Source organism: Acanthochromis polyacanthus, chromosome 15 (genome assembly GCF_021347895.1).
Source record: "Acanthochromis polyacanthus isolate Apoly-LR-REF ecotype Palm Island chromosome 15, KAUST_Apoly_ChrSc, whole genome shotgun sequence".
NCBI lineage: Eukaryota > Metazoa > Chordata > Actinopteri > Pomacentridae > Acanthochromis > Acanthochromis polyacanthus.
Genome location: NC_067127.1, coordinates 13851286 through 13995464, shown reverse-complemented (window position 1 = coordinate 13995464; position 144179 = coordinate 13851286). Strand labels below are relative to the sequence as shown.

Sequence of the window (144179 nt, the reverse complement as noted above, 5' to 3'; positions counted from 1 at the left end):
TTGTGCTGCACATTTGAGAAAATATCACACTTTGATCATAGAGTTTTGTAATATATTTTGCTTCTTTATAACTACAATACAGGAACATGTGATTGGGTGGCAGTACAGCTTATTAAAATCACAAAAACCAACTGGAAATGGAATTCTGTTATGACAAATAATACTTAAGTAAAGATTAGATAGAACAATGCACTACGTTATTGTTCAAGTTTGAAGACTTTTACTACATTGATATACTTCATCGCACCCCTAGTCATGTACTAGATGTTAGTCCAAAGCCAAAAGCCACAAACTGTAATTGGGTGACTTTCTTCCACCCTCACTATAAATTTAGTGACACGGGCATGCAGACAGCTAAACAAGACATCTAATAACAGTTAATAGCCTTCTAGCAGTGAGAGTAATTACACAAACACTCTCGATGCTTCCTGTTTTTTTTTGTTTCTACTTGCTGTAGTCACTATGCAACACGCAGTCACAGCTGTAGCCTGCTTCGCCTCGCCACGGTTGCTCCCTTCTTCAGATCTGGCAAACTGATCGTTGCTGCTTGGCAGAGGACATCACTACCAGTGTGCCTGCTTAGACATTTTCAACAGATTTGTAGAAGTGTATTTGCACAATTTTGGTTCTGCACGGAATCACTTTAAAATCAATAATTTGTGCACTATAGTATTATTCAGTCTACTGACCCCTTATTGTTTATGTGTATACAAATTACACGATTACCTCTTTGTTGTTTTTTTATTCCATCTACTTCATCTATCTATCCATCTGGCCACAAAATACAGAAAGATTTACCTGGATTTGAATGTTTAATGATCATTCTGTGAGCTTGTTTGGAAAGTGCTTGAATGTAATGGACATTCTAGCTTCAAAGTAAAATATTTTTTTCTTGATTCAAACAAGCAACACACTCATCATTAGCTTTAAAGAAAGAAAATTCTATAACAATGAACAGCGAGGTTGCATTGAGGGCTCAAAAGGGTCTTTAATCTGCTATTAAGTAATTATTGCAGCTGTTCTCCCTGTTGGTATAATCAGGGGTAGAGTCCAGGCACAACGCTGGCAGTGTCATTTAGATGTGTTAGGGTGAGGGTTAAATTGTTTTCGGTAAAGGTGCATGTTGAGGGTCAGTCGGCGAAGTACAGCACCTGCGGCTGTCCAGTCAGCAGGGACAGGCGGCATCATATGGCAAGGCGAAAACACCATTAACAGCTGAAACTGCAGCCAACGAAGTGTCTGAGATGTGACCATCGACAACACAAGGTTAGTAATTAACTGATGCTGAAGTGCTGGCTTGGTGTCAATTATTTCCTAAAGAAAAATGTTCATTCTCAAGCATAATGTCAGCACTGAAATGTAAGTTAATCACACATTTATATTCAATTCTTGCCTTCTGAAGTTTTAAAATATTGATGTGCCTGACACTGTCAGCCTGGAGGCTGTAGTGGACAGCAGGCTTTTTTTTTTTAAGATTTTACTTTAAAGGTGTGCTACTAATGAACAGAGCTGATAACAGCCTTCACAGCAGTGGAATAACAATTTAATATTTTTCTGAGTCAATAAAGGACACGGCAATGTGGCAAGATGGGAACCTAAGCCAATGCAGTAATGGTTCAGACCTGGACACTTTATCAGAATGTCAAATGTCACATCTTGTTAAAACATAGGGATTGTCCAGTCAGTGCAGCAGTGTTGCAAATTGTTGACCGAAGATATGCACATATCCACAAAAGTTAGCCAATCGGTGTCTGATGTAAACAGAGCAATTGTTGTATTTCAGACAGGATGCCATGTATTCCACAAGGACAAAAAAAATGTGTGTTTGCTGGAGACTGTGCTCAAGTGATTTGGAAAAATCAAGCAAGCATTACATAGAGATACAAGATTCACTAATTTAAATGAATGCAGTATGAACCACAAAAACAAGGACACCAACATTCACCAGTTATAAATTGGCCCCATGAAACTAAATCCAGTTTATGCAAGCATACATGACTTTTTCATCTGAATTCAGAGAATCAGCAGCATGCTGAATGCAAACAGATGAACATCTGGCAAGACACTAATACAGTGACTTGATACAAAGGAAATATACTATTTGAGATAAAAGGCTATACAATGTACTTCCTTTGAATCAATGCCAGCGTGCAAGAAGTTCACAGCTGGATGTAGGGATCAGCAGCATGCTGGATGCAAACAGATGAACATCTAGCAAGACACGACTATGTTGACTTCAATATTTTATCATTGGAGAATGAACAAAGGAACTGACATGAAGCCATGCTCCATTCTATGGAGAATTAATGACGGATTACATACGAACTATGCATGGCTTTTGAGCTGCCAATATTAGTTGGCATCCAGGGAAATGAATGGTTCATACATTCCAGAGGATGAGCGGAAAGAACAGGTTGTATTTCTTGGGAGAGAGACCACAGTGTTGGCATAGGATGTGAAGGGAACAAGACCTAGGCCAGGCCTTCACAGAGTAGATATTCACAGAACCATCTCTGTTTGCATTGGTTAGTCATTCCAGGAACCAAATTATGAAAGAGAAGGGACAGAAAGTATGAGTACTGACAGTGAATATTAGAGCACCTTTATAATGTTAATCAATTTTGAAAGCTTCAGGTTAATGGATTGCTTAATCTTATCTGAAGAGAGGTCAGATAGAGTAAGACAGAGTTGCATCTCCACATTTAAAATTTCCCCTGAACCACACGAAATACAGTTTTCTGCATATGAACTAAAACACCTGGACCTTAAGTGAGAACTGACTTGCACCAAAGAAAGTCTAGAGAAAGATGTGTATCACTGCTTTCTGAGTAAACTTCTTTAATCTGCTGAAGAAAAAGCAGATGGAGATCCCTGCAACATTCCCAAGTGAGCTAGAAGCTGAAAGGTCTCAACATCTTTAATTAAACTGGACCCTAAAAAGCTAAGTTTTTGGAGCTCAAGAGGTGGATGTCTTGAACAAGTGATAAATGTTTAGACTCAAATGATTTGGTTGAAAATTGGGCAAGGCAGGTTTTCAAACTGAGGAGGGCTTTTTTTTTTAGTGACGTTCCATTGTCGCATTAGATGTATGCATTAGGCTACGTATTATTTATGGTGTGAATTTATCAGTGATAGTAATGATTTGAACAGAATTATACCACTCACCTTATTGTAACACATGGTAAAGTGGAAACCTTACAGTATTATTAACCACGCCCGATGGGTACGTCGGCGGGGTTATTGCATTCGGTGCGGTATCTGGCTGGGTAAGTATGTATGTATGTATGTGGCTATGTCCGGTCCGATATCTCTGCAACCGCTGAAGTCAGGATAATCAAACTTGGCACATAAGATCAGTCTAAGGTCCCCTGCTCAGTTGTGGAGTTACAGGTCAGCAGATCAAGTAGGGAGGGAGATACGTACGATGATCAAAATTGATACATATTGCATCAGTTGTATAGGGAGGACAGGGTTTTCGCCAGCAGAGGGCGTGGTTCTGCCCTCTACTGAGGGCTCATCTAGTTAAATATGGAGATTAAATATGGAGACCCAACAGATTCAATATTATAGCAAAGATGTCACAGTATTATGGATCATTTTTTATTTTATTATATATCCCTTATTAACCCCACGAGGGGAAATTCTGATTTTCGCATGTCCCACCATTTGGTCAGAGCGCAGGGTTTGCCGTGGTTCAGTGCCCCTGGAGCACACACACATTCACCCATTCACACACTGATGGCGTGTGATGACATTGCGCTAACCACGCCCCATCAGGAGCAATTAGGGGTTAGGTGTCCTGCTCAGGGACACCTGACACCTCAGGGACAAAACGGGCCAGGGGATCGAACCGCAGCCCTCCGGTTGCAAGACAGCCACTCTACCCACTGAGCTACAAAGGTCAACCTCATTTTAAAATATTATAGCTGAGCCTCCTCTGTAATATTGATTTAGAAGATTTTTAAAAAACTACTTTAAATATAAGAACCTACAGCATTAATATGTACTAAGATTACTGTGACCAATTTTTCACTAAAGTGAAGACCCTACAAAATACAAATGAAAACCCAGAAATTCAATTCAACCAAAGTCAACTGGAAAATATGGTTTGCTTGTCCACTGAACTCTGAACCGATGCCACTAGGAGGGTGCAAAAGCCTTATTCACGATCCCTAATGGGAGCACCTTTTACCTGCTATTTTTATTAGTACGAAAGCATGATCTGCAGTCACACAGGTGAAAGAAAGAAGGCACAGGGTAATGGGACTGTCGGTGCTTTGGGCTTCTTGGTCACAAGGAGGTGATTTGTCAATGATCAATCTTATCATACTAATGAGAGTTTTACCTCTATAAGTGCTCAAGCTGTGTTCAACTCATTTACTGTAATGTTCTATGACAGCCTTCAACACTGTATATTACAGACTGTTACTATTACACTGTATATCACACTTTATTTTCTTTAAACAAACACATTTTACATTTATGCTTATACTGTTTCTACATAAGTTTATATTTTTGGGCCATGTTTTTCTACTTATGTTTATATTTTTAATTCACATTTTGCACTTATATTTATATCTCTGACATTGAACGGGAGCAATTGTATTATCGATACTGTGGTGCATATTAGATTTAGGTAGTGTCTACAGATACGGACCCGTACCCGTAGCCTGTGGCCTATGGATATGGCACTTTCCATTTGCCAGACAGATACGGACCCGTACGCGAGTCTCGCGAGTCAAGAAGCTGCTAACCACTGCAAACTGTTGAAAGGTAAGCAAAGGTTAAGGTTAGGGTTAGTGTTAGGGTTAGGTTTAGGGTACCTGTAGTACCGATGCTACGGGTCCGTACCTCTAGCGTCTACCGGGAGTCACGTGACCAGATCTCGTGTATCTGATTGACAAATGGAAAGTGCCGTATCCGTAGTCCACAGGCTACGGGTCCGTACCTCTAGCAACAACCTTAGATTTAGGTCTCACACACAAAGGACAGTTTTATTTTGAAGGGACAAAAAACGGGGTTTTTTGGTCCTCCGGGTTTAGGCGGCAGGAAGTTGTGGCTCGTGAAGTTGTGCACGAGAGCAAAATTGTGGAGCTGAAATAAAAGTTGTTGAGACTCCTGCAATTTTCGTCTCCTTTTCTCCAACCTCCACAATACAGTATTTCTGATTCTGAATTATGATCTTGAAATGACAACTCAACCAAAGAGGCCTTTTCTCCCAAACTTGGTTCTGATTAACGAAATTTGGCACCATTACCTGCCATGCTACAGAGGAGAGGGCACATATACCTGTGTCTGGAGGAATTGGGCTTCACCAGCAGAGGGCGCCTGAATTGCAGGAGTTGGTGGTCGGGTTGCTCGGCTGTGGCGTCACACTGGTGGGCGGAGTTAGCAGGCTTGGACCCGGAAACAGGTGACAGAAGCTGAGAAAATTTCGGATTTCAGGGTTTGAATTGAGAGTTTTTGGTGTTCAGAGGAGAGAATATAAATTAAAACGGGATGGATGTCTGGAGAAGACATGACGAGGGGAAGTTGGGTTGTTCTGTCAGCTCGTCTGGACATAATCAGTGTCAAAAGATTCGAAAGAATCCATTTCATAACTTGCGTGAGAGATCTCAGAAGAGGAGATATATTGAAGAGATGATGTGTTGATCTGTAGAAGCTGTTATCGTAGCAATGCGGTGATCGTGGAGGCAAGCAGGTTAATGGTCTCGGTTATATAGCGAGCTAAATAGATGGGGCGGAAGTAGTAAAGGGTTGGACAGAAAAGGGGGCTTGTGATTGGCTGACTCTTTACCTGCCTGACGTGAACCAATCAGCAACAGTGTGGTGGCAGGGACCACAGAATCCAAGACAGATATTTGTAGACCAATGGAAGCAGCAGTGAATTTGTTGAGTCTAAGATCACTCACTAGTTCATTCATTCACTAATCTGCATATATGGACATTCAATATTTTCCTCAGTGAACAGTAGCTTGCTATTTTACACATTAACTAGTCATCATTTTGCTTCACTGTTTGCAGAAAAACTAAATTAACAAACCAATGAATCAGCAATCACATAACAGCTACAAAGCGTACTGACAGATAATGCTGCACCGAAAACACCTGAGGACTGGGTGAAAGGTAGTCAATTTTTTTTTTTTATCACAGGTCTGACAGGGTTGATGTAACAATGCGAGTGCCAACAAAATCACTCCATATTTATTGAGCGCTATTTACAGTCTCCCAGTTTATTGTTTTATTATTTACTTACTATATAGTGGCCTAAAAATTTCACAAAGGGATGAAAAAATTAATGTCCATGGCATGTTCACTACTTTCTGCTGAGCATTCTGTCGTGTACCAATGACTAGCAAGTATAAAATGTTATTATGTAGGAGTTTAAATGCTCAGGATAGTCTGATAGAACTGAAATAAAGAGTCGATGCATTGAATCTCTTGCTAAATATTCTGTCTTGGTGTCATTACTGTCACACCTTCTCTGACAACAAGAAGTTTGCCTTGTAGCATGTAGTTAATATTGTGAAACAGTTATTTTAAGGCAAATCATATTCTTTTCCAAACCTTAACCAAGTAGTTTTGGGGCCAAAACTTAACTGAAACCGTGAGACGAGATTTAAGTCACAAAATAATATGAAGTGCAAAAAGGAACTGACACAGAACACAAACCTCCTGTGTGAAAAGTCCTTGACTCCTGTGACATCCACCCCTCCAACCCCCAAACGCGAGGATCTTCTAAACTGGAAAACCTTTATATTAATGGACATCAAATAGTAACACACGTGCCTCCAATGGCAAAGGAAAACTTGTGGGTGTCTCTGAGATGCAAGCAGCTTTTGCAAAACGGCCATATTTGATGCCCTGGAGATAAGAACAAGTTGGAATGACAGTAAAAAACTGTGACAGGAAGAGTTGCTACAAGTAACAGAGCACCCGGCGGATGGCAGCTCTCAAATCAGTGCCTCCACCGCCTTAAACAAAGTCCACTTTCAACAATAACTTCATTAAACATCTCTGAACATGCAAACTCCAAATGTTTGACTGCTCAAATGGACCCTGTCTTTTATCTGTTAGCTGTCAGCGAGCATGACGTAGCTTCTTCTGTCTGTCACATTTAACATCAGCCAGATGTGATACAAGCGGAATTGGACAACCAGTTCAAATGTCTAAATAATCATTTAACTCAGGATTCAGGCCCCCTACTGATATTTACAAGCTTTGGGGGACATCTCAGTGAGATGCTGAATCACTACCGAGTCAGAGCAGAGAAGCAAGAAGAATGCATTTAACTTAACTCTAAATTCCTGGATTTAATAGAAAGGGGCACCTCCCCTAAGGACCATATTAAGTGTCACATTCGTCTGAATTTTGTGCAGTAATTAAATGTGCATACTAACGGAGACTTTTCTCACCATGATTATTCCACTCAAAGCTCGATGCTACAGATGTTGATTCTTTCAATTGAGCTGAAGCAGGAATTAAAGACAAATATATAGTCCTCTATCATGCCACTTGCACATACTGTATGTTTGTTTACCATTAAATATCACTGAAAAGTTCTACACATTTGATGCAGGAACAAAAATTCTTTTCAGAGCATCGAGAAAAAATGAAAACCTTGGTGGAAAAAAAAAACACAAGTCTTGTATCATTTGTCGTTCTGCATCTCGACATAAACAAAGGAACTTAAAGGCATTAGAGGAGATTTAATTTCCTACGACTTTGAACGTAGCATGCGCACATACAACCTCTCCCTCACCCCCCTCTAACATCCCCCCTCTTAACATTTACGAAGAAACGCCCCCCTCCAGAAACTTGAGTAGGACTCGTGAAGTTGCCTACAGCTGCAGTATAATACAATAATACATTTTACCTGTCCAGAAGGAATTTAGCAACCAAGGCATCTGTCTTTAGGTCCATTTGTTGCTTGAGCTGACGCCATCGCCCAAATGACTCACCAATAATCACTTTGTTTTTGCATTCTCGCGATCCAGTTGTCTTTTATTTTCTCTGACATTAAAAAATGCCTTTCTTTTACGGCTGGGTCCCCCTGGATCTTTATCTGCCATTATGTAAAAAAAGATGAGCAAAACAAGTCGCCAGCTAACTACGAAGCTATACCAAAGCAACACACACACAAAACACGTAAGTCCAAGGCGTACGTAATCTACGTAACTAGGCCTGAGCCGGAAGATTTTTGATTAACAGGAAAGGGAGCAAACCAAACGCATTGATTGGCTGATGTTTTTCAGGTCCTGCCATGTCCACAGTTATTTTTTTTTATTTTTTTAGAAACCATACATACAAGTCCACTAAAGGTCAGTATATTCATTTTATGTGAATCAGACAAATTAAACAAAAAAAAAAAACATCCTCCATAATGCCTTTAAACACAATGACTTCAGCGAAACCAACTGATGTACAATGTGGTCCAGAACACAAATACATATCCGTGTGGTGCCATCCTGCAAAATGCATCCAATGCTGGAGTGTAAATCAAAATCCACACAAATACAGGACATATACAGCAGGAATGCTTTAACCCATTGCATCAAGCATCCATGCAGCTTAAGAAGCAAAGACAAAGGCAGCGGGATATTGTCAAGCTGCCACAAAACCTCTTAGCGAGGGTACAGAGCATGTGATGACAGTGGCAGTTCAGGAAAACACTCAGAGAAGCAATTTCTGAATCGTTTTGGAAGCACTGACAAATGTCCAGGTTAAGTACAGGAACTTGTTGCACGGTATAAAACGCCAGTGAATACTATTTTTGGTGTTCTAACAATGTTTTCATTAATGTGACATGGTGAAAGGAAAGAATATTTCTCAGATCTCTGACAGAAAGCGACGGGGATTCTCCAGTGAGAGGGAGTGTTGGGGGCAAACAGTGCCATGCTGGTAGAATTTACTCTGCTGTTCAAATACAATTTATTATTTATCGTCCTTTAATGTCAAAGCCCAGTTCAGTATAAAGACAGAATGCTTCTCTGACCTCTGTGCCTGCACTGGCATTCGTTAAAGGTCCTCCTGTTTTGCTTTGTTTTCAGGTCCTCCGCAATGAGAACTGAGCTTTGCATTTCTTTGCAAATCATTTGGGGTTTTCTCTCATAAAGCCCTTTGTAATGCACAGTGCTGAAGGGAATTACAATATGTGCTCTTTATGCCATGCACATCCCCAAAAGTCATGCACCATATGTGCTCATACACCCAGCAGTACGTAGTTTTATACAACAGCGCATGAATTAAATATTTGCTTTACCAAAGTGAGCATGAAGTCCAAATAGAATGCACAATGTTTATGTATTAGCCTTAGTGCCAAAATTACTATTGTTTTTTTATTCAGTTTTAGTGGGATAGTCACAGTCCATCTCACTGAATTTGAACTAATTTGAACTCTTCTTATGAAAGCGAGACAAAAAATAAACACATTAAATAATAGAAATGAAATATCTAATATTTAAATCAGTGATCCGGCATAAGTGAGGTTAAAACAAAGAAGAAAACCAGGCGAAAAGATAGTTGGTGATTGTGAAAAAGAGCAAGAAAGAAGGATACGGATGTCTGTGACCATCTGTACTGGCAGGTAAACTGCAAAAGAAAGAGCACAGTCTATAGGGGGAACACTGACAGCATCAAATGCTGGTGTATGTGAATTATAATCACAACGAGCACATCATTTTGGTAGTACAACTCAGTCCGAAGCAACAGAGTCTCACACCAAAATGTGTAATAGCAACGTTGGTCCGCAGCGTGATGTTATCTATGTATTTCGTAACCCTATTTGCGTTCAGTCGTATGTGGTTTAACCCAGAATCATGATCCTTTCCTAATCCTAACTGCTTTTTTAGCTTAAACCTGACTGAAAAGAACAGTGACTGAAACACGCAACACAGTGTTAAAGTAATATAAATAATATGAACGGTGCCTGATTCGTCCCTCAAACTCAAGTTGAATGCCACCTTTTCAACCTACTAATACAGAATAAAAGCAAGTGAAGCTAAAGAGTCATGTGATAGGACATGACATGACATGACTAAGAAAAATTATAGACCACAAAAATGTAGACATCTCACAATTTTACAGCCTTATGAAGAATATATATTTTGTCCTGTGAACATAGCTATTACACGTTTTATTGTGGGACTGCGTCATCTGAAGATGCATTACTTGTAGATTGTAGAAACCCACCACCTGCAGATCTAATGGGGTGGGTTTTTTTTCGATGTGCAGGATTTTCCCAGCAGTTGCTTTCATGTCGCTGATGCATGGCTCTGTGCAGCTGTGATCGAATTAGCATATCAGAAACTTTCCTTAGGGTCTCAGAAAGCTCAATAAGTCTTCCCTGAGAGTATTTAACAATTCTGGTATTGATCCCGGGCTTCACTGAGTTTTCAAGGGAACCATTTTCACATGTGGTTGAAGAGAGAAGGAGAGATTACTCGACTACTGAATTAAAGTGTCAGTATCATATAAAACATGAAACAGAAAGCGTAGTGTGGTTACCCTGTAGTGAAGCTGCCACTTGCAATTCACTGCATCCCACATCTTTATGGGTGTTATAGCACAAATGAAAAAAGGAGGCTCAGTTCAGTAATGAAAATATGTTTGTGCCATAGTGTCATAGGATAAATCTGCTTTAATAGGTCTTGGGCACAGAAACCTAAACTTATTTTGTCATTATAGCAGATTATTTTAATATAATAAAGTCAATTCTAATCTTTATTGTCCTTAAATTATACGCAGATTACTCAGGGTTGTGGTGTAAAATTGCTGGATTTAGTGTGAATTGAAGTGAACACGATGGGACTAAATCAAATTCAAATGCAGAAATGTGACATGATGGTAGGGCTGGACTTCTGTAGCTTTAGGAGAACGTCTCCATTTAAATATATGACAATCTCTGCACCCACATTTCTGTATCCTGCCCCAAGTGGTTAAACATTTGGCAATGCTCTGAACTTTAATAGCGCCTTGAGGAACCGTTCACAATGTTCAGTATGCAGCAATTCATCTCTGACAACCCGCATTCATCTCAAGGTCACCTCTGTTAGCCTCTAATAAATTTCTTTGTCCTCATCTGTCTGCTGCTGCTGCATTTAGATTCTCTTCTAAGTAAATTTAAGTGTCAAAGGTAACCATTCTGAAGAAGACCTAAAGTGGAAGTTTTTTGCCGCGTATTATGAAGAGATTAAACTCCTCGGTCGCCGCACCAGCCGACGCCGTGAGCAGCTCTCTTCATCACCTTTTTGGCTTCACTTTGACTTGAGCCGCTAGAGTAGAATTCTTTCTCGAGAGCTGCCGACTGTGAACCTTCGCAGCCAAACTCGAGTCATGTGCCATTGTGTCCGACTCATCTTCTGAGCCGATGATGTCTGACGCAGGGCTTCTTCATTGTGCTGTATTTTTTGTGAGAAAAGATTTCACTGAAGCAATTCTGGCGAGACAAGCTCTAAAAACATGTCCAATATATTTGCCCTGAAACTATTGAAGCCTTTAAGATCTTCGTATTTTTTGACAAGTGTCAGAGAAATCAATTTTGTAGTACTTTTTAAGCTTTTGTTGTTTACACTGTAATGGTGTCTATCTACAAAAAAAACACTCAAAAACTGCAGACCGTTTTGTGTGCAAGGTAGCAAACCCCTAAGAGTGCCCTGTTCACCGCAGGATCTGAAGCTATAAGATGCAATTTGCTTCCCTTTCACCAAGTGTAAAGAGGAATTGCTCGTTGGCTGAGGAGACGAGAGCGGCACGATGCCACATGGCTCACAGTTGGCTGAGTGAAGAGTGTCAGACCAGTGTTGGCAGTCTTGGAGGAGGCAGCTGTCTTGCAGTCGCTCAAGGAACAAAAGTTCCCTCCAGATGTTCAGGTGCTTAGAGCTCAGTCTGAATCAGAAATTTAAATATGAATTGGGAAATGGACTGAGAATTGCTTAATTTCAATAATTGCCACATTCAATTTCGAGTATTTTCTTTCAATTTCAAATTGCCGCAATCAAACAAAATTTAAGGCAGCCTCTCCAAGTAAGCTTGATAAATTCATTTTTTTATGCAGTTGAAATCCAGCCTGTGCTCACATGGATGTCTGTTTCTTTTAAATAGTGTGTCAAATCACATTTTGCCACACTAATAAGCACAATTTTAAAGTGGCAAATGCAGAATAATGTTATTATGGCTACTTTACACAGACAGTAGCTAGGACATCTAGAGTATAAATACAGTTTGGGATTTTTATTAGTTAATTCTTGCCTTTATAGTATAGCGTTTTCACAGTTGCAGTAAAGAATGTCAGAGCAATGAACAGATGTTAAAATCCGTCTTCAACATTCATGGGTTGTGGCAAAGAGATTATGTCAAAATTAGCATATAAAGCAAATAACAAGCTGTTTTATTCTTAAATTTTTCTTCTTTCGGACTAATTTCTACTTTTGTCTTAAAGAAGGGGGGTTGCCTTTGGGAACATTAGGAAATAAACAGCAGCTATACTTACATTGCTGCAGTTTTTTTCCACACCTTACCAATCACCCACAACCTACATTGTGCTTTTGCCATTGCGCCCTTTAACAGCCTCCAGGATGGGCACAGACTCCATGGCATCCAGCCACAGGTTATCTGTGTGGGTTGAAATTGTAACGCAGATAGCGAAAGCATACTGAACAAGAGCAAAAGAGCAAGACTGTTAAAACACAGCATGCCATGTGTTTGTGGCTAATGTTAAAATATAACAACTTTTCTTATTCGACAATGGATTCCTGCTTGATGATTGCCAAACAATTAGTAAACTACTTCATTCAGGTTTTAAGACATATCAAATAGCAGTTATTTTTCCTATTCAGCTGAAGTGGACATGCATCTTATAAAATACAATGCATGTTTGGGTACTTTGGCTCAGAATATACCAACAAATAAGATAACAGACCGAAAACATCTTCAAGATAATCAATTAGGTTTATTTCAGTTCTAGATGTGGCATGGTCACGATGCAGCTTTAAATTAAAGTGAATACGCAAAATTAACAAATAAAATAGTAAACATTAAATATATCAGTGTTAAAATAATATAAAAGTAATTTTTTTGAGTCCAGAAATACATCTAATACGCTTTTTGGGTGCTACTGTAACAGCAGAGTGCTTTGTTTCAGGGCATTGTACATTATACTGTATGTTTGTATAATGATGGGTGAATCATGAGCTAAAAGTATCCGCTCAGCAGGTCATCTGTCAGGGTTGCTGACAGTACCAGCTGGCCCGTTCGGGCTGCCAGGGGCACAGGCAGGTTAGAGGGTGGGCCTCCCACAATCATGGTTCTCCTTTCTATATCAGGGCTCGGCAACGCTGCCAAACTTCAAGTTGTGGCGTGCCTTCCTCCCGAACAACAGCACAACGCATCCAAAAAAACAACAGAAGGAAAGGAGGAGCAGATTGCCCACGCAGCCATTCATGTCCAGCACATTATTGCAGGTCCCGAGTTCAAACTGGGTCAAGGATGAAATACCAGAATCACAGAGGATACAAGATCAAAGGTGTGTGTGTGTGTGTGTGTGTGTGTGTTTGGGAGGGTGTGTGTGTACGCATGCATTAGCCCGTAATGGTATTTTGTGGTCAGTAAAAATGATGAAAGTGTGGGGATGATAAAAAATTGAAAGCCTCCTGGACATTACTTGCAGGCAGAAGATGAGTGTATTTATGGCTTTTGCCTGATTGGTTATCTGTGGATATGTCCTCCAACAGTCCCCACTCTCAGCATGTGTGACAGAGCAGCTCCTAAACAAAGTTCACTGGTAAAGAAAAGCAGCGTTTACAGGTTGAAAATATCTGTGCACTTTCTTGAACATAACTCATTTTTACAGACATTAAGAAGTTGCCACAAGTTTTGCTTCGCTCTGACAAGAAACTGATAGCTGACGGTGAACAAAGCGTTTCTCGCCTCCATTGTTAAATTACTACAACCCTCTCCCAGCAAAAGTTTGACAGTCAGTGTAACGCTTTGCAGTTCTTTGTTCAATTTGTACCATCAGAATGAATCAAATCAAAAATGGGAGGAAAACTTAAATTTTTCATGTTTCTTTCTTTTTTGGTTACCACACAAATGGATAATTGTCTCTCAGTTTCATTTTTAATTGTTCACATTTGGGTTGTTGCTTCCAAGTTTGATTTTGGAATAAAAATAATCAATGCCTCAGTGTTCTAATTTTGCTTTCCTGTGTTTTGTGCGCATGATTAGACTGTACCATGAGCACCCGGGGGAGTCTGGAGCCAGCCACAGAGCCAATACCTCTACCACATTATGTATGTATGTATCAGCCGATATGGGACGCATCTGACCGTACAATAACTGGCTGTTAGGCATTAAAAACTTACAGAAGATATACGGTCTACAACATTATTATAATAATGTTGTCTTTAATTATATTTGCTTATATGATATTCATTTTTCTAGCCGTTCATTTATTAGCCTATAGGCAACATATGAGCATTTATATCATCATGCATACACGCACACACACCTTCTGGCTCAGTTGTGGAGCGAGATAAACGCTCAGAAAGGTAGGCTATTTGAAGGCAGCCTCTCCATACTTAATCTGAACAACAACAACCACGACGACACTAATACACTGGCCTCTGGCTCCAGAGAAATACGAGGAATGTTCATGTATGTCTCCAAACCCTTCCAAAACAAAACAATAAATTAGGCTAATGCATGGTCAAATGAGCTATGAAATGCATCTGTGGTGTTGGGTCTTTAATTTGCAATCTAAAATCTGAATCCAAGGTAAAAACGCAAATCGGAGCAATTAATTAGGAAAATAAGAATTTCATTGTACAGTGTCTAGTTTCTGTGCATGAGACAGTAAACCTCTTGAATCTTACCAATCAGAGTGAGAGACAGTTTATCAATTTGTGAAGTAATAGAAAAAATTAATAATGAAAGTCTTCAACCCTTTTCTCATTTGATTTAATTTGATGGCACAGACTGAACGAAGCGTAAGGGTTAGGGTTAGAGCATTTCACTGTTCGTTTCAAATACAAATTCCCTCTCTCTGACTCTCACAAACTGAAATATTTAAAGGATAGTAGTTCATCAAATCCGAATATGTCAAGTTTAGTCTAGAGCCATTATAAAAAAAAAACTCTAGGAATTGGAAGGTTGATAAAGTGCCTGTCGTTGAGAACATATCTTTGTTGGCAATAAAATGACTAAAGAAACAGTTAATTTTGGAAAACTGCTAAATTATGCTGTTTTCAAATTACATTCGGTTGAAAACAGTCTCATATATGTGCATTAAGTAGAGCTGCTATCAGGAGGACAGTAGCTTAGCTTAGCTTAGCTTAAAGACTGGAAGCAACTTGCTTGACTTTCTAAAGTTAAAATGGAAATACAGGCAGCACAAGTTAACATTTTATACCTCAGTTCTTCAAAATTGTTAAGTCTGAATCTGAGTTTTATTGAAAAAAAATAGCTGAATAATAAACAGAATCAAGAAAGAGCCACTATAAATTGGGAGGTGAACTTTTAACCCTATTGAGTGCATAGATTCCTGTTTAGTAAACCTGGAGATGATTAAAATACCAAGATGTACTGTGGATCCATGAATGGCAAAAGTGCAAGGAATGATAAATATAGATTTAATTCATTTGTTCAATTCTTGGCTCACTGCTGAAATTCTGTTCTATTTTTATATTGACCTCCTCTCATTTATATATAAAAAATAATTTAAAAGATTTGTCCATTCCCAGGGTGGGCCTGGGATCTTTCTGCATGGAGTTAGCATGTTCTCCCTGTGCATGCGTGGGTTTTCTCCGGGCACTCCGGCTTCCTCCCACAGTCCAAAAATATGCTGAGGTTAATTGGTTACTCTAAATTTTCCGTAGGTGTGAATGTGAGTGTGATTGTCTGTCTGTATATGTAGCCCTGCGACAGACTGGCGACCTGTCCAGGGTGTCCCCTGCCTTCGCCCGAGTCAGCTGGGATAGGCTCCAGCACCCTAGTGAGGATAAAGCAGTGTATAGAGAATGGATGAATGGATGGATGGATGGATGGATGGATGGATGGATGGATGGATTTGTCCATTCATCCACACATCTATTAGTCGTGTGTTTAAATGTTATACTCCACAGAGGTTCTGTGAGCTGCCATCACTGTATTTATTTAGTTTAACTAAATGTAGCAGTTTTTAAAATGATCAGTTGTGTCTTTAGGGCAGGCATGTTGTTTTTTTGAAAAACAGTTTCTATCTGCATCTGATTGCTCCACACCTGTATCAGCACAAGTCATATGATATAATTGCCTGTAAAGTCACAATTGTCATTGCAGATTGGTAATCTGTTTTCTCTTGCTTTAATTCTCTATGCTAAGTTAATAATCTCCTGGCACTTGCTTCGTACTAACACTCAAAAAGTGCTATTGAGCTTTGTGCCTGAAAAAGATGTTCTCAACGATTAACTGTAATAAGTCATCTGACTCCGAGTCAGATACGTTTATGTAAGCCCATTCATTTGTGTAACTAGGCCAGTGGGAAACAAAAGAACAATGTGTAGTGAACTTGTACATGTTGAAGAATCTATTTAATATCTCAGCAATATCAGAAGAGAACCCTTTCCTCACTTCAGAAGTGAAATTTCATTGAAATGAGCCATTCAACCTACAATCTTATCAAGCCAGAATTACATCTTAAAAGCAGAAGTCAGAGCCAAATCCAACACCTTGAAGGAGGCCATGATTAAGTGTGTCTAAAAGTAAGGCTTTAATTTTACAACATGATTACCCACGGAGAGACACTCTCTCAAAGATTTAAGGCCTGACAATTATCTTTGTGATGTAATGACACCCTTCATTACCTTTAGTATCTGATGATTCACTCAATGGATAATTTTAAGAAATGGAATAATCATGTCGAGCACTTTCAAAGGTAAAACCACCGGCCAGTGAAATAGGTGAGCCGGTCAGGGAGGCTGGAGTTTATTTTGGCAGCATATCTCTGCATCCCAGCAGCGCTGAGGGTGAGAAGCCAAGCAGTCAGCTGTGAGGGGAGCGCAGGAAAAAACTGTGGGTGCATCATTAATTTATCCCAGTTTATGTTGTGGCAGTGAGTTCAAAGCTTGCTTTTTAAAAAAAAAATATTTCCATGTGTATGTCTTCTGTCTTCCCCCTGGTTCTGACCGGCCCGGCCTTTTGGACACTGGAGGCAGGTGGAGTAGCAGGTCAGAGCAGAAGAGGAAGCAGCATGGATCCTGCCAGTCACATAGGGCCCAGAAGACTGAGTGGCCGGGCCCTGCAGGACCAACTGGCAGATGGCTGCCTCAGGATAATGACCAGGTGACATCTGCGGAGTGAACAAGCCATCAGGCTAACAGACTCACCTTGACCCAATGGGGAAGCCAAGCTGCCCGTTCTCCACCTCCTTCTCCTGCAATTCCCTCCGGTTACACCCACAACCCAAGAAGTATAACAGAAGTTTATTGATTCACTAAGTTTCTCAACTCCCCCCAAAAAAGAGGTGTGAGAATGTCCTGAAAAAACATTAACAGATTTTATGTGGGCGTTAGAATTGAATTTTCTTTTATTCTCTAGACATTCAGTCTGTGGCTGGACTGTGAGTAAATTTGTGTCTGAATCACTTTTTTTCTCTTCTGTGATTCAAACCAGAACTCCTTAAAACATCAAATTATTGTCAGACAAAGCAGCCTTGTGGGAGCTGAATAACATCTAGTAGCAGGAGTGTGTTCAAATTATAACACAATGCAAAATAAAGTTGTTGTTTCTTTCAGCATTTTGCTCACGGTGCTGCTACTGACGAGTGATTTTTAAAAGGCAAAGCCTGCCTTGTCTAAAAAGTCATACTCATTGACTACGTCACGCTGTGCACAAAGGTCATCTTTTGACAGCGCTGAGATCATGAAAAGGTCAGATTCCCTGTGCCATTTGGAAAAGAGGCAGTGTGATACCAACCTGCCAATATAATTTCAGCGTGTCTTTTTCATCTGAGTGTTAACACCATATATTGTTTACTGAACAGTCTAGCATGGCTGCATGACTTCTGGCAAAGTGAGGTGAGGGATAAAGTTGGGAAAAACTTTGGAGTTTGAAAAGGAAGTGGCGCGCCGTCGAATGAAAATGAACTGAAAATAGCATTGCAGCGGCAACATTTGTGCACACTAAATAAAAATGAAAGACGCAGTTGCGTGTTCGAATGTGGAAAAGAGAAGAAAGCCAGAAGATTTGACTGGATTCGGGGTCCCTCAGGGGAAACCTTGAATAATTTGCAAACATGGCTAATGCAAGACTGTGTAGGATTGGCCTTTTACAAAGCCAAATACACCTGAATAAACTGGATAACACAGAGAATGCCGTCCATTATGAAAATTGTTGACTCCTTCTTGTTATTTGGCAGGATATGAATGTCAGTTTAGAATCGGTTAGAGTCACTCTCTTAATTTGCAGAGGCAGGAGATATAAAGAGCATTAGCAGAAAGTGTAATAGAGGAGAATGCTCTGCATACCAAGTGCAACGATCACTTATTTGCTTATATTATTTTGTGAAATGCATACAAATGTGTGCTGTTCATTAAACTGGCTAATATCAAAGTGGAAACACAAAATAGAGTTGACATCAAGTGCTCCTAGATCTCTTATAGCGCTCTTAACTGGAGATTAATTAAAAAGTAACATCAATTTGTGGTGGCCTTGTGTGTTCAATACTAGCTACAGATGCTGAGAACCAGGAGCCCTGAGCTATCCATCCATTCTCTATACACCGCTCCATCCTCACTAGGGTCGCGGGGGCGCTGGAGCCCATCCCAGCTGACTCGGGCGAAGGCAGGGGACACCCAGGACAGGTCGCCAGTCTGTCGCAGGGCCACACACGCAGACAAACAATCACACTCCCACTCACACCCACGGGCAATCCGGAGCTACCAATTAACCTCAGCATATTTTTGGACTGTGGGAGGAAGCCGGAGTACCTGGAGAAAGCCCACGCATGCACAGGGAGAACATGCAAACTCCATGCAGAAAGATCCCAGGCCCACCCCAGGATTTGAACTGGGGATCTTCTTGTTTCAAGGGGAAAGTGCTAACCACTAATCCACTGTGCAGCCCGCCCTGAGCTACACTTTTTAATTTAATGAAGAATGTGTCGGCTACGAATGTACAGGCTTTAATGTGAAAACCAGTTGCAGCTTGTTTTCATTGCCTTTAAATGCCTTCTTGATATGAGTGTAAATATAAAAACGTGCTCAGGCTGAGGGTTAAATTCAATGCACTAAACTACAGTTATTGTTTTTTCTCAGTTGTCTGATGTGGTGAACGCGTTATACTTCAGTTGAGTGGTGAATAGTGGACTTGTACATAAAATGGAAGAAGCTATCATCCTTCCCATATCTCAGCCAATTAAACCCATCTGCAGTCCAAATTGGTGCCAATGAAATCTTGCGACTGCATTCAAATGATGATGGATTGTGTAGAGTTTCTTTGCATCAATTACACAAGAGCAGAGTTGAATAGAAATGATTTAGTGAGTTCAGTGCATACTGTACTTCTCCTCAGCTCAGATAAAGGACTGCGTTTAGAAAGAGATGTAGTCATTTACTCTGTCAGTAGCTCATGTGGATTGTTGTGGACAGTTAAAGTGGTTTTAGATATAATGATTAATAGGAATAAATATGGTGCAGCAAAGTTTGACGGCTCTTTATATATACAGTCTTTGTTCAGAATATTTTGCTGTATTAGCAAATGCATTCTAGAATAAGTTGGATCAAACACAGATATTCATATTTTAAAGTTTCTAGTCAATAAGTGTAGGATTTCACACGATTTCCTTTCACAATTATGTTGCTCACTTGCTAATCCTGCTCACATCTTCCCACATCTCTAGCTGCTGAAGTGCTCATATTGATCCAGTATCCTCAGAATCTCGGTTTCCATTCTGTGTCCAGTCACTCAAGAGCTCTGTTCCTCACCTTGCAGTATTTGTGCCGTTCACTGTCAAACTGTGAAGAGACACTAAATGACTTTCCCTCTCAAAGTCTTTCCTAGCTTCACTAAGCTCCTCTAGCTTATACACACTGCTTAGGGTGCATTTTCAAGTAGTTAACCCACTTTTTGTTCTTGCATATAGACAAAAAGACACTTCTGGGGTTTCGTTGACTTTTGTATTCAAGCATGCCGTCTCAACAGTCTCTCTCAAACGGCTTAAAGTCTCAGACAATGCAAATGGTATTTATATAAACATCCATGGTCACCTTCGAGAATGGTGGGATGGGCTGCTTTAGTTGTGATGGAGATGCAACCAGAAGTTTTCCCAAGCTGGGAGGTTCATCAAAGAAAAAAATAGACTGTAAATATGAAATATGACACCCTAAGATCCAGTCTGTATCTCTGTGAGGACTTGGTCAACCCAATAACATCAAAATATGAATCCTACAACCTTAACATTTGACTGATGTAAAACCTTGGTGACAGGTTTATACAGTGTAAATTTTAATTATGGGTTTTTGTGAAGCATTCAGGGACTCAGGGATGTTCCGTCTCTGCTGACCCCCTTCTGATATTCACATACAAGAGCTAAGCCTCAGTCGCAGGCAAATACAGTGAGGACCAGCTCTGCGAATATCTGGATCCTTTCCAGACTCATCCAAACAAAAATACTCTCTCATTACCTTCTCTGCATGGATGTGCGGAGCCACACTCGGATCCACTGGCACGCTTCAATCCATTTCTTTCATGTGTCACCGACTTGTTTTGCTCCTTTGCAGCATTTATTCAAGTTGTAGCCCTGAACAAGACTTGTTTAGCCTGCAACACGGTGCTATAGTTTAAATAAAGCACAACAGGTGAGTGGGCGACAACGGTGCCCATGCTAAACAGACAGAATTAAGAGATTTTACTAAAGCGTGCTTTAAAAGTGCGTATCAGGAAGGATTTTTTGACACTCCACTCCTTAAGCTGGTAAACACATCTGTCAGTTTGTTGAAGATTCTTAAAAAATGGTAATGTCGTTTGGAATCTTTTGGTGTCTGCATCGCTTCTAAAACCTCAGTAAACAAACTGAGAAGAAAGACCTGATGTAATGCTCATAAACTGTGTGCAGTATTAATGAATACCACAATGAACCTTTAATAATTTATCATATAATCTGTATGAAGTCTGAAGGGAAATGTGAGAAAAAAAAATTCTTAACAGGGGAAATCTAACTTACAAAAGAAATACAACATGTGGGAATGCTTTACACAAATCAATACTGAATGTCATTAGGTAAATCTGGCTAAAGTGCCAGTATTGATTTGATGTCTGACATATTCCATGTATATTTTTAGGTGACAGCTCAGGAGATATCTTAATCTCACTCGAGACCTTCAAATGCCAAGATTCATTTCTCTCTGCTCCCTTTGGAATGATGTTATTATGGTAGGGGAGATGACAGTTGTATCAATTATGCATAAGGTGAGGCTGTATGGAAGGCATCTATGCAAATCAGGTTCACCCCATGGATGACAGTGAAATGAATGAAAATGCTCAATTCAAAGTGGCGAGTTCAGGTGAGCTCCTGCCAGTTGGACTTTAGAAAAATCTGTTAACAATCGTCGAGGATGACACGCCGAAGAACTTTTGACTCACTTCGGCTGGTTGTATCACAATTTCCGGTTCTTTTTTGGTTCCTGGACACTCATAATTTGTATTCTGAGGCGTCTGAAACATGGAAATAGAAACACACACAAAAGATGTAACTCTGCTTTGAAAAAAAAAAAAACATATGCAAAGTGAGTCATTTTTCTACACTTATTTTTTCAATGCTTTTTGGAACTGTAACTACCCGGTTTCATACCTTAGTTTTGTTGCCAAGCTAAGCTAACTAGCTGCAGGGTAGCTTCACATTTACTGCACAGCTACAAAAGTGATATTGATTTTCTCCTCAGAGTATTGACCTTTGACTTATGGTCCATTTACTGCTTTTGTTTAGAGCTTTCGATAGGATTTTGTGGTTTTCCTTAATTTGTATGGCAGCTGAAAAATCGGTTAAACGGTAACCTACCTATCTATCTATCTATGCTCAAACACATGTGGCATTACATAACATACTCTATATTGCCATCAATTCATATCTTTCCATCCATATGCAACATTCACACAGGAGACATATGTAAGTATTTAAGCTACATGTATGAAGCAGAAGGGAGTGGTTGCAGAAGGTGGATGATCCAGTCACGTGTTCTCTTCCCTCTATCTTTCCCTGTTCCTCCACATCCCCTTCTCCTCCTAATCCTCTCCCTCTTTGTCTCAAAATCTCTGCTATAATCTTGTTCCTCTCTCCTGCTTCTCTCAATGCTCCACATTCTCACATCAACAGCTCCACCAACAGGTGGAGAAAAATGCCCGTCTCAGGTTCACCTCTCCATGTTTCCATCAGTCCAAGGCACCCTCTGCATTTTCCTCCCCGACAGTGAAATGCAGCGCCACATATTCTCAGGGTCTGTGTCCTAAATTTCATGTTCACGGCGAGCTCTTTCCGTGTGAACTCTTCGGATGGAGGGGAATTATTTATCGTCCTTCAACACACAACAATGCTGAATCAACAGAGTCATGGGGGATGAGAGTAAGGACACTGCACACCGGCAGAGTCATTGCTGCTTTATAAGTCCAGTGAAACAGCAGCCATGAAATGCTACTTAAATCAGCTCGTCAACATGATGTATTTTACTATTTGCTAGATTTCTCCATAGTGTCTTCCATCTCCAGTCTTAAAAATAAATTAGATATTCTTAAAAACATTAGCTCTGCACATTCAGCTCACAATTACATTTCCAAATCTGTCCACTGGGAGGCAGAAATGAGGGAAATGGTGTTTATGTTGTTTTTACATTATCCAGAAACCATACAAGCTTAATACGAGCTGTCCTTATGAGTACTGTTCTCTGAATATCAAGATTTTGGTAGTTTTAGTAAAATATCATGGAAGCTGTGTTTTACCAGGTATGCTACTACACAAAAGAAACATATTTGCTCCTAAATTTATATTAATCATCTTCCTTTAGTTGACCAAAGCATGACATGGTGCTTTGTCTGACGCCTTATTGAACTTTTATCAGCAACAGTGAAGATCATACCACCAAATGATTGAGGATAAAGGAAGATTTACCTCTTTTATCTTGATGGTTTATACAATGTAAAATGATCTGTCATTAAAAAGTCATACAGCTGTGTGAAAAGTGGAAGAAACACATGCATAGACTGGTTGTAATTGATTGAAGTTAATTTATTTACAATTATAAAGGTAAATTTACAATACATATTTATTGGTCTCATTACAATTTAACATACAATTACCTGTATTTGGAGTGTTTAACTACATCACATACATTTGTATACAGTGACTTTGTGTTCATTGTGTAAGCACTGCTTCAAAGATATAGTTCAGTATTATAGACTGAATGGTTACAAATTTAAATTTTAAATAAAGCTGAATTTTCATTTTAATTTGCATAAGAGATGAGGATGTGGGCTATGTTTATTTGCATGTTGCCAAAACAGTCATGACCATAGCAAAAAAATAAGCTTTTCAACTAAGGTTTCCCACCATACAAAACATCCATCCATCCATCCTCTATACACCGCTTTATCCTCACTAGGGTCGCGGGGGGTGCTGGAGCCTATCCCAGCTGACTCGGGCGAAGGCAGGGGACACCCAGGACAGGTCGCCAGTCCGTCGCAGGGCCACATACACAGACGAACAATCACACTCGCATTCACACCTACGGGCAATTTAGAGTACTCAATTAACCTCAGCATATTTTTTTGGACTGTGGGAGGAAGCCGGAGTGCCTGGAGAAAACCCACGCATGCTCAGGGAGAACATGCAAACTCCATGCAGAAAGATCCCAGGCCCACCCCGGGATTCAAACCAGGGATCTTCTTGCTGCAAGGCGAAAGTGCTAACCACTACTCCACTGTGCAGCCCCCATACAAAACAGATAAGATAATATAATGAAGTTCCACCCCATTTTATCATGATGATATGAGGATAAACTTTAACTATAGGTATAGGAGTTGGGGTTGTGTTTTTGTGATCTTGATTGTATTGGCAAACCAAATTTAATAACATATTATGACTGTTGTTTTGATTATTTTAAAAACTGATTCAGTTTTGTCCTAATTTGACCCCAAAGTTGGTAAGTTTGCGTTTTTGAAACTTTCAGTACGTCTAGTGACCACCAGGGGCCGCTGCTTTCATTCCGCCTCGACGCAGAGCCGGAACACGACGTGGCAAGTAAACGGTTCACTTCCTGTGTTTAATGCTGTATTGACATCCGTCTTCTCTTGTCAAACCAGACTTCCCCAGAGTTTCTGTCCGCTTTTAATTCATCTCTGAAGCAGGTGTGAGTGTGAGCCGAGGGGGCCGGAGTCTTACATGAGGAGCGGCCGGCTGGAGGAGCTCAGCAGCCGGACAGGAGGGATGATGGCTGGGCTGCTCTTGGTGTTCCTCGGTGGGCTGCTGGAAGTCTGCAGCGGCGTCTCAGCAAACAGAGGGGGGTATCCCTCCTTTACAGACGAAATTCCTTTCAAAATCACCTGGCCTGGCGCTGAATTCACGCTGGTATGTCTCTTCCTTCAGTAGCACGTTTGTTTTGAGGCGTAAAATCACTGCTGCAGGCAGGGAGGACGCTTTTGTGCCTTTGTAGCTGTGAAAGGAGGTTGCACTGCACTGCTTTCGGACTTCGTTTCCTAGTTGTCTCATTGCAGTTTAAGTAACGAACATTTTCTTCTGATTTACAGCCAGCTACAGGTGCACTTTACAACGAAGATGACTTTGTCATTATGACAACAACAGAGAAGGAGAAGTACAAATGTCTCCTACCTTCTCTCACAGCTGGAGAGGAGGTGAGTAGGATTCACAGTTCCTGGTTCTTCTGCAGCACTGTCAGCTGTGTATGTAAACATAGTTATTTAGGAAAACCTTTTCTGTTGCCTCTGATGACATAATGATGAACACACTGCAGAAATGTTGGCATCTGTATTCTTGCAAGGCCAGTAAATTCTCTAAAGCTTGTTCTGCTGCGTACCAGGTGTACATGTATACGTCGTTTTTAAGTGCAACATTTCTGAGCAGCTTTGGATTAGTCTGCAGTTTTCAACAAAAAAAACTTCAGTCTTTGAATAATATGTTCCTCTTATTATAGCATCACTGTCTGTATGGGTTTTGTGATTGTGGCCATCATTTATACCTGTTACTATAAGGATGTACTCAACAAGTTATTTGCTAATATAAGAGGGTGCAACAGTCATGCTAGCTATACTTCGACAACATGAATGTAAAAGAGAAAGGGGAATTGAAGCAAGCAGCATGTCACTCATTTGATCAGACAGTTTTTAAAGAAGTTCCCAGTTCAACTCTACTTTCTGAGCCATTCATTTAGTAATAATTGTCACCTCTTCCTGCTAAATTCAAGTTTATTACCTTGTGAACTTGTCCATATGGTGTATTTTATATGCTCGAATACACATCCAGAGCAAAACAAGCATTTCCTACTTGAAACTGCAGTGTAGTCTTCGGATAGTCTCCGAAGGTTTTGGAGGTTTCACATGTTCAGACCTAAAAAACTAATACTGTCAGCCTGCATGAGCTGACTTTCGGTATCGTTATTCTTCTTCAGACTCCGTTCAGAATCAAATGTGTATAGCTGAAGTTTTACAGTGTTTGAACAAAGTGGCAGGTGAGCTGGTGTGCTGAGCTACAGTGAGCGGAGAGAGAGGCGGGAACCTTATAGTTTTCCACATCGTTGAGGAAACAACAGTGTAGAATTACCTCCACATTTTAAACTTACATGAAAAAAAAACTAGCTTTGATACACAGTTATGAGTTTTCAGGACTTCAGTCATTTACAAGAGAGGGATTTAAAACACGAACGAGTCGGGGGCGGCGTGGATCAGTGGGTAGAGTTGCCGTCTTGTAACCGAAGGGTTGCCGGTTCGATCCTCAGCCCGTCGAGCTCATGTCGAGGTGTCCCTGAGCAAGACACCTAACCCCTAACTACTCCTGGTGGGTTGTGGCAGCTTCCGCCATCAGTGTGTGAATGTGATGTATCATGTAAAGTGCTTTGGATAAAAAGCGCTATATAAATACAACCATTTACCATTCATCCAAAAGAGAAATGACACTTAACAAAATGATCTACATTGATAGGCAGAAATCTCCCATCATACCAATATGGCATGGAAGCCTTTCACAATTTGATGTCTTTGGCTTTCTCATGGAGATTTGCTTTTTATCGCTCTTGCTTTGTGACACAGTTCCTCATGCTGCCTCATCTCTCTCACTCTGCTTGCCTTTGCCTCTTTCTGTCTCAGGATGATGAGAAGGAGTACAGCGGACCCAGTCCAGGTGAACTGCTCGATCCACTATTCAAACGAAGCAGCTGCTCCTACAGGGTGAGACTCTTTTATTATCATCTAATGTCCCCTAGTAGTGAAAGTGAAACTGTGGTCAGTTACGCTACATTAGCAAACCATAACAAATTAAATGTACTTCTGCTGTAGTCCTGAGTGTGTTTGGTCAATTTAAGTCTCACTTCTAACTCTAACTGCTTTTGGTTTGCCACCTTGGCAGATTGAGTCATACTGGACATATGAAGTGTGCCATGGGAAGCATATAAGACAGTATCATGAAGAAAAGGAGACTGGCCAGGTTAGTATTTAGATTGAGGAAAATAATTTTCAGATGATATGAATGGATAGTCTGAAAATAAGTATTTGTTTTTCCACAGAAAATTAGCGTTCAGGAGTACTTCCTTGGGAATATGGCACAGAAGGGCCAGTCAACAGAGCCAAGTGAGTGCCTTTGTAAATCTAAATCTATTATGCATTTTGTATGTATATTTTCCATCCTAACTGTGCTTAAACAAGGACTTTTTTTTCAGATCAAGCCGAGGAGGCAGAAAATGTCAAACCAGCAGAAGAAACAGAAGTAAGTATAACAGTGAAACTATATTAATCAACTGAATCTGCCAGAGTAGCTGTCACTTCTCACATTTCTCACCTTTTGTCTGTTTCCTTACCTTTTTTCCCCCACTGGTGTCTAGGTGCCTACTAAGAACATAGAAGGTCAGCTGACTCCCTACTACTCGTTGGAGATGGGAAATGGAACTCCATGCGTGCTGAAACAGAACCAGCCTCGCTCCACGTCTGTGTTGTACGTCTGTCACCCAGAGGCCAAGCACGAGATCCTGTCTGTCGCTGAGGTCACCACCTGCGAATATGAGGTGGTGGTGTTGACCCCTCTGCTGTGTGCACACCCAAAATACAGGTAAATTAGGACAAATGACTACATTTGAATATTGTGTTCAAAGGAATAAAGTCAAAATATGTCAGAAATTCTGCTTTAAGGTCACTCCTGTGTGTCAGGGTTCTGCCAGTGAGATTCCTGCTTACATCTCTTCGTTTCCATTCTTGCAGGTTCAAATCCTCCCCAGTAAATGCCATCTTCTGCCAGGCTCTGGCGGGCTCCCCTTTGCAGCCTCAGCGACTCGCTCAGTTGGACAAGGAGCAAGAAGAGCAGCTTAAACCGCCTTTCAGCGCCGCCTCTGAAACCAGAGAGGTGAGACAGATGGCCGAGTCGAAAAATGGCTTTTCTGTTTGTGCAAATGACGCATCGCTCATTTATATCTCTGACATGTCACAGGAGGAGGCGCCACCAGTGAGAGAGGAAGCCTTCACCTCCACTCACAAACCCATGACCGTCGGCGGGCAGTCTCAGGTCACTGTCGGCACCACTCACATCTCCCGTCTGACGGATGACCAGCTGATCAAGGAGTTCCTAAGCGGCTCTTACTGTCTGCACGGGGTGAGGCGCATTTATTTGTAGCGTCTAAACATTGGTTGAGTGACACATATAATGACCGTAATGTGTGTGTTTCAGGGGGTAGGATGGTGGAAGTATGAATTCTGCTACGGAAAGCATGTCCATCAGTATCATGAGGTAAGAGAACGCCTTCAGGAAATTTGTAATTGCTTAAGTGGTGATTACTATTGTGTATGTGCGATTGTTCGGTACATTGGATTGCATTTGTGCATCGACGTATATTTGTTGGTGTTCCAGGATAAAGAACAAGGAAAGAATATTGTGGTGGTGGGGAACTGGAACGCAGAGGAGCACATCGACTGGGCCAAGAAGAATGTTGCGCGGTCCTACCAGCTCAAAGACGATGGCGTGCAGAAAGTCAAGTAGGCGATTCAAATTTTTAAAGCTTCACTTGGATCCTTTCTACACGGTTGTTGATGTTTCCTTCTTTTTTTCTCTCTTCATGATAGGTTGGTGTCCCACTTTTATGGCCACGGGGACGTGTGCGATCTGACAGGGAAGCCCAGACAGGTCATCGTCAAGCTCAAGTGAGTGGACAGTCATGTCTGGGGAGGAACCATGGCGTCCTGTGGTTCAGTGTCACCGCCCCGAGTCAACACATGAGTAAGACAATACCTCAGTGTTTCCCATTTGATTCACTCGTATCATTTGTCTTCTCTCTGTCAGATGTAAGGAGTCGGAGTCTCCTCATGCTGTCACTGTCTATATGCTGGAGCCTCAGACTTGTCAGTACATCCTTGGGGTAAGTTGACTTGTAACCATTGAGTCACATTGACTGAAAAACAAACACATGCTTAGTTGCAGTGTGTGACTCTAATGCTGAACCTTAGCTTCTCCCTTACTTTAGTCATGACATTTATTTTATTCACAACTAATTTACACTAAATCCGGTGGATACGGATGACAAAAGGTAGGACAGCAGATGCTATTAGTTACCCCTTGTTAAATGCAGGGGTAACTAATAGCATTACTAATGGTTGATGTTTTGTCTGGCTGAAAGGTGTGAGATTTATTTAATTGGGAATGATAAGACTGCTCTGACGCTCGCAAAGATGAGCTGTTTTATCACATAAAAATCAGGTTCTTCATGCTGTCAAGTTTAGCAACAAAAAACTGTTTAGTGACAGAAGAAAATGTGGAAGTTTTCAAACCTGTCGAACATGTAAAAAAAACAAATCATACAATAGCAATGAAAATGAGTGGAAGAGAGACAGACTAGATTTACTATCGAACCATACTGACTGTGTGCAGACAGGATGTCAGCTTCAGTGACTGGCAGCATATTCAAGGTGATTGACATCGTTTTTTCCCCCTAGGTTGAGTCTCCTGTCATATGCAGGATTCTTGACACTGCCGATGAACACGGACTTCTGTCGGTCTCCAGCTAAACCGACAAAGATCCCATGACAGCAACGGCGCATGAAGGACAAGGGGAGCAAGACATAAAGAGAGAGGACACTTGTTCGGTGGAGAAACTGAAACCCAAAGCTCTGCGCCAAATGCCAAAAATGAGGTAGAACTTGATCTTGAGGCTGGACTTCACGTAGCTCAGGAGAACAGCCCTGACCTAAGCCCTGATCTGTGCAGCAGGCGAGCTGAATCCGACAGGACAGCTCAGACTCGCAGTGCAGTGAGATGGGGCCGAAGCCTCGCTCCACAAGGCAGTGGATTTATTGCCTGAACTCCATATCTATGCTTCTCTTTGTGTTGATTAATTGAAAGCAACGGAGTGACGAATCAGGGGATTTGTAATCATCAGGGGAATCAACAATATCCATGGATGTTTTATCGTCTTCAATGACTGTATTTGTATGTGTGTGTGTGACATGCGACGATTAGCTGCTTGGCTGTGGCACTTTGTATTTGTAGATGTGACGGGGAAGGAGGGGGGGATAAGTTCTGAAATGTTCTGCAGCAGAGCGAATGTGTGCTGTGTTAATTTACAGGATGAGTGAGTGTAACTTATTCACTAGAGGGTGCTGTGGAATAACAACAACAAAAGTGAGTGTTTGATTAAAATTTCATGCAAGTTTGTAGGATGTACAGAATGTCTGTGAGTTCATTTAATTCTGTGGTTTTATGAAGATGAACACTGGGGCCCTGACCACTGCTGTACAGCTGGGATAAACACCAATGCATCTGCAGCAAAGAATAAAAAAAACCAACAACATGAAACCTCATTTGTAGTGTTGCATTACCATACAGGAAAAAGAAATGACTGAGATGTGAGGACATCATAGCAACACATCTGTCCTCAGCAGTTATAGAGATATCTAAATATCATCACCACCTTTACAAATATGATTGTGTTTTTTTAAGTGGCTAAACTTTTTAAAAATAGAACTAAACTCAGAGTTAAAAATTTCTCTCCTGGCACGGCCACCAGAGGGTGCTGAGGCTATGCAAACAGTATAATCTTCCCTTATTGTGAAAAGTATTTTGTTTTCACATTCCTGACATGAGCAGACCAACAAGTGTACCATGCTGTCAGACATGAAGCCTGAAATACTGATAAGCAGACATCATTAACCTTGTTGCCAAAACTAATGATGAAACTTAATTCACTGATTTTCCACTATGTTCTTGACTACTTCTTAATTCCCAAAATATATGAGAAAATTGCAAATTCCTAATAAATTTTGCAAGACAAGATGACCTGTTCACATCTTTTGTCTGATCAATGAACCCAGACATATTGACTATACACTACCAGTCAAAAGTTTGGACAGTTATTTTATGCTTTGTATATAAATACTGAAGACATTAAAACTATGAAAGCATACAGATATAATTATGGTGTAAACAAAAGTATTAATCTACAATGTAGAAAATAATATAAATAAAAACACTGAATGAGAAGGTGTGCCCAAACGTTTGACCGGTAGTGTATATATAATGCATCATGTGTTCATATTTGAAAAGCAGTAAAAGCTTTACATTTTTGCAAAAAATTACAGAAATTTTAAATTGAAATAATCAGCTGGTTGCTTTGTCTTTAATCGGAAATTCCTGTTTTTCAGCAGCACTGCCTCCGTCCCCTTAGTGCAAACCTTCTGCACTTAATTGCGTTTTGACCCACTGATTAATTGATTTAGCTTTAGTTTAAAAAAAGCCCAGCTCCTCTGCACTTGCCAAACATTTATTGTGTTAAAAAGAGTATGAGGCTCACAAACACATTTTTCTTACGAAGCATAAAAGTCCCATCAAGGTGCAAACACATGCCATCGACAGCCATGTGTGGGATTTTGCAGGGTTTCATTGTAGGCGGATGCTACAGCAGCTGGTGTCACAGCTCAGTAATTTCAACCAGAGGAGGCAGCAGTGAAACCAGCAGCTGCTGTCTTTGGCTTCAATGAAAACCTGCCCAGTCTTGGGTTATACTGGCACATGCGTGCACTAAAAAGGGGCAGATTCAGATGAAATTGTATATCTGTAAGAGCAAAAACAGTAACTTTTTGGAACAGATACTTTTCATTAGAAATGTCTTTGTTGTTTTTGGTTTCTATGGCAAAGCTTATAATCCTGGTTCTTTCTTTTTTCCACCCAAGAAATGGGAACATAATGTCTTGTCATTGTAGAAGAAAACAAACGGTTAATACTAATTCCAAATAGTACATAAAATGGACTGTTTTCATGTTCCTTTTTTGATTCACATTGGATTTCAAGTTTGGAAAGATCATCCAAACCTTTCTGTTCTTTGCTTAGACAGAGGGGATGGGAATCTGGTGCACTGAGGTGCTTTCAAAGTCTTGCAGTGTGTCCTGGTGAGTGTGGTAGTGCATGGCTACATAGGACTTAGCAAAGGCAAATGTCTGAGAGCTGACAGGCTGCAGGCTGGTGGGGGAGCTGGGTCCTGCAGAGGGGCTGCTGTTGTATATACTGTAGTAGGGCTCAATGCGGGTGTTGATAGGTGTAGAAGTACTCGGGAGGCGAGGTTTGCGTGCACCTGTGGCCCTTGGACTAGCAGCACAATCCCTGGAGTGACTGGGCCCACATGCCTGGTCTACCAGCCTCCTCTGTGGCTTGGGTGAGAGTACATAGGCCGAGTTGGTCTCATGGTGGGAAGATTTATTGCGATTGACTTCCAGACTGCCTTTCCCCATCGCGTGCAGGCGAGTCTTTTGTTTGCAACAGAGGAAGCCTAGCGCAGCCCACTGAATGCAGCACAGCACACGGCGGCGGAGGCCTGCGCTGTTGCGTGAGTACACAAAGGGATTGATGCCCGATTTGAGAAAAATGAGCACAAAGCCGCACAGTTCAAACTGGTAATGTGCAAAGCTACTTTCTGGTGACAAAACGTCCTGTGACAGTGAAATTCCCATTGGCAAGCAACAGAGCAGCACAGAGAACACTATAACTACACAGGTGACAACTGCCTTGGAGTCTTTGGCTGTAGCCAAGTTGACTGTAGAGACCAGCTGGCAGCAGGTGGCCCCTTGAGCAGCTCCAGGAACCACTGGCTGGTTGGTCCTGTTGGCATAAGAGTGTGTCTGTACATTCTGCAGTTTGTTGTAAGTCTGGTTACGATACAGAGAGGGGCCTTGGACAGCACACTGCATGCTTTCAAAGCCTGCTGCAATGAGAGGCGGCGGGGGCGGAGGGCACGTGGCATCTACAGTGATGATGGGACATTTCCTCACTTGTGCGTTCTTCCTCAGTGTCTGAGCAATCATCAGGTAGGAAACAGACACCACAGCTACACAAAAGGCAAAGTCTGCCAGGTAGATGTACAACACGACCCTGGCCTGCCCGCTTCCCAGGCCAAAGTGGGGCAAACAAGGTCCATCTCTACGTGGATAAGCTCGCATGGTGAGGAGAGCAGCCATGGTGAAGCTGGACGTCCATAGCAGGGCGGTGAGGGCCAACGTGCAGGGGAAGGAGGCAGTGCGGTTGGGCTGCTGCCCCAGAACCATGCGCAGCCTGTGCAAAGCAATGACAGCCACCGTCTCCAGGGACATGATGATGAAGCCCGAGCTGGTCAGGTGGAAGGCAAAGCAGAAGCTCTTGGACACGCCATCCCCTCCGCCGGCATCCAGGAAGAGCACCAGGGCAAACATGGGAGCTGTCACGCAGCAGATGAACAAGTCGCAGAAGGACAGGTTGAGGATCATGAAGTCGAAGTTGGTGCGGAACTTGCGAAACGCCGGGTCAAAAAAGGACAGGAACACCACGAGGTTGCCGTAAGAGCCCAGGAAGAAGATGAAGATGAGGAGGAGGGAGCAAAAGGTCAAGGTAGCAGTGTGGATCACGGCCCATCCTGAAGAGGTGTGTGTGCCCAGGGTGCCGTTGAAGGTCTGCTGTCTTGGCACATCCACCAGGTCTGATGGTGTAACGGTGGTGTTCATTGTATTAATGGCAAATTAGATGGATCCCTCTGTCATCAATTTCAGCATTGTTCCTCTGCATGGAAGGAATAAATGAGGTATCTGCTGCCTCTGCCATTGCTGCCACCTTGGTAGAGAGCTACAAAGGATACAAAGTCAGCTGTTATTTTGTGTAGTAAGTAGATCATATAAATACATTCACAGTTGATGAAAGGAGCAATGCTTATAAGTTATTATAAAAGAGTACAGATTTCATAAGAAGATAAAACACCAGCTACAATAAGCTATGCACCACTGCATTTGGCCAATTACTTCCTCCCCCTCTCCCCCTCCCCAACACACACGCACAGCCTGTACTGAAATCAGAGGAAATCTATCTGTACATCATATTTCTGCTAATGTATCCTATCTACATTCAAAGTATAATCTTTCCTAACAATGGGAAAATGCAACATACCAGCCGTGGTAGCTCGTTCGTCCATCATCATCATTTCATAGAGCCCATCTTCATTTTAAAGCAGTATGATAGTAAGTGAACGCACCGCTGCTTTGGAGAGGGAATAAAACGAATTTCAGCAGCGGCTCAATCGAAACAGAGCAGTCCACTGGCAAGCACTGATAGAAAATACGTTTCCTTACAGTTAGGAGTAAATCTTCTCAGCGCACATAGATGGTTTTCTTGCCGATATATCCATTCTAAAAGGCGAGCGACGGCTCCTAGACGTGTGCTGAAAAATGAGTATGAAGTCACTGTCTACGTATCTGGGCATGAGCATAACCACTGCATTCAAGTAGCTGGTCAATCTAGAAAAAAAAACTCACTTCTCCGTTCTCGGTGTTATTCAACAGCGTTACATAGATAGGTCTCTTTTTTGCCGTTGTATTTCACAAATGCGGGATTTGAAAGAGACTGTTATGCACCATTTGACACGTCTGATATATTACCGCGGCTGTCGTTTCTCTCACCATGGCAACATACTGTCGGAAAAAAGGTGGCCATATTGGATTTAAGCTCAATAGTTTCATATACAAGCTAAAGAAAGGCACTCGTTAGCAAATGCTGCCAATACTAAACTATTATTTTTTCCCCTTCTTTTTTCCCTTTGTAAAATATATAAAATATATATAAATATATAAAATTAAAATAATTGAAAACAACTGGGATTTGCATTGCTACAATGTGTATTAGAGGCGTTGATACGCATTTATAATAATAAATAATCCCAAATGAAATTCTTTTTTTTTTTCTGCTTCTCAATGTCATCCTTGGGAACAGCAGCGCAACAATGTGGTTGCTAGGCGACACGAGTAGTGACGATCCTGTGTTAATATTTAAAGCAGGGGCAGTAATCACACTTTCAGCAGGTGTGGATTTAAATGGTCAACTTAACGAAACAGGTCCTAAATATACCACAACACTGCAGTCATAATACATTCCGTAGTTATGGCCACAACAGAACGAAAAATGATAATCGTTATTTTCAAAAGCATCACCTTGTTAATGTTAGTGCAATCCAATTTTAGATTTTAAGATAACTCCAATGCTAATCAAAACTCCCACGCGCAGTTTTTGTTAAAAACTGTTTATTGTAATCTCTCTGAATAAGCAAACAGTATATCTAAAAAAGAAAAAAAATCACTGCAGTTTTGGCACTACACTAAATGTAAGTGAGGTACTAAATGCTTAGACTGGTTTCAAGTCATCAGGGGAAAACATACGCAAACCAAAAGTCTGTTTTCATTCCATCTCATTGTGTTTTTTTTTTCTCCAAAAAACTAAATGATGCTGAGGATAAGAGGGAAGAGGTCACAATTATGGACAGGCAGTTTGGTTTCTTTTTTTTTCTGCACACATCACATGGTGTCATAACTGTGCTCAGGTCCTCACAACAAACGCATCACACAGCATAGCAGTGGGGAGCATACACTCTCCCTTTCTTTGCAAGAATAGACGAGATTAGGCTCCATTGCCAACAACTCAGCCATCTACTTAATCTCAGATATACTATGAAAAAAAATTAAAACATAGCGCTTCAGCAACAGTAAATAAATAAATATGTTTGTGCATATTTGTTCTACCATGATATATACATGCGTGATGCATATAATCATATATAGATCAAACAGCCACACAAACATTGTGTGTTGCAGGTTTAAACCTAATCTAAAGCCAATATTCAATAGTCAATTCTCTGTGGCTCATAACACTTCACTAGTGGAAGATAGCAAAGAGTGTGTCTGTCCTACACGGACACTGTGTTGGCTCAGAGCTGATACTTGGGATATAATCCTGAGAAATGTGTGGGACACCGGCAGATGTCTTCAAGCATCCCATAAACACACACACTCGCATACCCGTGTACATGCACACAAACAAACCACAAAAGAAGAAAAAAAAACTGTACAGTCATGATACAAACTGCAGGGCATTCATCCCTGCTATGATTGATCCTTAAATATTAAGTATAGTAGAAATGGAAAATGAGCTAAATACATAAATACATGACATGTCAATCCTTGCGTGCGCCAAAGCGCAGCTCCTTTGTGTGCCACTCTTCTGCATCTTTTATCAGTCAAGATCTTGGCTCTTCCCCCCAATGCAGGCTGGTGTCAGTACAGTCTGGAGTTGTCCCAAACTGAAGCAAGTGAAACACAAACAAACATGACAGCAAAAAAAAAGTGGCTCGAGGAATTCTCAAATCTTTAAAAATGATCTCTCCAGCAGTTTCCGTGATGATATTCACCAATGAACAATAATTAAGCTGAACATCTTTGGGGTACTGTGAACACATTTATGTTCCAACAGCTGTGTAAAACGAAAATTCCTTACCATGTTTTAGGCATAGTAACACGGGGAGACCAACAGGTCAGTGAGGACCAGGAGCTGGTCATCTGTGAACTGCTGCTTATGCTGCTGCCAGTTGTCATGGTGAGTCCGTCGGAAATTTGACAGAGTTTTCTTTACGGTCATCTGGAGGGTAACACACCATAAACTACGGTTGGTTTGGTTTTTTTGGACATGCAACAATGTAAGGTGATTGATAGGTAATTTAATATACCTCAATGGGCTGTGTGTCATTGAGGTGAGCACTCAGGTCCATCAAAAGTTGGGGCATCCAGGTGGGCACATCGTATGGGCTGGAGAGAATACAAGCGCTCAACCCGAGAACACCAGCATGGCGGCGCACCAGGTCTACAAACACACAGCAGGAGGGATTCCGTTAGAACAAGAGTGAGCGGCATAGCGAGTGTATCATCGCACAGTCTTGACTTAAATCTTTCACTGCTAATCCGGTGTGTTCGTTACCAGCTGAGGGTATGGTGTCCACAACACAGCCAACCTCCCTCTTCCTCTTTTTAGGCAAGGAAGTCTTGCAGAGAGCCTCAAAATGTGCCTGCATGGGAGCATCCATGGACAAAAAATTGCACTGAAGGAAGCCACTGAGTGTAGTGGCGGCCATTTCTCTCACCTGGAAGACAAACACAGAAGGAGATGGAAGTTCAAGTTCAAACTGAATTGTGTCACAAGAATGCAGTATAAATTTTAACACACATAACAATAATTAAACTAAGTACACAGATTAAGAAGCTGGTTAATGTTTAGAAGTAATTGTTTGGGGGTCATTGTGTGTTAATTGGCCACCTATTAACATTTTACAAATGTGTGTTAAGGCTCATAAATACTAAATAAGAACAAGGTTGTTTGAAGAGTCAGCCAGTTTGTGTAAGGCGTGGACACCTTTGTGTGGATCATTACTCCTGCACCACCTGCAATTGATCCTTCAGTCAAAGTGAAAAAAGATCTCAGTGGACACAAACTTCATATCCTCCTCAAAACAACACTTAGTGCTACCATTGAAGTGAAGTGTCTTTATTGATTATGTGTTGTCATGAAAAAAATGAAGCTCATTTCATTAAAATGTCCTTCATTTTTTGTTGATTTACTATAATTTTTGATATTAAATGTGGCAAAACATTTATAATACATGTACTACCAAATGTGCTTGTTGCATGCTTTAAGCACAAAAAATCTTCCAAACACAGATACTGAACATTCATTTTATATATTGGCAGATTACTGTTTGGTGCATTTACAGCCAATACTGGCACACAAGTCACAGAGCTTTACCTGCAATCTCCTGCCGCAGTGTACAAGACATATTATAGCATAGCTAATAATGTCGTGCGGTAGGGTGTTCCACTATTGTGTACACTGAGTAGCTGGGAGGTAACAGCAGCCAGCTGGGAGCGGGAGATGAATGTATGTGTGGAGATGCTCCTCTATAATGTGAGCTAAATGATCTGTGGCATAGTTTACAGCTCTATTCTCAGTGGAATTCTTTGCAAGAAACGTGTACTGTGCAGGTCTTTCAGTGGCAGAAGGAAAGGCTTTTTAAATTAAACGGGATGAAAGCGTCATACAGCTGAAGCCCATAAATCAGGCATGGGTTACTTTAAGAGGCCAAGCAAAAATGGCTACTTCCATCCCCCACTTCTTCTTTGTCTCTACTCCATCCTTTCTCCCCCTCGTCCTCCTTAAATCTGAACGTTATCGCCATAGCAACAGATTACTGCAGCCTGCGGTTTCCATAGCAACAGCTAGAGGACTAGATGGGTGGGGGGGTAGAGAGAGGAGAGCCAGGAGGAGAGTGCTGAATCACTACAGTGAAGCTGAAAGACAGTGAGAGTGCCTGCTAGCATAAACAAGCATGTACTGGCCAACAGCTTCACGATCATTATACAACCAGACTGCTATATGTTTCTCCATGTTTCTCCATCTGACAGGCTGACTAGGTGGTCCAACTTCTGGCTTCACATTTTGAATGGTTCTAATGATAAACACTTGTGAATAAATGGTTGGTTGTACCTCAAGCTGCTCATCCTCCAGCAGCTGTATCACCAGTGCCCGCACATCATTCACTGCTTTCTGATCACTCATGAATGTGAAGAGGTTGTAAAAGACCATAATCTGGAGGTATGTGAGCACCGTGTAGCGAGCATGCCAGGAGCTGCTGCCAGCAATCTGTAACACACAACAACAGATTCACGCCACTTTGATAACATACTCTGAGCATTTGTTTCACAAGAGGAAAAATGCAAATTTACACGGGGTTTTCTGTGGGAGAACAGGTGAATCAAAATTTATAACACACTTATTTTAAGCACGTGATGTCTACCTATTTGTGTGACCAATCAACACTTCAGAACTATTCGCTTATTCAACTTGTAGATTTTTTTGTAGATTTTCATGTAAAGCTTACTTTGGTCATGTCCTTCTTTAAAGTACCGATCTTCTAAGATCGTGGAGGTCTGTTATAAGCCTCGCCATGTGTGATGCAGGTGAGAAGTGGAATAACAGCCACAGCTGCCAGATGACTCACCTCCTGTAGGGCATTGAGGACCATGGGGATCTGTTCTGTGTAGAGGAGTCCCTGAGACATCAGAGACAGGCAGGTCTTTGCATCCCTCTTTAGTTCATCATAACTGTCATCATTCTCAACTGGGGCAATCTGGAACAGAGAGGACAGTGACGGGTTAATGGGCAGACAGTTCCTTCTATGTGGTATACATTAGAGGAAAAAAATAAAGTTGGTAGTGACAAAGCTAGAACATTAAGACTATCAATAAATGAGTGATTATTTCACCTTAAACAGCAGGGGAAGCAACCGTAGTTGTTCTGGGACAGCAGTGGAGAAGGAGCGACCAGCACTTGCAATCAGCCACTTAAGCACTGAAGACATTTCAAGAGAGGAGTTTATATATCTAAAAACATTTCACTGCAATAAGTGTGACTGTCTGACAGAAATTTGTCTTCTGTTCAAAATTTACTGTTTCCACCACAACTAAAACTCCTTGTGAGTTCAGCATTAATGGTGACAGAGCCTTAACCCACCTGTTTTGAGTAACTTGATTGCTTGTGTCCTCTCATCCTGCTCTCCCACCTCATTCTCCTCAATCACGTGATTCTGGATTTCCTCATCGCCCTCAGTCAGCGGCTTTAGCTGCAACAGAATTCGCTCTGTGAAGTCCAAGATGCGTGGGGAGGTGGTTGGCTGAGTGTACGGCAAGTTGACATCAATCATGAAGATGTACGTGAGCACGCTGGAAGGGTGTCAAAACAAAGAAGACAGGAAAAGGACAAGAATTACACAAAGAATTTTACAAAGGTAATAACTCGAGGAGTAGTGCATTCACATTCGCTAGAGGTGCAAAAAGGAAATCACCTGCCAATTCTTTCGCGCACATTCTTGTACACCTGTGTGAGTTTGGGTTCCAGGTATTGCAGCAACCTGTGGAGGAGCTCAGGTACCCGCCACTCCTGCTGCGCTAGTCCTCCCTGCAGCACATAGAGTCGACTGGGAAGGAAAAAAGCAGCGCGATCATCAGTTTATCAGCCTCAACAACAACACCATCTGCTTACGGCAGCAACCTTTGTACTCACCAGGCATCGACAAAAGAGCCCCCCTCTCCATTGACCGGAGACTCCATTAGCATCTCAAACAGCCAGTGGAGCTTGCGTGGGTCTCTGCTCTCCTATCAAAGCCAGAAAACAACAGTCACTTTGAAGGAAGGATGAGTGGAACAAGTTTAACAAGGTGAAGGATAAATATAGATTTGAACGAACACAGGACTTACACAGGCTGTGGCAATGCAGGTACCCCAGTCTGCATAAGTTTCTATTGTGATGTTTGACAAGGCAGTACGGAGCAATGGACACAGCAGCTCCCACAGGCTCTCAACCTGTCACACAAGTATTTTCCAAGGGAAAAGTTACCGTATGCTCTTTGCAGTACATACTAGGTGGCTAAAGAAAACTCCTAGAAGCGGCATTAACATGATAAATTCAGAAAGCTTCTCAGACACTGACTCACAGGATGTGGAATATCAAGCCACCTGTTTCAAATCTGTACCTTTAAGTAGCTCCAGTGCTTGCAGCCTCTGATCAGTCCTGAGATGATCTCTGCAACGCAGCGCTGCTTACTCTCATGGGAGTCTGCCACTAGGCGCTCCATATGTGGCCGCAACACGGGCAGAAAGGCATCGCTGAAGTTACGGAACAGTCCCTGGAAGAGCAGAAGGCATATTAGTGTTTAGATTTATGCACTTTAGTTGATTTGCACTCCCAGTTTGAATCTGCTGCTGGAAGATCTCACCTTGAACAAACAGAATCTGCGAGGGCTGAACTTGTCCTTGCCCTTACGGTCTTCAAGAGACAGGAACTCGATGAACTGGTTAATGAACACCGGGTCTGAGAAGTGGTCAAAGATGATCTGCTCCCGCTGTCAGGAAGAGCATTACAATGAATTTTACAAGCTGTTGTTTAAATGATTCCACCGTATTGCATGTGTTATATTGTGTTTGTGCACAAACCTCTGTCATTTCCTCTCGGCTCAGGTTATGTTTGGGTTGCTCCTCCAGTGGTGCATACATCATCAGTTTTCTAGGGATAAATTATGGGGTAACAATTAAAGAGAAACCCTAAATATGTTGTGTGACAGATACTAAGAAAAAAATGTAAAGAAAAACAGTCCCGCAAGCAAAACAAGACCGTACTGAGAAATTCAGGTATTATAAAATGAGAACCTTGGCCAGCAGTAGTATCCCCAGTGTGTCTTTTCCACAAACACACAGTGATCCCAGTCCTGCTGTGTGCGTGGCAGGTTGCTGCTGTTATACTGAAGCCACTCATTGTCTGCACGGTCCCCTGCTACAATCCCATCAAGTTCCTTTACTCCACCTACCAGAGAAAAGCGCAGATTTTGAGGTGACTTCTAGAATCTGAAAATAATAAAAAGGAGATACAAAAACCACAAAAACACTGGACAAACAAAATGCTTACAAAGCTCAGAGGGGCAGACAGAGACTTTCTTATGTGGTCTCTTTATTTGTTTCATGATCCCTGCCACAGCTGATATCGCCACCTAATGGACAAAATGAGACATTTCAAACAAAAAAGCCCACAGAAGAAGCCTGGAATCTGTCCATACACAGTTGAAGAATCACAGCGCTACTCCTACGTCTCTCATACATTGTGCATGACGCACCTTACGGACATAGAGGGAGTCATGGTTCAGGCTTTTCACAAAGAACAAGACAGCGGGTGGTGGGAGTTGGTGGTCATCTCTCAGCAGCAAAGACAGGAATCCGATTGCAATGTGTTCAAACTTCCAAGGCCTGGAAAGTTGAACAAAGTCAGAGTCAATGTCAGAGGCAATCATAAGTAAATATGATTTTATGAAGTATACTAAATTAACCTACATGTTCCTGTTGCTGAGACACTCCAGTAGATCCCCAATGAGCTGTTTGTATTTCCTACAAAAGTGTATAACAGTATTAGTATTTGCACCTGTTATGTAACCAAAATTACTTTGCTGAGAGTAAGGTTGTATGAAGAGTAAACACATCATCTCAACAGAAGGGTTTTGTGTCAATATTTTGAAGCTTCTTATAAGAGGAAGAGCTGTGAGTTGCAACGCTGTCTGAGCGGTGGTGATTATTTGTCTTGTCGCTGGTGTTTCACTTACTCGATCGCCTCAGCGTTTTTCTGCTCCTGCCTCTTCAGACCATTCTGTGTTTCTTCCTCTGAAGGAACAGGCTCTACAGGAACAGGATTCCCAGCAGTCATAAGTTGTTTGGCCACAGTGGAGCACTCATCAGGGATCTAAAAGGATGGAAAAGAATATAACATATAGCATCAAAAGTAATTTGTCCAAATATGTTTAGAGGGATAAAACCTCGGGGATTAGCCCCATATGCAGGGATTAATGTGATATATTCAGAGAGCACGAGAGGAAAAAAAACATTCTACTGAAGTGTTTGTATGGACTAGTGCTTATGTATAGTGAAGCCACAGTTTTGCAAGGTCAGTGCTGATCAAATCTTTACCACAGTGCAGACCAATTCTATATGTATTGTCAACATCAGTTCTGATTTTACAAATGAATTTGATTCAGTTTAATTAGGCATCTGTACTAAATCTCCAAACATTTTTTTTGTTGTTATCATGGTGTGTTGTTTCAGAGACAATAAAAATTCACCTTGTAATTTAATCAAAACACAGAAATTATACAGTAATTTGACACAGGTTATACAACATGCAAAGCTCCAATTCCAGGATTCCACAGTTTGACCTATTGAGTTTCCATTATCCTAGTAGTAACTGGAGTAACTGCTGTGGTCGGAACATATCCCAAGCGCCTTTGATTCTATGACGCATTTGTGAAAGCATTCCTGGCGCTGAACTCACAGAGAAGTCGATGCCGATGGTCTCATACTGCCGATGGATTTTGTCAGCTAGGTCATCAAAGAGCCGCACAATGGAGGGCTTCTCCAAAGACATGGCTGAGCTGAGGCCAGAGCGGACAATGGCAGGCCATGTCAGAGCAATGCACTCCCAGTCATGCAGATTGGCCAGGCAAACTCCACTGTGATTCCCCAGAAAACAGTACAAGGCACCCTGTGGATGTACAGATATGGTTGATGAAGAAATTACATAGAATGTAAATCCCTAAATATGAAACTATAAATAACTGTTTTGGGGTTTCTGCGGTGGAGGGATGCCCGCCGTACTTTGAACTGCTGCTGAGTGACGCTGCTGTTGTCCGGGTTGAGAAACTCTAAGACATGAGGAATAAGATCTCTGCAGCAGAAGTTGTAGGTTCCCAGCGCAGTGAACAACACATTCTGAGCTCTGCTGCGTACCTGGAAGGTAATAAAAAAGTCTCAGCTAAGATGTCACATTTTCTTATGGGGTCTTAGGAACACTAATTAAGTGTTTTTTGATTGATGATGTATAATGGCTAATATGAGGTAATATTGTTAAAAGAGATAAAACAGAAAGCTGATAAACATATAGGCTAGAGTTACACTATCAGCACTTTATAAAATGTAGATATTACTTTGCTCAAGGGTGTCCTGGGGGAACTCACTTGACTGTAGGTGCTTGTTGAAAGCCTCAGCAGGTCTCTCATTAACTCCTGGTGAATGCTTCTGTACTGACATCCTTCAACTGTCAGCTTTCGGAGCTGATGAACAACAAAGACTCAGAGTTACAAATGGTGAAACAAGCTAACAATCAAAAAAGGTAATTTCTCTGTTAAGACTTACCTCATGCTGGAGCATGACTCTGTCGATTAGCAGAGCTCTGATGTGCTGCTTTCTGCCATGAAGCTGCAAATACAACAGCAAGGGATCATACACTTTGCATGTTTCTGGTCAGTATGTGATATTAATGTCACTAATGCATGACCTTTGATGGGCAGAGTGCATTGTTACCCTTGTCCAGGGTAACCACAGGATAGAAATAACAGAGCAACAATAAAATGTCTCACTCTGTTTTCCATTGATTTCTTCACAAGGTTGAAGCTCTTCCAGCGGGAGTCAAACTCATGCTTGTGAGAACCTTTGAAGTGCAAAAGGTCGCTGATAATCTGAAAGTTTCACAGAAAAATACTGATTAATGTTGGCTGATAGGATCAGGATCAGAGTCTACAAGCAATTCAAGATATTCCTACACGCTCACATATTTTCCCACACAGCAAATAAAAGACACGTCCTACATATTGTGGCTTTGAAAAAGATGTCACAGAGTATGTGCTTTGGTTGCTGCCCACCTTGATGATGGAGAAAAGGGACTTCGTGTCATCTTCAGAGTGCTCCAGGATGTAATCTACAAGAAGAGGAAAAGTCACTCAGATGACAGGACAGAGACCTACAGTATATAGTGAACTTGCACAGTACGATTTGCTTATAGGTGTGGTTGTAGAAAGATCATAAGCCTAGCGAAGAGTTAAACTGAGTGAACACGTACGCAGCAGCTGTCTCATCACACCACAGATGGCGTCTCTGTAGTTCTCTCTGGACTCATCTGCAAGTGGAGATAATACAGTGTAAGATTAGACTCCCACAGCCTTCTTACACCTATTGTGATTAAAAATAAATCTTTCAATGGCACATACCATACTCCATGCCTGTATAGAGCGTGGTCTCATCCAGATTCACCATGCTGTGAACCCTGGGGGGGGGGGGGGGGGGGGGCAGGATCAAAGACATTACTTACAACGAAGTCTGAAAACAAATTTTGTAAAAATAAAGTGGATATTTGTCTTTACTTTTTGGATTAATCCAAGTATTTTAATGGAATAGTAATAGTCTCTTTTCCAGGTTGTGTTGGTCTGAAGTTAAAAGGTGAATGCTTACAGTTCAGGGATGGGTTCTCCTTTCAGTGGAGGCATCAGACCCCCGGCTCCAAGGAGGCAGTGCTGCACAATGGTGAGGCTCTGTAGCACATCATCTCTGGAAAAGACAAAATCAAACACATACATATACCACATGTAGACACAGCAATTTTACAGTAGATCCAAACTAATTTAACAAAAATGGACTGAATGCAGTCAGAGACATTTGGGAACTCTGAACCAAAAATTTATGAAAGAATTCCACGATGCCAAAAATGGTGGTTGCAAGGCACATGTAATGCCCCTCATCCCCCCCCCAAAAAAAAAAAAAATCAACTGAAACAAGACCTCAAGCCAACTGGATGCAAGTACAGTGTTGTGGAACTTCACACATGCATAGCAGAAATAGAGCTGGCAGAGGAAAACAGTCATTAAAGCTTATCTTAGGGTAAAATCTGACAAAACTTTTTAAAATCCAATTTGACTGGGTTATAAACATGCAGTTTTTGTACCAGTCACCACTGAAATTGCAGTATGGCTCTCTCTACATTCATTAAGATAGGGACCTGGCCAAAAATAACTGGCCGGGAGCTTTAACAAGATGGCTGCCAAGAGTCGAGAGTTGTTGATAAGGACTTTGATAGAGTATGAAACCAGTAACATCAGCAGAAATCTGAATAAAACTGCTGTAAGGAGCACACAGGAGTACTCAGAGTTCTTTACCTGCTCATGTCCTGGTCTCCTTGAGCAAACCTCTGAAGCCGCTGAAGTTCGGGCTGGAGGATCAGGTCCAGTAAATAAAAAGCCAATGACGTCTCTTCAACACTGGGCACATGCCACCGGATATCTAAATTCCACAGGTCACCAGGCCGACCCCAGTCCTGCAAGGACAATAACATCAAGCAAACCACTGTAGATGAATTTGGTATTTCCTCAACTGGTTGAGGTCTCATTCTCATGTAGAAATACACCGAAAATGACCTAAATCTAAAGACACAAGCCTTTCCTCTTTCTTCTCTGGTAAAATAAGAGAACAGTTCAACCACATCAACCACCTATTTCATTTTTTTTATTGTATTGTTATTCCATTTTGATTCCCTACAAGGCTGACTCACAGTAAACCAACAACTGGCAACCCTATTTCTGTTACAGACTACATAAAGCTGATATGTTCTTATATATGTGATTGAAAATACAGTATAGCTTTTCATTTATAAATACTACTATCTGTGACATTTTTTTCAAGACTAATTAAAGACTGATGCACATAACACATTCCCTCAGGCCTACACTACAGCTGGCAACTTGGCAACTGCAAGTGAGACATTTCATTTCTCCTGTGTTGCAGAAGAGTGCAATCCAGCCAAGTTATCTACTATTAATGCCTCTGCTGGGGAAGAGATGTAATGAGGTCGAAGGAGAGCCTTCGTTCAATGACTAACTGTTAACACTTCTACAATTAATCAAACCAGGTTACAGTGAGCTCCATAGTACTGTATGCGACTGAATTCTCTTGGTTAAGTGAAAATGTCTGTATCTGCAAGTGTTTTTGACACAATGTCGCACTCAGTGATCATAGTAATATTCACCTCAGAGACATTTGGAATATACACAGTAAATAAAGTAAGACTGCGGTACATTATGTGTTTAAGTAAAGTGATTTTATTTGACGAAGATCGTGAAATTTCAATCAACATTACCTTAATGGGTAGGTAGTCACTGACTGGTTGATGGAAGCCCCCGGGCACACTGCAGTATTCTGTAGGGTAGATGAGGGCAGTGGAGCGAAGAATGTGGTGCAGTAGATTGCAAGCCAAAGTGTAGCCCTGCTTACACTTGAGGTGAAGCGTTAACTGCAAAATCTGGACGAGTTCAGAACGATAAGGGAGGATCTTGTCCCCATCCACCCGAGACACCTGGGTCGCACATGACAAGAAGGTTAAAAATATTGTTATAGAATTACAGATAGAAGGGATTTGTAAACATGGGGTTAAGTGGGGTTAAGTGAGCAATTTCACCTCAGAAAGCAGCTGGAGATTCCACAACAACTCCTTGTCAAGCTCCTCCTCATTCAAGACCTCCTCATCTGTTTGGGAAAAAAAAAAAATCTGTGTCATGCAAATGACAAAGGCTCCGGGTGGAAAACACAAATCATGCTTCTGGAAACCTCCTCTTATATGCATATCCTTGTGGGGTCAACACTTACTGACAGCAATTTGGTTGATAGCATTGCAGCAGTGTGGCACAAACATCTTGAGTGACTCTGCAGGGTGACACTGAAAACAGAAGTACAGTGAGGATGAAGACAGTAAACCAAAAAGCTGGAAGAAGCTGATGCTCTGAACCTAGATGACGAGTGCGAGTGGGTAAGACTCACTTTTGAAGCAGCTCTACACATGTCTGCCACCATTCTCCCAGCTACACGCGTCTCGAAGATGTTGGTGGTTGCAAAGTTGAACACCTTTTCCAGAGCCACCTAATGAAATATTAAAACAATGTAACAAAAGTGTTCATATGTATATGTATATGTACAACATACAGACAAATATTGATGCCCATACAAACACGTATATATGTGTAGTGTATATATGCAATTCTGTGCTACTTCATTTCAGTTATTTAGGTTATCCATCAACCAATAACATTAGAGATGTCTGTTCAGACAGACAGAAAGACAAAGAACTATCTTCACTAAGAAGGATAAGGAGTCCTGCAACACATGTTTTGCTAAACACAGAGTGTCCTGATGTCACCGTCCCAGAATAGGTCTGGTATTACATGAGGAGACAGAAGACACAGTCATATCCATAGAAATGGTTCTCCTTTCTCTTGAAAGTCAAAGCTGGCCACACCAAGTAATGATTTCATTGAGTGTTGTTGTTTTTTTGGCTTCTCTGTGTTTACTTGACTTTGTTTGAAGTTAAGTGATAATCAAAACTCTTCATGGCAATATTTTTTGATGCATGCCCACTCCAATTTTGGTGTCTTAACTCTTTCACAGTACCATAAATCTGAAAGAATAAATAATGTGGAATGACAAAAGTGTGATACAAGACATAATGCTGACCTTGAAGATGTCCAAGGAGCACTGTGTGAGGATGGTGCTAAAGGTGGAAGACAGTCCAAGCTCAACCAGACTCTCCAAATGAGTCATTTTCTCGGTTTCGGTTTCCTCTCGAGTTTGTTCCAAAGTGCTGCTGTCTATCAGGGCAAAGCATCTGTTCCGATAAAAAAAAAAAAGCATCATGGGTTAAAATGTTCACTTATTATTCTTCTTTAATATCGAATAGAGACAATTCTGTAGGTTTGGAATGCTGTAAAATCAATATGTATGTTGCAGTTATCTATAATATCATATATTAAAACTTGAGAGACGGAGACATTCACATTAGTTAAATTTAATGCATTTTTTTTGCATTCAGCAAATTTTCTTGACTTTTTGATTTTTCACACCTATAACAGCTATTGCAACTAAATTACTGAAAGCAGCTGCTACAGAGGACTAATGTTTTTTTAGCATCAAAATTCCACATACCTGTCCATGAACTGAAGCACAAAGTCTTCAAACTCAGCTGAGGCTGAACACATCTCTCTTTCAACCTGAAAGGCATATTTAGGATCATTTAGCACTTCTTATTCACTTTTGAAAAAAGTGGAAAAAGATGTGAGTTATTCACCTCTGTCAAGTCAGTTCTTTCATGTAGGGCAGACGAACAGTCCACCAAAGGCACAAGAGTCACAAACGTAGCTATAAATTGGAATGTGATCTGTCGGAAAGAGAATGTCATTCTGGTCAGACATGAGAGAAGGTTAAACAAACAATGGCAAGAAATCTGTAGTAAGAGTCTCGAAAGAAGATCAACATGAACAACAGTGGAGCGCACCATGCACTTGCTGAAGTCATTTGGGTCAACGCCTGGCAGGGCCCTCATGAGCAGGGGCAGCATGTGAGTGGGCCCCTCAGGAAAGCGCTGCCCACCTGACACTAGGCTCCGTGCCACACCAATCATGCAGCTCAAAGTGGCTGTCAGCTGGTGGGGCTCTGTTAGCGTCTCCAGAGCAGGGTATGTTCTATGGTGGAAAGAGAAAACAATTAGCCCTTTGTTTTCATTTCAAACTGCAGCCTTGTCTCTTATCTCAAGCGGAAAACTAGCAACAGTGAAGCAGAACTTGGGTCAAAACTCTGCTATTGTTAAGATTCTCAAGCTCAGTACAAACTTACTTCTCCAGCACAGGCGGAATGACCAACTCAGGTCTCATTAGAGCTAGGTTCTGCAGGGCCTGGGCCGCATCGAGACTGCCCGTCTTGCTGAACATGGCCAGCAGAACTGGCTGCATCATACTCTCCACAAAGTCCGTAATGTCCTCCTCTGTGAGCTTGTGACTGTCTGGTATTGGCGTTAGCCATGTGGGCTTTCTGTAGCGCTCTCGGTGCAGCCGCCGAACAACACTGGCTGGGAGACGCTGGAGCAGTTTCATGAGCTTCATCTGGACATGATGACAAAGGGACAGAAAGACAAATACATGACAAAGGCCTGACACAAAGGTGGACAGTCTACCTCCATGTATTTTGGAAAAATGGAGAGGTAGAGTGTTGATTGACCAATAAAATGTGAACACAGTTTTATCTACTTGTTGAGTGTCTTTGAACCAATTAGATTCAATTTAGTTACGTTTCACGGCTTAAATTTCATCCGGACAAGAACACTTGCTTTGTTACACTTTTTTTCCAGTGAATGACTAAGCAGAATCATGCTGTGGATATCCATGATAACACATCATTGTCTGATTTCAGAAGCGCTTCGGTCTTAGCTGTTTGCAGAACCCTGTTTACAAAACTATAGCTAACTGGTGGAACATCTCAAATGTATCCCAGCAACAGCCTCAAACATGCACAAACTCATCCCTCTACCAAAAAAAAAAAGTTTGTGTACAAGGACACGTTGCTGCCTGTGCTGCTTCAAATCCAGAGGAAGGGGGATCCTCAAAACAGAAAGGCATGCAGTCGTGATGCCAGTGACCTTTAATAGAATTGCAGCCATCTCACTCACATGGCAAACCTGAACTGGATACCGATGTAAACCTAGACAGCCAACAAGATTCAGGAAGCTTCCTAGAAAATGACGACGAGTGACTATGCCCTGTCATTGTATTTGTTGATGCTATGTGTCCTGGTATGCTGTGTGAACATGCCGCTGGATTTGTAGCTGGAACAAGCTGGACGAATGATGTACCTAAATTTAACAGAAGCAATGAAAACATGACAAGTTTTCTGTGGATTTTAGGTGTCAAAGATAGCTTTACTGTTTATGACTCCGGTGACACTTAGAGTACAGTCAAAGGTACACTTCACAGATACTTTCAAATGTAAACTGCAATGGTGTCTATTCTTACAGATGTTCAAGATCAATATTTATTATCCTGTAATGTTGACAAAAAACACATTATACTTGCAGTATATAATTTACAGACTTGAAAACCATTTTTTTTTTCCAGTTAGCATAGTATTTGGTCCGATACGAACACAAAATCTTCCACAAATTTCAGGTGTTCGTTTTGTAAATTTGCCACAGAGTAGTCTGAGGTGCGCAGACCTCTGTTGGAAAAAACGTGATGTCATGCATTTCCATGCACCAATGACCCAGTCAAAGTTTAGCAGTGTTTCCATCATTTCAAAATGTGATGACAGTTGTCAGGTGATTTGCTTATGTTACCAACAGTGACAATCACATTGAATCAATCCCATGCAGCTCTGATGAAGCACAGTTTTTAGATATTAAACTCTTAATAAATATTCATTAGGTATCATTGTTAACTTTAACTTTGATTTGCAGCATATTTCTTCAGAAAAATTGCAATGCTGCAGAGAAATCATTAATGTTTTTGTACTATGTTGATCCTAAGAAAACACGTCTGAGCCGCTAAAAAGTTGTTGATGTTAAAACTAAAATATTCTGAACTGCTGCCCCACAGCACTGAAGTGTTAGACTTTCTGTTAGACTGTTAGGCGGTCCACATTATTTGTGGCTTCTTCAATTCTACAGTCATCCACTATAAGTAAGAAGTGACTCACCAACCAGCGACCATGGTTTGATGGATGGAAGAAGGACGTAATGCTGTTGAAAAGGCCACTGAGCTGCTCTTGAGCTTGCTTGCTGGGTCCTCCCTGAAATGGGCACAGTAACAGTCACTGAAACAATCATGTGGAAGCTATTTGTATATACAGCATAGATAAATATCTGATCAGTGAGCTAACCAGGAGGGAGGACACCCAAAGCACCACATGGCTGATGTCGTAGGCATTGGTGATGTATCGTGGTACCAACATCTGACTGGTCCCCACAGGGAGATTCAGGCTCCTCAGAATTCTTGTGAAAATCTGAAATAGGAAAAAATTACACAACCAGCTGTTAATTTTCTTCCTTTTATTATTTTGATGAGGACTAGTTGGTTGTGAAACGGATCAAAAACCAAATAAATACATTTGGGGAACAGGTCAGGAGTGCATGTTTATGCTTATCAGTGACCCACACTGGTGGTGCTACTCAGTGGAAACACAAACATGATGCAAGTCACTTCCCCTCTGTGGCAGAGAGCAAGCTCAGTAAAGAAACTTGATAGTTTGTTTCTCTGACAAGAAGCAATGGCCATGAAATATAAGCCATGAAAGCACATGGGAACATGTGCCACAATTCTCAAAACAAACAAGTACTAAATTGTGTAAGAGGCAGTGGGAAGGAGTGATTTGAAAAAAGAGGGCAACAAACCTTAGGAATATAAGGGTCCCAGTCAATGTAGCCGATGTTGTCATTGGCCAAGCGAGCAAAGAGATTGACCAGATGCTGCAAAGACGTAGGACATGACGTTACACAAGGAAGGCAGAAAGACGGAAGCATACTGAATCATTGTTTAACACCTTAATATACTCACAACTTCCCAGCTTGGAAGATTTTGCACAGACACCCACAAGCTGATCAACTCATCGAACCACAACCTGCCAAGCAAACAAATAGTTACAAATGCAGACGATAACTCTGCTAAATATATCAAGGCTGTGTGACATTTAGCTGACAGGTGCCAAAGTAAAATTTCAGTGAAAGTAAAGTGGTCGCTGGGAAAAGATTAGGGCTGGAAATGTGAATCCCGTACAATGCAGTTTTTTTTCCTCATTTCCATTGCTAGCAAATTTATACGTACACCAGCATAAACCAAGTTAGAGCAGCACTTGATTTTATGAGTCTGTTATCTTGAATCATTGTGAGAAGTTCCTACAAAGAACAACATTGTATTCATATTGATCAGAATTATTGAAAGAGGTTAGATTTTGTCAGTGTACAGCAGGCCAAATGAACATATAAAGATGTGAGCCTTGTGCAAATGACATATGCTGTCATATTAATGTCAGTAAGCAAAACTGGCTCACATGTATAAATCCTATGATTGTATTTTCCTGTTATTTCTGACCATTTGATAAACAAAAAATATCTATTATGGTTGAGCAAATGAAACACAAATTGGCAAAACCGGTTAACCCCAAAATTTTTTATTTTTTTAAATTCTGATGTTCATTTTGGCACTGGCTGAAATCTCTTTGGTAGGGGTGCCAACAACAATTTCCTCTACGTGAGAAAAATCCATGATACTTTGTTAAAAACAAGTAAATACAACCCTTGCAGCAAAAATGCACTAAAGTGAGCTTTTCTTCAATTTTTATGCACTTTAATTTGTTTTACTTCTGGAACAAACAAAAGTTTGAGCACCATACTTGGTCAGTACTGGGTAACCTCTCCCTTTGGCAGACATCACAGATTGCTAAGGCTTTGTATAACCGAGTAACAATGTGTCCTCTGCTACTGGCTGTCACACAAACCCAGCGCAGATTATTTCCACCTCCAGTTGCAAGGTAACAGTAACAAAGTGTTCTTTTTTATCAAACAATGCTCTCTTCTTTTCCTCCTAGCATATGTTAGGTAGGCAATACAATTTACCTTCACCTTTAAACAGCCCTTGCTTCGAACACCACTGTTGCTAATTCAGATGTTGTTTTGCATACGTTGGACGTTGACCTTTATGTGCGTGAGTGTGTCTGTGTTTCAATGCTGCACAGTGAACACCACGTCTTGTTCTTTTAGATCTTGTCTGACTGCCATTGTTTCTCTTAACTGCCATTTCTTTTAGATATTCTGGCAGCCCGTGATTGCTGTGTTGTACAAGCGTGTGTTGTAGCAAGTCAAAAAATAAGGCTTGATGAGCAGCACAAGAGATAATCAAACTTCCTCTTATTTTTCTATTCTTTACGTTACGAAAAAAAAAAGGAGCAGGGCTGTCTCAGTTTCGAGAAAGGCTCATTTTGTTACATGTGTTTGTCACAAGGGTATTTGTTTCTTTTTACTTCATTGTCACATGGAATTTGCTCAGGGGTGCATCTAGTCAGTACTGTTAAGCACTGTGAGTCTGTTACATTAAAATGATTCTCTGCCAGAATTAAGGGGCCTAGAAATCACCAAGCAATCACTCACATTTCTTCACCACAGTGTAATTTTGTCAGAAGAACAGATGTGCGGACAATATCTTAATACAGTCATTAATCTTTAACATGAAGTATAACACTGACCATCATTAAATAGAAATCAATGTGTGTGGTTAATCTAGCTGGTTTGGAAACATTAAAAGCTGGAGCTGGGCCTTGGTTCTCTTTTATAGCACTTGTTTCCATGTCCCATGGGATACACCCCCTCACAGGCACTTATTCCATTATGCCTGCCAGCCCTGAGTGGCTGTCATGACGTCTGTATCAGGACCCTGTACCTTTGTAGATGGCTGACACAACATCACTCTGCATTCATTCACCTCTTCTCGCTTAATAAGCGCAGCTATTCTTCACTGTATCTCAAGGCTAACTGTCTTCAGACAAGATATTTCAATTATACACAGGAGCGGATGAGAATTTTCTTACTTAAACCCCTTGTGATGCAGCTCAGGAGGCAGAGTTGTGGGCAGAAAGAGCTCAAAGTAACTGATTGCTCTTTGCATGGTGACATCAAAGGGACACAGGAGCGGTCTCCACTCATCCAGCATCTCCTGAGTTGCAGACTCTGAGAAGTACCTGCGTGAACAGACAGATAATCATAATTAGATTTTTTCGTTAAAAAATTAGGCCAATGGTGAGACTTGCTGACAAGAATGTCTTCACTCACAAGATTATAAATGAGTATATATGGAGCATCTCAACCAGCAGAGCAGCTTAGAGAGTGCTAAAAAGATGGGCAAGCCTATTAGATCACGTACAAATCACCTCCTCACACGACCGAACAACCTCATCAGATGCTGGACACCAGACTTTACAGTCAGATTTTATTCTTCATCTCAGCAACATTCATATATATGAACAGAAATGCATAATACAACTTTATCGTGCAGCTTTAAAACAACAACAAATAATAACTGTGTCATCTGATCCTAATTTTGAGATTTCATTCATCAGAATCTCTTGATTGTTTGTATTCACATTGTGTTGAGACTGGAAAACACATAATAAAAAAAGCAGCCATTGAAGGTTCAGTGTTTGAACCTAACAACCCCCAGATGAGAGATTATTAGTCATACAGATGGCACATTTTTAGCTGGTAGGGTAAATCAGATGGCTCCATCGGGCTCACAGGCACACAGGGGGATTTTGCATGGTCCATTATGTGCTTGTGTAAAGCCTGCAGGTTATTTCAAGTCACCGAGCCTCCTCAGAGATTCCACATCCATTGGAGGTCCTGAAAAAACTCTAACTTCCAACCACGACTAGTTCCCTCTGCCTTGCTGCTAAACCACAGTGTCTCAGCAGCTGACCACAAATTACTCTGCCTTCTCACAGTAACAGGAAACTCACTCACAAGACAGAATTAGATGAGATAATAGGATTATTTGCGTAAGTGGCAAGTCCTAGCACTCGCCTAAGATATCTGCATGCACACAACTACGGAAAACATGATCAGGAACCTGCTGGTAACGGTAAAGCATTTTAGTGACAACTAACACGAGGCATCTTTACTCATATCAACATCCAAAATATAGAGAGTTTGTCTATATGTGTCCATGTTCTTGCTATCCTCCTGTCAAGTTAGCAAAAGCAGTATGTGTAAAATCAATGGATTCTCAGACTAATACACAGCTATCTTTGACACAACTACATTAAATAAAAAATATTAAAAGCCCGGAGGAGCCTAAACTTGAAGGCAATATGAGGCTGGTCTTCCATAGACAGGTAGGATTAGGATGTACTTACGGTCTGCAGCTTTTCACAAGCGTCTTCAACACGCTTTCCACTGAGCTATAATAAAAGAAAATGATAAAAACGTTACAAATTTGCCAGTGAGAAAACGCATGTTAGTTACAGTTAAACAGCCTTCACACCAATGCCATTTGACTTTGACTGCATGCACATCTGATTGGCTGAAAGTGAAAGAGGAAATTTTGTGTGCTGCTGTATAGTGCTGACATTGTAATAACATTTAATAGCCTAAGAACACTTTGCTGGAAAGTAAACATAACAGATGTTGTTAATATGGGTTGACCTTCCTGGCTGTTGCCGTGCTGTACAGATGTATGTGTTAACTGCTCCTTAATCTTTCACTCATAAAGTAATCCTTACATGGCAAAATCACTGCTAAGTCTGTTTTAGAGGTGGTTTTGGATTTGCTAATAATGAAACTTCGAAGACATTGCAGACACCTTCCTTAAGCAATTACCTTCACATATACCCTGTACATGCAGGTCTCATAATAGTGTTGAAAACTTGGGACCAATATAACCACAGCTTTGGAGTTTCCCTGCCCACAATCCCACCTATCTGCTCACATGCAAGCTAAAGCCATGCCTGGTTAGAATTGCCCCGGCAATCCCACTCAGCAACTGGTTATTTATCGCCACATCATTCGAGTCCTCATGTAGCTGACGCACTCCACATTTAATGCTCAAACAACAGCGGAAATACGGACGGCGCTGTGCAAGCCAAACTGCAACCATCTAAATGAATGGATCTAGCTCAGTGTTCAACACTGTAAGCCCACAACACACAGGCCACAAACCAGGGTAAAACACATGCAAATCCAACAGCAATTAACTAGTCAAATTGAGTGTCCCATTACAAAGCGCTCAGACACTCGAGGGGAAGAAACCCCAGGCTGCACTATATGACCTTTGTATGTGACTTAAAGTGAATCCTCACGTTCACCCTAACACATTCCAGGAGAAGAGGAAACGTGACAAGAACTCCTAAATGACTCTTAAACATGCTCTTTGGTAATGCAGGGATGGCTATGTTCAAAGCAAGCTTAAAAGTGGAATACAGCACAGCAAAACCCTAGATAATTATTGAGAGATCATTAATGTGAAAGCTACTACTGTCACAATAAATGGTTTACAATTATCCTAAAAATCAGAAATGTATTATTTCTTAAAATGGTCCACAATATTGTCTTGCTAAACTGCTCCCATGTAATCCAGTACACAGTCTGTGATCATACTCTCATAGTTGATATGGGGGATAGGAGAAGGTTTAAAAAAAAAATCTGTTAGCTGCAGTGCGACAGTCTCCAATATGAGTGAAATGTTAACATTGATTAAGTCTTGATTTTTCTTCGGTCAAAAGCTGCATATGGGGTGTTCATTTTTTTCACATGCAATGTATATAAAATAAACAAGTAAGTGCCTCAAAGGATGGATTCAAAGTACAACACAAAGAGAAGTATTGTCCTTACCACCTCTGAACCAATTTTAGCATTATGAGTTTACAGGATGAACGAGGCCGTGGAGAACTGAATGTAAAAGGAGACAAAGGCATAAAGAACACATTCAGCACACGACAAAGTGCCAATCACTCCAAATATGAACATACTCCTTGCTTATACAACTGACTATGGAATCAGAGTATCCTGTTTTGTGGGTTAGAAGAGATGAGCTGGCAATCAGCCAAAGCAGCTTGTGTTTTTTTTAAAATCAGGAGTAATGTAAAAGAGGTGTGCTAGCAAAGCAGTTTGTGATAAACATACAATGTTCCCATAGCACCATAAAAGAGCACCTCGCACTGCTTGCTAAGAACTTCACAGGGAATATCAAAGGATGTTGCGTTAAGTCAACATTTAAATCTCGCTCCAAAACGTAGAAAGCGTAAAAATCGCAGCAGACATTGTTCGTATGAAGGTTATGTGGCATGAAACATGTTGTAAACACATAAAACACTTGTTCGCTCACAATTTGCCCAATTAACTAAATACAATAAGACTGTATTCAAACTCATATAGTGACCTAAGGTAAAACAAGGTCAGGTTGTGAAACTACTTACCAGTATTTGTAAACATTTCTATCTGCAATGACTAAACTACTCTGTGTTTACAATTCTTAAAAACTGTCAAAGCACATGATTAACTCATTGAACAAAAGAATTAGCAGTCCTGGAACAGGCCAGGGTTTTGTAACTTCACTGAAAATGCAGCTAATCGAGGGTATTTTTTCTATTGTTCACGTTAAATTACTTTGCCATAATCAAAATCAGGGAAAATGAATTTACAAAGATAAAATAAGAAGATGCAAACACTAGAAAGCAGCCATCAAGCTCCGCCAGAGTTTGATGGCTACTGAACGAATAGTTGTAGGAATTATAGGAAGAATTAAAAAAAAATATACATTAACCTAAATGCGGCTTCTAAAGGTCGGCTTAAGGTATCTCCGAAAACATTTTTCAGAAATGCTGTCTGTCCGCATCAAATGGACGCTGGCACAAAAAGGTGGTTAGAGAATGGGGAAACAATATAATTTAAGATTTAACACTTCAAGGCAAACAGCGGCCACGTTGCATTTGGTTGTACTCATGAAAGATGCCATAAATAGTTAAAAGAGAAGCACAGTTCCTCTCACCTCCACACAAATGTGGTCAATCAGTGTGTGAAGTGGATGTTAATGTCAAATAGTTCCTTTCTTGAAAAGGTACAGATAAGGGTCGACACAATCCAATACTGGAAAGCTGTGGTGGAAGGGGCTTTTTGATGTCATCTGACCAACTGCAATGTCACTAAGCAGTTCGTAAGTAATTTACTGTTACCTGGTGTAGGCGATCTGTTGCACTAAGAATACGTATATATCCAAAATTACACAATTGAAATGGAGTGAACTGTATAGTGCATATATCAATAGAAATATTCAACATTTAAGATTAGGAATGCTTTTATAAAACTAGTGATATTCAACAACGGCATCAATAAAGAGAAGAGAGACATACTTTGGAAACCAGTTGAGGCCGAGATGCTCCGTTTTGGAGAAAAGAATCCTGTCATGCAGCTCGTACAGTGGTCTCCACGGCAACTCAAGATCCTCCCTTGACAGTAGTTCTCTTTTCCTGTTAGAGGAATATGGCATACACTCAGATAAGAGAAAACACCTTTTGAAATGTCTTGTGAAAAGTGTTGAGTTAAACAGATGGGGCCCATTCTTACTTGAGGAGGTTGATAAGAAGCCGAGCAAGGCCCTGCATCATGCTGATCTCCAGTCTGGGGATTGTCACTAGCTCGTAGAGCAACTTGATGAACAGCACATGGTCTTCTTTGCTGAATTTTCGCCCATACAGTCTCATGTACCTTGACAAGAAATACAGATTTAGGGATAATTGCTCCAGTTTCAACTTGCATAATAAGTGGTCAGTGAGCACCATGGCTACCACTCTGTTTACATTTTGTTCTTTCATGTGCAAGAAAAGGGAATATAATCCCTAACTGAGCTATTCACATATTAACTGAGTAAGAATGCATTTTCATCTTTTAAAATAGCACAACAAAAGCTGAAAAGCCTTTGTTGAGGCCCATTAAAAATACCGCTATCTCTGTTGAAATGCCAAAATACCAGTAAACAGAATCTGGGTCAACCCGACAGTAAACTTTCCTGAGCCGGCAGTGAGTCAGTCTTGGACAGAGCAATGTGCCAGCATTGGGGACTGAAACGGATTAAACACAGCCCAACAAACAAGTACAACAAACTGAAACAGAACTCGAAATAATCCACCGAGTGCCATGTTGACAACATTTTTGCACATGCCATGCCACTCGTTTTAATAAATAAATGAGGGACACTGTGGAAAAGGGTTAAATTTAATCTTTATAAATGTCTGTATTTGACAAAGAATCAACAAGTATTGCTGGATTTATTAGTTTGGCAGTAACCTTTCAGGAGATAACACAGTAAATCAGGTGACACATTGTAAATATGATCTCATACACAGGTATGACACTGCAGATCAGGAGTAGGGTACAACTAAGGACCGCCAGGGGCTACGTGAAACTCTTAAGTGCATGAAATTGTAATCTGTCATCTTCATGTTGCGATATCGGATGAGCTGTCACCTGAATTGCTGCTTCAAAATAAAAAGGTCAAAAGTGGAACACAAGCAAACAGTGATGACAATGACCCACTACTGTGCTGCACTGCGTGGGACAGGTTGTGTATTTGACACTCTGCTGGCCCGATTACAAAACCCGCACCGTCCCTAATCACAGACACAGACCATTTTCAGGGCATCAATGCGATGAAAGTCATTGAAGAAATACCAAGCTACGGTTACAGTTTCTCAACCAGCCATTGACAAATGTGTGTTCAGTTAAAACAAAAACAAACAGTTGACGAAATCTAAAGCACATCTTCAGCCAAATATATAACACACACACTAAACATTACACATTGCGTCGAAATGTTACACAAACGTTTTTCGACGTAACTCCAATGATGCTCAAGACTAAAAACACTTTGAACAGTTAATTAGAGAATAACAAAGGTTATCGTTACTTACGTGGAAAGTTTCCTTGTCCAAAACAGGACGCCGGGCCATATCTCTTTGAGCTGAACAGCTCGGCCCAGGTTTCCTTTTATTTTACTTAAAATATCATTAGATTCATCGTCAAGCCTGTCCGCGTACGGCAGAAGTTTGTTGTATACGATGTCTTTTTGAGGAATAAAATCCAATGTGTCGGACTTTGCCTTTCTCATATTTGCAAATTTCAACCGGCTAGCTTCTCTGTGCTAGCAAATATTAACTTCGTTCAGCTTCCCGGTGCACGTTGTTATGCTACCTGGCTAATATAACGGCTAGCTATTCCCCAGCTAGCTACTCTCCCTGGTGAATGGTGAGGTTGTTATGGCCCACACAGAGACCAAGTTAAGAGATTCACAAGTTAATGACTAGCTAGCCATCTAGCTTAAGTTAAATTAGCTTCCTTTTACCAGAAAACAGGAACGCTATCAATGTCATCTTATAAAGATATTAAGGCTAACAAAAAACACGACTTTGTCCAAACAACGCCTTGGCACTGGAATTCCTCTCCTTCGGCTACCGTAATCCTAAAAACCTGACAACCAGCTAACAGTCTAGCTAAAGTTAGCACTCTACTACAAAAGCACTGTCATATCCCAAGGACTGTCAACGTCGACTGATTCATCCAACTACGGCAAAGCAGACTGCAGACGACACCCAGCTACCAGCTACACAACACACACGTCATGTCCGCTGGCAGCAGGGAGAACTACACTTCCCAGCATGCCCCTGTCCATTCATGCTTTTTATAAACCTTTAGCCATTCAAACAGGATGATTCGAAATCCACTTAAGACTTTCGTGTCCTCTGATGCCGTTTCTGTTGCATAAATTAGCTGTACTTTCAGCCCAAAATAACTACAACGGAAGTGTTTTTGTGTTTATTATTGTTATTATCATTACAAAAATATTTTACTGAGCATTTTATTGAAGCCTAAATTTTTATTGCTGTTTTTTTAATAGCACTTTACATATCATGGTTCCAACACAAAATAATTGACAAAACAAGTATTTTGTAAATTCCTCAGTACAAGGAATTTGTGAAATTATGCAGAAAAATTATCTTTTCATATGTGTGGTAGTAGTCAGTGATACACTCAACTAAAATATAAACACAACACTTTTGTTTTTGCTCCCATTTTGTATGAGATGAACTCAAAGTTCTAAAACTTTTTCCACATACACAATATCACCATTTCTCTCAAATATTGTTCACAAATCTGTCTAAATCTGTGATAGTGAACACTTTTCCTTTGCTGAGATAATCCATCCCACCTCACAGGTGTGTCATATCAAGATGCTGATTAGACACCATGATTAGTGCACAGGTGTGCCTTAGACTGCCCACCATAAAAGGCCACTCTGAAAGGTGCAGTTTTGTTTTATTGGGGGGAGGGGGGGGTCCACTCCTCTTCAATGGCTGTGTGAAGTTGCTGGATATTGGCGGGAACTGGTACATGCTGTGGGATATGCCGATCCAGAGCATCCCAAACATGCTCATTGGGTGACATGTCCGGTGAGTATGCTGGCCATGCAAGAACTGGGACGTTTTCAGCTTCCAAGAATTGTGTACAGATCCTTGCAACATGGGGCTGTGCATTATCCTGTTGCAACATGAGGTGATGTTCTTGGATGTATGGCGCAACAATGGGCCTCAGGATCTCGTCACGGTATCTCTGTGCATTCAAAATGCCATCAATAAAATGCACCTGTGTTCTTTGTCCATAACAAATGCCTGCCCATACCATAACCCCACCACCAACATGGGCCACTCCATCCACAACACTGACCTCAGAAAACCGCTCACCCACATGATGCCACACACGCTGTCTGCCATCTGCCTTGAACAGTGTAAACCAGGATTCATCCGTGAAGAGAGCACCTCTCCAACGTGCCAGATACCATCGAATGTGAGCATTTGCCCACTCAAGTCGGTTACGATGACAAACTGGAGTCAGGTCAAGACCCCGATGAGGACGATGAGCATGCAGATGAGCTTCCCTGAGACGGTTTCTGACAGTTTGTGAAGAAATTCTTTGGTTATGTTAAACGATTGTTTCAGCAGCTGTCCAAGTGGCTGGTCTCAGACGATCTTGGAGGTGAACATGCTGGATGTGGAGATCCTGGGCTGGTGTGGTTACACGTGGTCTGCGGTTGTGAAGCTGGCTGGATGTACTGCCAAATTCTCTGAAACGCCTTTGGAGACGGCTTATGGTAGAGAAATGAACACTCAATACACGAGCAACAGCTCTGGTTGATATTCCTGCTGTTAGCATGCCAACTGCACGCTCCCTCAAATCTTGTGACATCTGTGGTATTGTACTGTGATAAAACTGCACCTTTCAGAGTGGCCTTTTATTGTGGGCGGTCTAAGGCACACCTGTGCACTAATCATGGTGTCTAATCAGCATCTTGATATGGCACACCTGTGAAGTGGGATGGATTATCTCAGCAAAGAAGTGCTCACTATCACAGATTTAGACAGATTTGTGAACAATATTTGAGAGAAATGGTGATATTGTGTATGTGGAAAAAGTTTTAGATCTTTGAGTTCAACTCCTAAAAAATGGGAGCAAAAACAAAAGTGTTGGGTTTATATTTTTGTTGAGTGTATGTCAATAAACAGTAATACAGTATTTCCATCATCAGTGCTGCACACAAGTGAACAGTAGCCGCCATCTTGCGGTGAACCTGAGAAGCACAAGCACAGATGTGTTGAAACAGAAGTCTCACTCGAGCCATACTTCCAAATAATTCTAGGGTCAAACGTATCATGAGCAACTCAAAAAGCGGTCAAATATACAGCCTTAAGAAGTGTAGTGTAAAGACATATCTAACACAGCATAGTTCTTTATGGCACTTGGTTTATCAAACAAACCGAGAGGCAGCAAAATGTTTACGCGACCACAGACAATGTTACAACTCGTGAGTGACAGGTTTTCTTTCATAGACGATCTGTCATTATACGAGTCGGTGTGGTGTCCCAGCAACCTGTTGCATTTGTCGTCCTTAAAGACATGCGTCGAAGAAACTCTCGCTCCTCTTAAAATTTGAATAATATACCCAAACTAATGTAACCTTTTATGGAGCAAAAGTAGCTGGCGTACAGACTGTGGTTCAGAATGATTCCTCAGCCACGTTTACCTGGAATTAACTAGCATTATACTCGCTGCGACAACATACAAAACAACGGGTCGTGTCGCGGTTTAGCCTGCCAGAGACAGAAATGATGATAGAGAAGCTAAGTTTAGCTTGTGACAGACTGCTATCAAACCAGCAGCTAGCATGCTGCCAGCGTTACAGTGGAATACCACTGCATGGCAAAGATATGCTGATTTACAATAATATGGACGTACAGCAGAAGGTTTGATGAGAAAGTTTTGAGAATTGTGTACTGAAATACCATACTATTGTTAATGTTAGCAAGCTGCACTGTTCTGGCAAGTTGTAGCAAGCTATATGAAGCTTAATATGTTAAAAATAGGTTTGTTGTTGTTGCTGTATTGTGAGATATTGATCCATATAGTTTGGCTTAATATCTTACAATATAGCACGTAGAAATACATTTTATATTTTCCTTTTGGGGTGGCAAATAGAATATGATGTATTACTTACAATGGTGTGCTTATTATTAATTATTTCAGGTATGACCTGGAGATTTGTTTGAAATAATCCTTGGGGCTCCAATAGCAGACTGCATGAATTTGTTTGGATGTATTATGTATTTAACTAAAGTATGTTTGTTCTCAGCCCCTGCTGCTCACTGGCCACCATGGTGACATCAGTGCTATGACTTTTGGACAAGGAAGCAAACCTGTCATGCTTTGCTCTGCCTCTGCTGATTATATCATTGTCTGGGATATTGAACTGTGCGCAAAGAGAACAAATGAGGGTAAAAGAAATTGTATATACAGTGACCTGCAGTAAAATTTTTCTCCTCTGTCAATGTCACATTAAATTGTGCTGCTTTGCTAAAAATCTGAACTCAACATTTTTCATAATGTTCTGTGGCAACCTTGCTGCACACATGGTGCCATAGGTTGTACTGTGACTACAAGCATTCTCTCTGAGTGAACACCTTCACAAGCCTGCCATCTAGTGAAATATTAACAGATCGGCTCTTATGTCAAGTAGAGTCACTGACTTATTTAGCTGTGAATGTACACAGACTGACTGATTTATTTGTTTGCAGGTAAAATTGCAGCTGGAATAGTTATTGGAACTTTACTGGGTAAAGTCGTCCATCTTTCATTCTGTTTTTCTGATCAACGAGTGGTTGCATGCTCAGGAACAACTGCGTATGTTCTCAGCTCAAAGGTACAACAAGATTAACATGTCACAGTTTATTTTCATGCACAAATATTGGTAAATACATTTAGACTCAAGGATTTGTCTCATTATGCTACCTTTACAAATACTATACTTTAATATTGCACTTCTTTGTGAAGTTTGCCAACAGACATCTCTGTTAAGAGGTGTAATATTGTTTCCTTTATGGTAGTTTAGAAGTTGTAAAAGATTTTTCTTATTCAGGTTTCCCTGATATTTTTCATGTCAGAGACAAGAAGTGATCTCCACCTTGACTGGCCATCTGGGACCCTTGACATCAGCAGAGTTCTGTCCCTGGAATAAAGATATTCTTGTCACCACGTCTGAGGACTGCACCTTCAAGGTACTCGCATAGGATTCACATTTTTGATTGAGTGAGAACGATGTGGGTTGGTTGGTTACAGCACTAATGCCAGGTACTGCACACATTTTGCTTTAGTTTGAAGTGTTTTCCTATGTCATTTTTCAGGTTTGGGATTTAAAAACAGAAGCTGTTGTCCATCAGTCGTTCGTGCTTTCAGGTGATCTGACTGTTTTTAACTGTGTTTGAGCAAATTAGTTTCCCTGTAACCAGCATTCACTTAAGGATGGCTCCTAAAGAAAGGCCTGCCTTCTCCCACTGAAATGTGTGTAATGGAGGTGATAGATTTGCAGGTACTATTTGAAATTAGCATCTGTTATTTAAATTTTCTGTGAGTTTTAAAATGCAAGTTTTGAGTCTTTCAAACTTTAAGCACTGGTAAGGTTTAATTTAAAATGTTTTGAAGTGATGCAAATTTCAAATGGTATGTTTGGTGTAATGACTGATTTAGAGCAGTGAGGGTCCAGCAAAATGACTGAAAACAACTTCAACTTCTTCAATTCATTAGCCACACCACTGCTCAACGTGTTCCTCTTGGAGGATGATCGACAGCTGATTACTGGCTCAACTGATGGGCAGGTCAGTGAATGAGACACAGCACTTAAATGCTCAAAATTCAAGCTGTAGTTTTACAGGCTCTGTGACATCGGTTTGTTTCAGGTGTGGTGCTTTTCTCTCAGCGTTGACCACAAGTGTCGCCTAGTGACTAAAATGGACATTCAGAAGATGGAAAAGAGACATCAAATGCAGCACGAGGCTGTGAGCCAACAAGCAGGTGATGCTGCAAACTAGCAGTGACAGAGACGTTTTAGTGAAAGCAGGTCGAGGATGATTTTGATAAAATGTCCTCTCATAAACAATATATCTCTTTAAGCTGCCTGGACAAGTTCACTCAATCACTTTCACTTCTTCGATATTTTCTTCCAGGAGTTGCTGAACAATCAGCTGTGGAGACTTCTAAACCTGTCATTAAAATGGCTTTATGTGGTTCATCGGCAGATACTAATATTGACCATAAAAAGTAAGTACAGTGAACCCTCGTTTATCGCGGGGGTTACGTTCCAAAAAGAACCCGCGACAGGCGAAATCCGTGAAGTAGTCAGCTTTATTTTTTACAGTTATTATACAATACTGCACTTGGGGGAGCGCTGCAGCCAGGTGGACGCCGCGGCGGTACTCTTGCCTCAGAGAGCGGGCCGGCTGAATCAATTGGAGCAGTCTGGGGTGGGGAAGGCTCGCGCCCGCGCTCTTCTCCTGGGGAGCGCGGCTGCGGTGGCCAGAGATGGCGGGGGAAAAGAATAAAAGGCTGCTCCGTCGGCTCCGTCTTTCAGGGTGTCTCACTACATGGAGACCAAGGAGAGAAATGATCCAGCGCTCCACAGCAGGCAGCGCTGGCCTGTATGGCAGAGGAGACGAAGCGCGGAGACTGTTCACGTTGGTCAGTCCCTTAGCCAATCAGGATGCAGAACACAATGAACTGTTTAAAAAAAGCATAAAAAAACTGCACAAAAAAAATCCGTGAAACAGCGAAGCCGTGAAAGGTGAACCGCGTTATAGCGAGGGTTCACTGTATTAGATTTTAGCTGGAGTCCCTGCAGGAGTGAGAACCTTACGCTTAAGGCCACATTTTTAGTGTTGTCTGGCTTCCAGATGCATTTCCTTTGAATTTGTAGACTTGCATACCTCTTACAAGATGGATAGATGAGTAGATGAAGTTGGATCATATTATGTTTAAGAAGCGTGCTTTACTTCATTCATTAGTCACAGGAAATCGCAACATCCAAGGTAGACTTGTAGTGTCAGTATAGAGATCAGTCTCACTCACTCAATCTCCAGAGCTCCAAATGGACTGATAGGTCTTATTTTTTGACTTAACCACAAGGAAGGTCTGTTTTACTTCATTTGTGACAGGGATTCTTAATATTGAAGCGAGGCATGATACTGTCAGTAATGTAAGTATTCTCAAGGGCTCAGTTTTGTTCATATTTCCACCAATTACAAATTGTATGTCATCCAGGAAAATATTATGAAAGCAATTCAAACGCAGTTGTCATGAAAAGAAAACAACAGAAAGCTGCATTTTTCTGTCATTAGGGCTATATAGATATTATACTGTCACAAAAGCCTGGAAAAAATTCCTCTACTAAATGGCACATCTTTATGGGCTAATTGCTGCACGTGTCCACACACACACACACACACACACACACACACACACACACAAAAAAAAACATCACAGAGAACTTCACACATCACAGAAAACTGCAGTCTCGTAGCATAAACTGTTTCAGACTGTTAAAACATTTGATGTTATGACAGGAAGCAGGCACTTACAAAGCACAGGCATAACTCTCTTTGTATTTTGTGGGCCACTGGAATGAAATGGACGTTGAATCCTGATTCTAAGGAAAGCATGTGATCTCATAGCAGGATCTGTAACTTCTTTACTGTTAACCCAAACTTCAGCTTTAGACTAAAAATTTCATTTACTGCATGATGTCTGTCTGCAACCACTGTTTTACTTGCTCTCATTTAATGGTCTTAAAGAAATAACATTTTTTGCTCCACTGTTTTATGGAAGATAACTTGCTTGAGACCCCACAGAAGTGACCTATTTTAACTGTAAAGTAATGAGTGATGTAATCACTGCATGACAGTCTGGTTATGACTAAGGAGTAAAACGTACACCTTGACTTGAAGAAGCATGACATTTCTCCTGAATATTTATCATACCATCTGCTTTTCTGAGACTTTTTAAGATTTTTTTTCTTGCACCTGTATCTAGCAAACATGCGTTCTGCTAATGCTATTAATTTAAAGCCACTATGTGTAGAATTCATCATTTAGGCTTTGGCACCCCAAGAATAACAGTCAAAACGATACCATGAAATACAGCAGTCAACACGTCATTTTTCCACAAACAAAGAGCGTCTACCTGCGAAGCAATTTAAATGATACAACAACCACATTAAAATTCCACACATAATGGCTTTAATGGGCTCTCCTGTACAAGAGCACTGCTCAGCATGAATGTAGTGATGCACTAAAATGTAAAACTTGCACACTGTAAATTGTCCACAATATCATAACCCCAGCATGTAGCTCAGAGCAGGAAGCGGATAAAACAGCACAGTTCCTTTCTACACTGTGTGGCAGTAGTTTCCAGCTACTTGGTGTGTGTAGTTTAGACTACACGAAGCCAAAGGAAACTTGAAGAAAACCCTGTAGTCTTATAGTGTGCATGCCTTGCCACTCCATCACATCAGTATGTTTTTCTTTAGTATGTGGTTTCATTGTCTTTCCCCCACATGATCTGAAAAAATGCTTTTAAGGGAAATCCTGTAACACTGTTTTTCCATATGTTTCTCCGTGGGCCCCTGCAGAGACAACAGCTGGTTTTGTATTGGAAGCTACGATGGCCTCTATGTAGTGGATCTGGCTACTTCAGAACTTGTAACAGCACTATATTTCAAAGGTAGGCTGCTAGTGGTGTGGTTTCTTCAAATTCTTTAAAAAAAACAAAACAGTGATTGATATCAAACTCTGGGAGAATGACATGACTTCCTACAAAGACAGTGAAGTGCTTACCTTGGCATAAAAGCTGGAATTCATCAATTGTACCAATACTATGCCCTGTGAGTTACAGATTTGTCCTCTGTGTTTCAACTGTCACTGCTCGCTCAGAAAAGATCAGCCAATGCTTCTTCATTGACTGATCTGTTGCTGCCTTGGTACATTTCACAAACATTCACAGGCAACGTGACTCTCTGCAATGATAAGATGTTGCATATATCTTTAGATGTTACCTTAAATATAGCTTTCACAAGTGAAACACTTGTCAGATGCTTCTGAAGGCTCATGGAAAGAACAACTCCTGCGTTCCTATTTTGTTATTTATATATGTTTTACTGATGTGTTATTGATGGATATAATGATAGTATATGTTTGCTCACATTCATGGTCCAAATGCCCCGGGTGCACATGAACTGGAGACTTGATGCTGCCAAACACATAACTGATGTTAATTCCTCTAGATTACCCCATCCTGAGCATCACCATGGCTGGGTCATGGTCAGTATCACCAGGGAGCAATAACTCTGTGAGTAATTCCCGTAAAATCCTGATAAACAACATTAAGTCAGCAAATTTTAAGCATTAGGTCACTAAATTGCCTTTTACCTCCTATAATTCAATTGCCATGTTATGTAATATTGACTCAGGATGCTTGTAATCAATCCCTAATCTTACTTTTCTTTTGTTGCAACTGTAACCACTTAGATCAGTTCCTTCTAAGTAACTGGATGAATGTGGAGTTTTTCATTTTCTTTCCAATCGTATTTTTACTGCTTTGAGTGCTTTTATGCTTGAGCTTAGGTGTTTTTGTAATGCAGCTATTAACACTTTATGTTTTTACAATCCATTCAGGGATTATGTGCAATTTTGAAGACACATTATTTATATGATAAGAGTTTCTTTTTCTTTTTTTTTCTAAGACTTAACTTTGTGTGTGTGTTTGCTTACTTAGGGAACGGGATACTTTTCTGTTGCAGCAAAGAAGCAATTATGTTTTGTAGTGCAGCATAAAAATGTAACAACATTCACAGTATCTTTTCTTTCTTTCTTTTTCTGTCTCGATTGAATTTTTTGCAACACAGATGTTGGTTTTATTGAGCTCTTTGTTTACTCCAAATGTGGTTCTGTTGGAGTTGTATCTGCGTGACCTTGGGAAGATGTGGGCTGTTGGTGAAGGCTTTTCGGTGTTCCCAAGGTAAATCCTGAGTAAAAGATAAATATTAGCTGATGCTACAGTGTTGTGATATCCTAAAGTGACCATTTTTTTTTTTTTTTGTAACAAAACAGCTCATTAGTAGAAGCCCATGGTCTTATTCAGGGACACTATGTCAGCTGAAATATTCTAATAATGCATCCCATATGATGAAACAGTCCATAAATGACACAAATACGAGAAAACAACAGCTTTTCTGTAGCTCACGTAATCATTTGGTTGAAGCCACGACTGACTGGATGCTGTGAATATTTTTTTTTATATGTCTTTTAAATGTGCATAGGTTTTAATACATTTGTCTGTAATGGATGTGCTCCTTAACCCAGAATTATACTTATTGCCCTCATAACAACATCGCTTTGTAAATGCCAAAACTTTTAAATCGTCCTCAGGGGAAGAAACAAAATTCATTCAGGTATTACTTGTACCTCCATAAATGATTACTTAGCAAAGTCCAGCAGCACCAGTAAGTGCTAATTTCATCATCTTTATATGTTTTTCTCCTTTAACACATTTGCAATTTATGAGCCAAAGCACAATCATGTCAGCTTGTTAGAACTTGCAAAAACAATAGACCTACAGACTTGTATTAGTTATTCTCCGGCACTGGTCATCTGACTCACCAGCAGTACGACACATGAGTGTGGCCTGTTTTCCAGTTGGTCTCCTGCCTGTAATGCTTTCTGACTCTGACATTTCCATATTAACTTTCTCTAATATAACCATTCATGCCACCATCTGTTTTTTCATGAGTCAACAATATCATGGTACTGAGAATTAGGACTAATAATCCATAACGGTGGAGGTGGAAAATGCTGTGCTCCTTCATTTCCAGTAACTCTTTTCCCCCATTCACCCCTCCCTTGTTTTCAGTGCTCCTCCACTGCTTGACTCTCCTCTGAAAGTTGAGTTGAAGAAGAAGGAACCCAGTCATCCTAAAAAGAAAGGTCAGCATCTCTGTAGCTGTCTGAACACTCACTCACTAACCTCTCACCTATGTTTATTCACATATAATAAAACGGGGGCAACTGCTGTTTGATGACTTTGGGTTTTATAAGTATGACCTATTATATAGTTCACTCCATGACTGGCTCGTTGTCTGTTTTTCTTGGCCACAGATGGTTCTCTTAAACTGTACTTCTAGGTTTATAAAAGTCTGTTTGGCTATTACAAGAGCTGCTAAAACATCCTCATTAACTGTAAGTACAGTCCGCGTATAAGATTCTATCCTTTGCATTGTGCTGAGTGTGGATGTGCTTATTATTCCCTACGGTTGCAACGTTGACAGATTTTTCAAACTATGCATCAGTAAAAGAGCAGCACATTTCGAGTGATTCCATCGCATTAACCCATTTTTTTTTTTTGTACGCTTGCTTCATTCAGTGTTGTATTGGTAAAGTGAGCCGTGTCATTAGGACCTGGCAGCTTGAAACCATTCTGCTGGAGACCTACCGTACATTGAGGTTTACATGTTGCTCTTACAGAGAGTTAGTGCTGAGAAAGCCAGTATTAGTTGGGCTCCCTACAGCTGGAGTTAAGGGATTTGCCAGTGCCAAACTATGTAGGGGATCTTCGAGGAAGTCTAGCAGTGCTGTGTGACTGCAGCGTCAGACCAAAAACCACAAACATTTACGGACTAACCCACCATGCTGCCCCTGTGCATCTCTGTACTCTTAAAGATATCTGCAGTATTGTATACAAATTGCACCATAAACCTCTGAGACTCCTGGAAAGGAAAGTGTTCTTCCATTGTAAGTCTGGCACAAGTCTGAAGGATCTTTTTTAAAAAAGAGCTGTGGGTGCAGATTAGATATCTGCTGTCACGTAAAATTGCTATGTAACATAATCATGAAGTGACCCAGGACTGTTGGCTCTTTGAGATGATGATAATCAGCTGTCATTACTTTTTGTATGATGTACTGTATAATAAATTCCTGGTTCTTGCTGCCAGGATTAAGTTGATTTATAGTTAGGATTACCAAAACAGCAGTTAGCACTGAATAACCTTGATTGCATGTTCATAACTCACCTTGAATCCTTTTTTAAATACCAGCAAACATGAAAATACGGACAAACTGATTCATTAGCATTTCTAGGTCAGGAATTAGTAAATTTATTGGAAGTTAAGGGTACTTGATACAAATAAGACATGATTTTGAAAAGAAATCTGAACTGAATGACTGCTGCAAGACTTTGTTTTACTTTGACATGACATAGAGCATGAAGCATTAGTGTCAGCTTTGTCTTTCGAAGCTTTTGGGTAGAATGTAATGAGAAAACAATCTGTGAGGGACAAGTAAGTTTGAGGCTTTAGTATGACTCACCAGATGTAGACTTCAAGTATAAGCCTGCCATTTCTGCCATGCATTTCATGCAACTTTCCTGCCCTCTTCTGCTATCGGCCTTACCATTTTTTAGAATGCACTTCACTACAGGAAAAAAACAGCAACAACCTCTGTTAACAACCAGCACGCTGAAAATTTCAAGCTTAGCTGAAGATTTGTATCGTGCAAATCTTGCTTTGTTTGGTGAATTATCCATTTTGGATGCTCACCTACTTGCATGCAAATGTTCCAACAAAACTATTCCCCAGTAATTATTTTGCAGGGACAACATCACTACATCCTGAGCTTTGCAAAGCCCAAGTCAATAGTGATTGGTTTAAAGAGATGCAAATGTGGCAAAACATCCCCCCCCACCACCCCCTACCAGGATATTGACATCCCACCAGACCATTCTGCACTTCTGACACAGCTCTGTGGAGATAGGTCCAACTATGCAAAACTAATGAGGTCTTGACTAGTTCAGTTTGAATGAAAGAGAAAAGTCTCTCATTCTTTTAAGTATTGTTGAACTTGGCACTGTTTACAGTGGCTTCATTTTTGTTCTGTGCCCCTAATAAACACTCAGTTCTCTATTTATATATTTTAGTGATAACATAGTGGTGAATTCTTCATCCCATTTGTGCAGTTTCCCTTACTGTATATGTCCCATATGGTCAGCATATGGTTCAGACACCATTCCTCCTGCTGTCAGACCCATGTATGTAGGCCATTTCCCACTAGCATTCACACCTATCTGTATCCAGATAGCTTTTCTAGATAAAGCAAAATGTATGTTATTATGAGGTGCAAATGCTCACAGAGCGCATTAGCCTCAGAATGCAATTACATCAGTAATACCGCATATGGAGGTGGTCAGGCTTGAACTCAGTTTGGATCTCAGTCAAGTATAAATGCAAACACCATATTGGCCACTTCTGAGGATAAAAAAGCACAAAGTGAAAGGTCACCTAATGCTGGCTTTTCCTGCTACCACAAAGGCTACAAGTTGTTGTAGTTGTATTGTTAAATTGAGATCACTTTAATAAAATGTAAATGAAATGCTTAATGGATCAGATGTCACTATCCAGGTAGGATCACATAACAATACCAGGTGTAACCAGGTGAGCCTTACTTTGGCTCCAGATTTGTAACTCCTGTCATTTTTTAGCCGTTGGGCTTCTGGTGCCTTTTCACTTCTGTTTTCAATCCTTTCTACTACTGTGTGCCCCACTTTTCACAGGTCAGTAAAGCAATAACTCATACCACAGGCTCATGGTCATAGCCAAAATATATTTGATATATATAGACTCTCCCTGCCACGTTTTATACATTTTTAGAAGCTTGAATTATTTCGAGTTTTTCTTGGGCCATATTCAACCAACTCAGAAGGAGGTCTGACTTTTGACATTTACTGCTCTTAGACTGTGTAGGAGACTTAGTGGAACAGAGTTTTTGAAAAATCCCATTTCCTATAATAACCAATAGAATGCACATTTTAAGTTGTTAATGCTAACAATCACATATGATTGCTGGTCCCACAGGTGCAAACCCAAACACTGTGGACAACCCACCTTGTGTGCTGTGTGATTGCAGACAAAACCTTATTATAATAATGTCTTTTGGCTGTTTTAGCTGTTGCATTCATAGTTAAACATCTTGGTGTTTTGAGGTACTCTGAAGAATTTCAGTGTTATGAAACATTTTTGAATAATTTTTCTTCATTAAGCTAAATCTCACATAATGAGAGCTGTAAAAGGAGCACAGAGCAAACAGCTGTGATTTTATGCTGATATGACTCGACTTGGAAATTTGTCTGAAAGTCTCACTTTGCTTCAAATAGCGCTGGGTGTAAAGTCAGCGTAAATTATGAGATTTTTACTGCCCCATAAAACTAAATGACCATCATATATCAGCAGGGGGTCAATAGGGCTGTGGAGCAATGCCAGGTGATTGCGTCCTCAGGTAATTAGATTGCTGGCCTAAAGGCTTGGTTTTCTGCATAAAATCTGCTCTGGATCAAAACGACTGCATGAACTGCATGAAAACGACCAGTGTCACAAGACGTTACACGGTCAAGCTCTCAAGGTCTTTGCTAATTGAAACTATACAGTACCCCTTGGACCTACATTCAATATCAGGTTCACTGAAAGTTTTTCATTTGCTTTGTAAACATCTGGTAGAAAAAAGAAATCTTCATGAAAAAAATTGAAGCTAGAGAAGGTAAAAGTACTTAAATAACAATATTGCTCCCATAGAAACACAGTATAAATAGCATCAAGAGTAGTCCTCTTTGGGGATCAACAGACCGACGAAACAACTTGTACCTAGCATGTTCCTCAAATTTTAAACTCAAAATCGAATTGATGTCAAGCATGCTTCGCAGTAAAATAACCTTCAAGCCAAAGCTGTAGTGGACATTGGCACTGCTGATCAAAGATGAAAAGCACTCCCAGATAAGAGAAGACTGAAAAGAGATCCAGATGGGTTTCTTTTGTTTTCGACAGGGTGGTTTTCCTTACTTAAATATCTTTATTTTTGTCTTCTGACTGTGCCAACACTGTATTGTCTGAGAGCCTAAAACGGATTGATTTATAGGCAGTTGAGCCTGGTTTGCAGTTCAAGTTTTGTACATTTTAAGATATATAGTAGGATGAAAACTACTGACTTGTCATGTGCCACCTGTTGCCAACTTTACTGTAAGATGGTAGTGTTTTTTCTTTTTTCTTTTGTTTTTTTCTCAGGTTCACTTGCGGTGAAATCGATCAAAATGATGAATTTTTCCACATCAATCACATTGATGTGTTTACAGCATATCAGTCATGATCTGACAACAGCCCCCATCAGTCTGTGTTTTTCAGCTTCATGTTCAATAGTAATTTTTCACTAACCTGCAATGTCTTACAAAGTAAAGTACTGACAGTTTCTTGCATGGAAAGAGGTTTAACTCATTTACTATTTAGACGTTTTGTTTGCCCACTAAATTAATTAACAAAAGGGATCCTTGAAAAATACACATTTGCAGCTTAATTTCTGGTTTGATGATGAACTAGTGTTGAATTGCAGTCAAGGCTGTTAACTAATTCTGTATGTATTTTTTTTGTTTTGTGTGTTTTTTTTCTGGTACAGCTTAAGTTGCTGCTCTGAGATTCTGTGACTTCTTCTTACTTTGCCTGTGTTTGACAGGAGAATAGTTTTTGGAAAGGCTCACACATTTTAATGGCTATGGAAAAAGTGAGCTCATTGTAATATAGGAAAGGCACTGACAGTGAACAGGGAGCAGGATGAACCATCCCACAGTTTGTTGCTGATGCACTTAATGCTCACAGCACAGAGTGATCACTCAGTAATCTCAAACCCTCCTTTTCTAGTAAAGCTCATGAAACCCTCCAGCATAATGATTAACTGTATCGTAATAACAGGGATATGTCACATGCAGTCCTTTGTAAATAGGCTCTTTCTTTTCAGTATATTCAATATTTGTTGTGCCGGAACTTGTGTCTTCCAGCAGGTATAAAGGACCAGCCTTTGGTTTTCCACACAAAAGTGAAGTCATCTGGATACACCAGTGCCCCAAGGTATGTTAAAGAAATACATTTTTGCTCTATAGGAAAGGAAATGACAATTTATTAGAATATTTTATAAAATGAACAAACCGCAAACTTACAGCACCTATTCAAGAAACTGAACAGATATTTTTTTTCACATTGTGTACCTATGGGCTACATCTGTTGGAGGAGCGCAGCACTCGACTTTAAGCAGTGATGTTTGAGGCAACAGTTGTGCTGATCAAAAAACCTTCCACTTTGTATATCAGATTCTATGCAGTCTCTTTCACGTATTGCAGCATATGGCGTACTAGTCGTTCTCCTGTATAGCAGGGCTACAGTATCAGACAGAGTTGAGACAGAATTGCACATGCGTAAAATGGAAAAAAAAAATCATTCTCAGACGACGTAGCCACCCTTTCAGCCATCACTGAGTCTCTGTTATTGTTTCAGTGTCTCTCAGGACTGCCCATACGAACATGTATCACAGATGTTACTGTAAAAGTATTTAGATAAAAGGCATCCACCAAATGCCCTCTGTCATAGCACTTGACTTTTATAGGGCACTGTAATCTTACCCTTAGCACTCTGAAAAGCTCCCTTTAAAAGTAAAATTTAAATGTATTTTGATGGAACAAATAAATAGATATATGAAACATGACAGAAAATTTTGGTTTTGTTTTTCAGAATGACAATGTTTTCTCCCAAAACAAATGTTCAGAAGAATTCTTCCCCTAAACAATCTCACAAAAAAACGTAAGCCGTCCATCATACTTTCATTGAGACACACTATCCAAAAATTGGATTTTTCATGTGATCGGTTAACATGCTTTTGTCATTTAGAGGTTTACTCCACAGAGATTACCCAGCAGACAGTGCGGCACCAACTATTCCATGTATTGATTTAAGCATTGCCAGCAAACAAGTCTCATGCCTTCAGTATTCAGGTAAATCAATTATAATAACTCTGTCTTTTCGACACGCATTCAGTCAAGCTGTTTTCCTGTTTTACCATTGGTTAACATCAAAATCGAAAGGGAATAAAGATGAGTAAACAGATAAAGAAGGAAAAGGATCTGAAATTTTGCACTAAGAAATAGATTCTTTGAACTTTATTCAATGTTGACTGATGAACACTGACTAGATTTGCTGTAAATGTGATTGTAACTGCTCTATTTATGTGATAGTCTATCAATCCCAAACCCTCAAATGGTCCTGTGTTGGGAACATACAATAATACTCCATGATTCTTCAACATGGATGCACTGAAGAAGAACATACATGTAGTTGAATTGCAGAGATTCCGTGAAGATTAAATTCACAATATTTTCTCAGCACAAATAGAGCTAAAGTATTGTTTCACTTTTAATTTTAATTATATTTATTAGGTACAGCTGGACAATCTTGTGCTATTCAATATGGCAGCCCTTTCATAAAGATTTCCTTACAAAACTCCTAATTTTTTCGGTGAAATGTGTACATTTGAATATGTTTTTATTACTGAGGGTATAACGGTAATGCTGTGGCCTACATTATAGTAAAGGATATTCCTTTTTTTTTTTCCTGTTACATAAATGAGGAGAGCAGTGTATTAAAACACCTCTCAGTATAACACAGTAACTGTGACTGCAGTCAGTGCTAAAACATAATTCACATCTCCATGACGGTGACTAAATACTGCAGAAAAAAGGAATCATAAAAGTCGACTTCACAGTGAAATAGTTGCATTAGATTGTTATTTATTAGATTCTTTTTCTAATAAAGTGAACTCTGGCTGTATATTACATCCAGTTTTGCCCACCATCCTCTCCTGGACGGGTCACAATACCACTGCCGCTGTTACAGAATGATATTTTAGGACGACTGTTCCTGTTTCAGACAAAACATTTCACGGTTATGTTTAAAAACCGCTCGCTCGTTTTTGGTAGTAATAAATCAGCTGTTGAGAGAGAAATCTTAATAAAAGAATTCTGTGTTTCCTTGTCCCTCCCAGGCGACGGAAAACAAATCCTGTGTGGTCTTGGCGACAGCTCAGTGTTTCTGTATAAGTCCTGCCTTGCTGGCAATCCAGCTGTCTACTTAGGTTTGTGAAATGGACATGAGCATCCATGCCTTGTAACCCTCTGTTGTGCTTCACAATTGCCCTTGAATATGTCAGTGCTTTTATCAGTGTTGCATTTGAATGTTTTCTTTTATGCAAGGAATGATTCATTCTGTTCATAACATTTGAAGTACAGTTTTATGATTGACTCCTTGCAATATGTGCTCACGTTTTCAAGTTACCTAAGGTTAAGACTTTATCTGTGATGTTTTCAAGAGATAAGGAGGACGTGCATAGTAAGAATTTCATCCCCAGCTTGGATTTAGCTCTAACATATTTGAGCTATTTTGATTAATTTCAATTTACTTTGAAATGGATCCATGGCTTAAGATGAAAGAGTTAAGGCAAATCCAAATTCACTTACTCAGCTATCACTGTCAAAACTGTAGATAAAGAGTTCTGTTTTTATCAGAAAACTGTGTCTTGATTGTATTCCAATGCAAGACTTTACCTGTCATATAATAAAAGCAAGGTAAAAGAAAGGTAAAAGGGATACATTCTCTTGTGGGACCTTCTAGTTTTGAACTAATATAATTTCACACTATTCTACACTAAGAATCTCTGAGAGCAGTTGCTCTGTCTATGTGCTTCTAGGCAGTAAAGTAAACGCTGGCAGGCAAAGAAAGGAGACCAATGTATGTCAAGCATCTGTTTTGCACTTGATAGCTCGTGTGCAGCTAGAATGTAGCCTCCACAAGGGGGCAGCAGAGATAAAAAGACAGAAATTGAGGTGGCGTGTAGGTCATCATGAGCCTCTTTTATTCAGTAAGTCTGCCTCTCTGAACAGGACCATAAAAGTAAATGTTGCTGCTACACACTTGATTTTCAGGTTAAATTCAAACACCTCTCGTTGCATGTAGGGCACGACAAGCCAGTGAGCAGTGTGAGCTGGAGCCTCAGCAGACAGTGGTGGTTGAGTGCGTCAGAAGACCTGTCACTGCGAATCTGGACACACTGCTGCTCGGAACCTGCAATTATCATGGTATTTTCCTTATGAATTTTCACATGCTTGTACTTATGTTTTTTTGAAGTATTACTTTCAGACCCAAATCTTACACATCACCACTACATGCCCGATCTTAATCCATAATGAAACCTTATTATCCTAAGTCCAAGTCCTAACCATAAAAACACTGTGAAATGACCAGGGCCAGTCAGGGTGACCTCATATAACAAAAATGTCCTCATTGGGAAAGTCTGTAAGTTATGTTGGTTTAGAAGTCAGACAAACTAACTGCAGACACGCCTACTCATCTTTTCAAAGACAGCTATAAGTGCTTGAGGGATTCTGTCATGCTGTTTTTCTGTCATTCAAGTGTGATTGGTACTGTATCCACAGTGTTTCCCTTTATGTTCTCACCTGATGTTCTTCAGAGTCTAATGTCTCAGATTTTGGTTCTGTGATAAAATGGCACACTGCATCAAGAATGCATGGTGTATTGAGAGTAATACAAAGGGTGACCTAAATTATTAATGCAGGTAATGCTAGAGTTATATTGGAAATGGAAAATGATGAGGTCATTGTTTATTAACTTTTCAGCAATAGTCTGCAACTTTCCATGTAGACACAATGTTTGACTGAGCATCACAACCATAGGGAAAAATTTGGGGACCAAAGTGGACATTTAAAAAAAAGATTGTATTCAATATTACAAAGGTAACTTTGTGCAAAAAAAATAAATGTAAAACGCATCTGAAAAGAGCGTTTCCTATTGACCAAACTGTCACAAATGAATACTGTTTAAAGAGGTTATCTCTCACATTGTGATTTCATTGGCAACCCAAAATTTTCCTTTTCAGCTGTTATGTTATAAATGTACTCCACTACATGTGCTGCAGACAGCGAGTTTAATCAAGTTTAATCTTGCAGTTTAGTGTTCAAACAGCAAACAAGGGTTGTCTTTATGGACGCTGATGTAATGCACTGTCTTTCACATTGTCTAAGCTATGACAAAAACTCAAATTTCAAATGATTAACCCCCCTGTGCCAAATCTCAACTAATGCAGATTGTTTTTTCAGAGGTAGATTGTGACAGCACTATCTATGGCTTGATTGTAAGAAAACAGCACTGCCGCTCTGGCTAGCAGTACTACAGTTCATTCTATACCGAGATTCACAAGTCATCTATAATCATGGTCATGCAATTAGGCAAGTGGAAATCACAGGTATACTCGATTTGTTTTTTGGATCACAGGTGTATTCACTTTTGGTGCATTAAGTTTATACTTTTTGGCCTGTGTTTTAAATATACTTAATCTGTTTTTAATTGTTCATAAAAGGAAATAATCTACTTGTCCAATTGTACATCATGCAGTAATTGAGAGGAGAAGCACTTTGAATTAATTTGACTTTTAAGTAATTTTGCACTATAGTGTTTGTGTTTAGTGCTGTGTCAGTCTAATTTAATTATCAAATTTCTTTTTCTGTAATTTATTAGAAACTCAATCGTAGCACTCCTTTACAATAGACTTTACCAAGGGGAATGTCTATAATTCTCAAAAAGTGTATTTGACACATTTATATAAAACTCAATTTAAAAGCTTAGTTTGTCTTTTTCATTTCTACTATGAGTTGCCTCATAGAATTCAAAAAGAGAAGGTCAAATTAATTTTGTGATGAAATGGTGTGTATTTTGGCTTATGAATAGCAGCTTTCTCTCGCATCCAAAACTATGATCATATGCAGAACCTCCTTACTTCATTAGGTATCAGGTTAATGGGACAGTCAGAAGTACGTCTTCTTTCCCATGCCAAGTGAAACCAAAGGTCTGTCCTTAAAACCAGGGGTCTCACCATTGCTGATGCTAACCATCCCTGCCTTGCTTCACTCAGTGAGATTGTTTAGAGCTTGGCTGGCTTAGACTGTGTGGAGTTCTGGTGAAACAACTTGGAAACAAATTGAAGTCTTTTCGGGGACAAGAGGTATACCGGGGTGAGCCAGAATTACAAATAGCTTTGCACCGTTATGCTTGAAATCTTTAAAGACATAACCTCAAAGGAACACACAATATTCCTAAAATTTCAGTCAAAATGAGTTTTTAAAAGTCATATTTTTTGGATGATTGGTAAATTTCTAAACCTGGACAGAGTAAAATATGTGACTCAACGTCCTATCTCTGTGCTTCTGTTACTTTAATAGGTTCTGACAATGCTATGTGATGTTTAAGGAGAACGAAGTGTTCCTGATGAGGATGCCTTTTCCTCGGTCAACACCCTCCTTTAATGACATAGATTTTCTTAAGTACCTTTTTCTGCGTGATATGAAAAACTTCTTGATGAACAACGGCGATGGAAAACTAAAACTTGTCTTGAGTGACCACCCAGAAATTAATTGCTCTGGGTTTTGCTGGGATAACACTGCTAATACTAGCACTTCATCTGCAGGTTATCATTTCATGCTTGAGGATTTTGTATGCATCATGTTGAGATAAAAAAAAAACAAACTATATAGGAGCTGTGACTTCATGTTGCTTCAGGCAGAGGAATGTTGAAGGATGTTACAATCAAACTCTGCTTGCAACAATAATATTACAAGTTATTAAAAAACAGTGTAAGAAAAGTAAAAGACATTGGTCAAATCCATTATTATCCATTTGTCTCATTCATTCATTTAAATTAGGTAATATTTTTGTTTTAGTCTTCGGTTTTTGTACATCACACATGCTCTAATCTTTTAAAGATATTAGCTTGATGTTTGTCTCTGTCATCTCTTTTTTTTAGGGCAACACCATGTTCTCCAGACCCATTAAAGGTGCTCAGTTTTATTATCTTGACAAATTTCTACTTCTGGCTTCTGGACCCTCTCTATACTTGTACCTGTATAATGTGGACAACACACATGACGACATAAAAAGGTAATTAAAGTTGATTATTCCCGTATATAGACTGACATGCAAACAGGCATGCATGCTTGATTGCGAGGCTTAAGCTAGCTGTTGGTTTTGTGTTGGTTTTGCTTCTTCTTGTGTACTTTGTTATGAAGATTCATTGTGCTCCAAAATTTAAGGAACCCAATAGAGTTTGGGCTGACATTTAAAGACCCGGGTCACAGCTAAGTAGTCAGGTAAAATAGTTTTTTTTTTAGTGAAACAAAGGGGATTCAACAATATCTTTTACTGGTAAGGCTTCAAATCATACATTAACTATGCTATCAGAACTCAAAAATATACTCTTGGGCTGTACAAACATTGTGAATGCGAACATCTTGTCAAGGCTGCATGATTGTATTATTGGCTTCTAAAATATAATACTGACAAATTGGGATTAAATGCCTTTCTTAAGAACACATTAGCCTTACTTGCAGACGAGACAGGCCTTTTTTTTAAATATACAAACCAGTGTTCTGCCGCTACTCACCTGAAGTCACTCAGCAATTTTTATAACTACCAATGAAAATTTTAAAAAAGTGCAAGAATATTGCAACTTAGGTAGAAACAGGAATTCGAATTGAGCTATTTTAAAATGTATGTATTCTATTCAGGAGCAGCATAGACTGTATATAAAAGTCTATGGGGAGCAGGCTTTGTTCGTTAAGCTCGCTTTGGTACTGATTTGATGGGGGCCTGGCTTTATTTAGCCGCTGCCGCAGACACTGCTGACACTCAATACCACCCAAACTGCTTGACTGTGTACTGTTAACTGTCAGGGCTTGTTATGGAGGAAAGGAAAATTACAATAAAGGGCCTCCATACCCTCTTTCAGCAGTACATGCTGCTTATTCATGTTTTTTCCTCTACTTATTTGTGTGATGCATTTTGTGAATGGAAACACATAAACTCTCATTAGTCTGTGAAAACAAAATCAGTTTTAAAGGATAGTGCTTCTTACTGATTTCTTCCATAAAGCCATAGAGCCCAGACGGGTGAAGCATGGTTCTTTATGTTAAAGTTTTGTTCATATACTTACTATCTAAACTGTTTTTTAAAATGACCCAACTAATAGGGTTCCATGCACTATGGAAATGTATGAATTAGATTTTAGTAATTCCCTAGTCTGGTCAGCATAGAAAAGTGTTTGTATTTCCAGACTAAAAGCTGATCATACAAGCAGAGTATTTTTCATGGGATGTGGAGCAGGTAGCCAAAACGTATACCACTGTGTCAGAGAACATGGGCCAGAGTAAACCTGAGAGCAAGGCATGAAGTGTGACTGAATACACACTTCTACACAGAGCTGCTTCTACACCTATACAGAGGGAACTATAATGTTATAGTATTATTTCAATGTATTATGGGAAAATAGTATGTATAAGTAGGTGTGGTAGACATGTTGCTCCTGCTTGTTGGTCACTATTTTAGCATTCCAGCCTGAATAAAATACTGCATTGAACGTTTTTCAAACTTGATTTGCATGAGCTGCAGTATCTTGGCAGCATGATCGCATGTAAAGTCAGAATGTAATGGTAGGAATTTCAACATGTGTATTTACAGAATTAATATCTTGCCATCAGTATTTCAACAATTTCTACAGAGAAGTTTAAGATCCAAGTCTGGAAAAGTACAGAATTTTGGAATGAAAACTGTCTAGAAACCCTGAACTAACAGTTTTTCTTCTTAGATGTCAGCAACGGAGTGTGGTGAGACAGGCAGGATGCTTTACAACATCAGCAACACACGTCACAACCTTGTCTGCAATCAATGATTTCTTCTCTTGTATCCTTCTTGTTGTTGTTATTGTTCTTGCTGCAGGAAGTATTATAGTTTACACCGCACACATGCTGACAAAGTGAACCTATCCCTTCAGTAGTTTTACTCAGAGCATCTGGTTGGACGACTTCCATGTCAACCACAGCAATCAGCCCGTGCTTCACAAAGACTTCACATGTTGCTTTAGGGCTTCCACTGCTGTTTTTACCTGTAAATCATTTAGGTGTTTTTAAGTTTTTAGAATGTCTGCATTCCAACCCCTCGTTAGGGTTTACAGTGCATTTACTTTCCAATAAATCCACAGCATTGGAATGAGGGAGATCCTGTCGGGTACATTTTTGCATCACTGTACTTTGTATAGTCTAAAGTGAAAAGACATATACAATAATACAAATACTTATTTAAAGTCTGGATTTTCTGAATAAATGAATCAATTTGCTGATCATTAAAAGCAGTGACACTATGGACATCATGCAAATGGAAACTTGTTCACCTGTGTAAATGATTCTCCTTTTATTTAACATGACAGTAAACTAAATAAAGAGAAAATACTTAGAGAATAATTTGTGATATTTATATTATGTTTATATTTAATATTTAGTTTTTATATAATTTGCAAAATGCTTCCTTTATTTACAGCCAGGTACTGTGAAAACCTGAGCTTTATAGATGGGATGTGTGATTCTAATCCAACATACTTTAGGTCAAATACAGCAAATATCCCCTCACAGCCCATTAGCTGCCTGTTCTGTGTGTAAGCTGAAAAAAAATCCACTGTTTGTACACAGCCCCGGGCTCTGTAAGTAGGTAACAAACAAAGTGGCTCAGACAACAATACTTCAGACAAGGAGGGGGAGAGGAAGTAGAGGGAAAGAGGGTAGCAGTGATAAATCTGGTGTGTGCTAACTATCTAAATATGCTAACTAGCTAAATATACACAGTCTTTTTTTTTTGCCATAACTGCAGATTCCACCTTTTAAAAGCTTTTTAGAAAGGTAAAGGCACCATAGACTGCAAAATGGACAGGGCCTCCGGGTCTGAAAAGTGAAACCACAGCAGAAGTGGCTTAAACCTGCATTCTTTCTAACAGCCAGCAGGAGGTTGCAAAACAGTAGGATTACATAGAAGTGTATATGAGAAAATTACCCTGCTGTTCCCTTAATTTATTCTCTCAGTAAACATTTTCCTAAGGGGTTTAGGGTCTCTATCAATTCAATATGATGTTCCCTTTGTAAATTATGATCCCATATAGAGTAAAATAGATGATCAACTAGAGTCTGTTTTACGATGGGAGCACCTTGTGTTTTACAGACTAATACTGTATCAGCATGCAAATTCTCAGTCAGATCCACACCTTGCTTTACAAGCATGATGGTGATGGCCAAATGGCAAACTAATTTGTTGCTACACAACCCAATGGATGAAGTCATGGCAGCTACATCCATAGTTTAGATGCAGCAAATCATGGCAGCAGCTCTTAGCACTGACCCATGAAGAATGAGAGGAAGTTATTGATCAATACCGCATACTGTATTTTATTTTACTTTAGAATGCTGGCCCCAGAAATACCTGTCCTAGAAGAAAACACATGTCAGAAGCTCTCTTAACAGATATGCTTTCAGACATTGTCCTGGTGTGTGGCTCAGATCGGTCCATTCAAGTGTTTGACATGAACAAAGGTACAGTTGCCTCAGAGTTGCCTGATGCTCACAGCAGAGCAATCCACTGCATCACACAGAACAAGGTGAGGCCATTTAAATGTTCCCAACAGTCTGATTTTTTTTTTTTATTTGTTAATGCTGTATAAGTCAAATTATTGTAAAATTGTCTCTCTTATTTAATAATAGTGGTCTTTGGGTGAATGGGGCAGCATTTGATGTTTCTGATTATGTTTCTGTTTATATGAAATCAAAATGTTTATATTAATTTAATGGACATTGGAAAACTACCTAGAAGGCAGTGCCCCATGGCAGAGGAACAGTTTTCAATGGTCTTTAGGAAAACTGGAAACCTCTGAAGAAGCTTTATATTGTGAGTGACCGTTAGAACGGAAAACTGTTTCATTCTACATTTGTTTCATGGTTTCCTCCTTTCAATCTTAAAACTTTTGCCTTAAACCTTGTACCTTTGTATCCTGAAGCGGTTTTCTTTCAAATTACTTGTATTACTTTAGACAAACTGTAGTTTTCTTTAAAGGCCCATATGCAGGTTTCTTATGTTCCTGAATTTTTGTCAGATCTACTTCACAGAATGTTTCTCATTTTCAGCCTGACTTAAACCTGTGATAACCTCCAACCTTTGTAAATGTATAGAGGCAGAGACATCTCATCACTCCACACGCAGATTGAGTGGCATTTAGACCTAACCCACACAGCAAAGAATTTGCTTGGCTTGGCATCAATTGGTAGTGTGAGCCCCGTCTTCCATCTTAGTCTTGAAGGGTCTGCTATTTGGCAGATTCTATAGTGTTACATAAGACATCTATGAACGTTTCGCTAGTTACATAAGGCACAGCTCGTCTTTGAGGGAATAAAAGTGTTAGTTTGTGGTGTGAATGAAAAAGGTCATGGTTATCCAAATGTTTCCATGACAGGCAGACAGGATGTGCCATCAGCAGTATCATTCATCTTAAATGTAAGTCCCTGGTGCATCAGGATTAAGGCTTCCATACGGGATGGCAGCAGAAGATTCCATGCTGGATGATGGCCTTGGAGTAATGCTGTTCCGTGATGCAGTTTGGGTTTATGTGGCCTTACTCCCCCATCACTGTCTTGGACCAATGTGGACCCAATTTGCTGGTGTCTAACAAATAGACAGCTTGGGCCTGTATCCACATCCATTATAGTGCTATGAAGACTATTGCATCACTCAAAATGGAGCTATAAAAATCATACATTCAAGTCCGTGTTTCTGCATACGATTTACATCTCTGCCATTACATTTTACGTTGAAATGAAGCATCTGGTTTCTGCACATATATTAGCCGTTGCCAGTTTTGTAATAGCAATAAAACCATTAATTTTCATCATAAAGCTGATGGAAATGATTACCCATCCTACAGATGCTTGTGTAAGCTGATAGAATACAGACAAGTGTGTATTTGTGTGTGAGGGCGCCTTGTACTCTGTGACCCTTGGGTATTGAGTTTAGTCACTTCTGCATGTTGACCTTTACATACTTGACACTCGGACCAGCCTGGATTAGCTAGATACACCACAGCTAGTGGCATGGATTAGATGCATTACCCCATTCCACTGAGATTCACTCTTGCACACAGCTGGCTATATTCCTTCAGACCAAGGTTGCGTGTTCTTTGTCACGCCAGCTATTGTGTGCTATACGTTTTGAAAAGCCTGTGGTGTGTTGTTTCAGCTTGACTATTGCGTCAATGTGAGGTTCTCCGCCTGGGTGCCCGAGGGCTTTTGGGTGCTGTAGGGTTTGTGTCTGCAGATCAGAGGGATTCCCCGAAGTCTGGCGACTGCACCCATAACATCACTCTTCCCTGTTGCTTTCTCATCCCGTGGTGGACCAAACATCAGGAACTGCAGCACGAGAAGCAGCTTTTCCCACTTCAAATTTCCATCGTCTCCTTTGCAAACTTCACCTGGAACTCATCAGAGCACAGGACTTCTCGGAAAATGGAACTGGAAATGCCCTCTCAGACTCCCTTTCTCACACTCTTAATGGAAATCTAAACAAAAAACACCCCCACCGCTGCTCTTTCTCTCTTACTTGCTTTGTTTTTCTGTCTCTCTCAGTCACGTTTGACTATATCATCTGATAACTGAATTTGAAAGGCCGATTTGTAATTTATGTATTTATGCACAGTGGAAACTTTACCAGGGGCCTACCTGAGTGTGGAACATAAAGGACGGACACAGAAAGGAGCTAACAACAAAACTTTTATTCCTGTTTCTTTCCTGCCTCAATGTGTTAATGCTTTTTTTTAAGGTCACCCCCTGCTGTTAGGTTCGATAAATGCTAAATCTGGAATAATAATATGAAAGTTATTTGCCAGCACAGGATACACAGCAACAGCATTTCCCAGCACTGGACAATAAGAGCAGCTGATTTACAACCATTTTCAGTCAAGCATGTGCTGACTAAGCAGTTTTTATTGTGTATATTTTAAAGGGATCCGCGTTCAGCACGCAGGCTCCAGATTCCTACAACCTCTTCCTCACAAGTGCAGTCACAGATGGTGTGAAGATTTGGGACCTTCGCACACTTAGGTTTGTATTAACACAATATGTTTCATGGGATTGTTTTACCAAATGGCTTTTAGTATGAAAATCAAGAAAGAAAGATGCTATTGTGGCATTTATGTGGCATCATTTTCAAACCCCTGAGCGCAGAATTGATGACATTAGAGTACTGTCTGGCAGCTTGACATTATGACGACAAACCAAGAAAACACTGATACCTGACACATTTACCTTTTATGCCGACACTTTGGACTTTGACTTATGTTGATGTCTAGAAGAACTGCCATACAATTCTGAAATTCCTTCTTAATTGTTAAAAAAATGCTTTGCCCTGACTTTATCATTTGTAACATGTAAATTCAACCTCTATAGCAGGCCACTTTACCTGCATTGAGGCCTCCTCTGCTATAGGGTAGCTTTACCTTTTGAGGAAAACGATCCAGTATTGCATATCTGTGAGTGCCAAAAGTATGTGAACCAGCAGGATTAGCTGTTAATTTAAGGGTAAACTTAGAATCAGGTTTTTTCAATCCATAACGTGACAGTCGTGTGATAGATCCCTGTTTCCTTTAAAGGGATTTATCAAAGTTTGATCTCCACAGCACGTGTTTGTTGAAATGGATCATAGTACGATCAAAGGAGATTTCTGTAGACCCTAGAAAAAGAGTTGTTGACGCTCATAACGCTGTAGAAGTTTACATAAAACAACCTCTAAAGACTGTAGTCTCCACCAATGCAGTCAGGATAGACTGTGTACAGATGGAGGGAATTCAAGAGCATTACCTTCCCCAGAAGTGGATGACCAACAAAGATTTCTCCTGGAACAAGGCATGTAATAGTCGGCGAAATCACAAAAGCGCCCGAGGCAACTTTTAAGCTCTTAAATGCCTCTCTTTCATAAACTCATGTTAATGTTCAAGAGTCCACCATCAGTAGAACTCTGAACATCGGTGGTGTGATTGGCATAGTTACAAGGGGAAAGCTAGAGCACTCCAAAAAGAACATTCCTGTCCAAATGCAATTAGCTAAATAACATGGGGACAAATCAGAAGGCAGTTGGGGGAAAAAATGTTTTGTGTACAGATAAGACCAAAATAGAGCATTTTAAATGATAAATATTATGTTTGGAGAAAGGAAAATTCTGCCTCCGAGTCTAAGAACCTTATCCCATCTGTGACTCATGGTGGTGGTATCATGGTCTGGACCTGTTTTTCTGCATCTGTGTCAGGACAGCTCATAGTCATTCATGGAACAATGAATTTTGAAATATACCAGTGAATTCTGAAATAAAATGTCAGGACATCTGTCCATGAACTGAACCTCAAAGTAGGTGATGCAAGCAGACAGAGATCTTAAGCACACAAGTCATTCTTCAGAGAAGAGTAGAAGAAGAATAAAGGTAATGTTTTGGAATTGGTGAGTTAAAGTCTTGACCTTCATCCAAATGTTGTGAAAGGACCTGAACTGTGGAGTTCATGTGAGGAAACCCACCGACATTTCAGAGTTGAAACTGTAGACTACAGAAAAATGGGATGAAATTCCTCTCAGCCACTGTGCAGGACAGATCAAAAGTTCCCAGAATTGTTTAGTTGCATTTAACAGATACTAATAGCAAAGGTTAAAGAATACTTATCACAGTCAGATCGGGAGTTTTGGGTCACATGTACATAAATGATCAAGCAAAATCATTTGTGTATTTTCTGGAGAAAATCTGATAATAATGAAGCATATTTATAATAATTCTAAAGGGTTCGCAAACTTTCAGTCACCTCTGTATGTACAAGTGAAAAATATCCATTTACAACTATTACTTTTTAAAATTCGCCTGATATTTTTGAGAGTGAAAAATGACCTTATACTCAAATTACATCAACATTTTCTCACACAGACATTCCTCAGCTGATGAGTGAGTTGGCAATTGGTCAGTTTCCAACGTAGGAAGCTTTTATTTGGGTTTGAGAAGCAGAAATCCATATAAGGCTGATAATTTAAGTAGGCCCTTTCAGACCTCAGAATGTTCTTTTTGGCCCGGTAGAAGGCATTATTGGGTATTTCATTCTTTCATGTCTGAGACTGCCTCCATGTTTAACTCCCTATCCCATGCAGACTCCATCAAACCCTTATTGCCGTCTGATAAATATTTGTGCCTCGTTTCCAGGTCAACTTCTGGTTCTCAGAGCTGTTACTAAGCTCAGCAGATGCAGTTCCCTTGAGGTGAAACTTATGGATGTATGAAAAGAATATGTAGAGCTTTTTTATTTGCATTTTTGTCAGTGCTTCGAGTTTCATTTTCCGAGTAGCTAGTAATCTTGGTGAAATGAGTTGCAGCACTCCTAAGTGGATGTATTTCTTTTTATGTGAGGTTTGGAACAAATGGCAGAAAAAAACGGTCCTTGGTTTTACGTTCATCAATATTTCCTCATGATGTATTAAGTGCATTAGCAGTAAAGACTGGAGTGCTTCCCAGGAAACACATTGCTGTTACATTTTTTAAAATATGATTTTTTTTTTAACTTATTTGATCATCACAAACAAAATTGCATTTTCCTATTGTAATATACTGATGTTAGAAGTAAACCCATATGAGAGAAGACAGTTTTTTTTTCTAAACTGACCATTTAAATGTTGCGTGAACTTCCAAGATATATTGAGATACATAAAGATAATGTTGTTAATGGACATAACAGTTGTAAGGATGTTAAATCAGGCAGAAAGAAACTTGATGCAAATGGAACTTTATGCCTTTTCAGTAATACATAAATGCATGTAAGTTTGGTTGACAGGCAGGGATCAAGGTTAATCTGTAAATCCATGAGATCAGGCAGTCACTAACAATTGCACCTTCGTGACTTTTTGCACTCCTCTGTTTTTTGTTCCTAAAGAGCCCTGTAACAGTAAATTTCTCCTTTGTGAGATCAATAAAGTCTATCTTATCTTATCTTATCTTATCTTATCAAATCTGACTGATTAAATAAGCAGTCATGATTAGTTTACAGCTAAATTTTGGTGAGATTGTTGCAAAATCTGTCATGACTTGAGTTATTTTATGACCATTGTTGTCAATAAACACTGGTGAGGATCACTGCCTTGCACGGGGCAGTTAATAGACTCAGCTCCACTGACAGAACCGCTCGACTGGTTTGAAGTTTATTTTTTCAAAGCTAACACCCTTACCTTACCACTTGTATTTTGAAATGATGTGTTTAAGTGCAGAGCATTCCACTTTAGATGTCTGCACACCAGCATTTAGCATGGTTTTAAAATCAGACCCGGTCAGATGGTGATTCTAAAGATAGAGAACAGATGGTGATCTGTTTCTCTTTAGTTCTGTGAGGTATTCCGCCTAAATCAGATCAACTTTCCATCATTTAAGAAATGAATGTGGGGCAATATTCTCTGTGAAAGAAAATTCATGCATAATGTATTTATATTAAACTATATCAAATACTACAGGAGACAAGCAAGCTTTCACCTGATATGCCGAGATTCAGTTAAATATGCTGAAATATACTGGCAGGAAGTAATATGCTATGATTAGCCTGCTGATTAGCTTGATGGCTGACACTGAATACCCAGGTGCATTCAGTAACTGTATAGGCTCCCACTCAAGAGGATCAGACCCTCCACTGCAGTCTGCGTTAGTCATCAGCAAAATGCCGGTTTGTCATCGCTCACTAAACACAGAGAATGTATGTGTGTGAAGCTCATGCCAGCATCTTCTCCTCTTTAGTCAAAACATTTGATCCACATTCTGACCTAGAAAACCAGATGAGTGTTTACTCTGACCTGTTGAAGTAGTTTTTTTTTATTAATGTAATAGTGACATATTGTGTCAGCTTTGTGGGAGATGGAAATTTTCAGATGTATGGTGCTTTAGAAACAGGGTACTTCTCATTTTGCTGTGCATTTAAATGAGAAATGAGATCCATATTTTATGTCAAATTATTTAAAACATTTAAATATATATATATATATTTCTTTTGTTTGTTTGCAATTGCAGACAGTCTCCAAAGCCCAACTTACACACGTGGACAAAATTGTTGGTACCCCTCAGTTAAAGAAGGAAAAACCCACAATTCTCACTGAAATCACTTGAAACTCACAAAAGTAACAATAAATAAAAATTTATTGAAAATTAAATAATCAAAATCAGCCATCACTTTTGAATTGTTGATTAACATAATTATTTAAAAAAACAAACTAATGAAATAGGGCTGGACAAAAATGATGGTACCCATAACTTAATATTTTGTTGCACAACCTTTTGAGGCAATCACTGCAATTAAACGATTTCTGTATTTGTCAATGAGCGTTCTGCAGCTGTCAACAGGTATTTTGGCCCACTCCTCATGAGCAAACAGCTCCAGTTGTCTCAGGCTTGATGGGTGTCTTCTCCAAATGGCATGTTTCAGCTCCTTCCACATATGTTCAATGGGATTCAGATCTGGGCTCATAGAAGGCCACTTTAGAATAGTCCAACGCTTTTCTCTCAGCCATTCTTGGGTGTTTTTGGCTGTGTGTTTTGGATGGTTGTCCTGTTGGAAGACCCATGACCTGCGACTGAGACCAAGCTTTCTGACACTAGGCAGCACATTTCTCTCCAGAATGCCTTGATAGTCTTCAGATTTCATCGTACCTTGCACACTTTCAAGACACCCTGTGCCAGATGCAGCAAAGCAGCCCCAAAACATTACTGAGCCTCCTCCATGTTTCACCGTAGGGACAGTGTTCTTTTCTTCGTATGCTTGGTTTTTGAGTCTATGAACATAGAGTTGATGTGCCTTACCAAAAAGCTCCAGTTTGGTCTCATCTGTCCAAAGGACATTCTCCCAGAAGCTTTGTGGCTTGTCAACATGCATTTTTGCAAATTCCAGTCTGGCTTTTTTATGAGTTTTTTTCAGCAGTGGTGTCCTCCTTGGTCGTCTCCCATGAAGTCCACTTTGGCTCAAACAACGACGAATGGTGCGATCTGACACTGATGTACCTTGGCCTTGGAGTTCACCTTTAATTTCTTTGGAGGTTGCTCTGGGCTCTTTGGATACAATTCCAACGATCCGTCTCTTCAATTTGTCATCAATTTTCCTCTTGCGGCCACGTCCAGGGAGGTTGGCTACTGTCCCGTGGGTCTTGAACTTCTGAATAATATGAGCCACTGTTGTCACAGGAACTTCAAGCTGTTTAGAGATGGTCTTATAGCCTTTACCTTTAAGATGTTTGTCTATAATTTTTTTCGGATGTCCTGGGACAATTCTCTCCTTCGCTTTCTGTTGTCCATGTTCAGTGTGGTACACACCTTTTCACCAAACAGCAGGGTGACTACTTGTCTCCCTTTAAATAGGCAGACTGACTGATTATGAGTTTGGAAACACCTGTGATGTCAATTAAATGACACACCTGAGTTAATCATGTCACTCTGGTCAAATAGTTTTCAATCTTTTATAGAGGTACCATCATTTTTGTCCAGGCCTGTTTCATTAGTTTGTTTTTTTAAATAATTATGTTAATCAACAATTCAAAAGTGATGGCTGTTTTTGATTATTTAATTTTCAATAAATTTTTATTTATGGTTACTTTTGTGAGTTTCAAGTGATTTCAGTGAGAATTGTGGGTTTTTCCTTCTTTAACTGAGGGGTACCAACAATTTTGTCCACGTGTGTATGAGCTGTCTTGTAGTGTTTGTCTTGTTGCTTGTATATGTCCCATCTGACTGTCTACACTGTCAATCATAACCAGTTTTCTTTTGTGAGCTTCTGCTTTCACTATTTACAAATAAAGCTGATCATCCCTAATTAAGTCTTAGTACCATGTAAGACATGTAATAGAGTGCATTTGTTTGTTTGTGTGTTTATTACTGCTCGGTCAGGTGGCTGTTTTTTTCAGCTGGTATTCACTTGCAGCAAAATTTTATGCCTTTCTCTTTTGAAGGGTGTTTCAATAGCATAGTCAAATTATGATGGAAAAATGACACAGACCCATCACATAATAAATTAATATCATTGAATCCAATTGAATAAAAAAAGGTAAAAATTCTGAAAAGAAAAGAAAAAATGCGACAAAACTGAATCAGTACTTCTCTAACACAGTCAAACAATTTAACATTCTAAGCTCCATAAAGTCTGTAGTTACTGCTTAGCTTTTGCATGAACTTGCATTTTATTATTATAGCGTGTGCCCTTGTATCCACCCCATGTAGGTTTTAAGAACTCACTGGTACCGAGTAGATCAAGTTTCTTCATGGTCACCAGTGAATATGACCTACTTTTACTCCAGCTTAATGACATTAGCATGTGAATGTCAAAGACATGCTCTCACCAGATTTTGTCAGAGCACTGGCCTGCCAACATGCCAGCCCATATAGAGACCCGAGCTTAGTGAGCTGTTAGTGGTATTGTAAAGACATTACATGCTGTTGCAAAACCAAATGAAACAACTCAAAAGTTGCATGAGGGGGCCATTCGTCATTTACTGCTCTCTCTTTCCTGTGTTTTACTTGAGTCATGCTCAACTCCTTGTGCTCGGTTGGTTCAAATGTTAGTAAAACGCAAAACCTGCAGAGTGGCCTTCTCCTTCTGTTTTGTAAACTGATGTGTTGCACCTTCAATTGATCATTTCCACATAAAAATGGCTGCACTCATGAGAAACACCATTAACTCCAAGGATATGTCACTTCTCCAGCAGATGTATAAAATGTTTTATCAAACATGTCCCTTTCTATCTCAGTCTTACTCGGCAGAGCTCAAGATGAATTAATTTCGACTGGACTAAGCATTATTTTATATAAACTACGCATATTATGCAGACTTAACTGACCATTGCAATGAGACGCGTATATTGATCTAATCCGACAGGACTTCGCAAAACTATTGAGATTGTATTATGACATAATTTACATCACCAGTCTTTCACTGAGGCTCTCCTTCACATCAGGTTCTGCTCACTGTGTACATCTCCTCTGCAGGTGTGTACGTCGCTATGAGAACCATGTAAATCGCTGCCATCCTTGCTCTTCAGCCATCTCACCGTGTGGCCAATTCATAGCATCGGGCTCTGAGGACAACTGTGTAAGTTGTGATACCCTGCGTTTCCCTCTACAGTGTGTACATTTTTCTTTTCTCTCAACACTTTAATAGCATCTCATATGTTCAGTTTTTGTAAGCACAATTTGATAAGAGTACCATGATAATATTATTTCTATTCATGCTGAATGTAATGAGGTGAGGAAGCAGTAAGGGAGGCTATCCATTGAAGCGGTACTGTGTGATATGAACACTGCCTGTCAAAAGTTTGGACACACATTTAATGTTTTTTCTTTATTTGTTTTGATGTCTTCATTGTAGATTCTCACTGAAGACATCAAAACTATGGATGAACACATATGGAATTATGCAGAAAACAAAAAGTTTTCTCATCAAGAGAATATCAAGAGTGTGCAAACCAGTAATCAAAGCAAAGGGTGGCTATTTTGAAGAATCTAAAATATGAAACATGTTTTGACCTGTTTTACACTTTTTTTGTTTGCTACATCATTCAGTATGTGTTCATTCATAGTTTTGATGCCTTCAGTGAGAATCTACAATGTATATAATCACAAAAATAAAGAAAAACAATAAAGGAGACGGTTTTTCCAAACTTTTGACTGCTAGTGCATATATACAGTATGTACAGTATTAACGGTTGATAATCAAGTGGACAGAAGGTATTAAAAAACAACTTTGAGTTTTTGAAATACAACCCAAGCTTTGAGCATCCAGCCTGTTCCTGGACTTGTTCTTGCTAGAAATGGGCAAAAATAGTGTTCATTTTTTGTTTTAGTTTAGTCTACATTGGCTATACGGAACTGTTTCAAAACACCTGCTGGCTTTATGGAGATATCCATGGAAGCCATTAATGTGGTCTTTGAACACACTGTTCAAAGACAGTGGTCTCAGCTCTAAAGTATTTTTTCCCCAAAGGCCAGAAATGTGTATATATGGTTGTAAAGATGTATGATTGTACATGTTGTGCGCATGCAGGAATGCCTGTGACAAAGTATTTTAGAAGGATCTATCATGTGGTCGCCAACCAAATCTCAAACTGAGATCAGCAGAGCGTGCAGGAATGACTGCGCCAGTATCAGAAACTACACTGACAAGAAACACAAGTCAGCCTCTGTTCTGAAATATATAGGTTTGAAAAGCGAATTAAAGGGAAGGTGACATCATCAGGCAGATACTGACAGGAGAGACATACTGAATACACACCATAAACACTGTAAAACAGAATGATTTGCATCAAGTTCTCGATCTTAATCCAATTTTATCGACGGAGTGATTCTAGTTTCTTTCCTACAGTTAACTCCTCTCCTTTCATAGACGGGGAGAGTCCATGAAAAATTTCCTCCCCTACTATTAGTACTATATAATAGATCTTCAGCTCTGATGTTTAACATTTAAATGGCCTGAATTGGGCCTACATCATGTTTTCATCTCGTGGGTACTTTTAAACTTGTAAATATACTTTCCTGATATGGGCGTTGTATATTGTTGTATTCACATTGTGTACCTGAAGAATTGTAGAACTGTATCATCATCATAATCAGTGGACGGCTCCTATCCCTGCGCTGCAAGACCGAAAGATTTAGGAAATCTTTCTTGCCATCAGCAGTCAGGCTATTCAATTCAAAATTAAACAGATAAGAACCCTGACAACTGAATTTCCCTTCGGGGATGAATAAAGTGATTCTGATTCTGATTCTGATTCTGTAAATACTTGTGTCACATGATCTGTGGCTGCTGACTATCAAGAGTCATAAGAAGGGTTAAAAGCGTGATTTTATTGCTGGAATGAACATCTTGAAATATAGCGTCCCTAAGGAGGCTGCAATGTCCACCATGTTGTTTGTTCATTCTGTGTTTGATTTTATGAATTCAGAGCAGTGAGAGGCACAAAGTTGCAAAAGTTTATGACTGAATGATTCCACAAGATTGCTTCCAAATCCACTGACCACATAATACCCCTGCTCATTCAGCTCCACTGGCTCACTGTGACCTACAGGATTGACTTTTTCATCTTCACATTCAAAGCCCGGCATGATCTCACCTCTTTTTATCCCCCAAAATCTCTTCCATATCTGCTCACCTCCCTGCTCCGTTTGATTCTTCTCCTCTCAAATATACTTTCTGCTCCAGACTTTAAACTCACCAGCAGAGATGCCAGTGCTTTCTTTTGTGTGGCTCCCAAGGGCTGGAATTCTCTGCACTCTTATATCAGCTACTGACCCCAATCACACAAGTTAAAACTGTGACTTACTTGACCTAGTAAAGGTGAAAAATAGCAGGAAAACAGCAGTGTATCTTTATCAGTTTTACCTTCATTTAACATAAGGACTGTTTGTGCTTGACTCTGAGATTATTTCTTGGATTCGAGCCTTTTTCCAAGAAGTCAAATTCAACAGTCATGTTGAGGCACAACTGTTTAATTGCTTTTCCAGACTGTGCCTTATACTTGCTTTCAAGACATTTTCAGAAGACAGCCTCCCTTTTCCTTATCCATCTCTTTTTTCTTCTGGTGTACGTGCTTGTTGAAAGCAGTGGAATAATATATGCATGCTGCTGGTTATTATTAATTACGGGGACTCAGCACGGCACGGACATTTGAGAGCATCTCTGTCGAGATCGGACATTTCCAGCATTTCTTGGAAATTGGGAGAGTATACGGTAGTGAGCTACATCGTATTTATTTGTAGCTGTCTTGAGACTTCTATAAGCCAGACACATTTGTACTTGTCTTAATATATCAAAAAGCAATCATGGAAAAAAAGAAGCTGAATACTCTAAACAAGACTCCCTAGATCATATTACACATTTTCCAAAAAACACAGGCCAAAAGCAATCTAAGTGGAATATAATTTCAGTGTGCTTGATGTTAACCTGTTATATATACAGTGCAGTTAAAATATGTAGTATTTCCTCTCTCCTTATTTCCCCTTCTTATCTGCTGACATTGAATTCATGATTTAGGAGATAACAGCTTTGTTTTTGAATTTGTTAATCAAGACATATGTCTGGTCATTCAGTTCTCTATTCCCCCTGCTCTCTATTTCAGTTGCTGTTGATATAAACTGACACATCGGTGGATCCACGTGATATTTAAGTATTCCTAAAAGAACTTTTTTCTTCCAAGGACCTAATTCCCTTTCAGGCACCACACACTTCATGTGCCTTGGACAGGAGTCACTCTACTCATAGACCTTTTGACAGAACTTGGTTGAAGCTTTTTTTTTTCCTGGGAAACATAATGCAAAACAGCTGCAGGAATCTGATGAGTCGTCATCTGGTAACAAACATCCCCACATCTGTTTTTATCTGTGCTCATGGCACAGAAGCAAACAAATTTGTCTGAAAACTTACTGATCATATACAGAGAAAAACTGTGCTAACAAGCTGATAACAAAGCCACGTATCTGTTATTAGATTTCAATTTAAGTGTTGATTGAAGAGGTCTACACACGCATGAAGCAGAGGTGTTTTTAGCCAACCAAGGTCAAGTGTGAAATCCACACCTACTTAACTCCTGCAAGGATGACAAAAAAGGGCTTTAACTACCCAAAGCAAAAATATAACAGGAATGTAAATTCAAGGGATTAGTGATCAGTATCAATGTCCGCTTGATTTTCTTGTGCTTAATATTGTGTATGGTATTTGTATAACATGCATTGGTATGAGCATTACAGCAGTTTTTAATGTGTATATTTAGATGTTTTAAACTTTTTTTTTTTAATTTTTTAGTATTAAAAAAAAACAAGCTGAAAAACTGTATCCAGCATCCCTCTATCCCTCTAAACACTGTTTAATGACTGTAGTGCATACAGTTATTCAAAAACAGCAGAAAACAGCCATGTTTAGATTATTTTCATTTTTAAAAAAACACAGTTTCATCACACGAATGAGCTTATCTCTAGAGTCATTTAGGTTTAGTACAGCAGTTGGGAAAAACAATTCTGGCACAGATGTTGCATGATTTATTTGTCTGATATCGACCAGAGCCAAGTTTCACTGTCTAGTCAATCTCTGAAAATACACTCAACAGAAATATAAACACAACACTTTTGTTTTTGCTCCCATTTTTTATGAGATGAACTCAAAGATCTAAAACTTTTTCCACATACACAATATCACCATTTCTCTCAAATATTGTTCACAAATCTGTCTAAATCTGTGATAGTGAGCACTTCTCCTTTGCTGAGATAATCCATCCCACTTCACAGGTGTGCCATATCAAGATGCTGATTAGACACCATGATTAGTGCACAGGTGTGCCTTAGACTGCCCATTTCAGACCTTTTATTGGCCTTTTATTGTGGGCAGTCTAAGGCACACCTGTGCACTAATCATGGTGTCTAATCAGCATCTTGATATGGCACACCTGTGAGGTGTGAGTGTAGTTTTAAACCCCTGATGATCATCAAGACAAGTTTAATCGGTGTGATGATATTTACAGTATGTGTAAGTATTATTAAGATGGTTAGACTGAATGCTTCTTTTTTAATACCAAACAATCAGTACTAGCTGAATGTATGCTAACTGTATGTGTATGAAAATGGTCCCTTGTAGCCAGTATGTGTGCCAGATCTCCAATCAAGATAAGCACAAAGTTTTCCTTGAAACTTGAAATGATTCGTAAAGCAAATCTTCATCTGTTTGTGTGTGCTTGCGTCTTTCCATCAACCTTTAATGCAGTTATACTGCAGCTCTTAAGTGTTTCTTTTTCAAGAAACATTGCATGTTATTGTCAGCCAGCCTTTAGATAGATGCATCATGTCTTTACATCACTGCATGGCTCAGGGTTCCCACTCATCCTGGAAAATCCAATAAACCTACAATTTTTAGACCCCTTAATCTAGCCATGGAAAATTCTGAGAAAGAGTAGAATGTCTTGAAAACTGCTGACATATTCTGGAAAGTAATTTTGACATTCTTGTCTTTTGCTGTGAGCAAGCTGTGAGATCTTTACAACAGATGGCCGCTGAGATTATGTTTAGGGAGCAGGAGGAGTCAGAACAGCAGGGTCACAGTTTACTCCCTGAAGCACTCAAAAAGTTGCAGGGTTTTGAACGTGCCCTGAATAGTGTCAGGTTGGTGAAGACAGCACGTAGTTTCCTGAATACAAAAAAACAAAGCCAGATAAAATCACGACTGAAATGTAGTTAGACAACAAAGCAATATAAGTGACCTGATCTCTTAAATGCTATTATTGTATATTATATTAATTAGTTTTAACAATGGTAATAACTGCGATGTTACAAATAGTGGCTGGTCTGAGACATCCAACAGTAGCTATACTTAAGCATAAACCACTTTTTATCACATGCGGGAAACAGAGCAACACATAAGATACATCAAAGTATGTGAGTAGATTTGCCAAATGCATAAGTAAGCTTCTGGAACTCTTCTGTCTTTGAATTATTGTATAAAATAGAAGAGAAAAAGGAGATGGAAATGAATAATATCTGCTCTCAGACTACAATTTGTCCATCAGAAAGTACTAATATGCTAACTTTTTGGCTGTAAAATAGCCGATGTAGTGCGTACCTTGGTCATCATATCTTGATAATCCGATTTACAGGATTTCGGAAATGTTACTCCTCTCCACTGAGACCAGACTGTATCTGTTATTATAAAACAGCTCGCCACCATTTTTGAAGGTTGCAGAGCTTTGAATGGTTGTAGGATTCGTGGTGTTTCATTTTTGTTCAATCAGATTTGGTAGCGTGACTCAGTAGTTATAATGATTTTAATTAGGCTGAAGTAAACATGTCTATTGTTTCTGGAGTTTTTCAAATCTCACTGTGGCTTGGTGATGAGAACAAGGAGACTTATTATATTTCAGGATTTTCCAAACAGAGCTTTGCTGGAGGTGGTTCATTTTGGCCCCACAGTTGTGGTGTCGTTACTGGCTGAATTAGTGGATGATTTAATGTTTACTGTGACTAAACATTCAAGCCAGTTTCAATGTGTGCAAGTTGGTTTTCATAACAATTTAGAAACATTGTTCGTTTAAAATCTCTCTCTGCTCAAAATGTGTTTTTCTTCGTGTTACTTTACTTGAAATGTTGATTATGTGCAGGTTACTCTGCTTACGTAAATCTGAGGGTGGTGTATGTGTACGTAGTCATGGTTTTTGACCTCAAAATCAAATCTGGAATCCATTCAAGGTCCCAAATGCAAGATACACAAATAATGTGATGTCTGTCTAGGTCGTGATTCCCATCGGTCATACCAGACTTATGTCACAGAAAATGTCTTGCAAAATTTTTTTGTGAAAAGACTGGAAATACTAATAATTACATTTCATGCTTATATTCCTGTATCTCATTCATTTCAGGCCTACGTGTATGACATCCGTAGCAGCACCTACCTCCACAAACTTCCAAAACACTCAGACACAGTGCTCAGTGTGGCTTTCCACCCTGCCAAACCAGAGGTAAGAATCTGTCTTTGCACTCTGCCTTCATGATTGTTCTTTTCTTTTGTTACCACTCTAACATGCCTTTAATGTCCCATCTCACACAGCTGAACAATCCCATAATCTGAATCAGTCAAATATGTCTTTAGCGCTTTATAAGCTACTGAGCAGAGTTTTAATTGAGCAGATTTTTACTTTCACATCCTGACAACCACAGTCAACGTAAAAGCACAGGCTGCTTTTGCTTTCCAGATGTTAACCTATGTTATCTCTGCACAAACACCCCAGGGTTTACTCTCCTCTGCACTCCTGATTGTGCGTCCACTCCAACTCTTAAATATTTCCGGGTACGCAAGGCCTGCTTAATGCAGCATACAAATAACTGACTCTCATCTTTTTTTTCAGCGTTTTTTTTGTTGCATCCTCAACAGCTTCCTGACATTTTATTTTGTTACAAATAGAGTTGTTCATCTGAAACATCTGAAACGGGTATGAATGACAAATGTTAAAAAACAAAGATGAGATGTGACATTCTAATGTATTATGTAAAATACACATCATCTCCAAAGTAAGTACACAGGACACAATGTAAGCGCCTCAAGCATCTTCTGATAAATAACAGATGAAAGTACTGATGTGATTAAAAAGTTTATACTGCCTGGTTTAAAACTTAACAACCTTGATAATAATGGCAAACAGTTAGTTGGTTGAACACATCTGCACCATCTCTTCTTGTTCTGCACTCTAGGTATTTGTAGAGAAGGAATGATATCCTCAGGCTGAGGTTACATAGCAAAGTTTACTGAGACCATTCAAAGGTTCAGGGTGTACTTGTGAGCAACATATATTTGTTTCGCTGTAGGTATCATACACACCGCATAGGATGTTGAAATTACTAACAATTTATTCTCTATAAAAGTTTTACCACCTTAGAATTTCAGTGTGTATAAACCCAATAAAAATGCTGCTTGAATTCAAACACCACTGAAACAATAAGCCTTTTTCTAGAGGTTAGCATCCTGGAACATTAGCATTTTCTTTTAAATTGAATATCCCACAATCGCTCTGCGGGTGTAACCAGCGGTGGCCAGTTTATAGTCCAATCAGATAATGAGTACCGCTCTTCTGTGCCATAACCCTGTGGGATCGAGTGGCTTTGCTTTGTCTACTGTGCTGATCCAATTGTATGACTGTCTGACTGCAGGGTTGGGACTGGCTGCACAGTCCCACATTTAACATAATGCGTACAAGTTTGTGCTTATTCAGATACAGAGTTGCTTCCTGCCTTTTCTGTTGACTCTTATCACATTTTTCTTGCACTGTTTTGCTGGATTTTGTCTAAAGGGATGCAGTAGAAACAAAATTCAATATCTATGGTGTTGTGTGAGTGTCATATAACAATGCTTTGTGGGCTTCAGTTTTGTGCTGTGATCTCTTTATTTCAGACTGTCTCCATAATTAGTTTGTTCTGCTATCAGTCTAAACTGGCAGACATTCATTTAAGGAGCGGGGGAGTTTAGGGAGTCTCTCCTAAGAAAACCAGAGAATACTTTGCCTTTAATTGCTATTACGAGAAAATTTGATATCTAAGTTTGCAATGCTGCTTTATACCAGGATCCTTTCAATGTCTCTTATAAAACTCTGGAGCATTTTTAGAGAGAAACAGTTTCCCCTACAAATGTTTTTAGTGTTTTAATGGATTTCCTTTGGAACTGTTCAAAGCAAGTGGAATTGCAAAAGAAACATTTTAAGATATAATATCACAATCTCTGCTAGATGCCTCATGAGACTTGTTGACTGTCTTTTCGACTCCAGGCACATGTTTTAGATCTACATGTCCATCTGTGTAACTCCATTCAGCTCAACGATGCAGCACAATGATACATTCAGATTTCAGAGTTTGAAAGTGGAAAGTCTGGTCCATGGCCATTAACTGGCTGAATTACAGTGATCTGCAGAGTTTGAAGACACACTTCATCAGTCAGAGCATGCTTGCTCCACATCAGTATTCTGCACATTCTGTTTTATTTGATGGGACATGCGGTCAAAGCAGAAACTCAAAAAAAATTAAGGAATATTGGCACAATAGTCTGAGCCTTTATTGTATTTGAATAGATTAGTGAAAATGTATATGATAGATAAGAATACAAATGTGAATATGTAGCGTAGTATTACAGTAATACCATAACTTAAAATTTTGGGCTGAATGCTCGATTTTTTTCACCGTAAACACTTCATTTTACTAAAAAAAAGAGAGAGATTTCTATACACTCTTTACTGTATGCATCATGTGTCAGAGTGGACTTTTTTAAATGCCATCATCTGTTCTTGGCCTGTGCTGGTTCCAATTCTCCGATTTGTGTCACTGGCCTTCTGAGAATAGAAAAACCTGCAAGGACAAGTAGTAAAATGCTCAAATGCGTGACAAAAGTTGGAGAGCTCGCTAAATAAAGAACCACGGCAAGTCTTCCCACCATGAAAATCAACATGGCCACGTGGGATTATCTTGGTTCAAACAAGGTGAAAAGCTGGTGGAAGAGTTACTGTATCTTTATGCTGACATGCACTGGAGCTGTGGCATCTAAATATTTAGTTAAGTACCTGATCTGTTCTTTGTGGATGAGGTTAGTCATTTCTGCCTGTTTTGTTACATTTTGGTAGAGTTCAGTGCACTGAATTGCAGTTTCCCATTACACGTGTCCTGTGTTGGCATGTCATCTTCTGCAGTGTTTGTCAAGCAATTATGTCTGTTCAGTTACCACACAGCTGTGGACATCCATGTGCATTCTTCGTAGATCTTTTCAGGGTGGTTTAACAAAAACAGTCAGGGGAGGCAGTTTTCTCAGTTGTCGTTGGAGATGAATCTCTTGACATGCAAGCTCAGTAAATGTTATGATTCCATCCATAGCACTTTTATGACTGTTCTTGGTAGTGATTCATTATTCATTCTTTGGTTCCTCAAGGCCCACTTACTAGCATTTTCCAAAATTTTGTCACAGGCTTTTTATCGGTGGATGCCGTTTGCTCACTTGTGAGGCAGATGGTTCGTTTTAAGCCTTTAGAACTATGCTCATATAAATATATGAGAAGCATATTACGTATTGCTGAAAATGTACAAGTTGCACCTCTATACACAGGTTGAGAGCTACAGAAAACTGCAGTTCGTGTTGCTTGGGCAGTTTCAGTTAAACTTGATTCAATTCATCAGACTGGGATTGATACATACATATCTTTCTTCATTTTTTCCCCCCCGCTTTCGCTTTTTTTTTTGGCCACTAAAGAAAGGCATAAAACATGATTGGAAGTTCAAAAAGCCCTGGGAAATGACCAGTCTGTCTTGAAGAACTGACACCACAGCCTTGTGATACAATGGTAACATTGCTCTATTTCCTGAGCCTGTGCTTTCTCCTATGAAAAATGTTGGCAAAAAATGTTCCCAACCTGTGCTCACCTTGCTATTTAGCTAAATTTGAGGTCCAGATGTTGTACATATTCACTGCTGTGAGAACCTTCTGATGCAAGACGCAGACAGATAATGCAATGCATATTTTCCACTCATTTTTCACTCATGTTTTCCACCCTCATACTTAAAAAGACCATCAGCAGGCATATCTACCTCTGGGGTTCATTCCCTCAGGTTTATTCCAGTACTTTAGTCTGTAATAAGAGGTCCCAGCTTTTTATTGTCACTTCACTTTGTTGTCTTGTAAAACCTTGCGGGATTTCACATTTTACATGGCATGCCTCTGTAAAGTTTTGCAAGCTTCACTGTGTTGGACTTAAATGTTCTACCATAAAAGTCGACTTGAAAATTTGTCCAAAAGTATTTTCACACTTGTAGCAGAGTGTTGCTGCCTGTGCTAGTTGGACATACACTGAGATTACAGTTGACATAGGCAACTGAAACTGTTTCTAGTGCCTGAAAACCAGCCAGTTGTACTGTATCCGCAGGTACCTCCTCCAAGGATTCTTCAATTTAAGAGCTTTGGGATAATACATAAAAGCAAAAAAGAATGTGGTTGCCAGGGGCAAAACAACAGTGACTTAGAGGAACAGGTTACTAGGTCAGTCCAAAGAAACAGACTTCATGACGCTTTCCTCTATTTGGGTTATTCAGAGCTCTGTCCTGTCTCATCCCAAGCTGCTGATAGGTCCAATTACATCGTTCCACATCAGCAGTGGAAATGTCCTCATAGTACTTGCCAGATCTTGCATATTAGTGAAGATGAGTTCTTTTGAAGGTCAGAAAATTATCCTCCTGATTATCTTTATTTTATTTAATATCCAAAACCTGTCTCTATCTCCATTCTCTTAATGCTCATGTTAATGTCTTGTTTGTTAATGTGTTGCCAAATTTAACTAATTCTTCGTCAAGGCCAGCTTTTTTATGTAAGAAACTAAATTTTAATGACATTTTTATGGCTAAACAAAGATCAGACAAACATAAATATGTAAGTCAAAGTAGGACATTGGAGCTTTGCAATCTGACAAACCATAAATCAGTCAACAAAATATTACTTTATGACAAACAACATGGAGTTTATTTTGGCTTAATTCACAAAAAAAATCTGTTCATCAATAAAATTGCCTCAATGTCAAAGGCGTTTACAATTTAACATGAGAAAATGACCAAACAACAATGTTAGAAGTCTGAAAAGATGTTAAATTAACAACTGTTTTTAGTTAAAACCATTCTCGTATCAACTTTCCTGTTGTGTAACAAGCTTGTTTGTTTCAGTGAACGTACCCTTGAGCAAGACACTGAACTACCTATTTAGTTTTAAGCACATACATGTGTGTGTTTGTTGGAACAACACACAAAATAAAAAACTAATTAGAACTGTTTTTATTTTAACAATAGGGACAGAATGAAATAGGGCCTATGAAACGCTGTCTTCTCTTTCAGTTTTTGGACTAAGTGAGGAGTCTCTGAACTTTTTCTCTCAAGTACTTTGGATCTCATTTGCACTTCATGTGTTGGAGGGAGTGCAGGACCGTGACCTCGTACTGACACAAGCAGCTGTCTGTAAAACTTAACATGTATTATCGTCCAATCGAAGATGAACAACGAGTGAATCATCTCAGCGGCTTTCATGCTCAGGGCTACTCTTGTCTCCATATGTCAGCTCATATCATCTTTGCTCTTTGCAGGCAGGCAAAAAATGCAGCTGGCGTCCCAATAGGCCGTTTTACTGTATTATTTTATTTGTGGCCATTTGGCATTGGTTATTTAAACTCCTTAGCAGGGATGGACTGGGACATTAAAGAAGCTCTGGAGTTTGACCCTTGGGGTGCAGCACAGTGCAACCGACACATTTAAAGCTGTGATGATTAGGTAATTTGATTATTTGATCAGTGGAAAAAATAGCTGGTGACAAATCAGTTAATTGTTAAAATACTTTTCTGCTTCTCCAGTACAAATAATTCTTGCTTTTCTCTTTTTTTAAGCCAAATTAAATGTTATGTCAGCAGGGTAGGCACTCTCAGTTGGTAAATTCAGATATTTAAAGATACCACCATGGACTCGGAGAACCTAGCATAGACATATTCTGACAACTTCAATTGTTGATTAATAATTTATCGTGAAAACAATTCTAAGATGCAGCTAACAACACGATATGCTTCCTGGCTTGGTTGTCTCAAAATCCTGACTGGACCTTTGGGGTACAACTGCAGACAGTGATAACCATGATCAGTCTACATACAGTAAAGGCAATGAGTCTGTGTTACCTTAACACAGATCTATGCATTTTCCTATTATTTCTAACCACTTAATAAACAAATATGTGTATTATGCTTGAGTAAATCAAACCCACAATTATCCAAATTGGGTAAAGTACATGTATATTTTGTATCCTTAATCCTTTTCCTCTGGCACAGCATAATCTTCACAGAAATTATCGATATAAAATACACATTCTGTTTTACTCAAATGATGCATTATGACACTGTTTTTCTTTTTAACTTAGCATTTCATAGCTATGGGGAGTAAAACAGTAACTGGATCAGTGATAACACATAGCCAAAGCTATGCACTTTATTTCCCCTACTTAATACAAATTTTCTGAATTTTTTCTCACCATATTGTGAACATCTTCCCGATTCTTCTTCAAGACCTTCTTTTACTGACAAAATTTCCAGCATGGAATGAAAGTAATAACAGATAATGCAGAAAACTAAATAGTAGATCATCATAATTCCAAAATTGTTTAACCTAACATTTTGAAAACAATTTTTGTACAACATGCATGAAAGAGTTCATCAATATGCAGTGTACCTGTTTTGTGCTTTGCATGTTAATTGACCAATAAAATGAGTTGCAGGTCCAAAACAGGAAAAGTGTTCAATATAACATAAAGTACTAAAAACTCCGAACAATGATTTGGCAATATGCTGACGCTCTAATCCATGAGGACTCATTAGTCATTGTTACTATTTCATGATTACACAAGTAGTCAGTATTTTTAGGTTGGCCTATATCCATCTTTGAAATCAGTCTTGATTCTGATCTCAACTGTGTGACTGTCAAGTTTTGTGACAGTATCTTATATGGTTGTGACCCTGTTCCATTGACAAAAACAATTCCACAGACATACATAAAGACAGTCAAAAATATTCCAGCTTGTTTGTATTTTGTTAAACCAATCACCGTTGTCTTGGGCAGCGCTAAGCCCAGGATGCAGCAACAGTGCCCCCGCAAAATAGACAAAACATACTACAAAAACAGACTCACAAAGGGAAACCAATACCTGCCACTGGTTAAAAAAAAAAAAAAAAAAGAAGTTTGCAGTGGCACAATATAGCCATATAAGATCTGAGCATTTCAGCCCAATAAAGCTATTTAGCAGGTCAACTATAAGTAGAAATGTCTATTATTACAGCGACTACTGGTGCAGCTTGCCTTAGGTCAACAGCTTTGACAGTCTTTGACTGTTCAAGTCCACTGGGCATTCTGGACGTTGAAGAATGTGCAGATTAGCAGTCCTTCTCTGCTTCTGAGTCCTTTTCGTAGTATTTTATCTCTTGGTTTCCTCTTTGCCTGACCCCAGGGAGTGAAAACGCTCTCTTCTTACTGTAGTGGCCAGACAGCAAACACAGAGGTGGACTCTGCTTTCCGCTCCAGAATGTCACATCAGAGTGAGACACAGACTGAACAGAGACGGCCTCCCTGGAATCAACTGGCCTGTGTTCAGCACAGCTGGAACTGCAATGAACAGGAAGTTGCAAAGTCACAAGAAGCATTTTTAAGTATCAAAACCTTTCACACATAGCAGACAGAATTTTCTGAGTTGGCTGCGGTGTTGGTTACAAATGCTAACCTTCCTGTCCCTGAATACCCAGATTAAGATGGACAGAGATATACAGATGTGCATTTACACAATTGGTAAATAGCTTTCATCTTTAGTAAGTGAAACCTACATGGGGGTTTGTGATTGAACACTTTAAACGCACCTCAAATTGATTTCTATCCTATTGCTGATGCGTAAGAAAGAAAAGCAAGCATATTGTATTTAAAGTTTTTAAGGTGCTGGTATTGCAGCCTGCCTGTCTGCTTCTATTTCCAGTCTTCATGCCAAACAAAGCTAACCGGCTGCTAACACCAGCTACATACTGATCATACAGATGTGAGCGGTATCAATCATCTCATTCACAAGCACAAACACATGGAAGCTGTGATTCCTTCTATTCACGCAAATGGGCCTATCCTTGTCTCGATAAATAAATGATTGATAGGAGGTTAAAAAGATCTCAGTGTGATCCTATACATACATACATACATACATACAAGCTGCTACCAATTTTTCACCACAAGCTACAGACTATACATTTCTTTTATTGACCCCATATCGATATAAACTTGTCCCAGAAATAACCATAGTGACCGTCTGCTCCTTCTCCCATCCCTCATGTCTTCCTTCCCCTCTCAGCATGTTCAGTACAGAACATCTTGGTATGCTGGCATAGGTGAAATTTCTGCTCTACAGATGATGTATGATATCCTTTGAGAGGAAAAACGCATTTTTCCCCATGTTTTCAAAGCTTTGACTTTTGTTCATACCAGACAGACAATTTCTGCTATCTAGAATGCCAGTATTTCAGTGTTAGGTGTTCACCATTGAAAATCTAATCCACATTGCATTTTTAATCTTCCTTTGTATTCCTGCTTTGAAGTATTGATTTGTAGTCATTTTTTGTGGTATTGAGCATACTTTCCTGACAAGATCTTACAATATTTAACATGTGTGATGAAGCACCTCAATCTCAATCTGATTTTACTCTGAATTCCTAAAATGTTTTGAATGAGACTTTTATATAGTAAATATGAAAACAGAAATCACAGAAGAAGAAGCAGTCCACATTTCCAGAATAGTTTCTTGTGCATTCACCATGTCTTTAAGCTAACTACAGGTCATATTGAAAAAAGAAAGAAAACTGTACAACATATGTTTGTGTAGGCACTGAAATTCTATACAGTAACAGTTTCAGAGCTGCATAAGGATGTCTGACAGGGCAAGTAAATCTTTCGGCTGAGATCAGACTCATAAAAACTGTGTTTCTTAGAAGTGGGGTTTTGAGGAAAACCAAATAACTCACTTGCTCTGGCCCGCCATGACCCCATTCTGCATGTCTACAGCGAATCAGCTCACAACAAGTTCTAACTTCTGACCACAAAGGTTCACCCAAAACTGTCAGTCCTCATCACTTTTGCTTTTTCAGCTTCATTAGACAAAGGTTGAAGGTTGCAGAGATGGAATGTGCTGGTTTAGTTTGCTGCAAGTGTAACATGTGGCACACACACACACACACACACACACACACACACACACACACACACATATATATATATATATATATATATATATATATATATATATACTGACAGTCAATAGAAACTTTGAAGTAGAAATGTACGCAGAATTCTACTTGTAGGGGGATTGTAATTATTCATTGTGGATTTACTGATGATCTAGTGCCCTGGTAGTTCAGATAATGTTGTCATGATTCATTGCACATCGGTTGGTCACTTTGCAAAAGTGAACCAAATACACACCAAGCAATACTCAGTGAGTATCTGCACAATTTGAGAATAGATTTTGAAGGCCTATATAAAGGCCCAAAAAAGGCCACCATTGTTAGTCCAGTGAACAGCATCATGCCGCGTCTATCACATGAACAACATGAAAATCCAGTTTCGGGCTTCAAAATAAAAATTATGTTGAAAAATATGGTCTCAAAGTTTTTAATGACTGTCAGTGTATATATATATATATATATATATATATATATATATATATATTTTATTTTTTTATTTATTTATTTTTTGAGAAACTCTGCAGTGTGGCTTCACCTCTACACTGCATGTTTACATGGGTGTTTTACATTGGTGATAATGGTTTTGGATGACAGTTGATGAAGAGAGCTGCAGTTGCTAATGGAGCTGCTCTCTGACCCTTTAAAGTTTTAAGTAGCTTCTTGAGCAGTCCTGAGGGCAGGACCCAGACAGCTTGGCTATTGTTGATTAAGGTCATTGAGCAAGAGGCCATGGTGAAAGAAGATTCTTGAACATGGAAGAGATAGTGAAATGAGCTGTCAAACTATCCGTAGAAAGACATGCTTTTGTAGACTTAACGTGTTGTTGCTTGCAGGGCTGCTCTTAAATATATATATATATATATATATATATATATATATACTCTTGTATACTTCCATCCTTGGGCATCGGACACGACTCTTCCTCTCTGTGTCTATAAAAGAAAGGTTGAAACTTTCACTCGTCAAAGTAAGATTAAATCCATCTCACTTTAGTATGTTTGAGTCATCCACCCTCAGCTTTGTGACTCCCAGCACAGGCATCTGCTTACTGGTAAAAGATTAGTTCTCCTGCTCAGAAATGCTTTACTGCATGGGAAAAAATTATCTATTGTTGTGCTAAATGTGGTTTTTGTCTCCTCTTGGCAAATTTGTTGTTTTCCAAAGTTCCTGTTGTTAAAAAATATTCTGTTTTTACAACCACTTAACATCTCAAGAATAACCATAAATTATATTGATCAAAGCATGGACGTTCACCCATGCATCCCCACTTGCAATTTGTTGCTTTTTCTTCACTTGTCATCATCTAGGATTTAGGAAGTCCTTTAAGACTTTGAAGTAGATTTGAAATGGTTTCACATATGCTTGAACACAGAATGAAAAGATAGCCATTTGAGAATTTCTTGAATTATGATTGTTCTGTCATATCGTATATTCTGTTGAGAGCAGCTGCAGCTATGAATATGTTTCGTAAGCCTGGTTCTAAACCTCCAGTAGAGAGTTTCCCAGTACTATTGCTGCTGATTGGGTGTCAAAGTGTTGAGGTAATGCTTCCTCACCCTCATCTGTTCTGCTGGCTAATAGAAAGAGATGAGATAATGCACACTTCCCACTAAGAAATACACTCAAGAACTGATTGTCATCTGTGCTTGGCTGTGCGCAGGATCCACATGTTGGTTTGAGTGCAGTGTGGTGTGTGTTTGTTGGCTGCGGATTGATGTTAGTTTATTGATGTGTGGGTGCCTTATTAATGAGTAAACAGCTGACTCACCATGACTAGCACTGGCAGGAACCTCGATCCCCACGTCTGATAAAACAAAGTTATATAACAGAGTTAAGACCGGGCCGCTTCATGTTTTTGTGACAAATGGCAGGTATGGAAAATGAAGAATCTCAATGGGAAACACAGTATGGACCTCAGCGGTGTTCGTCTTCTTTAGAAAAGCAGGTGTGCTCTTATGCAACTTGGTCCGCTAAAAAGAGAGGAGTAAAAAAGAGAATGATGTGTGACACAGTTCCTGAGAAAGATCTTCCACAGGAGTAAAAACTGAACATGATGTCATTCTTTTTGTCTGTCTCTTAGCTGCTGACTGGAACCCTGGATGGGAAGCTCAGACTGTTTCAGTCCAGCAGTGGATCTCATTTGTCTCATGACACTAGTTCTGCTGGGCACAGTGTCCCCAACATGACTGCATAACAACAGTTGGCTCCTGCAAACACCATTCTGCTTTCATTAAGACATTTCCAACCCACTTGCTGAGATTTCACTGGGAAAGGAGAACCTAAGAATTTCTTTCTTTCTTTTTTTGCTGTTGGTCTAACAAAGATCATAAACAGATTTTTTTTTCTACAGCTGCACTTCAAATTGCAAAAGAGACTTCCCATTTCAGGTCACTCATCTTTGTTGAATTCTCTGTATATACAATTTTTTTTCTGCCTGAGACAAAGGAACATCAGTGTTTTGTATGACTGTCTCTCACTAGATTAATTTAACCTCATTAGAGTGATTCAGTATTTACTTAGTTACAGATAATTGCCGCCAACTTTGCCAGAAACAACCGTATTAGCCCTTATTTCCAGCTGTGACGCTCTCTGGATAGTCAGGCATCACAATTAGTTTGTTCGGTATGTGGAACAGATGTACTTATACATCACTGACTGTGGCCACTACTTAGCAGAACAGCACGTAGAGCTATGACATCAACTGGGTGCAACCTCTTCGATTGCCAGACACACAGATGCTCCTACTGTTCAAAGTGACACACCCGACCACATTGTTTGAGCTGTACATTTACTCTTTGCTACATCAGTCGCAACAATATGTCAGCTGCACTGATATGTGATATAACAGAACACAATCTCACGAATTTACAATTTTAAATAAAAAACGGCATTGTCGGTGTGTATAATTAAATTGTTGCATCGTGATTACATTTCTGATTTTTTTGTTATTGTTGTTATTAGTAATGATCTCCATTAAGGGTTTTTCTGATTGCTGTGTAAGTTATATGCCCATGATACCCTTCCATAGAGAAAGAGTTCAGTTCTGTCTCATGCCAGAAATCCAATTCTCTGACTTCATTTGCAGTGGCCTATAATTAAAAACTAAAATTAAATTACACTCTCATTTGCTGCAAGATTACAGTTAAATTAGTGTAAACCAGTTTTCAAATGCATTCATTATAATAATCCATATACTTTATGGTTTTCTTTGGGCTAATTCTGATTAGAATAATTTATCTGCCCAATTTTTTTTGTCTTCATTTCCAAAAGTTCTAAAACCACTCCCACACACAGACTAACTTACAAAATGCATTTATTCACAACATTTTGATGCTGGACTTCATCATGCAAATGGCTTCGTACAAAGAGAAGCCATCATAAATAGGGAATAGCTGCAACTCTCTAATCAATAAACATAATCCATGTACTCTAGGAGGGCAAGAATTACAAAACATCACTTGACAACTTTAACTACATACATAATGCAAAAATCATAAATATATCCCCAAAACTCGTTACACAGAATGGCTAAAATCCTTGGACATGAATGCTTAAAACCCAAAAGGGCCACTAATTCTCAGTAAAACTTGGACAGGTTACATAAGTGCATGAATAAAGCAGATGACATGAAACATAGCGAAGAGCAACTGTAAACATCAATAATAAATGGTCTTTGTAATAAATTTACTCAAACCCCTCTACCATACAGTATCTAAATACAGTCAGCATCCAACCCTCCAGAAGCCACGCAATGAAATAGATGTGCAAAGAGTTCCTTTGTCTTGTGTCTTCATTAGACAGATTTAGAACCATTTCTTTTGGAGCTTTAAGGTTAGTTTTTGTTTTCAGGATTGCTCTCACAAGATAGGGCAAATATGAATATTAAATACTTTTTTTCTTTTGCAATCATGTCAACAGTGTTATTTGTAATAATAAAATAGCTTCTGTAGAGTGCCTACATTAGCCACAACAATAACACCACTAACAGGTGAAGTCCATAACATTGAAGCCATAGAAGGCAGTGGCGGTTTTTTGCACAAGCTAACTCGGCGGCCGCCTAGGCAAACTCAAGGGGGCGGCATGATGAAGGGGGGCGGGAATCATTAAATACAATTCCCTTCATAAGCAGGCAGCTGAGTAAGTATCCATTGACACTCTGATGGTGTTACGTTACATAACAAATGGCGCCCTCTTGAGGTCAAGATTCAGAGGTGCGCCCTCTGCTCTCTGACCGACGAGACCGTCCGCCACCCTCCGGCGACAGGTGGCGCGGGGGGCGAAGACGGCCCGATAGTGTATATATTCCAGTCTGTCCCCCCACCCCCCACCCCCCACCCCACCCCACCCCACCCCCGTCAACAGGAAAGGCGAGAGGGGTGCGTGTTTACCGGTGACTGGGCCCGACAGACTGACTTGCCTAGGGAGTCAATAAGGCTAGAACCGCCACTGATAGAAGGTGGCATTTATATGAATGCGACACGCACCACCAACCTAAATATTGTTGCAGATGAAGCATACCCCAACTGCACACTAGTACAACATACCACAAAAGCTGTGCAGGAACAGCGAGCAGCACAAAGAGCCCAAAGCATTGAAACATCCTCCAAATTCCCTATTTTTCAATTCAATCGTCCAAAGGATGTGTCACAACAAGCCAGACCCACAGTGTCCATACTCCACCACCTACACAACCCAAAGGATCTGCCAGCGAGATCCCATTGCCAGACCACTGGACACTCCAAGAGCTCATGTGCCAATACCTTGAAGGATCAAGACTGTTTTAAGTGCACAAAGGGAACCCACACAATAGCCCACTCCACAGGTGCTTTTAATGTTGTAGCTGATCAGTGTATACAGCGGTCTTGGGTTCAAAATGTGTGTTTATTTTTCCCTGTCTCAGGTTATATAACAAAGTTGATACCTATATTTTCTGGTAAAGGTTCACTGGCATTTTATTTTCTTTAGAAGTCAGGTCACACTCCTTGCTTTTTTTTCCTCTAGAGAAACTCATACTATCTCCTACTATGCTGCCATTATCAGTGCCGACATGGCAGGAGGAGAACTCTGCCTATCTGGAGTGGAGCGAAATTTCAAGCGTCACATTATGTGACGCTGATGTTGATGTTAGAATGATAAATCCACTGATAGGCTGCTTGCTTTTAACTCCCTCAGACAGACGTGAGTTTTCAGAGGACCACTCATCTCTCCTTTGTCTCCTGTCCAATATCCTGCATTTGATTTACTCCGTCTCTTTGGACTGCGAGCTTTAATTGATACCAAGGCGGACTGCCTGTGAAGATTGTTCTCTGTGCTCGACCAGCCACAAGTAGGCCATGAAATATAACTTTGAAGTTGCACAATATCAGCTGCCAGATTTCCTATCAAAAACTGAAGTTATTCTTTAAGGAAAACAGGACTGAGGCTGCTTTGGATTAATGGGGTGGTACCTGCTGTTTTGTCATGCTCCACATTTTGCATGTACTTGTGCGTGTTTTTATGCCACGAAGATAGGTATGTACTGGCAGGGCTGACTCAACCCTGTCATGATGAGCTTTAGTGTTCCTGCAAGCAGCAGATAGTTTCAACTGGAGCAAAACATAATAAATTGTCTTTGGAGTAAATTTATGTCTGCATGTTCTTTCTCCATTTGTGCACTGCTGTGTGTGTGTGTGTGTGTGTGTGTTAGGAGTTATCGTCTTTTGAATGAATTAACCTGCTACACGCTACTGAGTGAGCACAGGTTCTCAAACCAAAGCAATAAATTACTGTACGCACACATTCCTTGTCTGTGTGAGGTCATTTTGGGTGCACTCCCTGCATTGATCTCACCAGTAAAGAATGGCGTGTTTATACTTGAAAATAAAAGTTCATGAAAGGATTTCAAGGACAGCCACACCCATATGCCATAATGCATTGTGGTCCAAAGTTTGATGTCTTGCAACAGTTTGTCATTCAATTTGCAACGGTTTGTCATTCAATTTGACAGAGAGAAGACTTTCAACTTTTCAAAGAACTGGAGCACTGGATGTATGACAGCCCTGAACAGAGCAGAGTGTCACACTGAGGGAAAGTACAGCTCAGGAGACAAAATCAAGACATTCATTTTGCATCACAGCATCATCTACCACTCAAATAGACAGTTGTTTTTGCACGGCCTGCGCCATCGCCTGTAAAGTGGTTTGGTTCTCCACTGGCTCTCTGGTCTCTGACGAGGCCTGAGCTCTGAATGCAGGGCCTTCACTTTTCCTCATGATATACATCATGAGCCACGTGCAGTTTAATGATCCCCCGAAGACTTCTGAAGATCTCTGCTCCTTTGTTTTCATGCACTCAAAGTGAAGGGAGGGGAGTATTTGTGCACATGTCAAAAACTGTTGTCATACATTTGTGACTCATTGGAGTCTTAAGCAAAGCTGCACTGAATAGCGTCCATCCATCCATTATCTATACACTGCTTAATCCTCTGTAGGGACATGGGGATTCTGAAGCCTATCCCAGCTGAATAACATACAATGCACTACAAATAGTTTCAAGCCAATCTAGTGAACAGTAAAGATATTCTCTGGCATGTGCGCTTTGCTAGGTTTTATTAGTGATTGCTACATAATAAAAATAATTCAGCTTCAAGGCAATCTGCTTGGTGAGAACTTCAAAATGCTGCACTCATGGCTGGATCAGACTGTTATATTAGCTTTGTCATAGCCTGCTGTAAATAAAGAGTGGGACATCTGTAATAAAATAGGTGCAGCCATTGCTTGTCTTATCCCATTTTGTGTATTGCAATTGAAGTCAGCAGAGACGGTATCTGGGATACTTCAAAATGTCCCAACAGTCCCAAAGACTAGCGTGGGAAGCTTTTTTGTTTTCTCCTGTCATCCTCAATAACTTAGTTGTGCTCCATGATGCTAAATCACACAACAGAATAGTGAAGCAGAAGAGATGTTGTCAGCTGTTAAGGTGGAACAGTAAAGTCAGCTCTTGGATGGCGCCTTCTTTCTGATCCCTCATGTACTCCACAGGAGTCCTAAAGGTCGACCAACTATGATCTAGTGATAGGAGACATATAGTATCCTATCACTCAGCTGAGTTATGGAAATGTATGATATTTTTGATCACCTAGCTGAAGTAATGACCATCTTAAAAGGCAAAAGGTCACCTGGTCAGACGTGCTGCAAACATTTTGGTAAAATGTAGAAAAATCTACTCATGTGCTGTACTTATTGAGAATAGGTACAGCACATGATGTAATCAGCACTTAAAGTGCATCTAGCTGATAGAATACTGCATGTGGGGACATTTTTTGCACTACTGATGCTTTTGTAGTTCCAACAGAAGCACCACTAGTTTGCTTTAAAATTGTCTGAGCATTTACCATCAGCTGCAATAGCCACTAGAGCCAAGCACAGAACTCAATGCAGAAAGTCAAACTTCAGCAACACACAAGAAAAACAGCACTGTGTTTGACCTAAAAGAAACCTTTAAAAGAACTGTACATCTGTCTATATCAATTAACAGGTAGATAAAGGAACCACAGAGTGGATTACCTACATTTTCCTCTATCAATATCAGTTAATATTTTTAAAGAAAATGCACAAATGTTAGCCGCCCTGTGGTTCTCCTTAAGTGGTCTATGAATTACACAGAGGAATATACTTTGATTGGTGCACCACATGTCCCAGTGTTAAGTGACTGGAGAATACAATGTAAAGAATGAAGGTGAATGATAAGCTGGAGAATTACTAGTAAATGCTGGTGAAATATCCAGATGGAGCCACACAGGAAGAGACAGGGAAATTAGTGTCTCTGTGCTTGACTCTGTCCTGAGCAGTTCTAGGCTGCTGTGTGCAGACGACGACGGAAATACAGATTAGTAGCAGATGGTGTCATCCAGGGTACAAGGCATAAACATTCGAGCGCTTAACACTCCGATAAATCAACACAAGACCCTTGTGGAGTTAGCGGGAAAAATGGGGAAAACAGGAGCACGAAACACAAGGTGCCAGATCACTGAACGAAACTGCGGCCACAAAGGAACACCGCTGAGCTTCTAAAATCTGTTCAGATAGCATTTCTTTGAATAAAAACTTCGATCTTCACAAATTGAAAAATAATATGAACGCTACATTTGCTCCAGTGATGCCTGACCTAGTTCTTTCAACAAATGCCCATCAAAGTCACACACCGATCAGCCACCACATTAAAAGCCCCAATTTGTTATTGTGTGGGTTTCCCGCCAAAACAGCTCTGACCTGTCAGGGTACAGACACCAGACCTGTGTTTGGCACTGGGAAGTTGGCGGCAGAATCTTCGGTTCCTGTGGGTTGCAGCGTGGAACCTCCATGGATATGATTCGATCCAGTGCATCCCACAGATGCTCAATCAGATTGGGATCTAGGAAGTTTGGAAAGCGAGTCAATGCCTTTGGCTCTTTGTAATGTTTCTTGAACTGTTGCTGAGCAGTTCTTGCCATGTGGCAGGGTGCTTTGTCTTTCTGGAGGAGGACACTGAAGTTGAGGGAGTGTTGTTACCGCTGTTGTGCTTGATGTGCAACAGAGTTCAGGTGGGTGATACAGGTTTAATGTAATATCCACATGAATGCCAGAACCCAAAGTTTGCCAGCAGAACATTGCACAATGAGATGATAAATAGCACTGACTTCTTCTGAACTTTAAATTTTGTGACTAAATGAGTCCTTTCAAATGTTGTATGATGAGATTTTTTGCTGCAGAAAAGATTGCGCAAAGACTGCTTTTTAGCCCTAAAGGTTCATCAAGTGCAGTCTTTCCTCAAGGTCTTCATACGGTTAACACTATGTCAGCTCCATTAAGCCAAGGCACAGGGGTGAGAGAAGATGATAGTTTGGCATATGAGTGTAAACCATCAAGTCTCTGCACATTTCTCTGATTCACTAACTCACCCCGGCAACCTAAACTCCGACCTTTCACTGAACAAAGATAGCTTTCTAACATCAACCTCCACCATTAGCAAATTCCTTTCTTTTTATGGCTGAATTTAGTTCCTCAAAGAGGCAATTTTATGTTTTCCACTTTAATCATGTTAAACTAAGCCGGGGAATTAACAGCACATGTGTTTGAGCTCCCCTTCAGTGTATTAATGTGATTGGTATTCATGCGGCTTGTTAATCTTTCTGTTTTCGATTTTTGATATCACTGTTGTTACACAAAACTTAGCATTGTTTTGTAATCTTTTAATTTTTCCATAAAATGAACAAACAAGCTTTGAAGAGAATGATGTGATTAAAATAACTGTTCAAGATTAGAGTGCTGGCAGCGCTTGAAATCACATGAGGTGAATGATATAAAACTCAAATATATCATGTGTCATGTTGCACTTGAACCTTGTTTTCAGGTTGTGTGGTTGCCAACTACCCATGGCTATCACCTGTCTGTCTAACTTCAACTTGGGAAATAACCCTGTACGTCGCATTTCTCCATTACATGTCATGCCAGGCTTTCATACCCTCAGATGAACTCCAGTTCAGCAGCAAGGAAAATGTCTCAAAATCTAATTTGCAAAACTGAACACATAGGCAATTGCAGGAAACCATGGCTGCATCACACTAATTTACACTGAATGCTTAAAAGTTTCGGTGTAGAGACAGGCGCAACATGCCAGCTACAAAACCTGGAGTCAATAATCAGCAGGAAATTCTCATGTGGAACATAACATTCCTGCTAACTGCACCTATCCTCGGTGTGTTTTCAGTGATTATGCTATTGTTTCAAAAATCCATCATGCAGTACATTCTCTTCTCAGCTCAGGTGCTTCTTTTTATATCTGTGCCAACCAGCAAAGTATTATCCATTTTTGCTGTTAAACCAACATAAGTTATTCCTTCATTTTGTAGGGATTTCTTCTTTTAAAGGATAAGTCTGATAATATTCAATGCACTGATCCTGTCATTAGTAAAACCTGTAAAAAGACAAACATAATAATAACTGAACTTAGTGATGAAGATAAAAGTAATGGAAATTTTTACAAATTTTAACTTGAAAGCAGGAATGCACATCACAAATGAGACATAAAATATGCATTGTTTTCTGGGCATAAAATAGTTCAGGATGTGTAGTGTTTTTGGGGAAGAAGATTTAAAATGCTTCCAAACTTTTTAAACAACTGTGCTGTGTAACAGTGTAAGAAGTGCTTTGATGTTTTACTTAAATCTCCATTACATTATTAGACTTTCTTTCCACTAGGTGGCAGTACAGCAACTTGAAAAACACCATTGACACATTATTCAAATAATGAAATGTAGTCATCTGCAAACATTGCCAATGGACAAAGAGCGATATTTCCAAGTTTTTGGGAATCTCTGTTCTGTGTTGCCGTTCTTCTAATCAGTCGTATTGTATCTCTTCTTTGGTCTCCACCAACCTCTTTAGGAAATATGGGAATCTTTTGTTGAAAAACGCTTTATTATGTTCACCAGTCCGTTGCAAACTTTGTCTTTTCTTTTATCCAAACTTTTTTAGAACTTCTTCCTGCTACAGCTGGAAAAAAGATTGAAAAGTGCAATGAAACTTGTTAAAGTATCAAAATGTAACAATGAAAACAACAAGCTAAAAGACACTAGAATACTTTGTAGCACTGACTGTACTTGCAGATTGGAGTATTAACTCTCAGTTGTCCCATTTCTACTAGGGATCATTTGTACATCATCAATAGTTATTTGATTCATTGGCAATTTTAAGTTAAAGCACAAAGCAAAATGTAGTGAAGTGTACCGATTATACACTTAGATTAACTCTTATCTGCTTTACATATACAGCACTGTATTATTAGATTATAGTTACTGATGCATCCTGTGTATGCAGCATTTTAATGGTGTTAGCTGAGGTGAAGATTATTTTAACTGTTGTTTTTGAATGTGTTGGAATCTAAAGTAACTTTAAATTTTAATTGTCCAGTGATTCTAGTATAAAAAATGTACAATATGTAATCATACATTTGAAATCTGTATGACATGACGCATATACAGTATCAAAAATGGAAATACTGTAGTGAAGCACAAATATCTCAAAATTGTGTTTAGGTAAATGTATGTCATTAATTTCCATCACTGAATACATGTTGTACTTTCACAGAATTCTTAACATAAAGCTGCTTAGTTCACCTCCATGAGCCACAACAATGCAGGATGAGTCTGTAAAGGCTGCGGAGCTTCAGTTCTGCTGCAGCACCTTCTGTGCCCAGGGACCCAAGGCCAGAGCTCCTCCTCCTCCTCCTCTACACTGAAGAGATCTCACTCTCACTTTGTTCTCTCTCTCTCTCACACACACAAAACACTCTTTATGGTGCTTGTGTTTACTGTCCATACACATCAATCTTTCAATTCTGGGCTCTTGCGTTGTTGTTCCCTCTAGATTTCTTAGTCATACTTGCACACGTTTTCGGTAAAATGAACCCAGTTCTTAAGCACTTATAAATTTGCTCAATATATCTTACTGGTCTGCCATAGCTCTGCGCAGCACCAAGAGGAAAATGGGAATCTGGAAGTCATTAGCAAATGATTGCATCTCAGAAATGAAAATGCAATTGTGAGAAAAGAGGTTGGAAGCATAATGGGGATTGTTGTTATGTAATCACCAGCCCATTAACCCAAATGAAGGTAAGTATGAGTAAATGTAGGGAAACACTGCTATTACTCGCACTTCCTTCCATTTTATACTGTATCTCATATTTGTTTGAACTTCAGAGCTCGACCCCAACCTTGTTATTCCTGACTCGCAATTTAGGGACATGTGACTTGCGTTCGGGTCCAGCGTGTTCAAATACACATCTGGGAATGCGTCTTAGCCCACTGACTCGAATGAGGCCTGATTACATCACGATGACAGGCAACGCTGCATAAAAGCTGGCAGTGTTTGACCCTCAGCAAACATGTGCAGCCAGCAGGCAATTAACGGGGTCCTCACCGCCTGCCATCCCCCGACTGTCCTGCAGGCAGCAAAGGAAGTAAACAAGATTCCCTCTGTTCATCCTTCCGCTGAGGTTATTGGCTGAGCGCACAAACAAAGGAGCTGGCAGGCGTACATTTTGAGAAGAATTATCTGATTTTCTACTCTTTGCAACAACAACTTGAAAACTTGCCCTAATTCTGTTATGATCCCAGGCATAAAATCACCCAGGAAATATTCTGTTGTGTTGAATTTACAAATCGTGTATCAACAGATCCCACCCACAGAGGTCACATATAAATCTTTGAGAGGAGAACAAGTCAAACATTGGCTATTTCACTTTGATGTAATGCCTGGGCTAAGCCAAGGTATGTGAACCATTTTTATCTGAAAACTGGAATTAGCTGCTTTGAAAGCAAACATGTGGTGTCCTAGAAACAGTTCTCTGTAGCCTCTTCATTTATTATTATACCGCATGCTTTGCTGATGCTGATCATCCAGCAGATCACTATAAAATCCTTGATGAAAGCAAAAGCCCTTTTTCTAATTTCTCAGTTTGTTGAAAGTACAGGAGGACTAGTGGACATCGTTAGCTTGTCAAGTGCACAGTTAGAATTTCCTTCAAGGCCAAAAGTCCAACTAGAAGTCTTGCAGTGTTGCAATTTAATGATTAATGGTGTGTACAGATCGGCTTGAATGTTTTCCACAGTTTCCTTGCTCCCCCGTTGACTTCTCAATTGCCTCACAAAACCTATGAGAACAATTCATGGGGCTCTGTTCATTAAAAAGAGCACCCTGTCAAGTGAGTCAAATGGTGTAAATCACTACCTGTAACAGTCCATCTCAGCATGAGAGGAAATGCTTTGTATACCCTGTTGGAAATCAGATCGGGACTTCTAGATTTTTAGGCAGAACTTTTTGGGGATATATTAGGAGGTTGAGTGAGATGAATGTTGTCATAGTGTCATTACTCCGCCAAGGAGCTGCCAAGTTATTTGACGATCAGCGTACATTTGTCTGTCTGCTTGCTTGTCTGTCTGTTAGCAACATTACTCAAAAACGGACTAACAGATTTGGATAAAATTTTCAGGGAAGGTCAGGAACGGCACAAGGACCAACTGATTAGATTTTGGCAGTGATGTGGCTTATAGTCTGGATCCACGGATTTGTTAAAGATTTCTGTATCATTCCCAGAGAGCAGCACGGCGTCACTGTAACTATGACTACGTACAAGAGAACACTACATCAGCTGCCTGCTGACGATCACATGATTGCGATCCTACTGCAAATCAACCTTTGTGGAATTACCTGTTGGAAATCATACAAGGAACAACTGATTAAATTATAGGGGTGTTTCCAAGTCCCATCAATTCCCACTGCCCGCTACATATTTAGGTCATGCGATTCAGTATCCCTACATAACGTACGCATGTATAACACACGCTTGTGGTCAGTGCAAGGTCATTTTGTTTGTGGGTACATCTATATTAAATGCCCACATTCTACGATGCCGTGATTTCTGCCTAAAATTCTTTAAAGATTTCAGCCGTTGGAAATGATACGACTGGGCAGTCTTGGGAGAGTACTGCGCTCTCTGAGTGCTTTTTGTTTTATATGTAATGCAACAACAAGTAAGAATCAAGTGTTTGAAAAGGCATCACACAAGCCAGTAAATTCAGTTTTTTGTCTAGAAATATATAAAACTGACTTTTTGTGTGTTTTTACATTGTTGCTATATCCATATGGCGTTTTTTCTATTCTAGGAAAAAAATCATCCATTAATCAAGGACTGAGCAGTTCTGTCGTGAAACTACAGCATACTAATGACCGTCACAAAAACACAGATTCAGACTTCTAGGGTTTCATATGTCACAAACCAAAGGAACCAATCCTGTCAACTTATGGGTGGAGCTTTCTGTGTCATTAGTCTTCGTCACAATCAGTTTAAGGTTTGATCGTGTATGACTGAATTACTACAGTGTTACAACTTGCCATTGTGTAATGTAAAGTAGTTTGACAGCGTTGTAGGTGAGCTGGTGTGCTGGAGCTGCAGTGAGTTTGGAGCGAAACAAAAAAAAACAAGGTGGCTTAATAGGTCTTCACATTCCAGTGGAAACAGCAGTGGAGAGTTACATCTAGCCAATTTTCAGGTAGGAAGGGACTATTTTCACGGGATTTTTCTAAATATGTAGCTCTGATGCACAGAAATGAGGTTTCAAAGGGTTAACTAACGACCAGAGAGCAACCGCTATAGCTTGTTTTGCTAGCAAAGATCTATTTCTGCACAAGACTTTTCTCAGTTTTCAGCCTTGTGCAGCCCAAGGTTTTTGATTGGTGGTTGCTGTGATGTGGCTCCATACATCAGCTATAAAGCATAAACTTTGTCACCAGATCAAGTAGGAAGATACAGTCTGTCTAAAGTTTGCACAGAGAAAATAAGCTACAGCGACCAAGTGTTTAAATTGAGGCAAGAGACAAAAACAAATGAAGTCAGTGACAGTGAAATGTGACTGACTTGGGTTTGGCAAAGGAAGCAATATAATATTTTGACTGTGGTAATTGCTATTTTAAGACCTCTTGAGGAGCACATCTTCGCTTTTTTATGTTCTTTTAGGCAGCATCATCGAACAGCTGTCTACAGAAAAAAGTAGATCCCCTCCCCACTGAATTCAGGTATGTTTAGCAAGCATCAAACACTGCTGGGACAAGTGTGTCAACAAGTACAAATGCCAGATTATAATGTTAGTTCTGCACATGTTTATGATTGAACGATACTTGCAAATCATTTGTGGGTTAGCGTGCATGTGCCACGTACTCAGATTTTGCATATAAGATGCTATATGAGTGTCAGCATTGATTTGAGATGCTACTAATGATAATGCTGAAATATTTGAAATGGGGAAGGGGAACAACCACAACGGCTTTGGAGCAATAAAGATCCATTTGATGCCGTCGCCATAACCACAAGCAAACACACCACTAACTATTGTGGTAAGTGAAGAGAACAGTAAATGCCTAATGATGACAGTAACAGCTAAAAAAAATGTCCCTTCTCTCCAGATATTTCAATACATACTGTACATTCGTGTGCAATTGTCATGCAAACAGAGTCGTCATTCCATTTGGGAGATTGTGCAAGCATATTTTACAATGCCAGCCATTCTGGCCAAATTTGTTTCATTGGCATTACTCAACTTTTGGCATGATTAACTTAAAGGGGATATTTGAAGTAAATCTTAACTAAAAAGGCCATTACTACCTAACCTTTTATTTTCATCACTCCCAAAACTATTGTATTTTACGGAGGTTGTGTGATTTGCATGTTACGTGTGTCACTCTCTCCAGCTCGCAGTGCTTTAAACATTTTAGTTGCCAGATTTCCTTTTTGGATTGTGGTCCTGAGTCACACTGAACCTGCTTTTTCTTTTTTCTTTTTTTTTCTCCTCCTTTTCTTAAAAACACATAAACCTCCATGGTGAAGTCACAGTTTGGAGAGGAGAACTGGAAACTATTGTTGTTTATCAACCTAACTGACATCCATCACCTTTATTTTATTGCTCTTCCAGATCTCTGCTGTTTGTAGCATTAATAGAAGAGTCCACGTTTATATGTGGATCTCTGCTGCGTAATAAGTTAGTATTGGATCAGAATGTGACCCAAATGAGAACATTTTCAAACAATTCATAAATGACAGGAACTGGAACTGTGCAAATTGTGTATTTGGAGCAAGACTTTCGCAGCAGTGTGTTCTTGATTCTCTTTTTATGGTACACTTAGTATAAACAACGATTTGTTGCTACTTTTTATCATTCCACTGTCTGTGTTTTCTCTGCAGTATCTATGTATTCCGAGGATGCTACAGATGACTTCTTATTAGAGCTAGTTTTAGAAATAAAAAGTATAAGAGGAAACACTGTGATCACAGTAAAAATATTCTTACAGTAACAGTTATTGTATAAAAGTTTCAGTATTATATGTTGTCAAGTAGTTTTTATTAACCCTCCAAAACTTTAAACCTCACCCCAGCAGGTTTCAAAGGCACATTTCCTGTTTTTTTTTTCTACCAATAAACAGAGCAAGAAACTGTGAAACTTTCCAGGAATTAATCATATAAGATGCACAGTTCTGTCATAAAAATACTCAAAAGTAAGCATAAAAGGTGAAATATTACATCAAAAATTATTGATTCTACATGTGTGTTTTAAATATTTTACACCAGACCCTGTAAAGCACAAAAAAGTTTGCACAAGTCACGAGTGACTCAGCTTTGACCAGCAGTGACAATGAGAGACAAGAGAGACTAGATTAAAGTAAAACAAATGTGATCGATACAAGAGGAGCGATTTGTCAGCAAGTTGTTACATTCTGCATGCTAAAGTATCTTTATAGAGCTGATGTGCAAAGTTGGGTTGAAAAACGTACATGTTGAGTCTGTTTTTGTGTTAAACAAATAATCAGACATTTAACCTTCATTTTCAGTTTAGTTCAGTTCATTTTCGACTCTCTTTAGTTTTAGTTACAGTTGTGCTTTTTCCATAGAGGTACAGGACTTCATATTGCAGTGAAAAATGAGCCTACAGTGTGTAAAAATATGACAGGAGCAAATAAACACCCAGAACCTGCTAAAGGTTCAGAGGGTTAAGCAGCCTCTATCCAACTGGACGATACAGATTCCACACTATTACTAAAGCGGTTACTGAAGTCTTTTTTTCCATCATGGACATTATAACGTTGGTGATTAATTACCTAAAAAGAACACATTCAAAATGATTAAAACCCATCGTGAGAAATTATAACTGAGTTGCTACCATTTTTTAATGAGAGCAAGTCTGTGGAGTTTTTCAGCTTTTTCCAGGCTAAACTGATTTAATCTGGTGTACTCTGGTCACTGCAGAAGCCTTTTATCATCACTGAGCATCATTAAATCCTTGTATGTCTGACTAACTGTTCACTACTGTTTCTAATTTCTGTCAGGTTAGTGAGTCCAAAGCAAGTCGCCCCATTTGGTAAGAAACTCTGTTCTTCACCCCCCTTTTCTTTTTTCCCCTCCAAATGGAATGCACATTTCCAATTGACGCAAACCATCCTTGAGATGTATCCTATCGGTACGCAAAGGCTTACCCACATTTAGTGCTAGGATCCCTCTTCAGGGCTCCAAGAATGAGACACTGACACCGCAGAGGGAAGCCTTGGCAAAAGGCTGACAGTCTCCAGACGCAAGACACCGCTTGCCAGCAAAGGGGAAGCATCCAAAGTATCTGTTGTATTGGAGGTCATTTTCGTGTTCTATTTTTCTGTCTCGCAGTGGAGACATAGTTGGGATTCTCACTTGATATTTTGTTAATTTATGACACTTTTAGTCAAAATACAGCATCGTACTTTTATATCAACTTGTGTTAAGGTAAGGCATCACCAGGATTTTTTAAATTCAGGAAATTCCACTACTGTTTTGCTGAAAGAGCTGGCAAAGAATTTTTAAAAACCACAAATAGCAGCATTTATCCCCATTCTGCTGTTATTAATTGGAATAACAATTCATATTTGAAGTGCACCCACTGTTTCTGTAGCTATTTACTTTGGTTTTGGTTTCTTAATCGCGGTAACTTTGCCCCTGCGGAGTGAAAACAGCACCACATCCCTCCATCTCCTCCCCAGTGAAAGTGAATTAGCCCCAGACACAGCGGGGAAGGTGGGTTTGATAGGGAGGGGACGGTGGGCATCGCAGAGGGGGGGAGGGGAGGTCTCACCAATCCCCTTCCATCCCAGCCTCCGCGTGTGAGCACGGGTAAGAAAATTACGCCATCGGAAGGTAATTATGTAACTCTGTCTCTTAACAACCCACCACAAACTGCTCAGACCCGACAGACTTTGATTGACAGCCTCTCTGCGAGCCTCTATATAAGGAGGAGGGAGGTGGGCGCCTCAGTCACTGTTGTGCCTCAGGTCCTCCAGACTGTGGATGTAGCGAACCAAAGTGGACTTTACGCATTTTACGCACGGGCTTTAACGGGAAATACCGCTTCTTATTCATATAAATCTCACCTCAAATCATCAAATAAGTTCCCAATTAGCGATTTTGACGCGACTTTTTAATTTTCTTGTCGCTGGATATCTGACAGAATATTAAGATAAAAGCTGAAATCGTCAGGTAAGTCTGGCTACTTTGACGGCACAGTAGCCTTTTTATTGTTCCTGTGTGGAGAGACAGTGACAGACGCATTTCACAGCGATGCACTGTAATTCTTTACCTGTTGCATGGAAAGACAAAAAGATGCACCTGAAATGCTACTTTATTCCGTAACAAGTCATTTTTCTTGAAAGTTTAAATGTTGTTTTATGCTGCAGATAGTTTATTGAAAGTCTTGGAATTCTTTCATCTCACATTGTAGGATTATTATCTGGCTTCGTTTAGTTTCTTTTACTCTTTTGTCGTATTACTAGATAGTGCAAAATTAGGTGTAAACAGATTATTCTAGGATGTTGGAAAAAGTCCAAAGAATCATAAAAACTAATAAAAAAATCATCTCTTTGTTTCTTGAAGGAGACATGATACTCAGAAGAAGTCTCTTCTTGTTGCTATTATCACTTAATTTCCTTCAAGCATTACCTCAAGGTAAGTGGAAAATGTATCACAGCCTAATAATAAATAATATTTATTAATGTGGTTATCTTGATTAGCTCAGTTCTAGATGATAACTTACTGTGCAATCATCCCCTCCGATGATGTTTTTCTTAATGTGACACTGCAGTCCGCATGTTGCCATTTATTTGGCTCCTTATTTCCCCTGAAGTACAGTAACTGTCCGTTTGCATTTCCTCTTGTCCGACTTGTAGATGGTGAGCAGGAGGATGAGACATCATTTGATTTGTTTGAAATCAGCCAAATCACGCGTAAAACTCTGGGGGCCAAACAGTTCCGGGGCCAAAACTCAGATGCCCCTGCCTACCGCTTCATCCGCTTCGACCACCTGCCCCCAGTGAGCCCCCCCATACTGAAACAAATCCTACGCCAGTTCCAAAACAACGAAGGCTTTGTGTTTGTAGCCAGCATACGTCAGGACCGTGCCTCTCGGGGCACCCTGATTGCTCTGGAGGGTTCTGATGGCCAGCGGCAGTTTGAGATTGTGTCCAACGGACGTGCCAACACTCTGGATCTGGTATACTGGGTGGATGGCTCGCAGAACGTGATTTCATTCGAGGATGTGGACCTGTCTGACTCGCAGTGGAAGAATATCACGCTTCATATTCACGGGGAGAATGCAAACCTGTTTGTGGGCTGCAGCCTGATCGACAGCATCATCCTGGATGAGCCGTTCTACGAGCACCTGCAGGCTGAAGGAGGCCGCATGTATGTGGCAAAGGGATCCATCCGTGAGAACCATTTCAGGGTAAGACACAAACAGCTTTTTTTAGTAGCTAGACAAGGATTTCCCCAAGATCTAGGAACTACAACTGCAGTATTCACCACCTCCCATAGGGTTCTAGAAACAAAACTGTGGTTCTCACTAAGCTTATAATGAAAGGTCCATTTAAACAACAGTTTCCAAAAGTAGAAACCTCTTCAAAAATTGGCAGTGTGTCTCAGTGTTGCCCTAGTCTGTCTGTGTGGAAAGGACTCCAAATTTAGACTCTAAATTTCCCCTTGTGTGTAAAAATAAGGGTGGAAGTGTGTGACTGGGTCAAGAGTAGACTTCCATGCTGGAGTCTAAATGTGTTTTGTGGAAATTCCAAGTCATGCTCAAAGAGGGACAGAGAAAATGGGCATATGTTGCTTCTGAAATACATGAAAGTAACCTAAATCTATCATGAGTGCAGTGATTGAAGCACATCTTCTCTTACCAAACAGGGCCTTCTTCAGAATGTGCGTTTCATCTTTGACACCTCAGTGGATGATGTCCTCCTGAGCAGAGACTGTGAGGTCACGAAACAAGGTAAGGATGGACTTAGTTTTTAATTATGTTGAATAATCATTAGGCAGTTTAAACCAGACCTCACCATAAGGTTCCTGCTGTGCTGGATGAGTGGGAGCCGTATTTGTTTTGTGTGATTTTCATTACCTAAATGATGAGTCAAAATAATTACATTTGCAAACTGTTTCAAGCCTGATACCTTGCAGATGTGATATGGAAACTCTTTCACATGCAATCCTCTGACACAGTGTCTGTGTTTTGTTAAGTATTTACCGCAGTTTAACATATTGTGTTGACTCCCTTTGTTTGAATTAACTCTTTTCTTTAATGGGTCAGAACATTTGCAGAGTTGATGTGGCAACATCACGAACCATTACTTCATGTTTAAGCAGTGTCAGTGCAGAGGCTCGAGGTCGAGCGGTGAGCACAGTGAACAAAAGGAGATGCAGATGCTTACATTTATTTCCATTGGCAGTGGACTTGGGATAATACCCTGGGAAAGAAAATAGAAAAGTTGAAGTGAGTGCTATACTGCCGAGTGGGGAGCTTCCACTTCCAGCTGCACACACACACACACACACACACACACACACACACACACACACACACACACACACACACACACACACACACACACACACACACACAGAGTGAAGTCATGAATTGGCTGATTGGGTTGCTTTTCTCAGCTGAGGCTTTGCTCGCACGAGGAATAGGACCTTGTGGCCTTCAGCGGGGCTCAAACCAAGAGTCTGCAACTCAAAAGACACAGATATGTGAGCAAATATATACATACTCATCATCTGCAGCAAACCTAAAGAATCACCAGATCTGGAAAGCTGCGTCTTTGGTTTGCTGTGACAAAGCAAATCCATATGCGGTTTTTGCATTTCTGCAGCCACAAGTAGTGTGGAATTCCAGCTGAATGAGTTTATTTGTTTTACGAATGTCATCAAGGCCCAGGAGTCTTTGGCCTGTCGGCGCGTTACCCCTCAGGTTCTACGCTGGAGGAAACTTCAATGCTAAAAGTCAATCATAAACCCACACAACCCACGCTCATACAAACTGTCATATTGGACATTAATGAGCAATTAAAATTGTCCAAGCTTTCGCTCGCTTTTAAAGTCTTCACTCGATCTACGTTTTCAAAGTGGGGAATGTCTATCAGGGGGAGAAGAATGTGTAAATACTTTCACAGGCGAGCTAGCACGCATTCACATGCGCACATGGTGTGAAACCCTCCTGAGATTTGAATGAATCCAACAGACTGAAGAGTAAAGAAAACACAGGGTTGGCTACAGTGGGACATCACCGGGTAATTTGGATGCCTTTTTGATTTAGAGTCCCTGATCTGCTATTAATCTTAACCAATTTACATAACGAAATCCAAACCAGTTGCAGATATGCGCTGTGCTTTGGCTGAGTGACAGCCATTCCATGGAGCTTTGATATGTGTCTTGTATGTTTGCTTTGGGCATCACACATTCATAAGGTTTGCCACAATACAACCAAAGTGCAGTAGTTCATAGAGATACAAATTAGGGGAATAAATTGAGGGGTAAATTGAAGGACTGTGAGTAATCATTATTTTCAAGGGTTTTATGCAGACTCCACCTCATAAAAGCTGCTGTGTTGCTCTGTGAGTTGTGGGTGTTTGTCTGTCAGTGTTGTACAAAGCTGGCAGACTTCCTCCTCCAGATTTGTTGATTGTGCAAGGAAAACTTAACATTTAGCCTAATTATGCCCTTCAAATCACCCTGTATTTGAAGCTTATGCTCCCTTTCTCAATGTGAACTGAAGGCAGCCTTTCTAGTATAAAACCCTCAGTGTTAGGAGTGAATGATAGATGCTATGATTCAGGGATTTTCACACACTTTGACTTCTCTTATGTTAGTATCCAGAAAAAAAATACCTTTTGAGTCCAATCAAACCTTTGAGTTTGACTGGCTTCTTGGTGATCCTTTCATGTGGCCTACCGGTCTGTTAAGTTCATATTGGAAGTCTCAACTTATTTATAAGGTCAGAAAGATTTATGGTTAACAGTGTGTTTTTTTTCATCACATGAGGAACACCCAGACTTCTGTTCTGCAATGGCATCCTGTCCTCCAACAGTTAACCCTGCTGTCATCTCTGGCAGAAAGCTTTACCGTCACCATTTCAAACAAATACATTTTTCAAACCAAACGCCGCTGCCTGGGCGTGTGGTTTTGCAAACGTAACAGACGTAGCAATTACTACACTGTTGTGGTCTAACAGCCAACTATAGGAAAACAGAAATCTTTTCCTCTGGTCTTTGGTTTCAACCATCCTATCTCTCAAATTTGTTTCCCGTCACCAGTCTGTGTCACTCATTCATTTCCTTGCCTTCCTTAATCCAACCATCTCTTTTTTGCTTTTCAGACGATGCCAATATTGTGAGTGAGAGCACAGAGATTGTGGATGTCAGTCCTTCCATCACTACAAACATTATAGGTCAGAAGACAGATGACTTGGGAGCAGAAATGTGTGAACGTTCCTGCGAGGAACTTAGCACAATGTTCCAGGAGCTCAAGGGCCTTCGCGTTGTCGTCAGCAACCTTATTGATGGCTTGCAAAAAGTGGTAAGTAGTGACAAATGTGGAAACTTGACTGAATCGCTCTTACTGCGTGTAAATCAATATAATCCTGACTTGTGTTTGCCTTAGAGAAGCTACCGTCTGCTTTGCTGCACTTTAACTGGCCAGTTTTAGTGATGAATGTAAAACTAACTGTCTTTGTGTGAGCAAAGAACATTTTGGAGAAAATTGGTATTTTAGGAAAATAAATGGTAAGGTCCTCAGAGCGGCAGCCAGAAGGTAAGAGGTTTGAATTAGGTTACTAGGTAACCTACATTGGTTTGAAAGCAAACAGTAAGTAGCCGCAGGACTGTTTATAGAGTCGCCTGTGATGGCTGAACCCAGTTGACTCCTGCTATCTGTGGCAGCGTGAGTCAGACAGATTTTATGACATGTTACATGTGGATATAGGAAGTGTTCCCCTGGCAGTGATAGGGTCCAGTTTAATGTCTGGCTTTGTTTAAACAGCCCATGTGTTTCCTCTGGGAGCCTCCCAGCAATGAGAGAGTCTGGGCATGTGAACCTGGGGAAAAAAAAGCGGCTGGTATGAGAAGGGTCCCTGAGGCTCTTCCAGACCGAGTGGTGTCTTAGATTCTAGTGCTGCACACTGCTGTCTCCCTCTTCCAACAGGAGGACGTGTGTGCGCGCACGCACACACACACACACACACACACACACACACACACACACACAAATCTTTGGCAGCAGTTTATCGACTGACAGTTCCCAAGTGTTGAGTCCAGCCAGAGATCCCCAGGTCTCCAATTGGGCTGAAGGTTGTAATGTGCGTAACCAAGCAGCACTTTTCAGTGGGCTGATTTCCGAGAAGCAGAAGAGATGTAAAATTGAGTGTAATGAGAAGCAAAGAATTCTTGTTTGTAAAATTAAGTCGCTTCCTTTCTTATTTTTCTCTGAGGCTTTGCTCCCTCATGAGGTGATTAGAAAGAAGGATCATCTCAAAAATACTAAGGTCTGCAGCTTGGGGCATCACTGAGTTGGAGACATGTATTGTTTGTCCTTGAAGTTGACTGATGTTAAACAAAAGTAATATTTTGTATGGATATTTTTAAAGTTAAAACAACTCCACAGGACCCCTGCTCTACAAAAGCAGAACTGACTCTTCCTCTTTCCATCTGGTGAAAAGTAACCTCACATATTCTCTCTTAAAAGAATCAGCTTGTCAGCAGTTGTGCATTTCTCCCTGCTAGTGGCGGTATACCTTTATCCTGAGAACGTCCTAATCATTTCTGACTGATCTCCTCTCTGACTGCAAATCTGTCTGTTGTTGTATGTTCAGACAGAGGAGAACACAGTCATGAAGGAGGCCCTTGGGAGGATGAAGGACTCTAAAGAGAAAAACATGTGCTGGCAGGATGGACGCCTGTTTGATGATAAGGAAGACTGGGTTGTAGACAGCTGCACTAAATGTACCTGTCAGGTAATGCAAAGTCATGTGGGAGTATTTGCAGATTTACTGTGGATATCAATGACCCTGATATATCTCGAATATTACCTGATGGCAGGAGTCCAAGATTGTCTGTCACCAGATTACATGCCCCCCAGTGGCTTGTGCCAGTCCCTCGTTTCTCGACGGCGAGTGTTGCCCTGTGTGTCTGCGTAAGTAGTCCGAGCCTCCTCGGCACATAAACACAATTACAAACACGCACACAATTTTATGCATGCATGCTGTTTTAAATTAATGGTGCAATATGCCATAAAAAACAATATTCCGTGCATATTAAACTTTAATACCACAGGACTGTTGCAGCCAGTTTGTCTTTGGGAGCAAACCGCATATTTATTGGTAGACACTCACGGCTACTGTGGGTTCTTCAGATGACGTCATGCGATAAAAAGGCGGACATAAAGCGGAATAACTGCAGTTGTGATCTTTTTTACAGTACTTTTACTGTTCCACTGAATGAGTAGATGTGGGAGTGTCTCTTGGAACAAAATGTTGCATTTGTTTCCTACAGCTATAGCGGTTGAGGACGGCTGGTCGCCTTGGTCAGAGTGGACGGAGTGCACAGTCACCTGTGGAATAGGAACCCAACAGAGGGGTCGGTCATGTGATGCGACCAGCAACCCCTGCACCGGACCTTCAATCCAGACTCGCAAGTGCAGCCTGGGCAAATGTGACAGGCGGGGTAAGAATATTTGTCGAATAACTTATCTCATACTTGATCTCCTGGTAGCAACTGCCTGCGATTGTATCTTCATCAAAGTGTGAGTTTTCGAGTAGCCTGAAACGAGCAGCGGTATGACAAGTGGGAGGAAGGACCATGATGGAACTGTGGAAAAACTCAGCGCTGAGTTAAAAATGAGATGAGATCCTCCAAAAGTGCAAAAGACCGAGTTCATAAATCTGGATCCATCCGAGTGTGGCTGAATTTGAGTGAAGAGCTGGATCGCATGGTCGGGTTGCAGGGTGTGCCCAGTCAGAGCTAATTCCAAATAAATCACTGGCCGAGAGGGTGTTCCACAGTGCAGTGACTCACTAATGCCTTCCATGCAAAAATATAAAATATTAATGAATTTGAATTGGATGTGCTATATATGAGGTGTGGGGATTTCGTTTGATTTGTGCTGGATGCCGAAACTGAAGGATTGGGTATTTGATAGGTTTTGGGATTAGCATGTGTTATTGCTTGCAGCTAACGTTACACTGCATCTGTGTGAGTGACTGAATCAGTCTAACCACTGGGAGATAGTTTACCCACAGTGACATAAATACTGGCACAAGCATCTTAGGACATCTTTGAAAGTGAGCCGTCGTCGCCAACATCACATAGTGTTTACTTGTAGAAAATGTGGTGACCGCTTTCTTTTTACCCTTGCAAATTATACACGTCTGTAACTATTTGGCTGAATGGAAATGTGGAGGATAATACGTGACATGTGTGTTTGGGTGATCTCTGCCTGATATGTTTGATGTTTGATACCCAGTTCGCCAGGACGGAGGGTGGAGCTTGTGGTCGCCGTGGTCGTCGTGCTCGGTGACCTGCGGAGAAGGACAGATCACCAGGATACGGCACTGCAACGCTCCCGTGCCACAACTGGGAGGCAAAGACTGCGAGGGAAGCGGGCGAGAGACTCAGCGCTGCACTGCCCAGCCGTGTCCCAGTGAGTGTTTCAGCACGTGAGAAACACTCAGAAGCAGCATCCCCTTCACGGCAGCTAGAGCCTCTGTCCAAATGCCAGACTTCCTCATGTCTCACGGCTCCCTTAAGGCAACATTCTCCATGTGTTTTGGACTGGCCTCCTGTCAGTCTTTCAGGAAATGTTGACCCAAATCATCTCAGTATGTTTTCTCTTCAAGTATTAAGTTCCAGGCTCCTGACTCTGAGGCTGTTTTTACTTCAGATTTTGTGCTTTTTAATGTGTCTTTAGAAGCAAAGAGTTGATGTCAAAGATTAATAACTGCGCATGTATTTCTGTATGTTTTTAGTCGATGGGGGCTGGGGGCCGTGGTCTCCGTGGGCAACCTGCTCAGCAACATGTCGAGGTGGAAGCAAAACTCGTACTCGTGAGTGCAACAGCCCTCAGCCTCAGCACGGCGGCAAGAAGTGCATCGGGGAAGCCATCGACAGAGACAGCTGTAACACAATTGAGTGTCCTATTGGTGAGTATCGGTCGATGTTGCTTTATGTTTTTAGCTATGAAAGTGACAGACTCAGGAAACAACTGACATTCATGGTGATCTTTTGCTGTAGTGCCACTGTAGGGTTTGCTTTTGTGCCCTTCAGCCTAACTCATTAACCTGTAGGACTAATTACACCCTCATTAACCCCAGCTATTGGTGCTACACGCTAAAAAGTTGGATGTTGAACGTGACTATTATGATCATATTATCATTGTAAGAATGCGCTAAGCTCAAAGCATTGCAGCCCCTATGTGGTTCAGCTAACAAGCCTCTTGTTACTCTAAGTTTACTGCATATTTTTGAACAAATGCAGACTATAAAGACTTAGCTCACGTGTTACTGAAAAGAACATATTTTCTCATTCACTCCTCATTAGTAACAGATCTCGTTTCTGGAATGAGATGTTGTACCCCAAACAATAACCAGTACCATGCTATTTACCTCAACTGTATCGAAATGGAGGCAAAACTCCAAAAACTAGGCAAATAAAAACAAAGCTTTTTGCATGACTTCATGGAGGGGAAAGAAAGGTTTTGTGTGATTTTGGTGAATCTACTCTTTATAGTCTTTGTGAAGTCAAATGCAGAGCTGGTGGGGCTTGATCATAAAGCATTAAGTTGAGACAGAAAAAAAATCATTAAAATTACATCATTTGGAGACACTATACAGATATGTCAGTGTTTACATCAGATGCCTTTGTTTGTATCCATTCTTGATGTCTAAATGCCTCACAGATGGCTGTTTGTCCAACCCCTGCTTTGGGGGAGTGGATTGCAGCAGCTCTCCAGATGGATCCTGGGAGTGCGGCCCATGTCCTGCTGGTTTTCGTGGAAATGGTACCCATTGTGAAGACATTAATGAGGTAAAACTTGCTGTTTTTCTGACATGCAAAGCCCTTACTTGTATTTGACACTCCATTCTTGTCGTTATTTGTTTTAAATTTTGCCGATTTGTTTTTCTTTTCCTCCTCTAGTGTGACATGGTGCCTGATGTTTGCTACAAAGTGAGTGGACAGCAGCGCTGCATCAACACCGATCCAGGTTTCCACTGCCTGCCTTGTCCAAAGCGTTATAAGGGCACCCACCCGTACGGTATGGGGGTGGAGGATGCCAAGATGAAAAAACAAGTAAGTTGATGTTACTCTCTCCTGGTAGGATGCCATTCAAACAGTGGTTGCCTTGAAGAAATAAAGGATGTGGACCTTTAGCTCCAGATGGGTTTGCAAAGGCAGCTGCGTTTGTATGTCAGATCCAAATTCATGAATGATTGAAGCAGCAGATGAAGTGATTTATACGCCTCATCGTTGAAGTGAGAGTGTTTGCACATTGTTGGAAGGGAAGCCAGGGGGCACCATATATGAATGTAACTGACCTTGACCCAATATCAGCAAGCAGCAGGAGTGGGAGGAGAATGTGGTCACTTTTAACACCAAACATATGTTGTACATCTCTGCTATTTTCACTGTAAGATCAGACAGTTCTTTATACTGTATTATGACTGTAGATGTTGAATAGATCTGTTTTTTTCCCTGTTTATTTCTCCTTCCACACCCTTGTCATGAGTGCTACTTGATTGGAGCACAACTGTTCTCTTCTCTCTTGTCTAATCCCTGGAAAATGGACAAACTTGACCATCACTTGCATAACATCCCTCGTGTAGCATTTTGCTACTCTTTGGCCTCCGCAGCTGCCTGTCTGTGTGATGCGATGCCCCACTTTTACAAATTGATTTGGGAAAAAGGGAATTGTCTCATTGCTGGCATTGAGAGGCTCCATTTCACAGTTTTGATCAAAGGCCTGCTCTTGCCATCACTTTTGGCTCTGTGAGCACATGGAGTGGCATCCAAGCTGGAGTTAGGTTCATCCTTCAGTAATGAGTGGCAGCTGTGAATGCCTCGTGCAGCAATAAAGGGGCAACAGTGGGTCATAGTGGGATGTATGATGCATTTAGTGGGATCTCATGAAGTCAAGCGTGCCCAGAAGCGCCCCACACTTTGGCTTTGTCCAAAATGTCTCCCTTAAACCTTCACTTTGATTTGAAGTAGCCCTCAGCTTGAAGGGGCCTTCCAAAAAGAGAGCTGCTAGGAGTAGTGATACTTGAACATGCTATCAAAAGCTCTAAAAACATTGTGAGGAGGGCCATCTTTCATCTTTTTCAAGTAGGTCAAACCCATTGTGGCAGTTGCTGGATGTAGTAGCGGATCTCAAAATACAGCTCCCCCTGCCCTCTTTGTTTCTTTAGGTGTGCGAACCAGAGAACCCATGCAAGGACAAGACCCACAGCTGTCACAAATATGCCAACTGCATCTACATCAGCCATTTCAGTGACCCAATGTACAAATGTGAGTGCCGAACTGGCTACGCTGGAGATGGCTTCATTTGTGGCGAAGACTCAGACTTGGATGGCTGGCCCAATCAGAACCTTGTGTGTGGTGCCAACGCCACTTATCAGTGCAAGAAGGTATTCCTGCTGAACTTCCCACACATTTGTTGTAGTCTATCTTGCAGTGTATCTTCCACACTAAAAAGTAAAACTCATGAACATCCTGCTAATATTTCAGGATAACTGCCCAAGCCTTCCCAACTCTGGACAAGAAGACTTTGACAAAGACGGTCAAGGAGATGCTTGTGACAAGGATGATGATAACGATGGAATTCTGGATGAAAGGGTAAGATCATTTTTAATTTGCACTAACTAATCAGTGGCATCCATAAAAAATGAACACATTGCGTCGCAAAAAACAATGTTACCCGTTGGAACTGCCTTGCAAGTTCATATTTTACAGCAGAAAACATAAAACACCAGTGCTGCTCTTGGATTAGGGCACAACTTTTTAGTTCCGTTAAGCAAAATGACACAAACTAGAGGAAAAGTTTAGTTTAATTGTAGTTAAGGGTCATCTTTAAATTGGATAAGTTGACAAAACTGAAGAATAACAGATGTTTTTTGTCCATTATTATAAAAAAATAGAAAGTCTGAAAGTTGTTTCATATAATGTGACATAAGTGTGTTATAATTGTCATGGGAAAGTACCCTTCATTTCTTGTTTAGCGTTTCCACTTCAGTGCCAAATAAGCTGAAGCTCAATATGAGTCAGAGCTTCAATGTCTGGTTGCTCTTCAGATAAGACAGCTGAGGTATCCCATTAAACTCTGCAAATTAAAACACTGGCATGTTCAGACTCGGGGGTTTTATAGTCTGACTGGGATTTTCTAAGGGATAAACTTACAAATACCTCATAAATGTGTAATTTGCCAGATAATGGGCTGCTTTTATTGCAATTTCCAGCACTGTACCTACTGTAGTACTTAAGCTGCAATTTGAAGAAACCCAAAAGTCTATTATATGGCACTGCTTGAGATCTCGTTTTTTTATGTCTGTTGGAGTTGTTGGTTGATTGTTTTTCACTGAACTGCACAATAAAAACAGTTTCTTAACAAACATATACTTTCTGTCACAGGACAACTGTCCCCTCCTTTACAATCCTCGCCAGTTTGACTTTGACAAAGATGAAGTCGGCGACCGCTGTGACAACTGTCCTTATGAGCACAACCCTGCTCAGATAGACACTGATCACAACGGAGAAGGGGATGCCTGTGCTGTAGACATTGATGGAGATGGTAAAATAGCCAAGCTTCTTCTGTAATCAGTCAATGTATGTCAGCTAATTATTACATGCAAACCTTAAATTCTACTTTCATTTTCCTCAGAAATTCTAAATGAGAGTGACAACTGCCCCTATGTGTACAACACTGACCAGAAGGACACTGACATGGATGGAGTTGGAGACCAGTGTGATAACTGTCCATTGCTGCACAACCCTGACCAGGTAGAATACTACACTCCAAGTGACACATTCCAGTACTGTCAATTCATAAAGTTCGATACTGTAACATTTGTATTTGTCCATCAGACGGATGTGGACAATGACCTCGTTGGAGATCAGTGTGACAATAACCAGGACATCGATGAGGATGGTCATCAGAACAATCTAGACAACTGTCCCTATGTGGCCAACGCCAACCAGGCTGACCATGACAAGGACGGCAAAGGAGACGCATGTGACTACGATGACGATAATGACGGCATACCTGACGACAAGGACAACTGCAGACTAACACCCAATGCAGACCAGCTAGACTCTGATGGTGAGAGTTTAACATTCATTCATAAATGTCCAGAGGTAAACACACTTTATGCTGTGGTAATACACACATAACTGTATATTATTAGTGTTAAGAGTTGCATAAGTGTAGGGTGGCCAAAAAAATCTCAATACCTAATTTACCAAGTTGCAGTAGTATCATTTTGTATGCCTGCACACTCAGTTAACACACACATTGGATTAAATAGTTGGCCTGATGTGGGAGATTTATTGAGACTGCAGCTGTACTTTGTCAGTCTGGGAACTGATCATCTATAGCTAGATTTATAGCTTGGCCAGTATTTTCTGTCTGCTTGCTTAAATTGTCTCTCTCCCACAGACTCCAAGCACTCAGTCTTTGCACTCATTACCAAGTGATGTTCCAATCTGGCTTCACCATGCCGCCTTCTCCCACATGCTTTCAGAGTTAGCAATTAGTTTCACTGCAGCAGGTGTGAAATATGGTGGCTGTGGAAAGAGTCAACGACTGGGTTGGCACGGTTGATGTCATTCTACATGACTTCAGTGAGGCGCCCAGGAGGACACCCGCCAGGCTGTGAAGTTTTTATTTCCTTTAGGCTTTTACTCGTGATTAATCCACAGTGCCCAATTTAAACAGGGTTACCTGGAGTTTGTACAGCTGTCTGTAACTGGAAAAAGATCGCAAAGGAGTAAGGTGCTGGTCGCTGACACCTTCACACTCTCTACAGCTTGTTAGATAGTGTTTATTTGATAGAATCGTTTGAGCTCCTTGTGCAATAACAAAGATGGGGACAGAAGACAGCCAGCTACTCCCATGCAGTGGCCCTCATTAGCCACTGGCATCGTTTCCATCGTCAGTTCCCGGCCTGCAGTTTGGCTCGAGCAGACTTCAAGCTTCAGATACAAGTATCAGTGGAAGTTGTCCCAGCATGAAAAGATGGCTATATGCTTTAGAGGACTTGGCATAAAAGAGACATAAAAGCCAGTTTCCTGTAAGGAACTGCTATATTTTCCATTTATTTTTAATATTAACTTGGAATAGCTCCTCAACAATCACTGCAGTGGAAGTATCATGACACTCACATTAGCTGCCATAGAAAAGATTATATTTTCCGGTCCATGGAAAAATAGGAAAGAAAATGTAGTTCATGTCATACATTTCTAATTTAACCCTTTAAACCCCAAAACTGGCAGAGAGGTGGAAATCTTTTTTTTTTAAATCTGCAAAATTACAGCATTTATCAGTCAGAAATCATAAAAACAGAGAGAATTATCGGATTTTCATCAGTATTTCATCAAAATGACTTTATTCTACCTGTCTTATTTTAAAATTAGCTAAAAAAATAAATACTAGATCATGTAAAAACAAACTAAAAATGCTGCACTCCTCACTGCAACTATGAAGTCATTAGTTACTCAGCCATGCTCTCGAGTCGTGACAAAAATTCTGGGACATTTTAGCTAAACTAGGCTGAACTGCCAGCTGTATTTTCCCTCTACATCCAGCAATTTGTTTCCATAGAGCTGCACTTTATATCGCAGTGAAAAATGAGTCAGCCCAGAAACTCCTTGGGGTTCAAGAGGTTAAGCCAACTTTTTTTTTGTATTTAAACAGGTGATGGAAGAGGAGATGCCTGCAAAGATGACTTTGACAATGACAACATCCCAGATATTCTTGATGTGTGTCCGGAGAACAATGCCATCAGTGTGACAGACTTCAGGAAGTTTCAGATGGTCCACTTGGATCCAAAGGGAACCACTCAGATTGATCCCAACTGGGTGGTCAGACACCAGGGCAAAGAGCTGGTTCAGACAGCCAACTCTGACCCAGGCATTGCAGTCGGTGAGTGTATATCTACTGTCTTCTTTAAGGGCCATTTCATGTTCATTTGAAAGTTCTGAAACTCCGTCTGACTGCACAGAGCCTCATGTCTCGTGCTGTTTTTTTTTCTCACTGTGACAGGTTTTGATGAGTTCAATTCTGTGGACTTCAGTGGAACGATGTACGTGAACACAGACAGAGATGACGACTATGCAGGCTTTGTGTTCGGCTACCAGTCGAGTGGGCGCTTTTATGTCGTGATGTGGAAGCAGATCACACAGACTTACTGGGAGGACAAGCCCTCCAAGGCCTTCGGCATCTCTGGCGTTTCGCTCAAAGTCGTCAACTCAACCACCGGCACAGGAGAAAACCTCAGGAATGCTTTGTGGCACACAGGCAACACCCCAGGACAGGTGAGTCATAGTTTAAACGCTGCGTGGTCTCTTTTACAGGTAGTATTAATATTAATTGTTGTTAACTTTATCATGTAGGTGCGTACTCTCTGGCATGACCCCAAAAACATTGGATGGAAGGATTACACAGCTTACAGGTGGCATCTCATCCATAGACCCAAGACTGGTTTTATAAGGTAAGACATCAAGTTGACTAGAAGAAAGGCATTTATTTCTGTTTTTTAGGGGCGACAATTGCACAGCGATATTTGAGATCGAGATATATGCTTTTATTCATATGAGTGAATATAGTGACAGAATGCATTGTACATCAGCAAACATAATAATCTTAACACATTGAAAAGTTTATGTCTGTCTTGTATTTTGCAGGGTTGTGGTCTATGAAGGTAAACAGATCATGGCTGATTCAGGACCAGTTTATGACAAGACTTTTGCCGGGGGAAGGTTAGGCTTGTTTGTCTTCTCGCAAGAGTTGGTGTTCTTCTCCGACCTCAAGTATGAGTGCAGAGGTTAGTACAAACACTTCGCTTTAAAGATAGAATCGCAAATGTTACTGTTTGGTTACAGAAAACACACACACGTGTGTTTATGTGTGAGCATGTGAAGTGTAACATGCACACAACCTTAGTAGACCAACAATAGCAGATTGTCAACATGTTTGGACAGTGTTGAGAGCAGCATTGACTTTGCTTTGGAAGAAGTTCTTCATAATTAATATCAGTGATGGGATCATACTTTAAAATTCTTTCATTTGAGGGAAGACTTAGATTTGGCTAATGAATAAGGCTAAGCTGAATTAGAATAAAATAAACTTTTTGTAGAACTAGGATGCTAAATCAAGCAGACAGACATTTTGAAATACAAAATAAATATTGTCCTACATACTCAAAAATAAATTCAGTGTGGTAATTTGTAGTGCATAAATCCACATCAGTAATTACACATAAATGTCAGTGGCTGTTTATAAAAGATAGATAAAGCCTTCTGGTCTAAAAAGTGAAGCCTAGTGACTAAAACTTGCATTCTTTATGGTGTCCAGCAGGGGGCGACTCATCTGGTTGTAAAAGAAGTACAATTGCATAGAAGTCTATGAGAAAATGACCCTACTTCTCTCTTGTTTTTTACCTCAGTAATAATATTCCTAATGGTCTCAGTTGCTACTTTTAAATCTCATTCAACACAGCATGGTGCTCATATTGTGAACTTTGGTCCCATTTAGGATAAAATAACCAACAAAGCAGGACATGCATTCGGGCATGGCTACCTTGTGATTGAGAAGTCACTACTGTATGGGCATAGTGTCCTTTAGTTTTTAGTAAGATCCACCTTTCTAAAGATCAAGATAGCTATGTCTACTAACTTCAAAAAAGGTAGTCCACCAACCAATGGTTGAGACCACAGTTGCTACGTTCATCTTTTATACACAGTCTAAAAATACGTATATATGTTTAAGGAATCCCTGCAGTACATATGTGCATGTGGTTGCACTGTCCATGTGCAACATATATGGATGCAAGGTGGTCCACATATGTCAATACATGTACAAAACAAAGACTAAAGGATGGAGGAGAAAGCATTTTCATTAAACCTTCAACATCTTTTTTTTAAACTTCAGATAAGCCGGAGTTTCCAACAGTGTTCACAAGGTAATGATGAAGAGAGGTTGTGCGTTGTGTTTTGGCTGAAGCAAGGCAAAGATTTTGTCCTGCTATGTTTCTGCTTGTCAGCTTGCCCATGTACAATGCCCCAGATGCATTGTGAAAGGCCTTGTGTGTTGGTCCAAGGACTTCAGATCTTCTGCTGAGTGCTAAACAGTGGAAAGAGAGCCTGCAGGCTTTTCACAATCACAGCCACATTACCGAAGACACGCTTTTTGATGCACACAATGCACATGTTGTTGCTGCACTCTGGCACTTTCGACCGTGAATCTCATCGAGTGTCCTAGTTTTGATTATAAATGTGGCGGTAATGGAAGCTATTTTCTCAATCTTTCCGCAGATAACTGAATCAAGTCGGGCAGAAAAACATCAGAGGGCAAAAGACAAGAATCTCTCCAAATAAACATCACGTCATCGCTGAATCCGTTTCAATGTAAATGAGACTTTGCATACTTCCATGTTTTGCCTTAATCCATCCACTGGAGGAGAAACCGTGGCAGATTTGAGTTTTCCTGATGACTTTTATACATCTCCCAAACTGAGAAAGAGAAACTGAGAGAGAGGAGACATTTTTTAAAAAGCCTCTGCAGAATATCTAATTATAACTAGCGTGCCTATTTTACATTCTCAGATTTATTGTACAACCACTTACACGCTGTATGTGATTTCCTACAGCAACTCGGTTGTTCTCCGTCTTTAACCTTCTGTTTTCTGAACAACTGATCATACAGAGTCTGACAAGCATAAACTGTAACCAAAGCATAATCATCCATTACTATTTCTCTTCATGTTTTTTTTTCTTTATGGAGAACTTGAGTGAACAATTGAAATAAGCCATTTCAGTAAGTGCCAAAGATGTTTATACTAAGTCTGTACTATAATTCCTTTTGTAAATTATTTATGCTCTGCTTGTTTTCGTTTGTTTGCATTTTTTGCTAGTTTGTAAATAATTTATTTATTTGTTTACACTGACAAAACGTATAATTGAATATCACAAACGTCGAGATAACACATCATAGTATTGCAAGGTTCGTCGTGTTGTCGGGCACTCATTTAACTAGTTCGTTTTTCCAGACCTTTCAGATAAACTGAAGCATAAAGGTAAACACCAGCTGCTTTTAAATAATCGTATACATGAACACGGCAGATGTTCGCAGATGTATGTAGGTGTTAGTAGCTGCCAGAAAAAGTTCATTCTGGAGGTTTATTTACTTCACTGTCCAGACACGGCCTCATTGTCCTCGAAGTGATGTATCGCTTTGGTAATTTTTTTTTTCTGTGTTCATTGGAGCTTGTAAATAGTCAAATTGGATGCAAATTGGGCTCCATTTTCTCCTTTCTTTTACT

General features: G+C 40.2%; 5 protein-coding genes across 7 annotated transcripts in view; 3 read left to right on the top strand and 2 right to left on the bottom strand.

Moving 5' to 3' along the window:
* The first annotated feature begins 24236 nt into the window (after nucleotides 1-24236).
* erlec1 (endoplasmic reticulum lectin 1) lies at nucleotides 24237-30502 on the top strand. The gene is made up of 14 exons (XM_022223009.2): nucleotides 24237-24589; nucleotides 24769-24873; nucleotides 26341-26421; nucleotides 26600-26677; nucleotides 26757-26820; nucleotides 26910-26956; nucleotides 27072-27295; nucleotides 27445-27586; nucleotides 27671-27832; nucleotides 27908-27967; nucleotides 28088-28212; nucleotides 28300-28377; nucleotides 28517-28592; nucleotides 29167-30502. Exons 1-14 carry the CDS (start codon nucleotides 24404-24406, stop codon nucleotides 29236-29238), a joined length of 1500 nt encoding a protein of 499 aa, XP_022078701.2. The 5' UTR covers nucleotides 24237-24403; the 3' UTR covers nucleotides 29239-30502.
* Nucleotides 30503-30973: 471 nt separating this feature from the next.
* gpr75 (G protein-coupled receptor 75) lies at nucleotides 30974-34206 on the bottom strand. The gene is made up of 2 exons (XM_022223011.2): nucleotides 33632-34206; nucleotides 30974-33313 (listed from the first exon to the last, which is right to left on the bottom strand). Exon 2 carries the CDS (start codon nucleotides 33193-33195, stop codon nucleotides 31552-31554), a length of 1644 nt encoding a protein of 547 aa, XP_022078703.1. The 5' UTR covers nucleotides 33196-33313; nucleotides 33632-34206; the 3' UTR covers nucleotides 30974-31551.
* Nucleotides 34207-34925: 719 nt separating this feature from the next.
* Nucleotides 34926-59849, bottom strand: psme4a (proteasome activator subunit 4a). 2 transcript variants are annotated; one of them, XM_051959760.1, is made up of 48 exons: nucleotides 59176-59849; nucleotides 57833-57973; nucleotides 57619-57735; nucleotides 56102-56158; nucleotides 54628-54672; nucleotides 53308-53457; nucleotides 51282-51345; nucleotides 51119-51193; nucleotides 50608-50730; nucleotides 50425-50517; nucleotides 48574-48839; nucleotides 48236-48422; nucleotides 48029-48118; nucleotides 47887-47951; nucleotides 47419-47569; nucleotides 46729-46827; nucleotides 46558-46627; nucleotides 46370-46437; nucleotides 46052-46267; nucleotides 45075-45232; nucleotides 44374-44469; nucleotides 44133-44188; nucleotides 43985-44041; nucleotides 43788-43843; nucleotides 43506-43604; nucleotides 43282-43344; nucleotides 43104-43199; nucleotides 42745-42876; nucleotides 42422-42631; nucleotides 41700-41836; nucleotides 41434-41487; nucleotides 41220-41349; nucleotides 41015-41096; nucleotides 40759-40912; nucleotides 40546-40615; nucleotides 40329-40454; nucleotides 40086-40238; nucleotides 39811-39915; nucleotides 39617-39708; nucleotides 39399-39530; nucleotides 39068-39276; nucleotides 38820-38905; nucleotides 38556-38684; nucleotides 38042-38197; nucleotides 36482-36644; nucleotides 36234-36367; nucleotides 36005-36145; nucleotides 34926-35810 (listed from the first exon to the last, which is right to left on the bottom strand). In XM_051959760.1, the coding sequence occupies exons 1-47, from the start codon at nucleotides 59370-59372 to the stop codon at nucleotides 36011-36013; spliced, it is 5544 nt and encodes a 1847-aa protein (XP_051815720.1). In that variant the 5' UTR covers nucleotides 59373-59849; the 3' UTR covers nucleotides 34926-35810; nucleotides 36005-36010. The 2 variants fall into 2 exon arrangements, with proteins under 2 accessions (XP_051815720.1, XP_051815721.1); XM_051959761.1 differs by lacking the exon at nucleotides 56102-56158 and having other exon boundaries at nucleotides 59176-59848.
* A 4084-nt stretch (nucleotides 59850-63933) lies between these two features.
* Nucleotides 63934-111678, top strand: wdr27 (WD repeat domain 27). Its single transcript, XM_051960116.1, has 18 exons — nucleotides 63934-63940; nucleotides 64612-64660; nucleotides 67269-67360; nucleotides 67920-67984; nucleotides 68541-68653; nucleotides 69545-69618; nucleotides 74501-74570; nucleotides 75228-75296; nucleotides 75384-75487; nucleotides 76534-76623; nucleotides 77502-77623; nucleotides 80362-80495; nucleotides 82198-82292; nucleotides 83909-84030; nucleotides 86421-86518; nucleotides 93450-93552; nucleotides 99854-99952; nucleotides 110829-111678. Exons 1-18 carry the CDS (start codon nucleotides 63934-63936, stop codon nucleotides 110940-110942), a joined length of 1620 nt encoding a protein of 539 aa, XP_051816076.1. The 3' UTR covers nucleotides 110943-111678.
* An 11599-nt stretch (nucleotides 111679-123277) lies between these two features.
* The window catches only part of thbs2a (thrombospondin 2a), a 21397-nt gene continuing 495 nt past the window's right edge, over nucleotides 123278-144179 (top strand). The window contains exons 1-22 of one of the 2 annotated variants that reach the window (XM_051959775.1): nucleotides 123278-126814; nucleotides 127208-127279; nucleotides 127501-128054; nucleotides 128513-128597; nucleotides 130977-131176; nucleotides 132468-132608; nucleotides 132694-132787; nucleotides 133147-133317; nucleotides 134117-134293; nucleotides 134619-134792; nucleotides 135548-135675; nucleotides 135787-135939; nucleotides 137055-137273; nucleotides 137374-137481; nucleotides 138274-138433; nucleotides 138524-138642; nucleotides 138727-138961; nucleotides 140555-140782; nucleotides 140903-141174; nucleotides 141253-141350; nucleotides 141544-141683; nucleotides 143173-144179. The exon at nucleotides 143173-144179 is cut by the window's right edge and continues 495 nt beyond it. In XM_051959775.1, the coding sequence (XP_051815735.1) occupies nucleotides 127213-127279; nucleotides 127501-128054; nucleotides 128513-128597; nucleotides 130977-131176; nucleotides 132468-132608; nucleotides 132694-132787; nucleotides 133147-133317; nucleotides 134117-134293; nucleotides 134619-134792; nucleotides 135548-135675; nucleotides 135787-135939; nucleotides 137055-137273; nucleotides 137374-137481; nucleotides 138274-138433; nucleotides 138524-138642; nucleotides 138727-138961; nucleotides 140555-140782; nucleotides 140903-141174; nucleotides 141253-141350; nucleotides 141544-141683; nucleotides 143173-143180 (3531 nt within the window). In that variant the 5' untranslated portion in view covers nucleotides 123278-126814; nucleotides 127208-127212 and the 3' untranslated portion in view covers nucleotides 143181-144179. Of the gene's footprint in view, nucleotides 127280-127500; nucleotides 128055-128512; nucleotides 128598-130976; nucleotides 131177-132467; nucleotides 132609-132693; nucleotides 132788-133146; nucleotides 133318-134116; nucleotides 134294-134618; nucleotides 134793-135547; nucleotides 135676-135786; nucleotides 135940-137054; nucleotides 137274-137373; nucleotides 137482-138273; nucleotides 138434-138523; nucleotides 138643-138726; nucleotides 138962-140554; nucleotides 140783-140902; nucleotides 141175-141252; nucleotides 141351-141543; nucleotides 141684-143172 lie in introns of both variants that reach the window. The other variant, XM_051959774.1, reaches the window with a different exon arrangement.

What these genes read in the sequence shown, in the direction of transcription:
- erlec1 (XM_022223009.2), top strand. Translation starts at nt 24,404, where the DNA reads ATGAGGAGCGGCCGGCTGGAGGAGCTCAGCAGCCGGACAGGAGGGATG. An exon ending in CTCTCACAGCTGGAGAGGAG is followed by an intron (nt 24,874 to 26,340) that starts GTGAGTAGGATT and finishes TTTCTGTCTCAG; the next exon opens with GATGATGAGAAGGAGTACAG. An exon ending in GAAGCAGCTGCTCCTACAGG is followed by an intron (nt 26,422 to 26,599) that starts GTGAGACTCTTT and finishes CCACCTTGGCAG; the next exon opens with ATTGAGTCATACTGGACATA.
- gpr75 (XM_022223011.2), bottom strand. Translation starts at nt 33,195, where the DNA reads ATGAACACCACCGTTACACCATCAGACCTGGTGGATGTGCCAAGACAG.
- psme4a (XM_051959760.1), bottom strand. Translation starts at nt 59,372, where the DNA reads ATGAGAAAGGCAAAGTCCGACACATTGGATTTTATTCCTCAAAAAGAC. An exon ending in TGTCTCAGCAACAGGAACAT is followed by an intron (nt 41,350 to 41,433) that starts GTAGGTTAATTT and finishes TCAACTTTCCAG; the next exon opens with GCCTTGGAAGTTTGAACACA. An exon ending in TGGAGGATGAGCAGCTTGAG is followed by an intron (nt 36,645 to 38,041) that starts GTACAACCAACC and finishes TTTGTCTTCCAG; the next exon opens with GTGAGAGAAATGGCCGCCAC.
- wdr27 (XM_051960116.1), top strand. An exon ending in CGGAACCTGCAATTATCATG is followed by an intron (nt 77,624 to 80,361) that starts GTATTTTCCTTA and finishes TCTTTTTTTTAG; the next exon opens with GGCAACACCATGTTCTCCAG. An exon ending in ACACATGACGACATAAAAAG is followed by an intron (nt 80,496 to 82,197) that starts GTAATTAAAGTT and finishes TTTTCTTCTTAG; the next exon opens with ATGTCAGCAACGGAGTGTGG.